This window comes from Myzus persicae, unplaced genomic scaffold (genome assembly GCF_001856785.1).
Source record: "Myzus persicae strain clone G006 unplaced genomic scaffold, MPER_G0061.0, whole genome shotgun sequence".
Classification (NCBI taxonomy): Eukaryota; Metazoa; Arthropoda; class Insecta; order Hemiptera; family Aphididae; genus Myzus; species Myzus persicae.
Window position 1 is genome coordinate 525,836 of NW_019104466.1, and position 144,179 is coordinate 670,014.

Sequence of the window (144,179 nt, forward strand, 5' to 3'; positions counted from 1 at the left end):
TAAAAAAGTCAATAAAAGTCTTATTTTCATTATTTTTTGTATGTTTACATAAAGTTATATTTTATTTTTAAATTTTTTAAATTTATTTTATACACGATTCATTTTTTTGTAGTAATTTCAACATATTGTAATTTCAATCTGAAAAATTAATATTTAAATATACTCAAATTAAATCAAATTAAAATAAATTAAGAGCACTCGGAAATCGACAAACACGACTAATGTATGCTTCACGAAAAAAACTACTCAAATACAGATTACTACTTGTCCCGATAGGTTTCAGATGAGATAAAAAAACGACTTCATGAAATTACATGGACAATAAATAAAACTATAAATATTACTTATTATGTATTTAAAAACCGGTAAAAAGGCAGTATAAAGTGGTAAAATACAGAAATATGCAGTACATGTCAAAATTGCAATCAGAATTAATAACCAATCTATGATAGTTTCAATGAAATAACAAACTGTTATTATATACTTTGTACTATATATCTAATTGAACATAGGGTATGCACATGGTAGATTTTTGTAATTAGGTATCTTTCTTCAGTTGGATCAATATTTAAATTTCAAATATACATGTCCATACAATTATTTTAAAATGAATCCTCAGTAAATTCATTCAGTAAAGACTAGATCTTATAATATAATAGTTTATATAATTGAAAATATACAGAGGTATATACATATTTTAGAATAATGTATCCGAATAATTCCATTTTTTGTAACAGGTGAATTTTATCAATCCTTATAACATTTATTAATGTGTCTAAGCTGAGAACAACTATTAAAATAGGCCAGACATTGTTCGGTAACTTATCGAATCAATCGATAAACTAAAGGTATTATAATATGGTGAGAAATGTGTATTTGAAGGATTTTTGCATAAATTATTAATGTTGATTTAAGATTCACTCAATATCAACAGCAACTGGTACGAGGACCAGAAATTATTCTTTAGTTTTATAAAGGTTGTATTATAATGGTATGTATTATTAAAATGAAATAATGTTGCATGATGCACTTTTACTGTGAGCTATATTTGAAAACAAAATCAACTGTTTAAACTCCATGATTTAGTACTTTAAAGTATTTTGGATAGCTGTACTATAGTATAAGTTTACAGCTATCAAAATACTTTATTTACTAGATTTTGGTAATCTTCATTCAATCTTCATATATATACAGAGATAAATAATTATATAAATATATAATTAAATGTTTGACTATTCATTTTCCTGTATCAGTAAAATAATCAGAAAGAAATGTACATGAATTACAGTTATATTTTAGAATATACTACCAGAATACTTCCAAATTTTATAATTGGAACATGACATCATATCTAAGAAGGATGTATCTTTGAATTTCAAGTGAGTAAAATATTAATAAATACCAGACGTTGCTGTAAATTATAAAGTATCCGTTGATAAACAAAATGTATTATAATAAGGAAACAAATGTGAAGTTGCAGGATTTTTTTATGGATTATTAATGTTGATTTAAGGTTCACTCAATATCAAACGCAAATTTTACAATGACCAGAAATTATGCTTTAGTTATTTGAAGGATGGACTGTATTGATATGAAATATTAATATTAAAATTTGTTGCATGATAAACTTTTACTGTGTTGTTTATTAAAAAAATAAAAATCAACTGCTTTCACTCCATGGTTTAGTACCCTGAGGGACTTATGGTTTCTATATTGGTAAATAAGTTTATAGTATCGTAAGTTCCTTAGTTACTAGATTTTGGTAATCTTCTCTCAAGAATCATATTTACAGATGTCATTTATAAATTAAATATATTATTAATTGTTGAATTACTCATGTGTATGAATTACAGTCCTTTTTTAGAATAATGTGTCCGAATAATTCCATTTTTTGTAACAGGTGAATTTTATCAATCCTTATAACATTTATTAATGTGTCTAAGCTGAGAACAACTATTAAAATAGGCCAGACATTGTTCGGTAACTTATCGAATCAATCGATAAACTAAAGGTATTATAATATGGTGAGAAATGTGTATTTGAAGGATTTTTGCATAAATTATTAATGTTGATTTAAGATTCACTCAATATCAACAGCAACTGGTACGAGGACCAGAAATTATTCTTTAGTTTTATAAAGGTTGTATTATAATGGTATGTATTATTAAAATGAAATAATGTTGCATGATGCACTTTTACTGTGGGCTATATTTGAAAACAAAATCAACTGTTTAAACTCCATGATTTAGTACTTTAAAGTATTTTGGATAGCTGTACTATAGTATAAGTTTACAGCTATCAAAATACTTTATTTACTAGATTTTGGTAATCTTCTCTCAAGAATCATATTCACAGATTTCTTTTATAAATTAAATATATTATTAATTGTTTAATTACTCATGTATATGAATTACAGTCATATTTTAGAATAATGTAATCTAACCTAACCTAATCTTTCTTTTGTAAGGTTTGATAAATGTATAAAACAAATATTTGTAATTTTTTGTATTTTTTATGTCATGTTTGCATTGTTTTTTAGGTAACTTAGTCAATATCCATGACCTAGTTATTACCTATGAAAAAAGAACATCATCAGTACACATTACCCATTTATATAGAACAATAAAGCATAGTAGTTTAATAGTTGATATTACTAATTAAATATTTACTTATAAAAACATATATGTATTAATGGGCATTAAAAAAAAATTCTTGATATTTATGATTTTATATTTAGTTTTAAATAAAAAAATAAATTCATACAAATGTTAACATGCTGAAAATAAACAAATTATAGGGAGTAACTGAATGTGTACATTATGTAATTATTATAGACATAAAAAATTATATTTACAAATAAAAATAAAAAAAGTTTAAGAAACTTATTGTTTTTGTTGATGAATTATTTTGTATAATTATATTTTTATTAGACAACATTAATTTCTAAAAAGTTATTTTAAAATTTTGACAAAACATTATTTAGAAATGAGTTTGGTGTGTTTATTGTAAAACTAAATTTATTCTAAGTTAAATTTAGGTTAGTAATAAAACGATGATAAAATCTAGGCAGGCTTATAAAAGACACTTGATTTGTTTTATTTTTCATTTAATAACAACTTTTAAATAATTTTTGTTGGAAATATAGAGGGATTTTTACTGTAAAGCACAGATTAATAATGATAAACATCAAAAGTTTAGTGTTAAATTTTTTAAAGCTATGATAATATTTATTTAGATCATTATGAATTGGCTACAAATGATCATGCAATTTTAAGTTTACGAGTACATTCATATGAATTTAAAAAAATTGACATGAGAATGTTGTACATATACATTGAGCATAACTATATAATATGGAAATAATTTAATATTTTGTAATTCAGTAGCAAAATTGTGTAAGTCTAAGATTAAATGTGCCATCAATTCATACAATTTTATTATCTAAATCAGTGGTCCCAATCTAAGGCCTGTCAAGCTTTCGGAATCGGTACGCTAAGCAATTGGTACTTAGAAAATACATTAGTGTGAAGTCATACATTTTAATTTCAAATTATCTTAAAACAAGCAATTCAAAAGTTCTCAATAAGTTAAGTAACATATTGCAATTTTTATTTTTGTAAAATTACAAAGTTAAAATAATTATTTATATAAAATTATAAAATATTACAATTATTTATATCTTTCTTCATTTTCATTACCTTTCTATCTTTTTCTTAAACAAATTAGGTTTGTTGAAAAAAAGATTGGAGACCCCTGACGTAGATTAAGTTATCATACATCATATTCTTATAATTTCTGAACTATATATTGTATTGAATACATTTAAAAGAAGATTGTAATTTTCCTGATTTGAATGACTTGTAAACTCTCCTAGGTCAGGTTCAGTACTACCTGATGGGTAGGTGAAATACGATTGAAAAAGTTCATACCTTTTTGACTATTAAGATTGTGAACACTTAGTTTTTATAATTCTATGCAACATTGCCAAATATAAAGTAGTCTGAAAAACCAAGTACCTATATAGTTATCAAAAATATAGAAAATATAGTAATCCAGCGGTGCCCTGCCCGTATAGAAAGTGCAGTGACCACTATACTTTTCAAGATTTCATCGCAGGTATCCATGTCTGAGTAAATTAAATTTATGGATATTTTGATCTTAATAACTATGTCTGATACAATTTTTTTTTCGGAATGGGTATTAACTCAACCTTATTACTGGTTGTAGTGATTGCTACACATTAAAAATTAAGGTAGAAAAATATTTAATAATAGGTAGGTAGTTAAAATTATGTGGATTAAAATATAACTCACTTTTTTAAAATCTATGTTCTTAATTTTTGTAGAAGTTTGTGTAATAATTTAATAATTAATAAATGAGTTTTGACTTGAATTTTTTAATTTGAATACCAGAATATAAAATAGATGTATGCCACTAATATTTGGCAATGTAGCACAGAATTTCGTTTTCTATAATACTCGTTTTTTGGGATTCATTGTTCCATTTTGAGCATTCTCAGTACTAAAGTATTACCTGTTTATAAATTATAATTTAATAATTTTTAAAATTCAATATACATTTAAATTTCATTGTAAAAAAATCAACTACACTATTTTGGTAAATAATAATAATTTAAATAAATTTCAAATTAAATTAACTTTTTAATTTAATTTTTATAGTAATGAGGATATACATTAAAAAAAATCTGTAAATTTCTTTTTATTGGTCTGTACAAATCTATAATTTTTTGTGACATCATTTTAAAACAACTCAGAAGTGCTTAAATATTTCCTTCGGGTAAATATAATGTTGAACAGGGAGTGTTGACATATTTACTTCAAGTAAACATAATACTGACCCAGGAGAGATTTCTAGTTTTCAAAATCGGGAGAGTTTACCATACAATTGGTAGAGTTAACCGCCCCCAATATAAATCCTTAAAAAGTATCTTATTGCTATTTTTTTTAACATTTTCAAAATTGAACCTTGACAAATATGTTAAGGAAAAAAATTGCAAACTACTTAATATTACAAATAATGAAATAACTGATAAGTAATAACATACATACTAAATAATAATTATAAAATATATTTTTACATTGTTGAATATTTGTGAAAATATAATATAAAAAACTAATAAAAGTTGAATACTCATAAATAATAGTAATAGCATTCAATTTGGTTATAAATAAATTAAATATGCATAGTTATTATATTATATTATAATATAATATAATAAACGATAATAAGAATAATGAATCAAAAAATTACTTAGTAATCAAACAGACCAGTCTTAAAATGTTTAATTAATATAACAGTCGGTAACATTGGCCAATATAAACTGAGTGATCTCATACATGATCTCATTTTAATACATGTTATGATGAGTTAAAATCATTGTATGCTTGTGTTTTATCATCAGCTAGTGATGGATCTGACGAAGAGTGAGGTATTCCTTTTATTTTTGAATCGTCTGAACTACTAGTATCTTCTCTATAAACATCCCTGGAAGATCTTGGTGGTACGTTTAGAGAAGATTCTAACGAAGAATTTGAAGATGTGAATTTTGAAGTTTGTAATTTTAATCTAAACGATTTAACATTAGTTGATTAGAAAAATGCATTAACTATACAAGTAATAACGATAAAAAATGTATTCTTTCATAATGTAATAAATAAGTGCTCTAAATATTTTATAGATATCCCTATGATAATTATCTGATAAATTAAATAAATAAGATAATTTCCCTTCAAAATAATTTTTTAGCCAATTTAATAGAACGTTTTTCCCAAAAAATCACCATTTGAAATTTTAATAAATCATAATACAAGAAAATTTATGTACAGCCATATAAGGTGATGGCAACAAAACAAATTGTCTATGAAAACTGGAGAGATTAATCAAGGTATGCTTTAAGGTAGTTAACTTATATAATTTGTAAATTAAGATGATGTTGTTTCTGTCATTACAGACGCTTAACATCACAAATTCTTACTACAGTTTAATTATAGTTAATTAAGCAAATTTACTCATGATAAAGTTTTTAGAAAACAATATTAACTATACTTTAGCAAAAAGTTTTTTTCATATTTTTTTTTAAATTCAGATAACTTGTTTTAAAAATAAAAATAAGGAAAAAACTTTAAGCTAAAATACAGTTAATATTGTTTTCTAAAAACTTTATCATGAGTAAATTTGCTCAATTAACTATGATCAAACTGTAGTAAGTATCCAGTACATAGATTTGATATATTACACACAAGTTAGACGGAGACAACACATGCAAATACAACATTCTCTTAACGCTTACAAAAACAACCATAACATTTCTTTAAGGTTTTTAGTTATAATTATGTACCAATACAAACTAAATTTATTAATTAAATAGACCTTATGCCCTTATAACAGAAGAAAAAAAAATAAACGTACAAACTTGATTGTGGTTGCAACATAACTAAACAATTATATAAAGTGGTACGCAAGTCGTTAGTACTATAACCATTGTACCATCGAAGTTGGGCAATATTTTTGTTCAGCAAATAAACAGCATAATTAAATTCTAATCTAGCTTTGGTACGACCAAACAAAGGAAATCTGAAAATAAAATAATTAGTTAACAAAAACATATTTTATTATGAAAAATAAATAAATATTATATTTTATTCTTTAAACGTACAGTCGTTCTCTATCCTGTATATCTAATGAAATATGATCGATAATTTTGCTACGTGATCCTATGTGGTTAATAGGATATCTTAATGGAATATTTAGAAAGTAGGAAATCATAAGAATTAAATGGGCAACATAACCCAGACCGACACTCAATTGAATATCGTTGCAGCCATCAAAGTTTTCTGAATTTGGAAGATGAACATCACATATTGAAATATTTTCGTTGACCTGAAATAATGCATAACAATTTAAATATTTACTATGTTGAAAAAACTTTATAGTAAAAAAAAAATTAATGATTAGTTCAACACAATAAATAACAAAATTAATTGGCCAGGGTTCAAGATTAATCGATTATTAATTGTTATATCATATTTTTGTACATATTAAGTGTATTAAGCATGAACATGTAAATAATTAATAAAATAAAGCTAGTGGCCAAAGACTCCTTGTCACTGAAGCTAAGTTTAATACAAAAAAGAAAAAATTATAATAGTAACAAAATATGAGTTACTTATTATACTAAAATATTACCTGTTTGTAACTAAATAAAAATATAATTTATTAAAATTAAAGATTTTACAATAATTCAGTAAATGTTATTTTTGTATTAAAATACATAATATGTAAGAGATTTGGTTACTTAAAAAAACTTTCCAATTTCAAAGTAATCAAGGAAGCAAAAAATGTAGTTGAAAATTATCAAGTTCAGTGAAAACTGTATATACAATGAACTATCACGGGACCATCAAAAGTGACTGTTTTAGACAGGCCACAGGCTTTAATAAGATTTTAGTCAAATTTGCAAATACATCTTTTTAAAGAATATATTGTACTTAAATGAAAAAAACCTATAGTAATATAATATAGGTACATTATATACATGATACACACATAATACATATATATTTATATAAATAACGTAATCGACTATATAGGAGTACTGATTATATAATTGGGCGTATTCGTACTTTTACGTCTCACAGTTTACACTGTATGCGTAGTATAAACATAATGTATCAATATATTTATATATATGTAATTAAATTTGAGTTTGAACTTAGATTATTGTCCATTAAAAAAGTATTGACAAAAATATTTTTGTCGATGTTAGTCATAGAAAGAGTCACTTATAGGTAGGTCTAAATATATTAGGATATTATCATTTTGTCTGTTGATAGAAGTGTCTGTTTGGTCAAGTTTCACTGTATTAAATTAATAAATATTTCGATAGTTAACATTGTTATTGTATAAATGAGATTAGAACTAAATAATATTTATTTCTTAGTAAAAAACATTTTTATTAAAATTAAAATAGTTATAATGATTTACAAAAAATAATAAATTCTTATTTATTCCAATTTTAAAATATATTGAGTAAAACAAATCAAATAGTGTAACTTGACTTTGATACAGACATAATAGTTGATTAATCTATATCAAAATATGTCATAATTAACATCATGATAAATAGATTAACTAATCTCTAATTACTAATCTTCAAAATGTAAAAGATAAGTTATATAATACCCATGTATATCATACATGAACAAAAAATTCTCAAACAAGCAATAAAATACTAAAACTGTGCATTAAATAAGCGGTAAAAATATAAATTTAATTTGTTTGTATAATTGATGAAATCAAATGAGATTACAAATTACAAAATTTAAATTAAAACCATTTAATGTTTTTTTTTGCGCTTGTGCTTATACCTTTTATATATTTTTTAATTTAACTACTCATAAACAACTTAAAAGAAATACAACACTAAATAAATAATATTCATTGTGATATTAATGTTTAACTAAGGCTCGGATTTATATGTATTAATAACCAACATTTATATTTGTACAACAAAACTATGTACTAAAAAGTTCAATGTATATATTATTCAAAAAAACAAAATTCATTATAATTAATAATATAATAAAATTAGTAAAAACAATAAATATTCATGTAATTATTTTGAATTACAATTTATAACAACACAAGCATTTTAGTATTTAAAATTTAAAGGATTGCCGATTCTGTTGTGAAATTGCTTTATACTGTGTTTATACTTGTAGCTTTGTCAAAAAAAAACGTACGGTCAACACTGCCGAACCAATAATATTATACTAAACAAGTCGTAAACTATTAATTATTGGCTTACAATCACTATAAACTCTGAAGAAAACACGTTTAAACAGTAAAAATGTCAAAACATGTAAGAAAAATTTGAATAATATTGTGAAATATGTAAGAACATGTATTTATGATAAAATATGTAAAAATATGTAGAATCAAAAAAGCTCATATTATCAAAAATCATGTAAAACTAATTTAACACTTGCCAAAATTAATATATCATATCATAGTGAAAATATGTATTAACATGTAAATCCAAGCCCTAGTTATAACTTTTTAAAAATGTTGTCGAATACTAAACAATATATATAGGAATTTTCTTTTTTGTTGAGATTCATTTGAATTGCATTATTCTTTTAAATTTCTATCAGTTCACAATTATATAGCAATAAGTTCTTTACCTCGGTTATAGGATATATAAAATTAAGTTCTGAAACAAGTTGTTTTTTCCGATAAACAAGTTGACTATTTAATGCTGACAATGTGTCAATTGAGTTAGATGTATTACTCAATTGTTTTAGCTGATGGATATCATTGCAAAGTGTTTCGTTCATTTCAATCAGCTTGCTGTCTAGTTATAATACAATAAAAAAGGATGTTTAAATAATATATTAGTTTATATAAGTCTTGTATTACTAATAGTAATAGCTACCACATATATATTTCACCAACAGTCTTTTTTACAATATAAATAGCCATTATTTAATGTTTAATATATGTAGCTAATAATATATGGTATTATAAGAACATTTTTTTTCAATAGTTAATTGTTAAAAATAATATTAGCAAGTTACACAATTAAATATACCAGGGGTGACCAAACTTTTTTTGATAGAGATCTACAGAAAATATTATTTTTTCATATCATTTAATTTATGAGTCATACATTTGATATATTTTGTTATATTATTTACCGTAGTATATTAGAAAAATATAGCATAAAACATATAAATATCTTTTAAATGAAAAATAGTGCAATTTAAGAATATTCGGAACAGTTAAACTTACAAAATAAATAATTTGAAAGTTTTGAATAAACTAATATAACTAATACATATATTATATTATATGTTCATAGCTCATAGTAAACATTTTATGCAAACACTTATGATAATATTAATTGAAAACAAACTTACTTTTTATACAGTTTGCATCATAAAATGTTTTACTAGTTTGAGTTTTATTGCGAAGAATGACAATTTTACGTGATTTTTCTTGACATAGCAACAATACTCTAAATTTTACCAGTTCAATTTCCTTTCTCCTACATAGAATACTTTGACGAGATGGTTTTTGACTGATTTCTTTGTTCATCAATCTACGTATTGTAGCACTTTGATGTCTCCCAGTTCGATTTTCGTTCAAACCAATTTCCCCTTGAACTACTTTTTCTTTTAATAAAGTAGCTGCTTCTCTTTGTTTACTAGTTATTCGTTGAATACTATGCATCCTATAACAAAATATAACATAAATTAAAATTGTAAAATTGTAAACTTTAAGCGAATTGTACCTTGTCAGTTGCAAAAGAGTACCACTTATTTTAACATCTTTCACAGGTAAAGTAAGATGAGTAATGCGAGCTAAAGTAGGCTGATCTTCAGCAATACAATGTGGAGCAGTATAATTTCCTCCAGTCATACAAAATACCAAAGAATTAGAATGAAACATTTTTGGATCTAATGACATTGGAGTTATATATAAAAGACCACTTAGTTCAATACCCCAAACAAACAAAACTTTGGTATGGTCATCTGTAGTTCTCCACAATCGTATTACAACAGCTGTAAAGTTACAAAGTTACTTCAATATTGAACATAATTCATTAATTATTAAATTAACATATGAGTACAGAGATAAAATATACATATTAACTGAACACGGACAAATGGCAGTCGCCATTTCGTCTTCACAGTAAAATCATTTTGCTATTTTGATGTAAGGCCACTTGGCCGTTAAAAAATACCCACCAATAGGATGCATCATAGGTTAGATACGGCCATGTACATATTTTTAATTTTAACTCTACTCTTAAGTATACTAGGGTGGTCCTTATATGGCAGTTTTGAAAAAATATTTAAATTTCTCAAGGGAGACCCCCTAGATTGGTTTAGTTAGATATAAAAATGAAATATTAGAAGTTTCAAGACAATCAGAAAAAGTTAAGCCGTGCCACAAGTTTTATGTTATTGCAACACCAATTAATTATTTTCAATCATTCCCAAACTTTACAAAACTCATTTTTATCACTATCTAAACGACTTTGAGGGGTTTTATTTGAATAAATCAGAGATCAAAAAATTAGGACCACCCTAACCTATTACTAAAAGTGTTATTTTTTTTAAAATTATTAAATTTAAAAATAGTTGATTTAATTGAGTTGAAATGGTGCTGAATTTTTGTAACTGCGAAGAACTCTTATGTCAAAATGGTTTTACGAGGAAATGGATATATTATATGTGAATCATTTTTTATGAACCAAAATTGAAAATTGTAATTTTTTACTAGGACATACATCTGAGCAAAATCTTTAATAGTGAAATTATATTGCACCCAAATATACATGATAGTTTATTACTTCAATTGAACATAATTTATATAAGAATCTAGATTACTACTGAACTCATTTTTAAACAAAATTAGAGTGATAAGTGAATACTTCAATGTTAATTGTATGTTAATTAATTCTCTAAACATTGGAAAAATTAATAAGTGTTATATAATGTACATATTAAGTTATAATTTTAATAAAATTAAAATGTAATAGTTAATACTTACATTATACAATACTTATTAATTTTTCCAATGATAACAGAATTAATTAAGAGGACGTGATACCTGCATGTTTTGTCTCTGTCTTACAAGTGCGTAACATAGCAAATTTCACGCTCAGCAGAACACGTGTAGCTCTGTAAGTTTAAAAATTAGTGCGAATTGACCTCTTATAAAATCTAAAGGTAAGATTATTATCTAGGCAACCTCATAGGTTTTTTATTATATTTTAATTTTAACGCGAGTTATGAGTATTTTAAAATTGTAAATCTTTTATACATCTTAAAATACTTATAACTCGCGTTAAAATAAAAATATAATAAAAAGCCTATGACATTGGCTAGATAATAATCTTACCTTTAGTTTTTATAAGAGGTAAATTCACTTTAATTTTTAAATGAACGGAGCTACACGTGTTCTGCTGAGTGTACAATTTGCTATGTTACGCACTTGTAAGATGGAGACAACACATGCGGGTATCACGTCCTCTTTATGTACAATTAACATTGAAGTATTCAATTACACTCAATTTTGTTTTAAAATATGTCCAGTAATAATCTAGGTTTTTATATAAATTATGTTTAATTGAAAGTTATAATTTTAATAAAATTAAAATATAATAGTTTAATACGATTAAGTACAATACCTTTAGCAGATCCAATCGAACTACAGATATCCATTTTTGACCATTTTAGGTTACGGCCACAAACTTTTTCACTAGTGTACAAAGGAGCACACATTGTTGTTAAATGTAATGTGTAATAAAATGAAGTTTTATTAGCTGTACATTCTGGATCATCAAAAAGATTGTAACCACTGATTTGAATTAAATTTCTAAGCCTTTGCTAAAAGTGAAAAAACATAGATAACAAAATGTGGGTTCTTAATTAAATATCCGATGTAAATACCTGTTGAGTAACAAAAGGCACCCATTCTTGAGAACGGATGGTCTCAGATTTTAACATTGTTACTTTCATTCCAATGAGTACTATTCACCATACCTAAAACAGTTGTAAAAAATAAACTACAGAGGTTCAATCAACAGATTGTGTAGAAAACAATTGTTTATTTGTGTCAAATTAAAATGTATCGAACATCAGAACTAATTAGAATAAACAATATACAACCAACACCTTTAATGTTTAATGAGGTTGGCGTTTTTAATATTTAGTTAATTAAATACGGCAATAGTGTATAACATCTTGATGAAATATTAATTTTTAAACTCACCTTTTGTCGCCCACTGAGTCATTGAAATTCTATAAAAATTGATACATTTATTTGATGACGAATTATTTGGTTTCAAGACTCAGTACATATAGTTTTGAACACTTAACAGAAAACATACTTTAAAAAAAAATAGATCTTAGTCGAAACTTTATAATATTAATTAGTTACCTACATAACCGACTATTTAGTATTGACATAAGTTTTCTTAAGTTATCATTGAATGATAACCATTATCAATTTTATGATCACAGTTTATCAAATTATACAGCATGGAGGCACTGAGATAGATACTATAATATACGATAAATATATATTATCTATCTTGGTGCACGGAGGTAAACAATTGATATTCGATAGATCAATATAATGTTATTATAAATATTATTATTTATTGTAATCATAACGAAGACTTGAATATTATTCTAGCGTTTATGATTATTATTTTTAATAATATTTAATATTTTAACTTACGAGTATAAGTAATTGTACCTATTATTATAAATATGTATCACCATTCACCATGAACCACGAACCAAGATATAATATAAGTAGATACCTACCTATGTATATCTTAGTTCGTGCCATAGAGTATACTATACTTATATAGTATACTCTATGGTTCGTGCCACTGCTTAAAATATAACAGATTATTGCAATAGTACTTGCACTATATAGTTCTAACACGTTACCTAAGTAATTAAAATAGCAGCATAAGGGGACGACCTATACTTAAGGCATGGACTGTACCCTTATGCTGAAATTGTAGATTGTGCGATAACAATATTGGCTAAGTATTTATATGCAATATAAATAGTATAGTTGTTGTACTCTAAAATATCTTCCCTACGATTACTTTTTATTATTTTAACATCCACAATGCGAGAAAACTTCTCTACACCAAAAAATGCACGGCACGTGAAGATATTAACTAGGCATTATGATGAAACGGATAGACTAAAGGATAAGTTAGTATTTGGTCTAAATAATAGATTGATGTGTAATGTAATAGTACTGTGTTATAACGCAATTAACGCGACGTCCAAAAATGTTTATCATTCGATTAGTCCGTTTAACTATTCGATAATTCTAACTATCGATAGTGTACATCACTGATAGATACTTATTTTGGTGCAAATTGCAAACACTATTTTCGGCTACATGCAGTGGTGCAAATTAAAAGCCCCCGCTGGTAGGAGGGTGAAAAATACTCTACGACCTCGGACCTACCAAATGTATTACAAAAACAAATTCATGGAAGTCGGTCGAGCCGCTTTGGAGGAGTTCAATAACAAACACTGTGACCAGAGAAATTTAAATATAAGATAATTAGTACTTAAACATAATATATTTAAATCATATTTTATTATTGTTATTAACTTATTAGTCCAACCAACACTTACTGTAAAAGAGAAGTGAATAGGTTCGTTGTACAAGACATAAGTAGGTAATAAATTAAAATGAATCTAGATATTTTGAAAATGTCATTATATGTATTGTAAAATATAATATTATAGTAGGTACATTATACTTTATTGTGATATAATATTTATGACTTATAACTATTGTTTATAAAAATTAGGATGTAGGTACCTACATCCATTGCGTATTATGTATATAAATATAACTCATAACGTGTATTATATTTTAACGTAACTTATAAAGTGTGTTAACATATTATTATTATTTAATAAATACGAATGCATCATTAATACAACTAAAACATGCTTACTACAATGTGAATATTTAATAATGTGACCTAAATCATTTAGGGGACGTAGGTATAGTGAAGACATGCATTACGAATAGTCTAACAGGATTCGAGTAGGCACTATTAGTGCGTCAGCGTACTTAGTTGGATCCTTAAAAGCACATACCGTATACACCATTTCATTTGGCACTTATTGCAATTTCTATCTTTGGGATGAAACTAGCATGCAGCACTGCGCTTTTAGTGCATGTCTATTGTTTTTGCAATGTGCGTAAAAATGTTTACATTAAAATGGTAAGGTGGGCCACTAGTATGACAATCCTTAACGATTTAAAAAAAAAAATGTAATATAAACATTAAACACACTACTTTATTATATGAAAAAATAATGGAAATAGCCAGATATCGTTCTATCAAGCGACGGCGAAGAAAATAAAATTTACAAATTGTACACAAATTGTTTGTATATATCAAATATTATTATTGAAATATAGTATTTTATGCTCAAACATTTAAAATTAAAATTTATACTGATTTACGTCTCACAATTACTTTTGGAATAATTGACGTAAATTTCGTGGACAGTTGGCAACTTTGCGTAAGTTTCACTTTTTTCCTATTGTTATTTTCCACCAACTCTGGGGGTTGTTGGGGTTCTGTAGGTAAAATGGTTTGCATTAGCAAATAACCATCTTCTCCTAGTTCGCTTGTTCCTCTCCCGGGAATCAGCGTGCGCCTAGATGAAAAAAATATTTTTTTTTTTACTGTAATATGTAACTGTAATGTTATGAGAAACTCCAAAGAAATGTTGCATTTCAAAGATAAATCTTATACACGACGTGTATATTCAGGAAAATAATAAGTACCTATTCACTATTCACTATATAGTAACATAATAGTTGTACTTATATATATAAAGCGAACGCAAACAAAATTACAAAAACATATCGTTTTTAGTATATTTTTAGGCATTTGCCTTTTATTATGATATTATTACCTAGGTATTATTATATTTTATTATTTACATTAATACTAGTACCTCAGATATACTGTTATTATTATTCATATTTTTTTTTCAGTAAAATATAATTGAATAAATATTACATTTTTAAAATGAAGATCCTATAATTATATAGGTAATTATTATTTTGAATTACACTCTATAGTCTATAAATTAGATATTTATTTAATTTTTCAATACTAACTTGTACTTAAAAAGTACTCGAAAAACCAAAGAAATATATTAATTCCACTATTCTTGTAATCGTTGGAATGATATTGTGGTGTAATTTAAATCTCAATAAAAACTATATTATTCATAAGATATATTACTTAATTATATTTATTGTAAGTTTCAAAGATCTTCAGATTAATATTAAGAGTTCAAGTTTTAATATTACAAATTACTCAATACTAAGATAAGGATAATCATGTTATATTTGATTAAGTTTTTTTAAGTTTGAAAATGTTACTACTGTACCTTACGTTAAGGATCTGCGAAAGATATTTGAGAATTTTTAAAATTATGCATGTCATTTTAATTACCAGTTGTATATTCGGCGTATTCTTGATCTCCTTCTAGTGTATTGATAGTTATTATCAACATAAATGTAACACCAACGTACCAAAGCCACCACAGAATAACAGACGATTAATTTACAAATGCATTCCAGTGATTGCAGAGTCGTTTGGTTCATTTGAAATTGTGGTCTCAAGTTGTTGTTTATCTATATGAATGATAAATACATTATCTGTTTGAATATCACATCACCAGGGTATTGAACATCAAATGTTATTACATTGAAAATAATACAAAAACATAGAGACCTAATTGAAAATGTAATGACTAAAAATAAACGTTATTTCGTGCCTATTCTCAATAATGTGGTTACATGTGTATGAACTATTATTAGGTATATACTTTATTTCCAATAGAATAATAAAAACGAATGACTACGTACCATTGTAAGAATAGGTGACGTGTAAGTTTTAAGTATAGGTACTAATCCATCTGACCAACATTGACTACCACTCCATACTAACATTGAAGTAAGTGTTATCTGTAAATACAAGTATAAGTAATATCAGTTAATACGAATTTTTATTTTTAATAAACACAACATTTACATAATATATGTATAAGAGAATCGAGAATACCTACATACGAATTTCGAATTTTAAAAAGCCACAACATTAGCGACTTATTAGCCACCTACTCTACATTATTGCCTAGTACATCGATTGTCTTCTATGTTTTATTTTCATCGATTACTTACGATTGCTAAACAATGGTCATTGAATACTTTTATTTATTTATTAGTTTAAAAGACAGTTCAACTTTATTAAAGTTTTGTTTGAGATTTTATCTTTTTATAATTGAATACGTAAGTGATTATTTAAATTTTTTTTGTATGATAAATCATACGCAAAACACATGAAAACCATCTCTATTAAAATAAGATAAAATTATAAAAACGATTTTTTCAAGATACCCAAATAATATAAGAACATTCTACAGAAACTGTTGTAGTTCAAAACCATGTTATATTTTTTTTTGTGTGTGAATTGTCTGAATTTAGACTCTTACAAATCGTTACTATCTCGTTGTCTTAATATTCTTTAAATTTTTATACTACTACGAAAATTTTATAACAAAGCAATGTTTATAATAATATTCATTATTACAGTTTAATCAAAACACAATTGAAAAAGTATTTCAACTATGAATATTGTATTTAGTAGTAGGTACCTTCAGCCAGAATTTCCACCATAGACCTTTTGGAACTCTGTGCAGACGGCGCGGTCTTTGAATTGGATTCATGTATGCTATTATATATGTTTCGGATAAACGCCAGAAGTAAAAGAAATAAAAAAATGAAGGCAATAATGTGATAATTGATGAACCGCAGTTAAATTTCTGTGTAGTCTGTAACACACTTTCAATCAGGTGTTCATGTGTATTCATTGTTTTTGTAGTTGCTACGTTTAGAATGTGTGCCTAATTGATTTTAATTATTTAAAGATTTGGTTTGAAATTATTTTTGTTTAAGTGCTATAATCAATGCATTTGTGGTTGCCTGTTAAACGTTTAATTGTTTAAGCCAGTTCACTATTACTATGCTTCTGTGATTATATTATTACACAAATGTTCCCAAGTAATAAGGTAATAATATTTTTAGTAGTATAGTTATTAAAAAAGTTAGTAAGTACACTATAAAACATGAATAGTATCATAGTTTAAAATAGTACATTAACCCTATATACAGCCGTATTTGGAAATTTTACTGCCCCAGGCTTGAAATTATTCGCGCCAATTTCCAATACATTTTTTATAGAGTACTTACATGAGTTACAGGAGTGGTAAGTTTTTAATGTCAGGGGCCATAACGAAAATAATTTTTTTAAGTATCTCACGATGCAACTGCATGAGCAAATAAAAAGTAATTTAAATTAAAACATAAATATATTCGAGGGCTGGATAATATGATTGCAAGCAATATTTGGGTCACACCCATCATAATATAGATGATTTCTGTTTCTGATGACTATTTCAATAAAAATATTATACACAAATAATTTGGTGAAAATTTTGGACGATTCTTATGTATTTTAGTGGGCATGTAATTTGCAACAACTATTACTTCTAATCAGCTACATATTGTTGTAACAAATTGAACAAATTTGAGTAAAATAAATGTATATGATCTTCCGATTTAAAAATAATAATACAATAATACAAATATACAATAGAAATAGAACAATACACTGTCTTCATAGGTAGTTCATATGTACAGCGACAATAAAAAACTGACTATTTCATTCAATTTAAATTTTCGAAGTTGAGTAAAAATATCAGTGGGCCCACTTACATAAGATTACATGAATTATATTTCAATTTAAAACTAAAATACCAATATAACTGTTGTTTATTCAGCACTTAATTTTTCAGATTGATGTTCTCTTTACAAAGGAAAATTAAATTTTTTAACTGAGATAAATTTACCTTGCTCCTTCAAACTGTGCCTCCCCCGGGTATTTGCTCACGGGTGCCCACCTTAAACCGGTCTTTTTTATACATGCATTATATAGATTATAGTAGGTATTATTTTTTGGTACTAAAGATAAGACAATTATAATAATATAATACCTCAACTTCTGTGCAATTTGATATGCTTACTACATAGTATATACTATTATTATTAATCTCTAGATATATTTTTATATTAATACCAATAAAATGGCACTTCCTTAATAACATGTCTGCTATTATATTTTTAAACCATGATATAATACTTGTTAAGTTGTAAATACCATTGTTTAATTAGTTGAATTATTTTGAAGTAAAAATACAAACAGTCGATTTGGTGTATTGCAGACTGTAGATTTTGAGTGTACATACCTCTTCATTGAGTACATATACCTACCTAGATTTCTAATGGATGTGTTAAATTTGCACACAAGTTAGTGCAAACCTTTTCCTTAGGAAAAACGATTCTGAGCAGAGAATTTCTAAAGATATTTTATAATTGTCTTGCATTATATTCTAGTGGTAAGTATTTTTTTAAAAAATATCGCATAGATCGTAGTATAATATTATGATATATAATATAATATACCTACCTATTATCAACTATGTTCTATAAGTCAGTAGAGTGAACTAGCGAACCACGTAGAATGGTGTGAATAACTTAACGCGATAAATAACTAGATTAAAATGAATCTAAATATTTTCAAATTTCATTGAATATAGAAAATATTTGAAGCGGAGTAAAGTTTTAAGCCTTTATGATTAATATTTTTTGAATTTCAATATAATAACTAAATACGTTACTTTACTGTTAAAAATCCAATTGCAGTAGGTAGTACTAGAAATTTTAATATTGATAAAAAAAATGTGCTTATGTATACTCTGATATTTTTCAAGTGCTTTAAGTACAACTTACGTTGAGTCTCATTTTCGATTTTTAAGCTTTTTGAAAGAGCATTAGATGTTTTATCAATGTTTATAGAAAAAATTGAACATTCAAATACTTGGGTAGCTTGAAATGAGTCTAAATATTTAAAAAATTTATTATGCATAGAAAATGATAGTTTAAAATTTGAATGTTAATTTTCAAACCATAAAAAACACCTATAAATTGTAACATTAACCACGCCGTTTCATAAATAGACTGATTACTGATCAATATTATGTTACTGTGTTTTGAGTTCCCACTTCTGCTTGACTTCTACTTGATTTTCTTCCAACTATGTCCCAAAATCATTATAGCCTATAATAGGTAACCAATTATAAAGAAATATAATAAATTGTAAAACCTAACCATTAGAATAGATATTGTTACAATATTAATAGATTTGAGAAAAGATATTTGAGGTAATAATACCAATCGGTATTGGTAGTTGATACTTCTCTATAAATTGGTTAGAGTATTATAAATAATATTATTTAGACTATATTATATGACCTACTGTTTGATCGTTAGCCACAATGAACATTTTCAACTTTTATCAATCATATATAAAACCTACTCGTCGTTTATATTAATTTGTGTCTATTGAAATTCGTTTGAATTTAACATTAATTTGGACAATTGGTTAGTCAGACATAACTAATCATTATAAACATATTATGAAACAATTGTAATCATTTCTCGGTGTGTAATATTTTATTGTATAATTCATTACAGCTATATATCATAGAATGATGGAAATGATATATGTATACATAATATACTCATACCATATTTTTTTATTATAACATACAATATTATGTTTAGGGTGAAAAAAGATGATTTTTATTAGGTATAACAAAATGTCAGAACATATTTATGAGTAAACACGTTTGACAAAATACGATGAACATAAAATGATAAGAAATAAAATTTAAATACTTAATACTATGTGTATAAATAAATTATATAAAAATATAATGTTGACATTTTCTTCGTTGATAGGTGTCTACAAAATGTATTAGCTAATTGACGGCAAGAGATCCAAAGAACTATATGAGTATAGTGGTTTTTTATAACCAAAAAATGCATCAAATATCGTTTTGCTGATCATTGCCAAACCGGCTATCATCATGACGATGCTCCCGATCGATTGCGTGTACGGCAAAACGTTAACAGTAAAATACATTAGAGTTGTGATGTACCAAGGTAAACCCACTTGATTCTGAAAAATAATAATTTTTATTCTCGTGAGTTTTATATAAGCAAATAACATTTCAATACTAAATTGTATTACAATTAATTTGATAAATCTATTTATAGTACGTATAAAATCGAATAAAAATTGACAAAATTATCAAAAATATTACTACCAGCTTGGTTAAAAAAATACAAATACATTTATATAAAATAAACAATAGTACATATAATAAATTGGTTTATCTAAAATTGATAAATATAAATTTGTGATTGTATTTTCATATTATATTTCTTAAACATTTATATAACAATTAATATTGAAATTATTATTGTTTTCTTTATTTTCCTAAATACTAGTTAGGTACTAGAAAATATGAAAAAGTAAATTTTTAAGAATATACTACATAAATGATCAAATAGGTAATACCTAGAAAATAAATAATGTATAATATTATTTTTTTTTAAACTTAGTTTATACTTTGTGTAAAAGAAACACCGAAAAAGTGTGTACCATATGTGTTATAACGTAGCTTATTTACATATTAGATGCAACAGAATAATTAAAATAAAAAAGTATCTTCATAAAAAATATTTTACTTTGGTATTTCAATAATAAAACATAAAGAAATTATGTCTTAAGTTAATTTAATGTTGGTACAGGCTTGTACAAAATATAATTAAGGTATGGACCTAAATAGTATAAATAATATTTGTTTTGTTTCAAAAATTATTATTTCAGGAGATGTTTCAATTATTACGACAGAGTTCAATGTGAGTATTGAGTATATAGATTTATATAAATGTTAGCAACTTTTACTACCCATTTAAATGAAAATAGTTAAGGGGCTACCGGAAAATATGTTAAGAAATATCAATGTATCTATAATGTCGCTTGTTTAAAATTTGAAATTGATTACAGTACAAAACTTAAGTACCTAACGGCCAACATGTTCCCATAAAAATTATTACTCATACATAGTATAATCTATTTATGTGTTATTTTTAAATCACAAAACCATGATATTTTTACATAATTATATTATAGATTACTTACATATTCTGCCCAAAACATTGGTATTGTCATATTACTGAATTTGTCAATGTTCGAAAATCCACTCGTTGGATGCATGACTAGATTACTTTGGCTACGAGCTCTACTTTCGACTGGAACCCCTGTCAACTATTTAAAATATATCTTATATTTAGTTCTGTGTCTTAATATAGATTCCAATAAAAGTAATTTGTTAGGTCTAGACTTTAGATACATACTGGTTCGACGATTAAGTACGAGCCATGATTTTCTTCAGTAGGTTTTAATCCTGATATTGATTTCACTAGTGCTTTATCACCATTGAGGAAATGAGGAAATGAAGCTGCAATAGGGAAATCTGTAAAGGTAAAAACAATTCCATGTTTTTAAATAAACATTTGTGGTTTTAAAATAAAATGTAACAGAGTTGTTGCTTTATTGAAGCTGTAATGTTAACGCTATTAGTCAATAGCAAATTGTGTTATAAATTATAATTTTATATGCCAAGTCAATTTTATTTAATCCAAAACACAGGCTAATATTAAATTCCTTGATTTAAAGTTAGATAGAAACCAACTTAATAAAAATAATTTAAAATTCTTACAAGCAAAGTACTTGATTTATAAACAAAACTATATATTATATATAGCATGTATCCAAAATTTCATGAATTCCAACAGGTACTTCATATATTATTATTGTATTCATAAATATTTAAAAAATGGAACAATACATTGAAAATTTTAATTTGTTTATCTCACTCTAATTCTAGTCTCTATTACATTAAAAATATGAATTAATAAATGAAAAAAATAGCTTTAAATTTATTTTTCCCAACGGTATCAATTTTAACTCAAACACACATTTACGTAAATAATAGGAATATTTTGTGAGCTGAATAATGTCACTGTTTAGATAACTGTAAACGTTTTAGTATGTATGTTTAAGTAAAATATGTATTTTAAAAAGATAAATTTACCAATGTAGATATGATTATTTTAAAATCTACTCACCCTTTTTTAAAACATGGCAGTATTACACAATACTTTAAAAATTAGCAATAATATTGCCTCAGAGAACGATAAATGTCAATTATTGTGACATATCGTTAAAATCATTTGTCAAATAAAAAATAAATATACCTAACCCAATACTATACCCTGACAAACAACGTTACAGTGTCAACATTTATAGTTTTTAATTTTACGTCTTTCTACCAAACACTATTATCCACGCCTATTGATTAATTTATGTAATTAGTGTGCAGTGTGCTAAAAATGAAAGCCAGTAAAATTACATATGTTATTGGTGCCCATATAATGATATGATGAAAATCACTAATACCGAATATTTATAAAAATTATAATTATTGTTTAGTCTAATCAGTATTACTCAGCCCCTCTCATCATATATACTGCATACTATACTCTTAATATTCAAAATGTAATATTTTAATTATTAATATTATATATATATGTATTACATATAACACTTTATTTGTTTCTGTAGTTATGACGAAATATTATAATGGTTGAAAATGAATTGTTAAGGCTCATATGGCGTTATGATTTATTTAATGAGACGTTTCGTGTCGAAATGAAACCATGAATAATATTGCTAGGCCCCGGATGGGTGAATATTCACTTGCTATTTCGACACTAGGGAATGGAATTATAATTGTGACTTACTTATTCAGACCTAAATCAAGCTGTGCAGTTAAAAAAATATGACTTATAAAAGTGACTATTTATGTTCTATTTTAATTTGTTTGATTAGTACATATTGTGTCCATTTAATGTTAAATTTAAAATGGCACGAGAATTTATCATTTTATATTTTTTGTGTAATTTTCATATAATATTTTAATCTTCAATTACTTACCATAATAACACGGTGATACATCAGAGAGCCCAGAAAGGAGGGGAGTTGATTTAGGATTATGAAAACAGTCTTCTAAGCTTGGATCGGTTTGTGGATGAGAAAATACATTATTTGGAAGAATAAACTTGTACATTGTCATGCCCGATTTGACCACCTCATCTTAAAAAAAAAAATGTGTTGAAATTAAAACTATTGATTACAAGTAAATGTGTTAAGATTATCAGCACGCACTTTTGTATTTTAGTGGTGTCACTCGGCACATGGTTTTTCTCAAGTACTTCAATGTGTCATTTTTCGACACAAACTGATGGTACGTAACACCTTCAGAAGAACCCTGTACACTATCACACTTTGGATCCTCCCAAATTCCAAGATTAGGTTTACCATGGTACTTATCTACCGTGAAGAATCTTCGCCCGTTTTCTGGACCCATGAATACGGTAACTTCGTCTGTAAACTTGTTATAAATCTGAAAACATTTAAAAATGAAAAAGTATAGAAATTGTTTAAAAAATATTAACCCTGAAAAACAAAAAATACAACATACCACTGAAAAATGTGAATGTATGTGAAAAATTTTAATATTTTTGTTTTATTTATTTATGTAACATAATGAATGTAATTATTATTAAGTATACGTTAGGATACCTAATACTATTATATAATATTATTATCATATTATACATCAAATATTGTATGCATTAACTTATTTTTTTTTTTTAATAAGATGATAAATTAGTTACCTGGTATAATATACCCATGTTTTCTTCAGGAACTAAACCGGGCATCATGGTTTTTGCTTTCTGGACTAACGGGTCAGTTAAATTCCACAAACAATCATTGATAGATGTATCAATAAACATTTTCGTATCCAACATTTCCATCATTAATTTGAAACCATACCTCGTGAAATAAGAAGCATCCCATAAATACGATGCCATTCCCTGTGGAAAAATATTAAACAAAAATTTGTTATTTGGTTATAAAAATTAATAGTTTTTTTAAAACAACTAATAAGTAACCTTTAATCAACTTCCTCCATGGATTATGTTACCTACCTTTTAACTGCAACATGTTCAGACTCAGAAATTTTTTTAAAAAAATTTTAAGTAATCGATAAGTTATTATTATGAGAAAATTATTTAAGCTTTTACTATACGATGACTATTTTTTCAACACTTATAATGTTATTAAAATACTATTAAATGTATTTTAAGTTTAAATTTTCAGATAGCATTATAGAATAATTTAAATTTGCCATTAAAATGATTAAAATTACATATCTAAGTATTTAATACTTAATTGTATTCAATTAGCTTAACAAAAAAACTTTTCTATGTTCATATATTTATAAACTTGAAAATACAAATCATTCAAACTTCATTAATAAAATTCATTATTCATATCAATTAAAATGTAAAAGAGATAGATAGAATCATCGTTATAATACTAATAATGTTGTATTTTAGAATAAATCAAAACGTGCTAAGACTTTTCTCTAAAATTAAAATTATGACTCATTAAGGTTTTCTACAGAAAAATATTATTGGCTCGGAGATCCAAGGTTCTTGTAATTTCGAAATAGAATACTAACTTAAAAATCATCCATACACTTTTTCGAATCACTGATAATAAATTCACCCATTTTTTAGATTTCAAAATGTATAACTTGTGTAATTGATTATTAAAATATAAAATATCTAAACCATATTTTCGGAGAAAATAATGTTTTCACACTAAACCCATTAAGAATTAAATTACTAAAAAAGTATGAATTGTGAAGTATCTATTTAATTCGTTTTGCATTTTAAATTAAATAATAAGCATATGTTAAAAACATCAAAATTATGAATATAAAATAAAAATAGAACCCTTAAAAATAATTAATTTAATTTAATATTCGAATATTAAATCGAATTTAAAACTAAACATTTTGAAACATTTCATAAAAATATGAGAAATTTTTTGATTTGTTATCAATCATATAAAAAAACCAATTTAATTCCTATTATAATATTGACAGCCCGTACATTAATAGGCAGCTGACACTCAAGTCACATTCTAGTTGAGCTGTAAGTTCTTAACTCCGAACCGGCACTATTATAATAAGTGTTTATACTAAACTTCGTAATAAATAAAAATGTACTAGTTACCGAATAAATTTAATTTATTTCTAGTAACATTATTATAGAAGTATTAATCTGTTTTCCGTACGTAAACTGTGATATTATTTTATAATTTACAGGGAATTTTTGTGTTTTTTTCTGAAAACCGTGTTTATTGATAATAACCTATGTAATTATAATTGACTGTAATATGCTATATGAATAATGGTGTTCATCGCTTTGATTAATATAAAATTAACATTATGCTCGTAATCAATTTTTCACATTACTTACCAACGCGGCAAAGTTGGGTAGTATTAAGTTAGCGTCCAAACTGATGTTTGTCATTTCTGGCAAGAACACGGCTGTTCTCGTGGCCACATAAGTCATTGTACCGTTGTCGTTGAATCTAACATCGCTGTGTCGTAATAATTCTCTGGAAGCAAATCACATAAAAAAAATATCCTGTAAACGTCAGTGTATAAATAATGAATTAGCAACAAATCATTTTTAGATAGGAATATGCATTTAACGGTTACGTGTATGGGATCACGTAAGATTGTATAATAGTGTTAACACTTATCGGAAATCAAAATATTCCACTTCGACACATACCTAATTAATGCATCAACAGTTTAAACGATTGTTATTCCTGTGAATATGATTATATCGTGCGCAATTATATAAAATGGCGTACACGGAACTTAGTCGTCGACGTTTAAAAAAAAAAAAAATAAACAACAAGGAACATAATTTATTTCGAAAAAAAATTCTTAAAATTAATTAAATATGTGTTGTACCTCGTAAGTTACCTACGTGTGTAATTAAAAAATGTATTTATATACATGTATGATAAATCTGTTATCTACCAGCTATCATAATAACAAATGTAGTAATATATTTTTATAGGTACCTTAGATTCTTATTTCTTAGGCTTAAGGATATGTATTAATCAACTAAAAATATACAAATATTTTAAATATGCACAACAGTTTATAAGAACTACAGGACTTATGTTCATGTTAAAGGTGTGTTATCCAAAACTTTGATGACATAATTCAAAATTTGAATGAGTAGTTTCTTCGTTATTAAATTATTTGTACTAAAGATAATAGTCGTTAAAAGTGGTTATACAAAAATATAAAATAGACTTAATATTGGAACTAGTATTTATTATACTTGGCCCATTTTTGCATATTATTAACGTTGATAGATTATTATTAATGACTATACAATTTTAATATCAAAATAGCTCACATATCTTATAAGCCTATTACCCATAACACATGGACTTTTTATTCTTAGGGCACAAAGTAAAATAACTCAAAACCTAACTCCTGTGAATTGCAATTTCGATATGTGAAATTAATCAGAAATATTATCCACTAAATAATTTACAGTTGAAAAAGGGAGTTTTCTTTTGAAAAACAGAAGCTTATATATTTATAGGACACTCCTTAAGAGGTACAAAAAAATCTCAAGAATTTTAAAATATGGTCTCTAAGTATATTTGAAAATTCCAAAAATCATGTTTTGAATAACTCTATTATTGACGAAGAAAGGGTATGGGACGTGCTTGGTTAATCATTCTGTATAATCAATTGAATAGATTTTAAATTATTTAAGACCTTAGTCGATAATTATTAGAATATATGTTATAAGAATATTAAATATTATTAAACAACATATAAAACTAGGTTAAGGCGTTGAGCTATTTGATACAAGACACAAGTATTAAGACCGAAAGGAGTTCATCGGTGATCGTGTGATATGGTCAATGTAGGATAAAATAGTGATTTAGTGTTTATATTATTTTGATTGTGTTTATTTCGTTTTATTAGTGCATGTCGGAAGTAATCGTTGTAGGTATAAGATACTAGTAATACAGTAATACCTACACTAGTATACACCTATATATGCATATAACTGTTAACTAATTGATGTCGATGAATAGAAAATTGATGATAAAGATAAATAGAACCAAAAACATCTCAACCATCTCCTTACAACAATAAATAATTGTAAAAACAAAAAACAGTTTTATGGTCAAAAACCTTTTTTATATTATTAAGATGCTAAATGTGTGGCATTGTTAGCTGTTCGTCAATAAATATATAAGTATACATTTTTAACATTGTTCAAGGGCTTCAAGACTATAAATAAATAATAAAACTGTTCAAAAGAAATATTGAGTTTATATTCAATATTTTATTTGTTTTCAAACCTACGATGAATAAACACTAATAAAAATAAAAATATATACATTCGTTGTTCAGTACCTACTAAATACGTTCAATGACAGCGTGTAGCCGTGTATAGGTACAACTAATCAGCACTGCCAATAAAAAGATACCTGCACCAATAGATTAGATAGGTACCTACATATGTTTATTTGTCTTTGAATGTTATCACTGCATTGTCTGCGCAGGTGAAACGTTACGACTTAACCGTGTGTATAGTCTTAACATTTGTTTTACTATCAATTGTTATTTGTTTAATATATTGTCGGTAGGTACCTGCGGTAGGTACATAATATTATATCATTAATTTTAATATTCTGCCTGCTCGTCCATTGCGCATTATTGCTGTTACAATGTGTATACACGAATTATTAATTCCATATAGTTAAAATGTCATTAGATAGCCGGACAAACAAATCAATTAGACGCCGAAAATCATGACATTTAACTAATTTGTTAAGTGATCACTGGTCAGTGCACTATATGCCACATGGTTTGAAGCCATGAAATTGGTTATTTATTAGTCATTACTGATTTATTGATTGATAAGTGTTTTTTCAGCAGATTGACCGTTTGTTATTTTTAAGGATCAGTTAAAATAAAAAGGAATACCCATACACTCAAATCAAGGAAACTATTTATTGATTTATTACACAAGGCATAATAATTCGACTTACATTGTAAAATGATATTTATTTATATTGTAAGATTTTTTAATGTTAACTCGTAATAATATAAATATTAAATTATAGTTTGTTGGTTCCATTTGAGTAATTCAATTTAAAATTTAAGACGAGACTAGTTTAGTTTTTATTTAACATGCGTATTAACTTTGACAATATTCATATACATTGTATAATAAACATTGTACATTATACAATATACAAGACACAATACACAATGGCACATGTTATATATGCATCCATATTCCATAGTATGATATAATCAAAACAATTAAGTCTATTTTGTTTTTAGAAAATTTAAAATTTGCTTCTTTTTTCATTTTAAAAAATGTATGCTAATTTCGTTGCCATTTGATATTAAATTTAATGATTTTCTTATCTTGTTGCTCACCTGAATACTATTGGACCGATTTCGTTTAACTCCAGTTTACTATCGATTCCGTTCTCGAATCGTTCACTGTTTGTTACATTAAATAGGTACACTCTAAGCAAAACCTCATCAGGAGGATTCTTCCACCATTCGTATGCTGGCAGACCACGAACCATTTTCAGTCTCTAAGAAATCAAAAATACAAAATAAAATACAGTATTGATTATGTTATATAAATAATTTTACTATTTTTACCAATAATATATGTATGTACATAACTGTTAAGTTTACAGTTTACATTATACAGTTTACACTATACAGTTTACAGTGTTACACTAACCCCATAAATAATATAATACTATAATTAATTATTTACTATAAGAAAATATGAAAGACCCGCATACAAACACAAGTATATTTGTAGCTATTATTTTGTATATTACTTTATGTGTTTCTTACTTTCTTGAAAATATTATGGTCATTATTTAGTACTTACTATAGTAAACTCAATTTGTTAGATATTATTTATAATCATATTCTTAAAAGAAATAAAACTCGATCGAATGAGTTATGGGAACGCAAATCAGAATCAATTTTAGGTTAAACGTCGAAATGTCAATCTGCTCACAATTGTCCTTGGTACAATTTTTACTGAAACCTTAGGTAAATGTTTTGAATTCCTACAGGACAAACTGATGAAGAATGAATGACATAATTTGTATGATTGAATTGGAGTAGTCATTTTAATGAAGTTAAACACGAAATGTCTTTTAATGTAGTTTGGCAAGTTCGTTGACTTTCAGTATACGAGCAATGAGCATAGATCGTGATATGCGGTATAGTGATATATTATCATTACTAACCTAAGACTGGTGAAAAATTATTTATACAACATAAAAAAAAAAAATAATGTAATTTTGCTTAACTTAATACATCATATTATTATATTACAGCAAAATGATTAACAAATGGTTGTTGTACGTCGTTAACTGCGGTGTAGAATTTATATTGTATTTGTATACACCACTTTTGTGTTGTCTTATAATAGGTACCTACACATATTAAGACAATAAGACGCACTTTTTATCAATGACTTTAACGCTTTGTTGACGCACACGTATAGAACATAGTATAACAGTAAGAGTTTATAATATTATATTATGCACGGATCGAACATCATTCAAAATCAACGAAGAAAACTCAAATCAAATATAACAAGGCTATATAATATTATACACTCTATTTAATATTAAGTACCTATGACATAGTATGTACCTTATAAACGAGCTTAATGTTGCTATGTATAATAATAATAATATGTATATCATTAAAAGTAGTTACACAATAGCACATTATATACATGTATAATATAATGTTATAACAGCTGACTAATATTCCAGTTTAGCCGATCCAATACAGCTGAAGTTGGAGTTGTAGTATAATAGTAGTCGTAGAAGTATAAAATAAATAAATATATATATATAGTAAAGTAGTAAAGTAGTAAAAGGTAATAGTATCGGCGGCGGTGGTGTAGTGTAGTATTATAATATATGATACTAGTACTGAATTAACAAGACGCCTGTGGCCAATACAGGTTTTCTTTCGATAAAAAAAAAATATATACATAGGTATACACGAAATAGAGAAGAAAAATATTCGGTTACTTTGATGTATTCAAGACATCTTCGACGGATTATCGTTGGGCTGTTAACATGTTTTAAGCTTTATCAACTGTCGTAACGTTATATATAAATGAATATTTTATTACGGTGCGATTCACATGGGACGTGTATCACATTATAGTGCATGCAATATATTCTAAACACGCCACGCTGTCTGCTGCACATTCTGCAGTGGACACCAGCTGGGTTGGATTTTCGTATGGAACGACTATAGTAACATACATAGAGACAGTGTTTATACATGTATATAAATAGTAAATAATATAAATATCAAACTGATTAGGATCCTACACGTTTTTAATCTTCTCCATGGGCGTATAGTCGAATATTAAATTAATGCACGTCCATTAAAATAGTGAAAACGGTCGTTCGAAGATCGAATAACAAGAAATAATGTAAATTGTGGTAAAAACCTAGCCTAAAAAAAAGCACGCTGCTTAATGAATGCATGTTGCGCCAAAACCTCAAGTATAAAATAAATACGATTCACGGAAGAAATACTATAATATAATGAAACACTATAGGAGTGAGGAACATTGTTAGAATTTATTTAGAAAACACTTGACATTTTATTTTTTTAATTGAAATTATGAAACCTATCGTTTTTTTAAACGAGTTTTTATTTTTGGTAGGTGAGCACAGATGATGGGGTTTTCTAATATAACAATTCTTTGGGCATAACACATAACTTAGTAACAGTAACAACCCGTGACTTGGAAGCTGTAATAATAATCAATTGTTGAGCATTATATTGTGGATCAGAGTTTATTTGTGTTTCTAAATAAAGCGTTAATAAAAGGAAATGGGAAACTTGTTGGCCCTCCTAGTTTATAGAAATAATCATAAACCATCAATTTGGCAAACATTTTTTAAAAATATTTTCCCATAGTTGCATAGCCTAGTCATTCGTTTTTCTACAGTAACCTACTTGAAAAGTTATTTAAATGTTGATATTTTAAATTCTTTTTTGAATCTAAGTTTATGAATATTTTTAATTTTCGTGGTTGGTATAGCTAGTACTATGGTAAAATAATAGTCTTTAGAATCCTTATTATGTTGTAATGGTAGTTATTTTTAATTTTAATTTCATTCCACTGCCGAAGGTGCCCACTAAATAATCATCCACCATAAGAAGATAAAAGAATTATAACTTTTGCCACAAATTTTATACCTTGAATTTATGTAAAAAAAAACCTTATAACGACCTTCCAAAATAGTCTGTAAATTAGTCATTTATTTTTTTCAGAACACAAACATAGTGTTGTTAAACATTTTACATTCGTCGAGACATCGAGTATTTAGTACAAAAATCAATATTATACAACCAAACATTGTTAAAGATAATATTTCACATATATTTTATTTCATATACGCAATGTATTAATATTTTGGTTTGGAATGTTTACAACTAGTGTATTGCTATATAGGCGATATACGTGTACCTATGTCCTATACCTAAAATTTTAAAAGATTACAAAATAACTAATAATAGTACTTACCTCATTCATTAATATGTTAAATGGTGTATATACTATTGTAATACTGCCCACGAGGAATAATACCAATGCTGTGAATATGTAGAACGAGTTTCCTGAAAATAAAATAAACATTTCAATATTAGTCAAATGAATACACTGTCTTCCGTTTAAATTGTAATGACAGTCATTGGTGTTTGCTTTAAGGTATGTGTGGCATCTATTTTATACTATGTGGTTGCACTTGAAGCGGAAACTGTGTATGTATAACCACCACAACCCGACAAATAATGTGAACAATAATATTTTTGTCGTCGAACTTAAAGAGCTCGGGTGATTGCTTCGGGCATGAAGTTATAGATACTTCATGGAGTAAAACACTTAAAGTCTTCAAACTACGAATACAAAGAATTGATGACATGAAAGAATGCTTGACAAAGTATTTTACAACACCATCGGTAATTAATAAACATGAGTTCCATGCAGGCCCCCTCACATCAAATATTGGACTGTTGTACAAAATGTTTTTGAAGCCGTTTACAAAACGTCCAATAAAATACAGTGACACCGATACGAATGTCCCATAGGCACACGATTTCTAGGTAATCAATGGTTAACTCACGACTTAAAATAATACGATTACTTAATATGTTATAATATGCATTTATATCATAAGATATTATTTAATATAAAATAAGTATTAAAAAATGAAAAAAATTACAAATTCATTTTAACGGTCCATGGTTCCATGTCTAAATACCTAAATGACATTACTTTTAAAATTTTAACTTCAAAATTTATCGTAATTCTCTATTACCTTTTAAATTTATGTATTATATTACATTTCACTTTTTTCGTGTTTTTATAGAAATATTATAATATATGATACATTTTAGCTTTTTTTTGTGTATAAAAATAAATATTATATAGGTATGTAATACATTTTTCGTTGTTGTCATTTTTGGAGTTTATAAAAAATGAATACTAATATATGAGCTAAATAAGCTAATACACACCTTTGAATTAAACATTTCACAGGTGAATAACGTATAAAATACTTCGCATTTGATTACCAGGAACCATCAAGTTTAAAATATACGAAAACATTTGTACTATCGACGATTTAGGGTTGATGCTGTTTATTCATTTTTAGACAATTGAACGGAACTTTTCGCATAGAATAAACACTGTAGACACTACCGAGTGCTTTTTCAGTGCTGTTATTCACGTTGTTTAGTTAAGTTTGTTATTAAAAACACTTAATTAACTTTTTTATGTATAAGATTAACAATCGTAAATCTTTTATAATATTAAAAAAGAATTAAAAATTTTTACAACTCAGAACAATAATAAAAAAGAAGAGTTCCCAGAATTCCGTGTTATCAAGGTTCGATTTACTGATGGTCTACAATTCAATTGTGTAACATACACCATCACATTATGTAAATTATAATAAAGTAATTTAATTTATGTGCATTAGAACAATTTTAATGAAGAATGATTGTACAATGAATCTTTTAAAGTAAGTACCTACCTAATGTCATCTATCAATGAACGATGACTTCTATCAGTCCTATCACGTCGTCACGTTTTGTAAATATAGTTTCAATAGTTTCATGCTATCTTATTTATCTTAATATGTCGTATTTCCTTGTAAGCAGAATGTAAATATTACGAATTCAATTCAAAAAAGTATCAATCCGTTGTGTCAATATATACTTGAAATACATTTTTTTCTTTTGCTTAACTTTTACGAACATTTAAGGCAATTACTATTTCCTATTATTTACGTTTTTCTCGGATTTATCATATTTTGTGGCTAAAAATGAATAGAGGTAATATTATAATTTAATATAATATCATGAATCTTATTTTATTTCATCAAAGAAAATCTACACATGAGTAACATCATAGCATAATGTAACATAATCTGCATTTCGTATATTAATTTAAATTTATTGTTTTTAAAAAAGTGTAGGCACTCGGGTTTTTTATTTTGACTTTTGGTACCTAAAATTGTTTTTCCAACTTAAAAAAGTTTATATAGTACCTTCTTTATACTCAGTATTTTTTTTTACATTTTTGTCTTCATTTTAATATTTTACCTACCAATTAATGTAAAATTCTATATTTATTAATAAAGTATTCCTGAACTATATTTATCTGTAAGAATTAATCAATGAAAAACATTATTTACAATAAACGAGCGTTGGCGACAAAAATTATTTTAGGTCGTATTTAAGTTAGTTTTTAGTTGTTATTTTTAGTTTTTAGTTTTTATACTGCGTAATGTGTAAATTGGGTTCATATATTTCACTATAGATGTTGGTAAATGGTAAGTAAGATATTATAATACCTCTATATTTTCTGTAAAAACCCCTTTTGGTTCATTTGTAGTCAAACAATTTAAAATTAACTGAATACAATATAATAATTTCTATTTTTAGTGATTTCATTATATATACCATATGCACCAGTGCCAAACAAGTTATTGCATTCAAAAGTCGAGCTAGATTTATAAATTATTTTTTTGATTTTCACTTTTATTTTGCACATTATTATCTAAACATTTTTCAACTAATTTTCCCTACAATAAGGTGCCACCAGGGATGTCACTCCCTTACCATAGGTAAAACTAGGAGAAAACTAAGGGGTCTTAGCTTCTAAAATATTTTCATATAATCCAGAAATATAATTTAGATGGTAAGTCACGAAAAATTTGTTTTTTTTCAATGACGCAAACAATTGGCAAGTTGTTTATTTACAAACATACAAACTTAGACAGGTGTATGAGATTTTTTACACAAATCAATAACTAAAAAATATGAGTGCTACAGCCCCCCCCCCATCCCCCCAAAAAAATGTGGTCCTGCTGCTCCCCTTTTTTATTTCACGATATTTAAAATAAAAATTTTACAAGGTTAACAAAAAAATAAGAATAAATTATGTTAGAAGCTTGTTGTACCTCGAAAAGTATATTTAATGATACAACACTAAGTAAAATAGTGAGTATAATGTATAATAATTATAGTTTACTTTTGAATGGAAAAACCAAATTCTATTATAATAGGAAGATTAAGTTTTTAATAAAACAATAATTGTTTTCACAAAAAAAAAACAACGACGAGTTAGAGTAATTATTTTTTCAAAGAAATCTTTACCATGTACACGATGCAGTCCAGAGTAAAATTGCTTTGAACTTATTAAGTATGGTATTAGAGGTATGCACTATCCGAAATTCCAATGACGTTATTATAACACATTACAAGCGCGTAAAATGTGCATCTTAAAATGTATAATTAAAATGTGTATGTGCATATACCTATTATTATTATTATTATTATTATTATTATTATTACTAACAAGCAATGTTTTTCTAGAAAAAAAAAAAATTATATCCAGCCTGCTATTTGCCCTTGGCTAACATTTAAGGTCGACGTTTCTTAGTTACTTATCATGAGGAGATTCCCATTTTGAAATTCCTTGCGATTGAGTTGGATTATGGGCGCTCCTACACGGCATGTGCGGTGCGCCGGTGCCTATATAGACCCGGGTTAATGGTTAACCCGGAGCCGATGGCTGTTACATTATAATATTATACTAATGAGTCATCAATTTAATGTCGACTATTATATAATATACGATATTGAAATGGGTAGAATACAAATTATAGATTTCACGAAAGTAATAATCGTAGATAAAAACGATTTCAAACGTTTTCAATTATTATACTGGCGGCTTGGAATCTTATTAGTGTTTGAACTATTGAACTGATTACAAATTACTATTGGACCGACGTGATGAAACCCAATGGTTTTTTTGAATAAGTTACAACGTATAAAGAGTATTATTATGGAACACGGTTTGGAATAAATGCAAATACGACTGACTGAACTATAGTGAAAAGCCCATAAGTAGGTATAAAAAATAATATAAAACTATCAATTTTTAAAATATTTAACACACGATATTAGTGGACTTTAAATCCATAAATTGAAATCGATAATATCAAATCAAAGCGTGGGAAAATTGTGCGAAGAACCATACAAGTCGCTACTAATAAAATAATGAGCCAACGTGAATTGCATATTATGTGTTATGTATAAAATATAAATGTTGCTGAATAGTAATTATATAATAGTAACGGCTCCATATAGGTATCTACCTGAAATGATTATTGTAAAACCCAAAAAGATCATTGTCTCATTCCTAATCGTCATTGGTAATATTGTTATAAGAATTTGACCATCGGCAGTAAAATTTCTTAAATAATGACAAAATATGTTGTATTAAATATTAGTTGTAGCTCAAACGTAAGAGTATAGGTCTGCTGAGAAGCCCCCTATGTATAATCATTAAGAGAGGTGCATCACGATTGCTCAATTTTCACTTTTTTATCAGATAAAATCACTACACGATTTTGCATAGAAAATAATTTACCTATGTATTTATGTACAACACACTAAACATTATAATTTATAATATTAGGTATATATTATGTACGTAATATTATGTAAGTATCTACTAAATATAATACAATCGTGAATTCAAAACTTATATTTTGCTAACTGTTGTGCATCGTGTAACCGAGTAAAAATACAGATATTCATGAAGTTTAAATTTCGTAAAATTCTACATAGGTAGGTGTACTTAAATGCTTGGCTATTGTACATCCTCCTAGCGTGCTGTAAGAAATTACAGTTAATCATTAACAGATAGCTGATTGACACAATTTAAAATGTTATGGATAGTAAAGTTTCGTTATTATTTAATATAAAAACAATTATTGTTATAGAATAGATTTTATACTTATATGTTATTATTTATTGATAGTTAAAAAATTTTTTTTTTCAAAATGCTAACCGAGAATTTTTAAACAATCCGAAAATCATATACTTACCTGTATTATGAATAGGTACGACCAATTTTTAAATTTTTAAATATCGTATAGTTATTTAATATTATACTATATTATTGAATGATGTGTATTATTCTGTTGTTTATAGGTACATAAATCATTTGATGTCCAACCGTGTTGTGGTTTTAATATTATTATTACTGTATATTATGTATTTACGTCAGAACGGGTAGGTAGTTTTAGTGTTTTGCAAAATACATTAACAAACTATAAAAAACCCAATATGAATTATGAAATATATCGTGATAATAATTATCAGACAAAAACTAAAAAGTGATGGACGCTCAATAGTAGTAATTTCCATTTTTGGAGTCAAAAAAGGAAAAGGTAAACAACACAATAAAGAGGTTTCACCGATTGATAACGTCTGTATTTGCTTATCCTGTACGTTAATAGTACCTATAGCACCAAATTATTGGTAAAGAACCTCGTACATTATTTTAAATAAGTATTGATATCTTTTTTTAACATACACATTATTATTTTTAAAGCTTAAACAGGGTTTTTTAATTTTACGAAAAAAATAACATTTTAATAATTAAAACAATATAATATTTAAATTTAGTTTTTAGTTGTGTAAACTATGTCAAGTTTATAAACATATTCGACAATGTCTAACTTCAGTTACAGTGTCTTGTAATAATAATCTACTATAGGTAAGTAATGCTCGGGGTCAACGGCAGTGTTGTGATGTAATAATTTCCAGTTGCTTAGTGAAATGGAAATTTAACGGAGTTTTATGAAAAAAAAAATAGCATATGTTAAGTGCCCTTGACCAGTTGACCAACTTGACAGAGTATTCCAAAAAGAGATGAACAAAAAATACTGGTAATTGTATAAAATCGTTATAATATTAGCTGCGTAGTGCTCGATTTGCGGGGCGGGGGGCACTGAGTACTTTTTTTTCTACATTATTGATAATAATAATTTCTAATGAAAATTAGCATCGTTAAACAGGTTCGTTCCTTTTGGAAATTATGGCCAAAAGTGCCTCACCGTAAACGTTAAATTAAATTTAGTAACAGATATTAATGTATTAATTGATATTGGTTGTATTAAGTCATTAAATTAATTAATATAAGTGACATAATCTTCATATCTTTACATTATCATAATCATAGCGTGCATTTTATCCGTTATTAGATCGTAATTTTTTATTTGGAAATCGGATGTAGGTACTTCCTACTATGATGTTATATGATATAAAGATACATATCTGATGATAATATATTATAAACATTAAACAACCTAACAAAAATAATTAATTTTTGTGTGTCAACGATTTGGACCGATAAATTGACATTTGTGAACAAAAGTGATAATACTTATACTAGTGATAATACTATACTTTAAATTAACTTTAAAAATGTTTTAATACATTTACGTAATTTCCAAATTGAAATCTAGTTATCAGTTGGTCCCTCCTAAGTGTCCTGGATAGCAACTGATTCCTGTTCCAAGGCGGTGTTAAAGGAAGTTTTTATACGAGCCGTCAATTAATCACACATTTTGGCGTGGGCGTTATTGTTAAATATTTCTTTGATTCTTATTTCGTTGTTTGAAAAGTTAAAGGTCATTCAATCTTACCTTCAATCGTAATGATCCCAAGTTTAATAACATACTATTATACTATGTTATTAATAAGTAAAATATCGTATATGTAATATGTATACGATACGGATATCACGTGTGCACGATTTTTGATTCAAAATATGCGGGGAAATTTTATAGAAACATAATTGTGTCGATGACGATTTGTTTACGCATATTTTATACTTTTTTGTGAGGATATTATAGCTGGATAAGATGTATTTTTGCACATTCTCTGATTTTGTATAATAATAGAAGACCAGTAATAAATAATAATTTAAATCGTTCCCACGCGAAGACTATACAAAAATTAATAGTTTATCGAAAATATATTGATTTTATAAACCTTGAAGTGTGCTCGTGGATATAATAATTCGTTAATTAATGACAGATGAATTTTTTTCGATATTTGTTTTTTTAACAGATTCACGTGTTGGGCGAATATGGGATTTCTTATATTATTATTATGTAACCGCCAAAAAATGAATAATTTGATCAATTGTCTAAGTACGTAGTTCTTAAATAATTATGTTTTCATCAAATAAACAAAGTTGTCCGTAGAAACTGAAATGCATACATGATAAATACCTACATCAATATTACACTATTATTTATTATGACGCAATTATATATTGAGACTTTCCCTCGTGTTAAAAAGATAAGATATAACTATTGTGGTAAAGACTGTGTGTTGTAATTTAGGTTTAAAATAGTTTTGCAATTCTAAGTAATGCGTCAAATATAATAATTAACTTAATGATAATGCTGGCGCTCCTAAATGATACAGCAAATATTATGTTTTATAACAATTGTGTTATCGATTCTTGATTAACTGTTTCAATATATTTTATTATCTATAATATTAGGTTTAATGTTCTAGCATATTCTTGCACACAAATAAAATAAGGTTGAAATCTTCTCAAACAACTTTACTGGTTTTAATAACTTTAGCCGTGAACGCAACAAATAACGACTATAATTTGAAATAAATGTTATTGAATTTAAACAAGTGATAAGTCTAATTTGTAGGGAGTTTCGAATTAAAATATATTAAATACATTCAGTGTCACCATCGGATACAGTGAAGTGTGGCGCAGAATGGGAACCCTCTGTTGGTCACGTTTCATGATGATTTTTAAGACTCACTTGTATACGTTCTTCCTAGTACGTTATTCGAATTGAAAAAAAAATTCTGGCTTCAATAATTATTATTTCGGAAGCATATTCCAGACCATTCGGTACATTTATTGCCAAAAATAAAATTACTACTCAAAGGACAAAGACTATAGTAAAATATATAAAAATTGGTCAGTATGAAAACTAATATACATACTCAAAATTACGCTATATGCGTACTCATTTTTAAGCCATGGTTTGCACTAAGGTATACCTATTAGGCAGATATAGCCTATTATATTTTGTACATGACATTTTACTAATGCCATTATGTTATCCGGAAAACAGAGTTCTTTTGCTGATTCATATCTAACTGAAAATTATATTTTTATGGTACCACTAAGTAATAGTATCGTCAGAGATTAAAACATCAGCAGCCACTCTTAAAGTGACTCACAATATTAATACAATTATGTATTGTATTACTGTGCTTAAGGTATGTCTGCATTATGAAGACGAGTCAAAATAATTATTTTTTATCTGCTGTATGATTTTATATTGAGAATATTAAAAAAATTTATATAACTGAAAATAATAGCGTCTTTATTGTAACGTACTTAATAGCAGTATACTATAATAATGCCCATTTAGCCCCTAGCGTTGATCGGGGCATGAATATCAGCGCGCAATTTCAGCGGGTTGTCGAAATAATTCTTGTTGTTTTTAGAAAGGCGCATTATGTCCTCAATTATTATTATCGTACAAAGTGTATAATGGAGACTTGAATACATCTTTGCACGATTTGTTTTGATCGTTTTAAGACCGTCGTGCTTCACTCGACAACGTATTGTAACGAAGAGTGATATTTTTGTGTTGTTTTTCTGCTCAAAGAAAAAAAAAATATTGTCTTTGTTGTTTTTATAGGTACATATTAACTACTCACCGTCGTGAGTTCACCTGAATCTGATTGCCCTTAACCTATATGATCTAATAACGAAATAGCATACACGTTCTGCAGCGGTGCATAGACCCGAATCAAGGTGAATTACTTTTTCTCCCCGTAAAAACCAGTGGCACTTTCTTTGAATAAGTCTTGTCTGGCACAGTGTACGACCATATTGTTAATCGCAAAGCACACACACACACACACACACACACGCGCGCGCGCGAGCGATTGACTTTATTGCAATGCAATTATATTGTTGAAAAAATTGAATCGGTAAAAATAAAATAATTGTATATATTATTATAAATTATAAAATATCTTCTTTATTGTTATATTTCGCGAATCATCAAAAATTGCTTTATTTATAGCCTAACCGTAAGAAAATTTACAATTTATCATTGCATTTATCATCAATGGTTATTCTATATTTAATTATGTATTCAAATTTTAAATGTATACCTTGACCTAATAACATATTACCTATGGTTTACCATATTTGTTTACGATATTTAACAATTTTTCAAATATTTTTCATGAATTTTAAATTACTTATTTTTGTACACTTTATCCCTGTAACATATAAAATCATGTATAATAATTAATGTTAATAATATATATCTTTGTTTAACATTAGTTATGATTTTGATCGTAAATCTTTATAAAACTATTAAAGATAATTCATAGAATGTGGGGGCTAGATAGCATTATTCTCTGAATTATAACATTTCATGATACAGATAGCACCTATATGGCTATATGTACACATAAAATATACACATATACAAATACATATACAAGAACATAAACTTAAACATTTCATAAAATAATGAAATGTGTTTATTGAATTTTAGGTTGGAATTAAAATTGTTAAATACATTTTATACGTGTATAAAAAAGTTCAATGAACAGAATTTTTTTTAAGTGTTAAACTTTAAATAGTTGATTAAAATGAACAAATATTTATAACACATATAGTATTACATGTTTATTATAATAGCTATTTAAATGAGAAGTCAGCAGTAATTTATAATTATTGTAAGGGTAAATACTATTACTACTATGTAACTTAAAAATAACGACACTTTATAGTTCCATTTGCAGTGTTCGTTTTATAGAAGGATTATGCTATGTTCATTTTTGATCAAGTTTATGACCGAAAAAAAAATTACATACAAAACACGTAATTGTAAAACCAATAAAATTAAACGAGAAAATTTGAAAAAAATTTTGAATTAAAATATAATTTATAACTAAAAAATGCTCGTGTAAAACACAAAGAAAAAACGTGATTCTAATAAAAAAGTATCGACTGCAGTATTGTTTTAAGAAGTATTGTACCTATTGAAACGCATTATGAATTTAAATAATAATTGAAAACATAATTCATATTAATTTAGGCATGTAAAATATAAATGAATACAGTCCACGAATTATTATATTATTTTTTTGTTGAAAATATAACAAGCCATATATTATTGTCAAAAGTCCCAAGCACTCGAAAAATAGATATAAAATGACATAGGTCGTAGGTATAGTGACACTATTATGATATTTCATGATACTGAATGGTTTGAAAATCGAGGAAATTAATGAGGAACGTTTGTACCTATATATATATATATACCTACCCACTAGTTTTTATATCGTTAATTTACTTGTACACTCTATTTCACCAATCACAAAAACGAAAGAGGAAACGTTGTTTAAAAGCAAATGTCATCTAAAATAAATAAACCCAAATACGATCTACAAAGCAACACCTCGCAAGGTTTGAACGACACTGGTTTTTTACAATGCACATGCACAAAGAGTCAAGGCTAAACGTACGAACGCACGTTGAGCTCCTCCTCAGCACAGACGGTCGTATAGGCACGTTTATTATATTATAATATAGTAGTACGAAACTTGAATAATATGCCGCATGTCTACATCTTGAGTCAGTTATGTTGGTTATTGGGATAACATGTTAATAACTCGTTTATTAGCATATTTTTATTCGAAACGTTTAAATGTCAAAAATCTGGCCTATACAGGATCGCCAGCAGAATAATATGCACATTTTAATTTTCTAGATGGAAAGTTCTTTAATTAAAATTTGAAAATATGGCCACTGGGGTCAGAGTCAATTTTGATTCTTCAAAAAAAAAAATAAAATATATACTAGTTTTATTATTATGGACAAAATAGATACTGATATAGTTATATATTATGTCGTAGATTTACGAGAAGATTAGAATTTAAATACGAAATGTAATGGTATTGGAGAAAAAACGACGTACTTCAACCGATCGGCGATCGATCGATTTCGATTCGAATAGGTTTATAAGAGAACAGACTATAAATAATCTGATACATTTTTCAGATATTATAGATTATAGAACATAATATTATGTTGAAAGACAAGACAATTGTCTCATTTTTTAATCAACTTCTACGACACTTTTGACTGAAACTCAAAACAGTGCGTGAAAACCTAATTTTATAAATTATGATTATAAATTATTTTTTATTTTAGATTTTGAAGCAAAGAAGCTAAATAAATGGTGTTATTTTTTTTAGTATCTGAACTGTAATTTTTTACAAAAATATTTGATCTAATGAGTACATGTGTACCTACCCATTTTCCCGAAGCAAATTTTATCTAGTTGGCACTTTAATGAGGTGATTTTTCAATTTCCCGTGCATTTTGAGAGTGCATTAGGAAAAACGATCAGAAAATGGTAAAAACACTATTTTGTATAGTATTTGGGTTTTTCTTTTTCTTCGCAGAATAGAAAATAAAATACTCTTAAATTCTAAAATGTAACACTTAAAACTGACAATATACATATGAATATTACTAACATTAATTTTTATGTTTATCAAACCAAAGCTGAGAATGATTTATCATTGTATTTAAAATGCAATAGATACATTCACGATTCATGACTTAATGATGATAGGTACACTCGAAACATACTATACAGCACAGCGAGTTCTATATTTTATTATGCACGTTAACGTTCGTAAATTGAATACAAATTGTGCGTCTGGCATTAAAACATTTCTAAACTTTTATCATTTTTAGAAGATATAAATTAAAATCAAAATATATAAGTAAAATATTAAAAATAACCCACCAAATTCGATTTAAAATCGTTTTTGAACAGTATTTTTTTCGTTCATTATTTTATTCTTAAGACACTTGTTAGTAATATTATTATTTGTACATACAGCATTTCCCGTGATTTTGTTACCTTAAATCAAAGTTTTCAATTATTATTATAAAAAATTAAATGTTATGCAGACAAATTGAAGGAAGTGCGAATGCATGATGGGATAACTAGGTACATATAAATGTTTACCGCTGAAGGCGGTGCCACGAAAAAATGTGATCAACGATTTTTCAAAGGTATAATTTAATATTTGTTGCCAAATGTTTCCCAATTTACATAATTGTTTATAATATACATAGGAAATTATCTTATTCGGGATTAGGATTTAAAATGGATTTCTGTAGCCCTTTTGATTGCTGCAGCAATTTATGCATAACAAATTAAGCACCGGCTCGATGTAATTATTATTTACGTGTTGACCTTAGGCCTAAAAATAATCATTTCCGTATCCCAAAAGTGTGTTGGGAAATAAAACGCGTTCGGTTAGTAAAACGTAGAAAGGTTAACACTGATGATTATAATATAATGCATTATTTATTTTTATTGCCATATAATTCGTAAACTCCGGGTGGTCCTGGGAAATAGGATATAGCGATGAATCTGTTTTAAGATATATTTTAAATTTATGTATATTTTCTATTGCATCACATGCATTTTTAAAATAGCAGGCCTAACCAGATTTCATTCATTCCAAAACTCTAGTAAATAAAGAGGTTAGGCTAAGATTAAAAAACTTGTTTAGTTTTGACGTTTTAAACTTTATGAAACGAAAGAGGAAATATTTATAATAGTTAATCAGTTGGTAAAAAAAATGTATAAATATTGTGTATGATATACTGCGGCGTTAATAGAAATTAGAAATTGATTTTATATAGTAGGCATGAAATCTTAAATAGGTTTTTAAATCAAAGTTTTTGAAATGCGAGGAAAATTATCTGCATAGTTAAATATTCGTATGCACCAACTACCAATACACTCGTATTGCTGTATGCAGTATAATATAGACAATTGTATGTACAAATAAAAATTGTAACAAATCATTTTAATTATAATTACTATTAGGAGGTACTTATAGTGCACTAGTGCAGGTGCCTGTGTATGATTTAATCGTACAATGAGACACGAAAAACGACTGTAAGAAATAGGTACCTATCTAGATTAATTGTAAATAATTGTAATCAGTGATATTAAAACATCGATCTTAATATAGGTAAGTATTCCTATTAATTGTTTTTTTTTTTTTACTATTTTAAAAAATAAATTCGAATAAAATACAAATGTTTAAAACGTAAATGCATTAGGTAGATTATTTTTATTTGACAACTAATAGTACTATATGTATGATTATTTATTTTTATGAATGGAATTCACACAGTCATAGTCAACAAAAGAAAAATAACCGTGTATAATAGAACATTATACTTACACTATAAGAGAGTGAGGGGTAAACGATAAATATTTCGGTTGGATTTTTTATACCGAGTCATTTTAAAACGCATTGACCTTAGTTGAAAACGATTGACTTTGATTGGGTTCGTTAAGCGTAAACATTACGACTAATCGGTCAGCAAACGACAATGTGTAATAAAAAAATATATGTATCATGATCAAAGTCATTTGTTCGGTAATTAATATACAGAGATTTATTGTATTATGGCAAAGTAAACAGACTCATTCGTCGTAATGGTCATCGAACTATGTGTATTATATATATATATATATCTATAATCTATATGTATATAGACGGGCGATGTGCACACAATAAATAATAAAAATAATAATAATAATAATAGTAATAACAAAAAACCATTTGATAATGTAACAAATTAATGACTTCATCAAGCACGTATTCGAAAAATGTAACTACAATCATGATAATTGCTACACAGTATAACGTGAAGGGTATCCCAAATGGTTACCATAGGTATATAAGTAATTATAATTTATAATAATATGTATAATATTCAACGCTATACTTGTTACCCCATAGGCCAACTTGTGCAGAATCCTTGTAACAATTAAGGACGCTAAAGAAAATAATATCTTATTCTTCGAGTACCTCTCAGACAAGGCTCGTGCTTATACTTCATTGTTCATATTATTTGTTCTTATATTTAAATTAACCGCTTACAAGACTCATTGATACGAGGAGCATGGTGATTGACATCTCATTGTTGTTAAAAAAAAAGACATTTTATCCGAAGCATTTAGCATTTACCAATTGATTTGTGTTCTCATATAGATATTCTTTTTAATTGTATTAATTTTCACTTGACACCGCTTGAATGGATGCCATCACCATTACAAGCCATGTATAGGTATACGTACGCACAATGACGTATATTGGCGTACAATACAGGTGTCGAAATATGAATTGAATATTAATTATTATTGTACAATATAATTTATGTACCTATATATTTATTACATTTTCTCGGCGATTGCATCTGAAAATGAACAACGATAACGACTACTTGGGTGGTGATTTGAATACAGATGCACGGCCATAATAATGTCAAAGGTAATGTCATCAAAGTTATACTTTGTCTTAGCCAAAGGTCTTGAAGTCTATAATAGGCGCACAACGATTTCGGAGAGTAATAATATTATTATCAACGTGTTCAAGGCTGATAATATAATGCGGACATCCATTTGTATGCACGATATAATACGGTGCATCTGCAATTAGTTACAAGATTATTATTTATGGCCTTTTAGTCGATCGATCCATCAGTCGGTCAAGGGCCGACAATATTCGTATTCGTATCGAGGCTTTGTGTAGCGCTTGAAGTACACATTATGGTTGTACAGTATATCGTCATTCATTATATTATATTACTATTTAGTATTTACTACTAATTTGAATTATTATGGTACGTTAATAAGGATGACACGGCCTGCAATAAGCGGTGTTCAGAGATTTTGGCTGTTATTATTGCGATTGACCGTGATCAAATTCGAGAAAACACTTATGATTAACGTCCGTTTAATAGATGTTATCTTAATTATAAGGCATTAAAATAAATTAAATTAGTTTTTTTTATCATATCCCACTACGGCCACAATATGGGTAGCTAGGCAATATCAATGACGACGTGTATACGCACTCAGATTTCCAACGCCAAAACCTAAACGCGTAGTGTCAAAGTGTTAAGGTCACGAACAAATCGCGTATACGCACATCTTTATAGTTCTATGAGGCATTTATGTAGGCACCTAATATGTTATTCTATTATATATATACATGTATATATAACATCCATGGCCTTAACCTTTTTCGTAAGCTGAGTATGATTGCACCTATATATATACCTATAATAATAATAATAATAATAATAATAATAATAATAAAATAAATCATAATATTTAATATAAAAGAACAGGAACTTTACTTTATTTTTCGGGCAACGGTCATAGTTTTTAATGATATTTTCGCCACGCGGATAAGTAATAATGACAATAATTGCGCAACACGCGTGGCAGACCGCACTGTAGTAATAGCCAGTCGTATATGTCTACATAGTATAATAATAATATACCTATTGCCTATTATTGTGTACCTGCGTATAGGAAAAGGACGAATTCGAATATTTTATTTCATATTGTTATGTACGAGTGAAATATGTACGGGCACAATATGTATACGCACATCGTACACACTAGGTATGTAGTCGCCTGGTAATACGGAATATTGTGCGGCGCAAGGACGTGCCTATATATTGAATTTTATTATATTATTATTGTTTCAGAGCTGCGCACGCCGTACTGTCATGATATGTGAATCATTATCCGACCAAATCTGGGTACGCGAAATCGTGCTGAGGATGTGTACAGTGTTGTGCCTACTAGAGGTATTCAGCGGCTATAAGGCAAGTATACCTAACCCGTCATGCGCGTCTGCCTCAGCATCACGTGTGTGATGTTTTCAACACTTTGGGTGCTGCCATCCTGTACCATTCCGTTTCAATTTGTTACATGGGATGAACGAATGCGAAATCGGAAACGTCGCAAGACCGCGTATATGGTATTAAACACAAATAAATTAAATTGTAAAACACGTAGCCTTGTCCCGGACGTACCTGTGTACATTGTACTCGGCTACCCATTCTCGTATATTATGATTATAAATATATTCTATAGAATCGCGGCCTAATATTATAGCACACAACATATCCGTATATTTTGCTAGCCACATACACTATTCGAGTATGATACAATCCATAAAAACGTACACCCCCGCAATCCTCTATTTTTGCATTAACAGAAAAATAATTGAGTGTGTACTTGTACGTTTTTTTCGGCTCCAAGAATTTCGTCAAAATTTCTTGCGCAGAGGATTTTTGATGCAAGGAATTCATCGGAGCGAGGAGCGAAGGTCTCGATTCCGAGAAAATTCACGTTTCCGAGTTACGTTAAACAACAGAAACAGAACTCAGTCACTTCGGCAACCGTGATAATTTTCATTTTTTCTAAAAAAGGCTTCGTTTTCAAAAAAAAAAAAAGTATAAATAGGAAGAAGTTTAATGTTATTTCCGAAATTGGATTATTTTCTATTTTGCAGTATAACATTTTTCCTGAACATTTTCTTCTACTTCTATAAAATCTAACATTTTAAAGCCTAGACATTTTGGGCAATGTCGCCCCCCAAATAGGACGACACATTGCACACCTAATTTGAGCTTAATCATAAAATTATAGTTTTTAATTTTAACATTAACAAACAAATATATACATTTTTTAAAACTTAACCTGAGCTGAGCTCGGTCACTCGGTACTATGATACATTGAATACATAGATAGTATTGTTTACTTACTCCAAAAACGGCAATCGTTGAGAGAACTCCTCTGTTCAAGAATTTAAGTTAAATCGTTGTAATTTTTTTTATTTTACGCTGCACGACGTTTAAGACTAAAGGAAATCAGGTAATATTAAAAAAATTAATCCAATATTATGTAGACAAGATATTTTACGCTCAGACAAGATATTGTACATTCGCGATGATGATGAACACATATTATACTATAATATAAAGTGTTATCTACGAAATTATTTACTTTAATAGAATACCATCTATTCTTGTAAATAAAAACAGTGTTTGCGTTAAAGTGATGAGTTAGCAATAAATTTACAGACCGATAAATCAGACGGTGGAGTGTGGAAATCTACTAACATATTTAGCGTGTCCAGAGAGGAATGTAAGCCAGCAAATGTCTATGGTGTTTACTCCTTTTGAATTTTTTTTTAAAATAAACATTAGGCATTAGTCGATGGTTTGAAACGAAATCGTGAAACTTGAGTATTTGATAGGCCTGCTTGCATAGATGAAAGTATACACCGTGGCTTGTACCATTATAGAAATTTCCAGGATACAATAGTTTAAAAAAAAATTTATTGTATACGTTGAAAGCATAGAAAACCCCGATCTTCGGCAATGGCGAAATCAATGTTTAATATTAACATCTTGTATTTATAGTAAAACCGTTTTCCTTAAAGGCACTATATAGTCAGTGAGTATCGGACACCGTACATACTGCAAAGTGTTTGTATACCTGAAAGCTTATTACAGCAGCACGTCATAAATATGTTTAATTAATATATGAATATAATATAATGTATTATGTAAAATTATGATTAATACTTAGTACCATCGATTTTAACATATTAAAATAATAAAAAATGCTAATAAGTACTATTAATTTTTTTATAGGTTTCCGCGTGCCTATGCGGCTATGCGTATGTTATAAAAAAACCACATGTTGCATTCCACGAATGCAAAAGTCTGTTTTAGACAAAAACCATACCTACATGTAGGTAGGTACTTTAGAAATTGATTGCACTCGTTTATGGTTTCAACCTTCTATACATATACATATACGTTATACCAGCCAAAATCTATGACGTGCGTGCGTTCTTCAAGACGACGTTTGAATTAATTAAATATTCCAATACTGCACACACACACACACACACACACACACACACACACACATACTGGAAAATTCAACCTTCTCGGAACCGTGTTACGTACATCATAGTTAAATATTAATTTGTATTATGTTTCCGTGAGAAAAAAATCGATTTCATATCAATTAAACTTTTGTCTTTTGTTTCTCTTCAATTAGTCGAAGGAATATATTATGATTCGAATAAAATCAATATTCTATGTGTCCACTATATACCATCGCAGCAGAGTACGAACGATAATATACGAGTACCTGATCAAAGCAGGTATAGCTGGTTACCCACCTCCGTCTCATCGTTATACCTAGGTTTAAATGTGTGTAATAATAATATGTCAATATTCTCCGAAAACGTATTATAATAATATTACATAGTTGTAAAATAAATATCATTATAATATTATATTATTATCGTACAGCTGCAGCATGACAAACGGTCGAAAACAGAGTTTTTCCGTCACCGTATTTATATTATCGTTTGTACAGGGTGTGTCGAATATTGTCTGCGACATTGTGCTAGGTATAAGCGTGTACATAGTGCACCACCTCGTATTTCGGTATCGTATTTTTAACCATATGTCATTTACTAAGCACACGAATAGTTGCGACGATGCACAACGAGGTTTTTTTTTAAAGAAGCTTTTCGTAAAAAAAAAAAAAATTATAGTTTTGTGGCTGCTTTATAATATGTATGGTGACATTAATTAACCATCAAAGTTACCGGATCTGCCAGCATGAGACTTTTTTATTTATTTTTTTTTTTGCGGCGATATTTAAAGACCAAAGTTTATTTTTATCACTCACCACTCACGAAATACCGATAGACGAATTGAAATCCCGGTGGGCCGTTTTCTTCCATTCCGGCATCACATATACGCGTCATGCGAGTATTATTATAACCGATATATTATTAAAATGATTTCGAACCAAAAAAAGTTTAAAAACAAGCGTCATTTCGAATGGCCCAAAAATTAAAATGTAATACAAAAAATAATGTAAAATGACAACTATTTAATTCAGTATGGTGAAGTTCTCCAACCCGCTATAACTATTGTAACAAGAAATCGCCCGACAAACTGCACAAGTGATTTTTTTTTTAATTTAAGCACAATAATACATATCATATAATATGTAATGCAACAGCTGCGCAGGACACTAAAAATAGACGTTCTATAACTAACTACTATAGTGCGATCCGTTCCATTTACAATATTCTTAAGACATGAAATTAATTGAATCGTTTAATAAAAAATGCATTTTTTTTTATTAATAATTATACGAATTCGGTTCCGATGACTGGACCATTAACACTATATAATATTTTATTACAATATTAATAACAACAATAAATTGTATTAAAATATCTAGGTTATTGACCCAGTGTAAGAATAGAAAAAAACAAATGTTTATATTATTACAGACAAATAAAAAAATACGTATTTTAAAATCACTGCAGTTTCGTATTGATTATTAATGTTTCCTGAAAACGTGTTAATTATTACAAAAAGGAATAAATGTCTATCCCTGGGATATTATAGATAACTCACGTCCTCGCGGCCTTCAATTTGCGCGAAACATCAATAAATTTCAATATTTCCTCATGACGTGGCTTATTATTTCCTTAGATACGTCACAGGTAGCAAACAATAATATCAATTATAATTTAAGAGAAAAAAAACTTCAGTAGTAGTATACACGTACGTAGGTATATACATTTTAAGAGTGCCTATATGTACATATATTAAGCACGCATGACGTGTTAACCGATGAAAATCCTGTAATTTATAATTAAGTATATTTTATAGAAATGACGGCATTAAAAACTGTTGACATTTGTTCAGGCAATACGTGAGATGAAAACAACGGTTTGCGGTTAGTGGTGTGTTTAATAATAATATAAATAATACGTTAAAATATGGTGCGGTAATGTTTAGTGATACCTGTATGCGGTGTGAGGATAACGTATATATGAATCTATTGTAAAGTGTAAATGTGTGAAATTTTTAAATCGACTAGTGTACCTACGTTATGAAACGTCAACACTCAATACATTACATGACATTAATTAAAAATGAAACAAAAAAAATAATTTATAAACACCGCTATACTTACATTTTAAACGTTAACATTTTCAATAAAACGACGCTGTTAGTCAGTCGGCCTATATGTCTCATAGATTACTGAAATCAGTGTTGCACAGGCTCGTATATACCATGTTAATGTATTTTGAATTTTCTGATATTAATTATTGTATTTAGCTCTACCGGTCCATTGTAAATATCCCGAACGTAATTTATTTTTTGGCAAAGCGTGTTCGCGTATCGTTTGACTAGAGATACTTTAAAAGCAGAATTACGGAATTTTGAAATTGGGATGTCACAACGAATAAGACAACGGCGTAATAGTTAATTAAAAGTACGTTTAGATACTGCCAACTAGCCAACTGATTTAAAGAAAAACTCTGTGCGTGTATTTTTATTTCCGGATATTGTGTAACTATGTAGAAAGATAGGGGACTAGTCCAATGGGTCATCAACCGACGAATTATCTGGGTCCAATCGCAAATACCCGTCCACACATTTTGGAATTCGTTTTGTTTTGGAACCTATTTTTGAGGCGATTATTTGTTTACCTATAGTTCAAAAATTACGATAATATAATAATCGGATATTGTGACACTAATGAATAAAAATATATAATATTATATTGTCAGTTACCTATACTTCACCGCACCTTAACTTCGGAGTACGGTTAATACCTAATAGTGTTTAAAACCGCATAATTCGTGCCCAGAAAAAAAACTAGTTTTGAACGAGGCATTCAAAATGTGAAATTGGTCGAACTGCGCAAAGCAGAACTTCAATTTTTCATCGACATTGGCCGAATTTGTTGAATAAAAGCCCTCGGGAGAATAGCATACAACTGCAATGACGATTTGTATAACAACTGCAGTGATACACTGATACTGATATCATAATATTGAAAATCCCAGTAAGCTGTGTCATAGTCAATTGTTGAATTATATATAGTGTTGTAGACGATCAGAATATATTATTTGTTCTGGCGGCAGTTGGCGTAGGACTTGGGTAATATAGGTAGGTGACGTACCACAGATCCACCTCAAAAACCGTGCACACATTTTGGAATTTGTTATTTTTTGGAACTTATTTTGGCACGGTGATTCGTCGACGTACACACTGTATACGTATGCTGCTAAAAAATAATCATAAATCGGACATAACGATACTAATGAATACAAATATATACGTATATTATATTGCAGTCAGTTGCATTTATTTCACCGCATCTTAGGTCCGTTAATAATATGATGTACAATTGCCTAATGGTTTTTAAAACTGTCTGATGCGTAACCAGTACAGAAACGAGTTTTGAACTAGGCATTCAAAATGTGAAACTATAATCGAGCTGCACAAAGTGGAACTACTATTTTTCATTAACAATGTCAGGATTCGTCGAATAAAAAAAAAAAAAAAATATAGATATCATCGATATACAACCGCAGTAGTCATGTACGTCTTATTATCATACCGATTATAATATTATACCGGTAAGTCGCCCAGTCGATAATAATATTTTACATTTTCCCGTAGACGCGATCATTACGAGTTCCGTCTGCAGTAGGCGTTGGAGGTACCTAATACCTAGGTAGGTGGTATACCTATACGTGTCGTAGAGTGGAATCGAAGACGACGTCGACGACGGTGGTCGCTTGTGCCGCGCAGACGGTCGACGCGATGTTGACTTCCCCGGGCACACACTCGGGGAGATCCGCGGTAGCGTTAAAGTGTTCGAGCACACACACGTCTTCATTCGTCCGCAAGGTCAACAGTTGGTCAACGTTAAAACAAAACGGATAACAGCGGCGGCGGCGGCGGCGGCGGCGGAGGAGATGCATTAAGGATTCAGCGAACGTACGGCCGTCCCGCATGTACAATATATATAATAATAATAATAATAATAATAACGATAATATATTATAGAATAGAACATTATGTATAGAGGATCCTATTGACGCACTCGAGTATATATTATAGTAGTCGTTGTAGATCCGTGAACTTAGTCACCGGCCGAACCGCAGGCCGCGGGAGAGTCCATTGAAATTCGGGTCGGCCCGGCGGACACGTGACAAGACAGACAAGTGATACTATATTATATTCGTATGGTAGGTATAGGTACACAATATTATTATTAACACGAGACTGCCGCGGGTGGGATATCGGCTGCGGCGATATGAATTAATGTAATCGTGAAAACTTCAAAAACCACTGACGTGGTCGTCGTTTCCTGAGCTGTAGGTATGCCTAATATATCGCGACGCGGGTATATTATATTGTTATTTTTGTGTACCGAATGATATTGCATTAGGGCGTTTAATGCTCAACAAGTTATAGTACAACGGAGACGATATTATAATGTGGGTGGTGTCACTGGTCTGTATTTACTCGGTCGCGGCTGTTTGGTTTTGGAAATACCCGGACGCCGCCGGACCTGTTGTTATTACTCATTAGTTATTGTTTTTGAGGGTATTTACCGACATTCACAGGTGTGAGCGATTGTGCAATGTCTGCGTGGAGGACAGTGGGTACTTCCAAAAGTCCCGAGACAAATTACAATAAATATGGCAATGAAAACGTCGTTTAAGATTCTGCACAGTGAAGCGAATGAGCAATGAATTTGTGTTGGTTAATGGTTTTATAATGACGTGTGTTATTTTTTTGTGTTTGTCATAGTCTTTTGAAGCAGTGAAAAATAAAAATGCTTCAATAATGTTCAACTGTATAAGGGTGGTTACGGGAGGAAATTTTGTCCGATCGGTATTTACGGGTTTTGGGTGAAGCAAATAATTTCAAGTAGTTTTTAAAATAATCGGGAGAAACTAAAAAAATAATAATAAAAATAATAATTGTTGATAAATATATGAAATTTTTACAAAACATTTATAGTATCATTTTCTTGAAATAATAGCATAATTTTCAACCTATATATTCCAGGGCTATTTGTAGGCATTTGAAATAATAGATTTTTTTTCGATTAATGTTTTACTGTTTTTTTTCTGTATCAAAAAGAGTGAACACTTCAAATACCAGGTTTCTTATAAGTTATTCATTAATAAATATTAAACAAATATAGAACAAACATATTATTCATAAGTCCATTAATGAGCGTTTTGATGTTCAAATGTTGTCAAAATGCATCAAAATCGCGAACATTTTGCAAATTATTCTATAGTTATAAATTCATAATGTTTTCAATTTGTATAACTAAGTCTGAAAATGTAATACAAGTGGTTGGTTTTAACTTTTTTTCAGTAATCTAAGTAAAATACATTCATACAGTTCATTTTTATAGGTATTTGAAGTTAAAACGTTGACGATTAGATAGTTAGACATTTAAGCAGCAATGATAAATAACGAGTTAAAAAATATATTCAGGCTTGTTTTAATTCATCTATGTTCACATATTCACACTGTTCTAATAGGATATACATATTACACTTATGAGTTAATACCAACATAATAGGTATGTGATATAATCTCATAATAACTATAATATAGGATGTACGATAATATGTTTGGCAATAATTAATTGAACCTTCTGTATTACTAATAGAAAAACAAATTACTAATAAGTACCTAGGTAGTTACATAAGTAGGTACGGCGGCGGCGTGTCCGTCTCCGCTCAGAACCGCAATAATGTATCATTGAATTTAACACGTTCATTACAGCAGTGACCTATACTCAATGGCGACTGTCGAGGTACCTACAATCGAAACCTAATAAACCTACTATACAGCAGAGCGGCTGTCCTGGTTTTTATTTTATATTTTCAATCATTCGTCACGCGCATACATAAGAAGGAAAGCGAGTTTTTCCAAAACAGTAGGTATAACGCGTCGGACTTGTTGCGGATCACAATTTCACTGTTAAAATAATACTCCACAGTAACATTGGATTTTATGTTAAATATTATGCATCGATTGACTTGAAATACCGTACCTATAGCAGTTAACATGTAGACATTACGCAGATTATGTTCTACTATGTTGACATAAAAACTATTAGTTTTTTCGTAATAAATAATAATCATAGACACATTAAGATCTTAATAATGCTCCGTCTGCGTAATAAATTGGCTTGTGCAGTGTACAGTATACGCATGGCTTAAGTGAATTTCCACATTACATATTGCATTAAGATAGAAATATGAAAAAAAAATGTTATATGCATCTCATTTTCCCCAATTACACAAAATAACACGCACATTGCACGTTGGAATTATGTGTGTAGTGTGTATTATTATTACCTTTTATGGACAGTGTAATTTGTGCAATGAATGCATTTTTTAAATTTTAATGTGATGTATTACTTAAAATGTATACGTAATGATAACATTTGTATATCTTATTTCGTGTGTTTTACTGCGTAGGAACTCAATTTTAACGATTCCTTTATGTTTGACCATATTAAATCATTAAATCTACAGACAGTGTGGACAGTGACGATTGGTCACTCGGACCAAGATATCGACTACCGGAGCCCATCATTCGATTTATTTTTTTGAGTTCAACAAACTAGTAAGTGATACAGTTAGCACACCATGCAATAAAATCAGAGACGGGCTATAATTATTAACATTTTATCGTCTCCAACTATAATAATAATAATTGTTAATGAGTAAAAAAAAAAAACATAACTATACACTGTATACCTACAAAAATGTAATATTTTTTTTCATTGTTTAAGTAATAATAATTAAATATAATACGTAAAGCCTTGCTCGCAGAACAATGCTCACGTGATTATAGGAAATGCATTATTTTGTTTGTTGCAACGAGTCAATAAAATAAACGGAACTTGTAATATTATACGAACATTGAATAATATAGCTATCATGATTACATCTTCTACTTTTTTATTTCGGTCTTTAGCTCGATGAAATCGTGTTTGCATTCACCTTGACATTGATGAAATAACAACAAAATATTATCAAATCAAACTACGCTTACAATATTTATGTAACTATTTTTGCATTTTCCCGAGCAAACCGTAACGCGTTTAGGAACACGACCTCATTAAATCTACATTCGATTCGCACTTTAATAGTGCCTTATTCATATTTATCGAAAATCGAAATGCTTATATTGTTTAAGGTAATATTTTTCTATTTTAAATTTTAAATTTTATGTCTAATGTGTGTGTTAAAAATTATTATTTTTTAAATATAAATTTATATCTTAGTAATTTACTTATGTGTTCGAGCATTTGGTAAGTACTTAAATACGAGTATAAAGATATAATAATTACCGTAGCTACTACTTTATTTATTAAGTTTTAATTTGATCATTTATCTTCTATTTTTGCCCTATCTTGTATATTTGTTCAACAAACGTTTACATAATTTTAGGTACCACACCATTTCATCGGTTTATTATTTTTTTTTATTGTCAATGGAATAATAGAAATAATTCTTATTTTCCATTCATAACAATTCCAAATTAAAAACAAATAAATAATTTAAGAGTTTTATTCCAAGTAACGGTCCATATGTTTGATCTATTTTAACTTTTAAATTTAAATTTTTTGTAATTTTTGCAATACTTATAAGTATACTGAATTTATGTATTAAATGTAATGCTAATCATCACGCATCAAACGTATAATTACTATTTAGACATTTCGAGAGGTTATAACAATTTCTTAATATTTATCACAATTTTTTCATAGTTTTACTTTCATAAACTCTTTCAATACTTTAATTAATGTAATGGAGGTACATTTTTGTAAATAAGTAGTTTTCATTATTTAGGTTACACCATTTTTATGAAGTTAAGTTACACAAACTAAAACTGCAAATTTAACTGGGTACAACTAGTAACACAATAATATTATACTACGATAAAATATTTTGTATTATTTAAATACTTAAATAACTATATTATGTTGCGTTGGTGTGGGTTCCAAACTATAAAAATACAATTTAAAATATTTATATTTCTAAACAATTAGTAATTACGATTACGTACAGTGAATAAATCACTAGGTGGATAATTGCTGCAGTTATAGCTTTCTATAGAGTATCGACGGCTGTATAATTTCTATTCGTTGTTTAATATACCTACCTATCATTTTAATTCCCATATGCTAGCGATTTCATTTAACCCAATAAACAAGTTGCAATTGTTAATTCGGCTTGTTTGGGAACCGGTGGGATGCAAGGTTGATTTAGTTTCAATTTCTATCGCATACGCAATACTAAAAACAAACCGATTACCAAGGCTGACCGCTTCTTTTTAAGATTGGTGAAAAATTCCTATCACCTATAGTAGTAGGTTTTTAGCAAAATGTGAAATGCAAAATAGTATGACTAAATAATATTATAATGTATAAGAATCATATTATTATTATCACTTTGAAATGTTACTTAATAGTACACGATGTTTTTTTTTTAATCTGTTGCGATGACCTTTCTCGGATATAATTATTTTGTTTAAAAAACGGCTGAATAAAATGCGCTATTTTGAAAAATAATCACGTTGTTGAATTTCATTTTGAAACAAACTAATTGTTTATTATGGGATAAAAAAAGGGATATTTTAGTTGAAATAATAATGCGTTTATAATCTTTCATTTTATTTTTTAAACTTTTATAAAAATTAATTTAAAAAGTAATAGAGTATAAAAAGTAAAACAATTAATTTTAGTTTTTTTGGAAATTGCTGTTTATCATACGCACTGCCCAGTAAGAAATTTATTTATTTAGAAACAATTAAATACACATAATTAATTTTAAAATTTTGGGATATTCGCAGACCTACTCTGTTATTATATTCTCATTAAAATACACTTGAAATAAATTTTATAGTAAATTAGTTTGTACCTATATAATATGACGTAAGTTTGGAATTGGGTTAAAATAGAAATTTTATTGAACCATAATTTTACCCTCTGTGGTCTTTATGGACGTGGTTTAAAGAACACCATACAACCTTGATGCATGGTGAAACTGAATGTTCAAAAGATGGTTGAATGTTTTAACCATAGGTACGTAAGTACTTATTTAAATTATAAGGTATTAGTCACCAAAAGGCTTGTTTCACCACAAAAATCATTAAATCGTATGAGTGATAAAATAATGAAAAATATGTATTATTATTATGTAAATAATATAAAAACATTTATTTCTACTTTGAAAAAAAAAAAAGATGATGATCAAGATATTGATAACAATATACTATGACGTTTAGACGTTAAAAGAAAGTCGACAAACAACGAATATTGAGCCCTGATATATCATCGCCAACTTTATAAATATTTTCCTTTTTTTACAAATCTGATATTTAAGAACAATAATATAAAAAAATCATATAAAATCGTGGTACCCCAATAATGATCAATTAACGAGGTTCGTTATCAAAAAAATTAACAACTATTATAAACTACGTATCTGGCTCAATAATTGACTAAATTGATAAGACGCAAAACAATATTGTCCTTAAACTAAAGTTTGAAAGGCTCAAAAGAGAACTTTGATCGCATGCGAATGAGCCGTAGGTCTCGTTAGTCTCGTAAGTCTCCCACATAACACGCTGGGTGATCGATTCGATTTGAAATCCTGATCATTGACACTCTGACGTCTACTGCAAGGATTCGAATTCTAGTACCAGCTAGTGTTACACGATATTATCGTGTTCCGTCACTATATAATATGTCATATTATTTTATACGAAAATAGGACAAAAAAAAAAACAAACTTCTTTTCGGATTATTATTGCATTTTACACCATACCTATACGTTATTGAGCGTAATACCTAACCTACATATTATATTTTATTCGTGCTCGTCGCATGCTTGCAATATTTTTCGTAGGTATAATATACGGTTTTCTACTATTTTAGTAACAAAAATAACTATAATACACAACACATACCTATGGTGCAGAGCGGTTTCCTCTTGTGGTTGGACGCGTTGGACGTTTCGCCTCTGGAGGTTGTGGAAGACGTCTCCGTGGACAAGCCTTTGCCGCTGACCGTTTCGAGACAGGGCCATTTCGCGTCGTCCTCTTTCTCGTTTAGCGGCTCACTTTTCACCAGAGCTGCGGTCAAATTCAGAGCAGCTATGTTCGTTTTGTAATAATTCCGCTGACTTTGATCCATGTCGTCCGTCCCCCTTCAAACTCGTGCAGTGGTGGCGAATAAAATAGAGAATAGACAGTAAAAAAACAGCCAATGGAGATATCCGATATCCCGATGCACAATCTATGTTCGTGCCATTGTTTCTATATAATATGCTGTCACAAAGCTCTACAACAAAAATTAGACACCGATAGTCAGTTAAGCGCACGTGTGATGTTTATAATGCATTATTATTTTTTTTTTTACTGCTAAATAATTGATCGCTTATGTATTACGAACGGACGATTGGAACGATTTAATGTAAAATGCATTTTATATTACAAGGCGAACCGCAAGAATACTACTTTCGTTCAATACCTACGTCGGTGATCGCGTAGACTCTACGAGAAATAATAAATCTCGTTGACAACTTTATTTTAAAAAATATGACGTATTAATACAAAATACCGTTTTTATTTTTATTTTTATCAATTACAATAAAATATGAAGCCTATCATGACTATAGCTTATACTATTATTACTAATTTTATAATGTGTACGTAAAGTAATAATATTATTATCATACTTATATTAGCAGATTTTTTAAGAAAAAATTGCGAACTGTAGCATTAAATCAGAACACTATTGAAATATTACTGAATTATAAACTTATTTTCAATACTTTCAAAGTATTCGTTCGTTAAGTTCATAATGTAATGTACTTACTTACCTATGTTGTATATTACGAAGAATAATATTTATTATAACTTGCATGATTAATACATAAACGTTATACCTATACAATATTTTAAAGACACATTTATAAGCAAAATTGATTGAAAGAAATTCCCTTGCAAAATATTATTTAAGTTGATATTTAAATTAAATTAAATACCATAAAAAATAAATTATTTTTTTCCATATATCTACGAACAAATTCAATAATTTACATAGACGTGGTTCTCTTAATCGTTTTGATTGAACATTGAAAAGTGCCAAACGCTAAGTAGAAAAAACTACTTCTAATAAAAATTAATTTTTAACGTACAAATCATATTTGAATAAATAAATTATACAATTCTATTTTGACATAATACCTCGCTGTTTTTTTTTATTTCAAATATAACGCATTTAAGTCAGAGTAATAATTATGTAAAAAAATATTTCCAAGATATTGGCGTCCGCAGTTTCTTTCAATTTACTCTTTCACCGTTTACGTAGGTACACTATACTACACTGTAACTGTGTAACATATACAAATGATTACACACAATTTATGACTCAATACAGTATGATGAGCGCGACCGTAACTTTCGTATTGACTATAAAAAAATTACGTATAATCGATATTACGCATTTAAATATTTTGAATCACACTAAATAGGACTTTATAGTAGGACATAGGTCCTCGATCGTATACCAAACCGCATGGTCATAAATATATACGTACAGGTACAGCTCATAAGGTACACGAACACGACCGTGTTACCGTGTGTGAAAAATTCATGTAGGAAAATCAATCATCACTTGAGCAGGTGGGTACATAAAAATATTGTACGTATTAGGTATATTATATAGATGTGCACACTCACGTTGTTGTCCGGACGTCGATGTCGCGCGCTAGACGAGTAGGTATGTATAACGATTTCGATAATAACTGTTATGTTATATTATAGTATATCGTTGCAGCAGTCTTCGCGAAAAACAAACGATATAACGACGATGTGCAATGTTACGAGCGGCGTGACGGAAAAAATCAAAAAAAATGAAAACTACAAAACCCGAGAAAAGCCTGCGAGATTCCGCTGCGAGGGAAACGTCGTGTCGATACGTTCGTCAGGTGCCCGGCCCGGTCCCGGTGTAAAAAAATCTATAATATCGTGTGCGTAGCAGTGTTGCGTTAAAATTCAATAATACAATACGATGTAAGAAAAATACGCGCAAGCACACACATACACATAACACGTGCGATATATATTTAATATATACACACACAATTATTCGTGTATCGATATTGCAGTTAATGTGTTCGACCAGAACAGGACAGATAGAGCCAACGGGCACCGAACAATGACTGCAGCCTGTGGAGTATCGGTTCGTTTGCCGGGTGCCACTAGGCGCGGATCCGCTCGTCGCTCACGGCCACCGAAGCTCCCTTTCCCTTCGCGTTGTAGTCAAATTGCATACGCTGGTCCCCGTGCAACGCGCATCGTGCAGACGCATAGCAGTCTCCCTCGTCTCTGCAGCAGCACCGGCGAGTAATAATAATAATAATAATAATAATAATAACAGTGATAATAGTATATTGTGATCACGGATTCACACGGCTGTAGCGGCGGCGGCGGCGAGATGAAAAAAAAAAATGTATAATAACAATAATGATGATGATGACAAATAATGCGAAACAAAAAGTAGGAAACGATTTCGACCCACACGCGCGCACACTCGCGTATAATGTACAGCTGCAGTGCAATAATAATAATAATACTAATAGTAGTAGTAAGTATGATATGGGAAGGCACGACGACTCACGTTCGAATATAATATATATAATATAATATATGATGGGTATTGTACAAAGAACAGACGTACACGGCCGCCGATCGCATATTAATGCGTGCGCAATATATATATATATATATATATATCGGTATACGTGATAACATCATTGTGGTCATTACGGTTATAATTAATAATTCGTCCTGCACCTGCGCGGTATGCGATTTCCACCGCGGTCATCTCAAAACCATTTCCGCAGATCTGTCGCGCGAAATATTCAGTCGCATTCGTAATAATATAAACGTCGATACGTCTTATATGGGCGCACACGTTTGTCCGTTTTACGATTGGACGTGGCACGTTTGAGCGAGTTAAAATGAGACAGTAACAGACGTATAATAGTGGAACGTCGATTAGTCGAAACTCAAACGACATTTTACAATTTTCTTTGACGTCTGTGGGTGCGTCTTCTAGTCGTCGAGGTTTTATAGACGAAATCTTATTCAAAAGGTTTTAACGCATAGGTATCTGTATATGTACATAACTTAGATTATGTTATAAACTTAGACGAGAAGGTTTTTACCTGTTTAGGTTAATTTAGTTTAGGTTATTAAATATCAATACGTCCTCTCAGAATCTAAAACTAAAAATTGTTAATGTGTATTATTATTGTTATTTTCAGATTATTTTAACTACATATTTTATGTATTTCAAAATTATTTTGAATAAAATACTCAGTAAGTATAGAATTTAAAAGATAAATATGTTACGCATGTACAATAGTATATACCTATAATGTATTACTATGTTATTACTGAAATAAATAGTTTGTAATTTTCTTTGAGTAAGGTATTTGACTTATTGTTTAGTGCCATTATCAACAGTATTTTATTGTATATACTTTTTGTTTGGAATTCCTAGTGCTTACTCAGTACCCGCTATGAAACGAAATAGAATATTTGTATGTCGTATGATAAACGGATTCGATTCTTGATACTGTAGAGTCAAATATAAAAAAAAAAAAATATTTAAATATTTTAGGCAACCTAATATCTGTTTTTCTGTTTTAGATTTCTACAATTTATTCATTAGAAATAGTTGAATCAAAAACATAAAACCTGAGAACTCGTTAAACTGTTGATATATCTATACGTTACGATTGCACCTCGTCATTGAGTAGGTTAGATTAATGCGTTGAGTTTTGATTCTGAGTGAAGAAGACAGCACGTATTTCTAAGGATAGTTTATATTTTATTATTATTAGGTATATATTTTCTTAATTCTATAGATTGAACAACTTTTTGCCATCAATAAATGTCACATAAGGTAACTTACCTACGAGTCAGTATCAACGTACCGTTGATTAGTGTATGCGGTTTGTGTATCGTTGTAAAAGTTTCAAAATTGTATGCATTTTTAACTATGTACAAAATAATGTGCAAATCAGTTGTGGTTATCCGTTTATTATATTTATGCGTTTCTTATTATTAGGAATTATCATAATAATTATTATTCAATAATCTCCATTCACGATTCAATGTCATCTCCGGCATGATACATCATTCAATGTTCTGTGTTTGGTCGTCTGCCAGTGTCGTTTAACATAAGTTTTATAATTTAACAGTCATCAAGTAAGTTAGGTCTTAGGTATATTTAATGTGATGTACCTATTGTCGGGAAGAGAAATTTGATTTATCAACGTATATTTCTGATTTCCACTCTCATGTTCATAGGATTTAACTCTACTATTCATCTATATGTTATCTTAAACACTTCGAACATAATTCAACTATAGCTTTAGAGACACTGGCGATTTGTCCGTATTCTGAAGAGGTACAATTGTAAGCACATTGTATCCACCTGTCAACTGTCAACCTGTAACAAGAATAATAATCAAGGATTGTTTTTCGCGTATGACGTCTTCAATTTATTCGTGCGTACGCGTAGTGTTTGGGTGATAATAAAATATATTAAAGCAAAATGTACGTCATAAATCCAAACGCACGTGACTCCGAGATTTTGTGTAGTGCATCCGCCTATCCCACTCGTGCGGGCCGCGTAGCCGATAGAAGTTATAATATTATTATTCCGCAATGAATGAGCTATGTGCAACTGAAACTAGAAATAAGTTGGCTACTGAAGCTGGCATCTTTATACATAATAGTATAATATCAAAACTCAAAAATACGTTTTAGTGGTTTTACATATAGTATAATACCGTCCATCGAGACGATTCCGAGAGGATTAACTGGAAGACAGTCGAGATTTTTTCTAAAGACGACTAATTCAGTATAGAGGTACCAACATATTATTATATCTATTCACAACTTTGACCATAAATTTAGCTAACTCTGATATTTATAATCCTAACCTCATATTACCTGTGCTCAGGTCAGAACTAATTGTTGCATAATATCAAACAAATCATTATTTTATTTTATATTCGTATTTTTTATAAACGAAGATCACCTGCGCCAATAGAAAAATTACGGTTATGCTAGATCATTGGGCATTGAGGTGTTTTTTGTGTAAAAATAGTTTTAACGAAATTGCTTCGAATAAATAATTATTTACCTAGAACTCATCTGTATCAAACTAAAAATTACTTACCATAAATAACTGTTTGTGTGGGGAGAAATTTAAATATGAAAATTTTCTTTTACGTGCAGCTTCGACCGTTTTGTACTATTTTTATGTACACACATTTTGAAACATTAAATATTTAAATTTGTTGGCTTTCTAATATTTCTAAACATTATATTATTCTGTTTTTTGGTTAGGTGCTTAAACATTTTTTTAACATAAAACTGGTCATGAGAAAAACGTCGATTGTCTTCGGTGTATATCTTTGTGTGAACTAATTCGACCGATAGGGCAATCTCCTTGTGTCATATTGGGTACAGCACTTGATATTTTTTCGAATTTGGTTCAAACATATCTCTTCCCGAAATGTCTAAGAACCATCTCTGAAACTTTGGTCAAAATCGGTCGATTAGTTTTTGAATCGGCTAGTCAAAACCATTTTCTCTTTTAAATTGTTATATATTTTTTTTATTGAACAGAAGGCGCTACTGGTGTATTTCCATTTTATCTATCAATATTCCGTGGAAAAGAGTTGGGTCTTTAAAACTATGCTGAAAACTTGCTCTGGATGTCCTCTATAAATTTAAAAAATCACACGACAATTGGATTCCACATTGGTTCCTCTGGGTCAACCCGTGTGTCAATCCGTGACAAAAAAAAAACACTTTTCACATATTTATATTGTATGGATTGCAATGTATAGACTTTTTTTCATAAAATATACTTTTTTTAAACAGTTATATTGTTAAAAAAAATTCCATAGACATTGCGCAGTTATGAAAATATATTATTCCATAGTGTATTAATTTAAAAGAACACCATTTCGCAATAAAATAAATATTGTTTAACGAATTAATACTTTCTTTTTTGTATTAATTTATTTGAGTTTATGATTTTTTTTTGAAACTAATGCATTAGAGAATATTATTATATTCAGATTTCGCAATTGTTTAAGATATTTCTAGGACAATATAACTATGTTAATAACTAATTTTGTGTAAGAAAAAAATTCACATTAAATAACACAATATGTGACTTGATTTCAAAAGGAGAAAACAATTTTTATGACCTTAGCCAATTGCAAATATTCTAATTTCTAAATAAATCGAATTGGATCCAATTCATATGTAACAAACTAACTTTATGTCAGTGCCTATACCTACGTGATCAATGGTGTCTATGTTTACAGTCAAAAAACTAATCCAAATCAAAGAATGTGGACTTCTACATTTTAAGTGAGTATAGATTGTTACATATATTAAGCTACACCGGTTTCTAATCTAAGAGCACTTACTATATGTTGCAAACGTATTTTAATTTAGCATTCATGATGTCTTCTATGTAATTTAACAATTATTATCATAAATGTAATGTAGGAATCAATTTTTTTTTGATGGGGGTATATGTTTTAACTTATTGATCTATAATGACCACTATTATTGAATATTTATGATATTATATGCTATATGATTTAAGATGAGAAAAGGCCAAAGGGTGAGAGTGGCACACACTTGTGGCCGAAGGGCGCCAAAACATTAAATACGGCCCTGAATAACCATGCATTAGAACCCATCCTTTGCTGGAATAAACATGTATTATATTTGATTATACACAATGGTTGTACTATATAGTACTATATAATATTATTATATAATTAGAATATTACTTAATCCTTAATAATATTCATGGTCGTCGTCTAAGAGAAGTTTTTTTTTTTTTATTAAACCTTTCTAATTTAATTAATTTATAATAATTTTGTTTACCAATGAATAATGATTGAATACATATTAATGTATAGAACTATAATATATTTAAATTAATTGTGTTTAAACATATATTTTCCAACCAATAATACGAATGACTTGATTGTGTGATGTATAGCTTATAAATTATAATAATACATAGTACATCCTCAACAAGTCAGGTCTAACGTGAGATCTTCCTAAAAATATAATTTTTCACAAACAAGTCGAAGGTTATCGAAATAATTTGTGAGAAATTAATTAATTAAATTATAGGTACTTAGTTAATGTATTCGTAAAAACCAAAATCATAATAAACAAATTCCATTTGTTAATATATTTTTTAAGCTTTCGAAAACTTTTGAAATATTATAAATAATATTGAATTGGGATTAACTAATTGATTATTATATAGTATAGAGTCTTAATAAATAATTGTTTACATATTATCTATCATCTATTATGTTTCATAATATTAAATTTCCTTAAACACAAATTTCGTCAAATTCGTCTATCACATCCTTGAGAAATTATACCAATTTATGCAAGTTAAATATCATCATAAATTGGGTCAAATATATTAAATGGATTTAAATATAAAAACAAATAAGTTTATGTCCTTCTGCAGTAGATATTAAAACACCAATAGATATTTATTATTTTCAATTTTCTATAACATGTTCATCAAAGTTACTCGCAACTAAACATTTCTATGATATTATCTAGGTATAAAGGTAATAAAAAAGGCTAAAATCGTTTCCTAATCTATTAAGAAATTCACATATAACATTATCAATATCTTCGTTTCTATGGCATCCTTGATGCATTTTGAAGGTTTTACAGAAGTATCTTATTTTAAAAATCTTTTTAACTAATTGTACAAGCGATATTAACTCCCAAGCTTAAAAGAAAAAAAAATGTTAGTCCCAATGTTTACGTTATTATTACGTTTTAGATTTTAATTGTATTGGCAGCTGTAAACATATAATCATCGATGATTTGCTAATTTATTGCTATATTACGTTCACGATATGGTTGATGAGTATACCAGAAACCAGGAATCTGGCCAGATACTGATTAAGCCGATGTGTTTAAAATGTAAGCACCTTAAAAGTCAATGTCAAGTCAGTGTTCAAGACGTAGTTTCAGTATGTTATAAAGTTTTTTTTTAATTTTATAATACAATAATAGTAATTAAGAAAATAATATGTATTGGCAAATCGTGATCATAATTTAAAAATTCATTGAAATAGCCAAATAGGTAAGTGTTTATAAATAATAATTTAACGTTTTGTATTAATTTCGAATAAATAATAACATGTACTGCAACTAATAGCAATACTTATTGTGTTCTTAATTTTTGTCATGGTGCAGCGTACCTACTAGATAATATATTAAAGAAACGTTTAAAAAGTGCAATTATGAGTAGGTACGTATGATATATTAAGTTCATTTAATGAGTTTAACCATAATATACTGTAGGTAATGCTTAACCATTGAATATTATCTATAAATATATATGATTATAATAAAGTGTAATTTTTTACGGTATAGATACACTCATTTGTACAAAAGTTGATCTGCGAATCAGTGAATGTTATATTTATGACAGTTATTACATTTTACAGTTGTTGGCAAATTCGTCTGGACATGACCGGTTATATCTGAAGGTTATGTCACATATACCAGTACGGCAGTGCCTATAGTTACTATTCACAGTTTTGAAATACAATTATAGGTAATAGTGATAACTGCAAAGAAACTGTTATAGAATATAATGTAGGTACCTACATTAATATCTCAAGGGATGTGTTTTAATCCTATCTGGTGAATACCTAAGTGATAATAACATTTAAAAATCAATATAGCAATTGATAATCTACATCTTGTATTGTAAGCATGTAGTAGAAACATTAAAATGTAATGTTTATTATTTTATAATTAGTTAGTAAATGAAATGTTGATACAAATATATGATAAAAAAAAAGGTTTGATTATACAATTTACATATTTAAAAATGTAAAATATATTACAAATACAGATTTTTATAGTAATTAGTAGGTAATCAATTTAAGTCAAGTATAAAAATAACGGGTTACATTTATCAAAGGTGGATAAAAGTTAATGAAAATAATTAACTTAAATGAACTCGAGTTCGTTTATGGTTAGAAGTTAATAGATAAAAAATAAAACATTTTACGCTTAGTTTAAAATTAGTATGGGCAAATATACTAACAACTCAATTTCAAAAAAGTTAATCCTACTTTGTTTAGTAAATTAGTACGAAGTTCACATAAAGAGTGATTGTGTTTTTTCTAATTTCTTAAATTACAATAAACAATTGTACTGAACTTTATTATAATATACATTGCAGCTTAAAATATAATAATTGTTGTATATAAAAAAGCAATTTAAGTTCATATTATAGTATTAAAATAATACAATTTGTAATTTAATATTTTTATGAAAAAAATACTTCGACTAGTAAAACTTGTTTTAAAAACTTTGAATTTAAATTTAGTTTATAAAATAAAACAATATAGAATAATAAAGTACGATATAAAATAAAGTATAAAAACAAAAAATAGGTACAAAAACGGAAATTAGCAATCAGTTTAATAAATACCAACTGTTTGATATATGTTTTAGGCCAATACGCATGTCTACATGTATGTAGTATGTACTATATAATATTATTTTGTCACGAGACTTACGAGGACGTTATACCCATGCGTTTGTTGTCTCCGTCTTACAAACGTACGACATTGCACGTTTTCGTTCACTGATACGGGGCTTTTAGTTTTAATATTAGAGTGAATTGACTTCTAACCTTTAGGTAAGAACGGTGTTTGAGCTATTTGATATTTTAATTTTCAAACGAGATGTGAGCATTTTTAATTCGTGATATTTCGCATACCAATTTCCAGCGTGAAAATAAGAATATCGAAAAAATCTCTGACGTTTAGCCACAGATAATGTTCATACCTAAAAGTTTGACAATAGGTTAATTCAAAACTAAAAGCACACTAATTATGTAACTTGTAAACGGAAATTTGACGTGTTGTACGTTTGTAAGACGGAGACAACAGACCCACGGGTAGCGTCCTCTTAATAGAAATTATGATATTATTAATAGTTTATTATTCTTCTTTTAAAACAATATACCTTTGTGTGTATACAATTGTTTAATGTAATTAATGTATAAAACCAAAAATGTTTAAAATATTTATCTAGTTATTAAATTAGTGTTGTCAGTAAATCACATTGATCTCAATAAGTTTTTCTCGATGTTTGGAACAATGGGATTTCCACATATGACATTCATGTATGTATATATTGCTATTAGTAGGTATTTATTAGTTGGTATAGGTACACTTCAAAACAACAAACACACCTTGTTCAAGGTAGGCATGCATTATTATTTTTTTCTTGAGAAGATACAACTCGTACGATATTGCTTCATAATAAGAACAACAAAAAACCAAGTTTAAATAAAATATTTTTGAACAATTTTACAAATGAATAATATGTATTTATTATTGTTATTACCACTTATTTTTTCTATCAATAGCTTACAATATAATATAATTATCGTTATAGTATATAGTAACATCTGTAGGTATATTAAATCGTCTGGCTAAATCCTCTCCTAAACTTTTTTTTTTTACATTTTTTAAAAATATAGGTATATTGTTTGGAGTAAAACGTGTACTACCAGATTAACACAATTATTAAAACTGTTTATTCATTTAGTTATAGAAATCGGTTGTCAGTTGGCCAATTATTAGCTTATGGGTACTATCCTCTTTTATTGTCTGGCGGTATGGCAACAAACTTCCATTTTACGTGTAGCCATCGAAAAATTATTTTAACTTAATACGCGCGTGATGTCTCGACGTCCAATTTAATAATACCGCGGAGTTGATTTTTTCGATCCGAGAGTTGCATCTACGTCATGTGTGCTAAAAATGCAATGCTCAGCGATCATCAGTGTGATAACATACTCGTATTATATCACGATGATCTGAACATTTTGTCTTGGCGATGTATCTATTTATACATAATTTCATATTGTATACGTCGCCTCATTATAGTAAAATTGTTTGAACTTCGTGGCACCGATGTGAAGAATATAATATGATATCTTAAACTCTCAATAATATACAGTTGTACATTATATACGCATCTTGTACTGAATAATCAAGCACGTGGTGGATCTGTTGAAAATTATTGAATTAGAATATTTAATTCCTATTACAGTGCTGTAGGCAGCGCAGGATGGCAACTAATTTCAGTCTCTCCGCAGCAGTTTCATAAGGAAATTTGCGCCCTGTCATTTCTCAATAAGCCATTGGTATCGACGTGTGCTCGTAAAATGCACGCCGGGCTATAATTGTGGTGTAAAATCTGGACAGCGAAACGACGTAAGTACAAATATACAATCAACAGCTCACAACATGGTTGTACGAAACATTTTATACAATAACTGGACTGTTTCAAAAAGTGTATTGCGATTTAAAAAAAAAATCATCTATAGATTTATTAGTATTTATAATTCCCTCGTTCTGCTCTGTAGAAACACGCGTGTGTTTCCAACCGACATTGACCTATTATGCGGTAATAATATTTGAATACAAGCTACGTTTGTATTTTTGTATTTTTTTTTTTTTTAGTGATTAGGAGGTACGTGTATTTACCTAAATTATAAGTAATTTATTAAAATATTTCATCAATAGGCAAAATTACCCAATACACTGCTTCATCGATGTCACTCGCCTATGAACCTATATACTTACCAGTCGACGCTATCAATATAATATTCTTGATGAACAATGCAAGTATTATCCGTTTCAAAAACATTTCCACACATTTTGGCGATACGAATAATTATTATTGACGTTGTAATTATAATATATTATTATATACCTATTATGTAGGTATTATAGTTAAAGTTGGAAATATCCATTCAATTACTGGAAACATTTTTTATTGTTCTTGTAAGTGATGAAATATAATTATAGCAGTATAATACACATAGGTAGGTATATACATACTATAATAAATATAATGCTATGATATTAGGTGACCATGTCCTATGGCGACACTCCGCCACCACCACGATCCGAAATTTAAGGTGACAAATTATATTTTAGTGCGTAACATGCAAATAAGGTACAACCATCACTGGGTCATTCTTTTGTAACATAATTATAATTAAGTCATTGATTATACGTGATATTAATGTAATTTTTAGTTTTATGTCTTATATACGCCATGCACAATATATACCTACGTGTTTCATAACATCAAGTTTTTTATAATTGTTATTTAAAACTGTATTTTGAACACTTAACCTTGTATACTTTTTTCTATAGAATTCTATACTTATGGTAAAAATATTTAATCGATACCTACTTAATCTTTATAATCTTTGAATAAAGATAGTATTTGCATTTTTAATTTATGTATGTTAATCGTATAAATTATATTAAATAAAGAAATAAACACAGTTTTGCATTAAATATAAACCAAACCAATTGTTTCACATTAAATCCAAATAGAAATGATTTGGTCGTAAAATGAAGGAGTGTAAAATATTATTTTTAGCTCAATTTTAAATTGTTGTAAACAATGTTAGTGCGCTTTTTTCTTTTGTAGCCCTCGAGTTATTTTCATTAAAAATTGTAAGGTATTGCTTTTATTGCTTATCATAATATAATATTATTAATATTACTTAAAATATTTTTTATTTGAAAATACATATCATAAGTATTTATGTTAAAATTACTGCTATCATATTTCACTATAGATTTTTAATTCTGGGTGGAACAATGAATTTAGAACTATTAATTTTACAATCGTGTGTGTGTTTTTGTATTTTTGTGCCTGAATGTGCTACTGCTACCTAATGAGTAAATAGGCAATTCTTACTCATTTACTGTGGAAAAATTTCGATTTTCCTCTTCAATATATTTTCTGATAAGTAAGTGAATCTAGTTGGTAAGTCGTAAGTTGAAAGGACAAAAATAAGAACTCAGAGTACTTACTTCTAACAAAAAAAAAAAAAATAGGTTAAATATAGAATTTTTAAGCATGCAAAACCAATTTTCATCAATATTTATTTTGTTGTACCTAATTAAAAAACCATATAATGACATAATAATATAGCGTTATCAAGTTTAGAACATGTTACTCGAACATTATCAATTGGTTCTTAAAAGTAGGTAACGAGTAACTTAGTAAATTTATTGAAATAAAAGTGAATTAAGTCATGTTTACATTACGTATGATAACATTTTATTAAATTACCATCAAATAACTTAAATAATAAATAGTAGGTAATTTTACTAAAGTAACTGTTAAATTAAGTTAAGTTGCCCTCCAACACTGCTTATGAGGTGACGGCTTAATGTAGATAATCGATGCAAATTAGGTAGGGTAACTATATTAAAAGGTTAAAAATAATAATCATCATAATAATAATCAATTTGCAATGATCCCTTACACGTCAGAATTAATAATTTTAATCATTTAGTAGATCAGTGTTGTATAGCACTTACCTATTATAATTTACAGGTAATCAGTTATCACTATTCTCAAAGTCGAATACAAAATTGTTTCATGAACGCATAGCGAATAATCGTGTTCATTCAGTTCGTTATCGATATACATTCCTCATCACTCCGGTATGGTCTAGTGGCTAGGATACCTGGCTTTCACCCAGGAGGCTCGGGTTCGATTCCCGGTACCGGAAAATAATTTTTTGAATTTTTTTACTTCATGCATTATAATAAAAAAATTCGAAAATGTAATACAATTTTCTTCAAAAGTTCTCCGACTTTCGTCAGAAAAAAAGTCTACCTGTAAAAGACAAATCCATTTTTATGGGCGTTTAAGTTTAAATTTTTACAACATTGAAGCGATTTTCTTATTTTGTCGTAATTCAAAAACAAATAAACGTAGGTACTTTAAAATTACAGTTAATATTTATTTTATCATTTTCTATACTTGTACATTTTTTTTTCTACAAATATCAATTGAATTTTACTTGTTGGGTCAAGAAGCTTGAAAAATGAATAGAAGATTTCTCACATATTATTACAATATCAGATTAAAAATATTAAAAATACTTATGAGAGATTTTTTTTTTATAAGTATTTAAAGTTCAAATTTTGACAAAATGTACCTAATTGAAAATTTAAAAATTATTTTGTTGTTAAAAATGTATAAAATGTTCAAACAAGGTCACGCATAAGTGTTTCATCCTGTAACTAAAAAATCTAAGACTATATATAAACAAAGTTTTTTTATATAGGAATTTTAAGTTAATATTGGGATTTTTTTAAAAATTATTTTTGAGTTATTTATCTAAATTTGACAATTTTTACGTTTTGTTTTGTTTTTTATAAATGACAATAAAAAAATTTTCTTCTGGTAAAAGTGCTTGAACATTAAATACAAGGTTCTTCATAATTTTTTATACTGAAATCCAATAGAAAAAAGCAGGAGAGTAGGTCACGCTCTGCTGTACATTAGGTATCTTGAAATTCATTGTAATGGATGTGTTAAATTTGAACTCAATGATATGAAATCATTGTATGCGGAAAACATTTCTGAACGAAGACGGCCTATATTACATTAAAATTGTTCAATTACAAAAAAAATAATTAAAACCGTTACACTCCGTTTAAATATCTAATTTCGTCCCAATTTAAACTCAAAAAATAACTAGGTATAAAAAAAACTGTGTTCATATATATTTATATTTTTTGGTTACAGAACGAAATATTTATGTGGGATATTGTTTAAACGTTTTATACATTTTTAACTACAAAATAATTTGTAAATTTTCAATTCGATAAATGTTGTCGAAATTTGGACTGAAAATACTTTTCAAAACATCTAGCCTAAGTATTTTTAATATTTATAAACTGATATTGTAACAATGTGTGAGGAACCTTCCATTAATTTTTAAAGCTTTTTTTCTTTGCAAATTTTTGTGATTTTAATTTTGATGAATTTTGTCAACATTGGAACTTAACAAAAAAAATTCGTTCTTAAGTTTCTTTAATTTTTTTAAATACTTATAATGAGACTTATAACAGAGTTATAATGGGACTTCATATTAACAAATTTATTGACAAAAATAAAAATAAAATTTCAAGTATGTATAAATTGTTCAAAAATAGACTTTTTTTAAAATTAAAATTTGGAAATTATACTTTTTACCATAGAAAATGATTATAAAAATAATTGGTGAAAATTTCAAGTATCTACGACTATGTGTTTTTGAAATACAACAGAATATCAATAATTGTTTGAGAATAACTATATTTTACAGGTGTATATCAAATGTCGTAAAAATTTGTACTTCAGACGCACATGAAAAATGATGACTTAACTTGATTATTTTTTTAATTATTACATTATCAGAAATTATTACATTTTCTAGTTTTTGACCAGATTAAAAACTATTTATCAAGAATAAACTAAAATTGAAACTAAAAAAATATTTAAAAAAAGTCTAATGCCTATAAAAAAAGTTAAAATATTTTCATAATTTTAGTATGTTATTTATTTTTCGTTTTTCCCTGCGCTATTGTAAACTACCGGGATTTTTTTACTTTTGATCCATAGTGTACCAACTAGATTCACGTAAAAAAAAAAAACGTTGAAGTTGAAAATCCAACGGTTTTTATTTTTCCAAAAAGTGATGACAGACAGACGAAAAAAAGCACTCACAAGCATCATCCAAAAATCAGGACATTTTTCACTCAGCTTCAAAAAAAAATAAGGTAATTACTATTGATTTTTATTTGAGTATTAGAACAGTACAAGTATTAAGAAAACGCAACACTCGAATACATATACTATGTAGGTAGTCTCCGTCTACAGACGTGCAATGAGGAAAATTTTTTTTCAGCAGTTGCAATTATGTATTGCAGCCTAAAATAAAAAGAACGAATTGACCTACCATCAAAAACAAAACACCTTACGAATATTTGTGTTCGTTATATTATCTGTATTTCCCCTCGATATTTCAATTTCTAAGTGAGTTAAGAGAAAATACATTTTAAATTGAAATATTTTATAGTTTATAACTAAGTTGCTCAAAAAATAAAATATCGTAAAAACTCATGTCCAAAACCCTGACAATGCTGTTTTTTCAAGTTTGATAATAGGTCAATACACTCTATTATATTATAGGCTACTACACAAAATCGGAACTGTAGCTAAACCCAAATTGTCTATGTCCTACCGACATTGCATAAGACGAAGGAGACTACACACTTTGGCGTGGCTTAACATTAACCTTAAGGCTAAGTAATTCTTAAACCAAAACTCAAGCAGTGTATTTTACAATCTTAATTATGATTGATATAGTAGGATAAAGAAAATATAATTATTATTATAATAACTAATTAAAAAGCAGTCAAGTAGGTATAACCGCTCTGCTGTACAGTAGGTGTCGATTGTACCTACTTGGCCATTAGGTAGGTAGGTCACTGTAATGTATTTGTTAAATTTGAATTCAATGATATATTATTGTACACGATGAAAAACGGTTCAGGGCGAGATGGTGTAAGTTTTTGGTAACCAAGGTTACCAAATTATTATTTTAATCGTATTATTAATTAATATAATTTAATTTAATTTAATTATTATGTTCCTGTTTTTTTCTGATTATTAAAAGGTACTCACATGATTAATATACAATATTAGTTAGTATAATGAGCCTACAACCATATTTCTGTCAGTATTATCTATAGTCATGACAGTATATGTATATCACACGTAAACACATTAGACCTAGATTAATAAATACAGAACAACCGATACGTAATACCACACTATTCAAACCGTAATAATATTTATAACCCTAACCTCCATCTAAACAGAAGGGACCAGGAAATCATTAACACACTCCTCATCGGCCACACCCGTCTTACACATGGATACCTCGTAGCAAGATAAGAGAAATCAACGTCCAATTATTGTGGAACTTACCTCTCAGTCAACCAAATAATCACAAGACAAACTCCAATACACAGACAAAATCAGCAACCTCAACATACCAACCACCTTAGACGCAGCACAAGGACCCTACACGGACACCACTAAGCACACACATTTTAAAGTCTTCAAAAATAACCAAACTGTACAACCAAATATGACCAAAAAAAAAAAAATATATATAAGTATAAATGTAATGTGAATTGTAACTAATGGCCATTGTTACCGATATTAATTATGAACAGTCAAAAAATAAAATATTAATCATAACATTCATATAATGGACTGCTAACTACTAACTACCATTACTCATAGTTAGATACTGTTAACAAGTATTAAGTTAGCATGAGCCTGTCTCGGAATGTACCAATTGATAACATAAAAAAAATTATTATTTTAACTTTGTCGGCTAAGCCCGTTCAACATTGAACTGTTTGATACCGACGAGAATTCTGGAGTTTTGCCAGACTAAGCGGTATGCTTCGACGTACTGTAAACTGTATCTAGAACAGACGAAGGGCATCTCATCGACGCATCGAGGTTGAGCTGATAATAATTTGTTATAGTTTTATTTAACTGCTAATTTTATTTATTTTTCATTATACCTACTCATTACAATTAAGTATGGTACTTATTAATGACAAAATACACATACACATATTATACACTAGCAGTAAAACTCATTGTACGTGAGTAGAACAGGCTCTAGACAGACAGGACCTAGTTATAAGGGAATGTTCGAGCAAGTCAAATTAAATGAATATTATTTTGTTTAAAAAACATATTTTCTATCCATCTTAAGAAGATATTTCATGACAAATGAGTTTGATAGAATCCGCAATGCTACACTTCTAAAAAAAATATGAATCCATGTCCAACTACAAGGTAGGTCATTACGACATTCAGCATGCATATCAATTAAGATTGGATGGGTTGGATATTTTGAAGTGTCAGAATTTGTATCTAGACACGCATTTCAATCGAATGTAAAATGAATACCTACGTTAAATACGAAGAAAAATAAATTAAAATCTAATAAAATAAAATTATTTGAATTTGTCTTTCTTCTAATAACTGCGTTTGGACGACCATCTTAGAAATATTTGACGAAAATTCTATAAACCTTCAAGTAATTATCATTGGTGAGTCATGTGTGATATCTCTAATATTTCATTAAAATATGAATATATTATATTCAACAATATTTTTTAATCAAGGTAAATATGAGTGTCTTAAATATATTTTCTTGGAAAAAAATTAGAATCAAACCTAGACATATTTTTTTCTAATGAAGAACCTGATAGTGGAACTATATTTTCTAATATATTATGGAAAAATTAAAGACGAATCGTTTATTGTTATAATGAGCCCGACAATATTTTTTAACTAAAGGAATAAAAGTGTCATACTATTCAAATGTGTGTGACAAAAGTTAATTATTTCTGACTTAACAAATATTAAATCAATTGACATGCTTAAACAAACCGGAGTTTCAAAGTAGTCAATATTTATACAGAGGATTTTAAAGAAAAATTTTAAAAAGTTTAGAAATGCTAGTTTAAAAAAATTACAACAATTTGGGTAAAATCAAACTGCACTTATTATAGTCTAATTGCACTTGGATAAAAATTGGTAACAGTAGAACTGTGATCAATAATTGTTTTACAACCAAAATGTTTGAATAATAAACTTATTTTTAATGTTTTGCAAACACAAATTCTACTGAACACTTCCTTCTTAAAATGCATTATAATAGAATGTTACTAATAAACAAGGTTATTCACAAAGCATGCTCACCTCCTTTTATAAGAGTTTGTTTATGAGAGGTTTGGAGGAACTGGAGATACAAGGGCCCTGTTGTGATTGCAAAATTGTAATGAATAATATTAAACAATCAACATTTTAGTTTGTAAAAGTGGTCTAAGTATAATAAAATATACTAGATTCAATATTACATCAACAATATCATTTTGTAAAACTATTTTTATTACCTTTAGTACGAATATGTATACTAAAATACAAGGTAATAATTCGAATTTTGAGTTAGGTACCTATCTGTCATAAATAGTCTATAGTAAAAAAAGGGAGGGGTCTCTTTGAAAAACAAAAGTTTGCATCACTGCAGGATACTCCTTAAGTGACATTAAAACATTCTAGACTTTAAAAATATGGTATTTTATCGTTATACATATAACGCTAAAAATTACACAAATCACAATACGAATAAATTCTCATTATTAAGGAAAAAATGGGGGTAAGCATACTTGATGAATCATCGTGTAAATATATTACCTATATATTATTTAACGGTATTTATTATTAGTCGTAAAAACTATAAGAATCTGAGTTTAAAAGGTACCTATGATAAATAAAACTTTACTACGAATTTTGTAACAATTTAAATTTCAAACGCTCATGAAAAAAAGAAATTTGGAAATTGGGTAAAACTCTACTGTATATTATGTGTCGAGTTGGCCACATTAATTGATAAGTTAAATTGTAATTCAATGGTACGTCATTGCAATATTATTTTATACGATTAAGCTATTCTGAGCGGAGACGGTCGGTCGGATGTAATATATTATATTTATATACCTGTCCATAAAACAATTTATTGTACTAATGTATTTTTCAGATTTTTATGTTTTCAAATATAATATACTTATGACGAAACCTGTATTAAATTTTCAAGCCGTATTTATAAAAATTGAATCTTTAATAAATTTATAACTACAAACAAATTTTCCTCATTTTTCTCATTTGCATCAAAATTTGAGCGTAAAATGCTTGAAATAAAAATCGTGCCTATAAATCTTAAATATTTTAAAAATAGTTTTAATAAAAACTAACGAGAAGCCTTGTATTGAACTTTCAACCTCTTTGACAGAGCGAAAACATTTTTAAACGAAATTTTTATATATATAAAAAAAAACTTCATGAAAATCTAAAATGTCATGTAGCGATGAATAGCTCATATTGAAACTAACACAGCTTGTCTAATAATAATCTAATGTTCACAATCTAAAAAAAAAACTTTCAAAAATAAATAAATCCATATCATACAGTTTTAGAAATAGAAAATTATGTATATGTGTTATTTTGTATAATATTTATAATACCATAATATTGTTCACTAAAATTAAAAAATACAAAATATATCTTAATATATTTAAAAAAAAAAAAAATAACAAAATCAAGTTGTGAATTAACAAGGCGTAATAAACTTAAGTTTTAAGCACTTTTATTAAACAATTATTAAAGAAGTACATTGTGTAATATTTCTAATAATACTGTTAAAACCATTTAAACTGTAATAATAAAAAAAAATTGTATTTTAAATAATATAAAAGCATAGTAAAATACTTCGAACTTTACTTAAAAATATAACTAACAATAAAATGATTAATGGTTGCTTGAACCATTATTGAATTGTAATGTAAAATGTTTTAAAATATAATTGAAAATAAGCAAAAGTTCGATTGATTTATCAGTTTTAAAAATGGTAGATGTATATATGCATTGTTTTTTTTTTTAATTCGATTTAATGTGTTTTTATACGAAAAGACTATGAATTAGGACCATTTATAAACGTTAAAACAAAACAAAAATAACGCATGAAGAATGATTAAAGTTCTTTGTTCAACATCGGTTCGACGGTAGAGTCACTGTTGATTGCTGAAAAAAATGACTTGAAGAATAACCGTACTAGGTTAAATAATAACAGTCCAATCGCTATAATTGTATCAGACCATTTGAATAAAGTCCATAACAGTAAACCGAAAAATAATATTTTGGCGATTATGTCAACAAAATACATACTGAAACAAAAAACAATAACAACTACAGTTATTACTTAATATGCATTAAGTGTTATAATATAGCATAAAGATTAAATATTTAGTAACGAAATTGGTATATGAATACCAATTTTGGAGATTAATATATTTACTTATTTACTGTGAAAATAGAACAATTAGGAAGAAACGTTAATTTTATAATATGATGATGTTTAAAACTTACATTTTCATATGAATTCTAGCTCTAGGTAGTGTGTCTGGAGTTTCTTTTAAAATATAAATTCGAGCAGCCATAATACAATCTCTGAAGTAGTTTCTAATGTCCATATCGTTTCCATCAACTTTGTATTCGAACTTCTCTCGTGGATTCATAATTCTTCTCATATAATGGACATGTTCGTTCCTGAATTCCCACTGGTTGTTTGCGTAGTATTCAAACACCTCAAATCCTTTGTTAATTCTGTCTTGAATACGCACCAGACTTTGGAAAAAAGACAAATCAGGAATTATTAATCTACTACTTAGATCTGTATGAAATTTTGTAATAATTAAAAAAAAAAATAAGAATACCGATAGTCTCATATTCAAATAAAGGTTCAATTTTTGAAAATATTTAAAAAATGAATCTGCTCAATAGAAATCTAGTTTTTCAGCATTTCAATATCAATAAATAAAACACATTTCATAAATGCAATTTATATTTTCAATAATATATAATTTATTATGTTATAATATCCTTACCATGGTTTGTTGCCAGACATAAAAATAACAGCATCTAAAAAGTAAGCTGGTATGGTGTGCAAAAAAAACACACATATATTATGAACCAGCTTGCTACTCTTCATACTACCACCAGGATACCATACTGCACCGTTTAATGGTACTTCAGTAGTGACAATACTCTTTCCAATGTCAATAATTTCCTGCCATGTTACTCTCCATTCTTGGCTGGAAGTTAAGTGGCAAATTGTTCTGGTGTTATCACTGAAATAAAAACAAAATAAATATTCTAAACGAGTTTTTTTTTACATAATTATACACCTGATTATAAAATAATCGTGTATTATTAAATAGACAGGTACTAATCACAACGATATTTTAAATACGAAATAAACGTAATATTAATTTATTAATTATATGAAGTGTATACATTGAATTTAAATTATTTGTATGTATTATGTACATACTATGTTACTATGATGATTAGTATGGTAAATAATATCGATAATGAAATAAGAATTAAAGTATTATAGAATAATATTGTTAGGATTCAAGTGTAGTAAATGATTTATGCGGAAAATGAATAATATCGTCGCAGGTTAATGCAAAAACTAACTACATGCATAAAGTGACCAAGTGAAATGACATTATCAAATGTGTTATTTGAACCATATTTTTGTACGTAAATTCCAAAATAAAAAATATGATCAAAATGGTATAGATAGTTATAATACAAATATTTTGAACTATTTTACAGCAATAGTATTTAGTTGTATGACGGTCTTATTGTTCGCTTACTTGTTGCCTATATAATTCCATGTGAACAGTATTATGCCATTAACGGTTATGTCGACCGGTAGATAATCAGCATAACCTTGATTGTGACAGAACATTGTACGGATGACTCCTTTCCCGGCACCGATCAGCAAGCCCGTCGGTCCATTAATATTGTCTGTCCATCCTGGGAGAGGCTCCTTCCATATCGGTATGACTATAACGGTAACAAATGTAAACTGTGTAAACAAAAACTATGGAAATTCGAAAACCACAAGTCTATTAATGAAGACACTGACCAATGGATGGGCGAGCGATTATACAAGGCAATCCGGCTTCGATTTGCTCCACCACTAAATGTTCAGAAAGACATTTCGTGAACGCATACGAGTTTGGAAAACTTCCGAGGATCCTGTTGGAAAAGAACAAAAATATTACATTCATGGTTATCAACGCGAGATTCGGTTGTGTAATAATTTATTATGGAAACCCACTCTTTAGATATCGTTTCAACAAAAGGTTCGTCCAACATTTCCATACTTTGGATTATTTTATGCGGATCGGCTGGCGGCGGATACGCTTTTTCGAACAACACTTTTTCGTCCAAATGGCAGTAAGAAGTAGACACGTGCACGAACACCTGTGTAGATTTCAAAATCACGTTACATGATTCAATTCGATTCGTTTTTAAAGATAATATTAATCATCGTGTTGTGGTGGCCAAACATATATAATATTGTTATGGACTTGTGCAAAACCGTACCTGCAAATTTTTCATTTCCTTGGCCAATTCCAATACCATTTTCGTGCCTCTAGTGTTGAGCAAGACGGCTTTCTTCAATGCCTCGTCGAACCGAATGGTTGCCGCTGCATGATAAACGATTTGCACAGTGTCCGCCAACAAACGCCGGTCCGACTCATTGATGGCTAAATTCGGTTCACTCACATCACCGGCGATCGGGTATACTTTATTTAACACTTCTACACCCCGTAATTCCTTCAGATAGTCGAATAACTAAAACAGACGTAATATAAGGTGACTGTTAAAAATGAGATTGTTCGTAACACGCGTGTAGGTCGTTATTCGAGCAATATACGTTCGCCGATACATGCAGTACCTAATTATAATTTGAACCTGAAATCAAATTTTTGTCGGAGGGCTATATAATAAATAGTAATGAATATGAACTGGTTTCTCACTTTTTTTAAGAGTTACAACTTTACGAGCTGATCTATATAGTAACAATTTAAAATACATTATGTGGCAATAATTTAGTTTTAATGACATACCTTGGTACATATACCTACTGTCACGAGTGCTAAAAGCCATATTTATCTTAAAATGTATTATCATAACACCTATCCGCAATACCATGTTATATTACTATAGTGATACCAGCATGCATAATAATTATGAATATTTTATTTCACCAATCATACAGTTTAGAAATCTTTAAGACAAATATACTACCTTTCGTAACTTAAAAAAGCATAATTTGTTTGAGATCAATAATGATAAATCATTAATCAAATTTTAATGACAATTTAACAAGACATTCAAAAACATTATGACCTAAGTAATTTTTTTCCACGTACGAGATAGTTTACTGCCGTAGGTTACCTAAAGAAATATATCTTATCATAATGAGTTTAAAAAATGTAAGAATTTAAATATCATTCAATAGAAGTGTTTTTTTATAAGGTTATTATAAATTTATAGCTTAGTTCACTAATATTTATAATTGTATTATTAATTAAAATAAAATATAACTAATTATCTAAATATACCACTACTCAATAGTTATTTTTACATTTTAGACTATATTATCTTGTGTATAAGTTTTGAACTTTAAAAAATTAAGACAGGTATAGTTATAGTTACATTTATAATATAGTACGAATAGCTTCATATTCAAGTTTTAAATTTTTTTACCTACATGCAAAAAATATTTAAAATTATAGATTTTAGCGCCATGACTTCAAACTTTATGAATTTGCATATTTTTTAGGAACTGCATTTTATTCAAATTATTATTCGAGATTCTACACAGACTCGTTCCATAATACATGTTACAACTGAAATCTTAAAATATATGGAGAAGTTGCAAATGTTTGCATGTTTTACTTAAGTTAAGTGATTTGGCATATTTAAAGATGTTATACGCCTATACATAATATGAATGTATAATATTCAACAACAAAAAAATCTGTTATAAAAAAATCTGATTTAAAAATAGAGTTTTCACACTCTCTCATGGTCATCTTTATTTTGATTCGTACTATAGATTTATTTTTTTTTTACATTAATTAATTAATATTAATACTTACAATTTAATTAAAAATAAAAAGTACAATTTTTCAATTATATAAAAGAAACGAAATTCCCTTTTTTGTATATCATAACAAATTTTGAATAATCATGCATTTTTTAAGTTTATTTCCATAGAAAATATCAAAAAACATAATATATGAGATTTTCTAACATTTCATTGTTATTTAGCGTTATGAAGTTCAAAATCTGGTTGTATATAACTTATATTTTTGTGAAATGTTTAACACATTTAATCATAGTTCAAGCTTGAAACATTTTTGGGCTATTTTATAAAATACAAGCAAAATAATTTTGTTAAGTACAATTAATGATTTATTTACGAGAGGACTGAGGAGGAAAACAAAATAAATTAAATACTTAAATACAATTTATAATGAAGTTACATTAAAAAAAGCGTCGATTTGTTAACATAAGAAAAATTTTATTACATATTATGTGATAGTAAATTTACCAAAGGATTTTTACGGAAGTTAACATGGTGTGTTTCGTTTCTCAATTGGTAATCAGAAAATAAACTATTCTTTACCGTATCTATGTTTGAAATTAACATTTTAGTTATGATCTAGTCATTTGTCTTGTTCATCTAATAGATAATTATAAAATATATTTGTGACCGTTATATCTATAAATATAGGTATGTATGTATGTATGTATGCATGTATGTATGTATGTATGTATGTATGTATGTATGTATGTATGTATGTATGTGTGTATGCATATATGTATGTATGTGTGTATGTATGTATGTACATGCGTCATTGATTGTCACAATAGGAACTCTGGACTTCTGGTGCCAAAATTGTTTTAAGTGGACCAATACCTATTTATAAAAGATAGTCTCATTTGGATTTTTATTAGATTCTCTGAATGACAAATTAGTATTGTATCTATCTATACATTTGTACACATTTTTCGAAATGTTCCTTACCCAGTGGTAGATAAGTTACCATCTAAAGGCAGAAACTTAATTTGTTTATGATGCTAAATTATAATTACCAAGTAAATGTGTGATAATTTAGATTTTAGAATTATTTTAACAATAGTAGCAATCAAGATCAATAATTTAAAAATGTGTGATGGTTATGGAGAATGTGATTTCTTACTTTACTCGGTACAAGACCATGCCGTTGTATTATAAGTTTCAAAATAATCACAAATGTAATACATCATCAGCTCACTATATGGGTATGTTATTACTTATTTAATATTTAAAGTAAATATTAGTACTCTTGAAGAAATTAACATATATATTGTAATAAATTATAAATTACTTCGTGAGTATGTGATGTAATATTAACACTGGACACTGGTTGATTTTAACTTAAAGAACTCCAAATAAAAATTTCCAGTTTTGAATCGTAATATACAGGGCCTTATTTATTAATTTTCCACGCAGGGGCAAAAAAATGTATCATGTAAATTTAAAAGTAACTTTTATGTTTAAAAAAATGACAATTGAAAAATTTTAATTTTCAAACTTATTTGTGTAAAATACAAATTAGATTATTACCATAAAACAAAGTAAATTGTTATAGTTTTGAAAAAATCAATTTTTAATAGTTAGAATTTAGTTAATCGTTGACCATAGTAGGTATCTACTATTATATAATATCAAATACTTAATACAATTGTTTTCTAAGCTTAGTGCGACTTAACTTAATTATCTTATTAATGAAAATGATAGATTGTAAAAATTAACTGTTAAACGATGTCAGGTTATAACTAATAAGTCAAACATAATGTGATAAATTGTGTTACTATAACGTGTGACTAACAGCAATCATAATAATATGTATTTGACTATATTATTACTCATTCTAAAAGCATGATTCGTTAAAATTGTTTAAAACATAATTATAGTTGAATGATAGAACAAATATTTTCAAGAGTATTTCGAAACACTATACTCGTACATTATGTTTTGGTCTCTCTGGACCTATCTATTTGATATTTTAACTTCATTCGTAGTGGTATACACTATATTATGTACCTACCTAGGTACTAGTATTATTATTTGTTTTTTTTAATGCACATGTCACATGTGCATTTTTCTTAACATACATCTTTGATTATTTTAGGGTCAAAGCTACCAATAAAACATTTTTATCAATGAGTTAAATTATAGTTCATTTGTAAATTATTTAACTATTTACAAAATTAATTGAGTCGTTTGACCTAGGTTACTTTTAGTTAAATATTCAACAATTTGTTGTATAATTGTTATTAAAACAACAAATATTTATAATCTGTATACACTAAATGGAATAAATAATACCTACAAAAAAAGATACAATGACCGGACAGTTTGATTGAAATGTCCATTGAAACCACTTCAAATGCTACTTTTTTTTGTTGCGATTTATTTATGAATTTATGATAAACTCACTCTCTGTACCATTTATGCTTAAGACATATTAAACAATAAACATATATAATAATACGTATGTATGACCATAAAGTTTTATAATCATACATTTCAATAATTTTTTTTCAATTTTAATTTATAACTAATAAGAAATATGTAAATACATTTTCTCAAAAAATACAAGTTTTATCAGTTACAATTATCTTCAACGAAACATAAGGAAAAAATTATTGGTACCTAAACAAAATCGGTAGAAATAATAAGTGGACAATTAAAAAATATTAATTTTAAATATTTTTTTTTTTGTTTCAGTAGGTAGTTTAAGCTTTAAGATTTTTTATAGTGTAATTAATATTTATGCTATAATACAAATTAAACATTTATTTATTTTTAATTATAATTGTTAATGTATTAGTCAAGAGGTTTAATTATTTATGTTTAAGTTTTTGATGAAAATAAGATTTTATCACTTTTGAAATCACAAAAGTGGTTTTCAAACTAAACAATTTATTCTTACTTTTGAATGTTTTTATACTGTGGTAAAATATACAAAAGAACAAGTAAAATGAAAGGTAATCTTTGTTCTTTATTAGGTATCTACCTACTTATTTTGTTTCAGTTATATTACGTTTGATTTTATTTAGGAAACTCGTTGATATTAATAGGCAGGTACATAATATTATCCTATAAAATATGTTGTCTAGCGGGTTAGCTGTTGTACTTATTGAATTAAATATTTCAATTTATTTAGTTTTTGAGACAATACCATACAGGAGAAATCGAATGCATACTGCTATGGGCTAATATGTTATAACAATATTCTTATATTGGAATATAAAGGTTTTCATTTATAATAATATTTTTGTATTATATACATTTATTATTACAAGTTAAATTATTAATTGTAAGTATATGTTTTTTATTATACCTATTGCATCTACATTTGTATGTTAACCATTGAAATATGTGCTATTTTCATCATTCAAAAGAAGTTTTTGAATATTAATGGAGAACCGAACCAATTGAATAGATTTTAAAACATTAAACATCATTATTGTTTTTCGGATGAATATGAATCAATGAAAATAAATATAGAAAGTAAATTACTGTTTTAGGTGTTGGTGATAAAATGTTATTTGTAAAGATTTCCAGTAGGAATTAGATATATTATTCATTTACATCAAATTAATATAGTACATACTAAACCTATACTTAAATATCAAAATACATTTTTCATTTTGGTTAATAATTAGGTAGATCATATTTAAAACATAAAATCTGCATTTCTTTCTTAAATATCATAAAAATTGTTTATTGTAAAGTATCAAAATATTACAACAGTATAAATATTATTATATTTATTATTAGTCGCCGGAGTATAATTTATATCTTGGAAATTATTAGATACCTACAAACGTTTAATATAATTAATTTTAAAAGAAAAGTACTAACAGACAATTGAAAAATGTCATGACTTACAATTATGGAATTTTAAGATATTTTATAACCATCCAGTTATTGAAGAAAATATAATAAAATAATAATAATAAATAAATAATAATTGTTTATAAACTTACCACAGATGAGAAAATAGTTTCCACTCTTTGTTTAGGATTGCTACCTTTTTTTGTTCGAAGTAGCAAATAAATTCTTTCGATGTCTGGACATTTCCTTAAAAGCTTTTCGACTAAAACCTTTCCAAGAAATCCCGATCCACCGGTAATAAAAATGGTTTTACCAACAAAACTCTTAGAGACTCGATCCGGAAAATGACTTAATTCATCTGGAAGCACTGGTGGCTTATAATTTAAGAAATTTTCTTCAAACGTAGTCATTTCTGAAACAACAAATAAATAATTAATATTTTTTTGGGGACTTATATAGGTAATATTAGTTACCTAACATTATATTATATATGAAAAACATTCATTTATTAGTAACAAAATGGTTGAGTAACAGGTGAGTATTTTATCTGTCATCTTTTAATATTTTGTGGTGGATGGCAAAGAGAGAAGGGTACTCTTTTAAACTCATTACCAAGGTTTCTAGCTTCAAGGTTTTAAACGGCAAAAGTTGGTATTAATATATAGTCACCAACAAGTAAACTTCTCATAATTTATTTCAGACCTATCATTATTATTATTTTTTTGTAAGTCATATAACAACAATAATAGTCGAATATAACCACAATTATTCATGAAACAAGACACATGACAATGGAAGACCATAAACTAAATAGTACTATATTCTTGCTTTGCGTAATATTGCTGTAAACAATTATTGATATGTAAAGTTAATGTATTCTTATGTTAGACATCTAGGTATTGTAATATTATTAAATACTAAATTATTAATATGCAAATAGCCGTGTAAAATTAGAAGGAAAAATATTTCAAAAATAATTTTTAAACGGAATACTAAAGAGAATAAAGTACAATATTGGTTTTTACGTTTCAAGTTTTTATATAAAGGAATAGGAGTGGGTACGGGTTCACCTAAACCTTTTTTTCGTCTGCAGCGGCTGCCAAATATTGAATTAGGGCCTCTGTACATTTTGTTCCGTAAAATTGTAAAATGTTATATTTCCGCAAATGATGATATCTATAATTTAGTTGGAAAAATATATTTTTATAGAATTTAGTAATTCGAATCTTATCAATTAATTAGAAAATGTGTTTTAAATCGTAATTATTACTAACATCAAATCTAATAATAACTTTTGTCTTTGGCGTTATCGGCTCGGGTTGATATGAATGAAAGAATTTTCCGTACGTGCAATGAGCATTGTAACAAATACACAAACACTGCTTGAATGCGTCATTAGGTACCTAATTGATTGAATATTACGAGTAATACAAGTAACATAAAAGCGGACAAGTAAGTAACCGCTCTGTAGTAAATAAGCAATTCTCAAGTGCACCTAGTCATTGATTAGGTCACTCGTCACTGTAATGGATGTGTTAAATATGAATTCAGAGATTAATCATCATACATCATATACCATAATAAACGATATGCTGATAGCTGATCCAATATGATGTCTATAAAATAATTCACGAGTCATAATTTTGACATATTTAGCCAACATTTCAAATTCGTATACTTATAATAAGCTCGTTACTATGTAATTTCGATATTTTCTTAATTGCTATAGGAAAAGTATGTGAATAATACCTTATATTTAATTTTCAAGCTTAAAAATTGTATCATACCCAAGTCAAATAAAAACTACATAATGTCAAAAATTCCAAATGTCTATAAATACCTATCTTAAAAAGAACCAAAATATATTTTTTTTAATTGATTATGTCTTGGAAAATTAAAAGGGCATATTTTATAAAAATGTTTTGATCATCACAAATCTCCACAGTTGTTCGTTTTAAAATTCGTTAAAATTCTCTATGCACTTACACAGAATGAACAAAACGATCTCAATGTTCGCTTTATTGTTATTATTACTTTTTTATGAATATAATTACTATTTAATTTATATAATTATGTAACTATTGTATTGTATTTTATCGAAAAAATGTAATATTCAATTGAAATGCGCCATTAATAATTATCATAATACATAATTAATAAATAGTAATTGATTCTTGTGAACTTTTTAATACTCCCGATCTCCCGGTCATCCTCTAGGATTCCTGGGAATTTCCGTCATGTTACGTTCCTATCTAGCATTTATAAATTGTCCAACCCTAGTCTCGATCTAATTGGCATTAGAATTTGTTCTGCCCTGAGTTATTATATTTATTAAGGTAAATAACACATTAAATCAATATCCTAAAGTTTTTATGATTATTCAAATCTTGATCATATAGATTTTAATATGCTTTGAAATTCTTTTTTTCTGTGTGCCGTGTGGTCTTTCGTCTTTATATAATATTAAACAATTTTAATTTCAAACTAATTCGAATAAAATAGAATGTTGAATCTATAAATTTATAATGATTATTATAACAAACATGTTTATGTCATATAGAATAATAATTATAAAAATAATAATAAGGTACCTAATAATTATTTTATTAATTTAAACGCTTTTTAGGTACTCATACATATAAATCAGTACTTATAATTCATAAAATATGCACTCGTGTGAAACATAATCATTAAGTAATCACTGATATAAAACACAAAACTAATATTTAAATAGTTCTTAATTCATACAACTATATTTGTAACAATCTGAATGAATTAACTTTGCAATAACAATATTTTGTTATTCACATTGTCAAATTATTCTCATTCAATTATATGCATGAATCAATAATAATAGGTAGTGCGGACAGCATACGACATATTATATTGGGTGTTGTCGGCATTTTTGACTTGCTAACCTCATCCCTAATGTTATTTTTCGTAACAGATTCTATAGATAGCCAGTACTTAAATAATATGATTACAAATCATCACATCTTCAAATTCAAATGCTACTAGAAAAAAAATTACTGAGGCGCTTATTATAAAACAAAATAAATTCCTCAGGTAGTATATGAAACTGTATCGATATATTTAAGTTAAAATTATTATTCGAACATAATCTAAATATGTTTTCTATAAAGTTCCGTTGACCATCATTTTTCGATGATATTTCAATTGAATATAATTGTATAAAATTGTAAATACTTATTATTATACTAATAATAATATCTTGAAAGTAGTTCTGTCTTAGTGCCTAACTTTCACTACCTAGTACCTACCTATTATATCGTTACAGTTTAAACTCATGAGAACTAAAGAATATTATACAATTATCAATTTAGTCAGTAGTATAATCTAAGCAAAATCAAGAAATTATTCTTAATAATCGAGGTTTTGGTTTCTTTAGATTATATTTATGGTTTTATACCCATTTTTGATGTGGCAAAAGCGTATTAACTATTAAAACCATTTTAAAATGTAATTTAAAATAAAAAAATAATAAATTGTCCAATATGTTTAATGTTTTGTAAGCGAAAACATAATAAATCCAAATACTAAGCACAAACTCAGTATATCACATGCTAAATGATGGGAGTTACCTTGTTTTGGTTATAGTCAAACGTTAAAGAAAATGGGTATCGACGTGACATAAGCTTAAGTCACATTTTATAAATTAAATTATGATGATTTAGTATAATATTGTTTTGTAATTTATTAAACTAATATTGTTAAGAATATGGTCTCATGGCCATCACTGTTTATCCGTATCATTAATTATCATGATAATACAATGAAACGCATGATTTCGAATGTACTTATATAACTACCTACTTACCTACTTTAAATTGTTTTCGAACTTATTTGGCGCTAATTAGTAATCAATAAAATTAGAGATCATAATATTTTAATATAAATAATATATCGATCCGACGACGAAATGTAATGATGAGTTTAGTGAAAGTTATTAAAAGGTATGATGATTGTTTTATTAGGATTTTTTATCAATTAAATATTTAGTTATTTAAAAAAAAACTATAGTAATTTTTTAATAATGAATGAAATTTGAAATACTAAAGTACACTGATATTTATGCTTGGATAAATCCACTTTTCCTTTGAAAAACACAAAAGTGTTAAAATGAAAAGTGTGCAACCTATTCTAGATGTAGATGTTCTAATTATAAATGTCCATTTTTTTGCATAAGCGCTCTTTTAAGGCTTGATTTACTGCTTTACTTCTAAAAACTGTATATGATGTTTCTCAACAATCATACTGAATGAACCTCGATGGTATAGCAACAAGATATGAATATTATATTTCGTACTTATTTTATTGACTAGGTACCTATAATTATCGAAAATAATTTAAAATCTGATGACATTATTGATAAGAAACACTATTTACACGATTATTTTAGCCATACCTATTACCGATTGGATAACAAGCTTGTTATTAACTGCTAATAATTATACGGTGAACTATTAAGTCGTAATATGTAAAAAAAAATATACAATACTGCACATGGCAAAATAAAAAGTTTGTAATTTTAATAGCATTATGATTTCTTTATTTTTATTTCAAAGCTGGTAAGGAGGTACCACTACCTACACTGACAAAATATAAAAATATTATACAATACAACGTCTGCGTTATGTGACCCGACGGTCATGGCCTATATTTGTCGGTGGCTGTATACTGATCTCTATTATAACCTACCATCCCATACGACATTATACGACCGTGCATATTATAAAACAGTTGGTCGTGTTTGCTTAATGCTTTCACCCATTGTCGGGTTAAGCGAGAATAGAAACGAGAGAAAAACAATATACACAATAATAACATAGCCACATTATACTTATAATAGTTTTAGTGTAACGAACCGGGACGTCTAAATAGGCGTACTGCGATCTGCAACTGTGAACCGACTCGCACGAATTCGTGAAATGTTGCGCGCCGATGCCACTGGCCAAAGATCGCGCGGTTATAACGACGTCAAAAGAAAGAAAACAGCAGAAGAACAACAAGTAGATAATACATCAAAAGGGTATCGTTGTGGAGGCCGAAGACGGCCACTGTCTGACTGACGGAACTGCCGATCTGAACAATATTTTCGAGCGTTCGTAACGATCAGTGGTCGCGCTCACATTATTAGATAGGTTTATAACATATTATACCGCGTTATGACATATACCATGGTGCCTAGCTTGCTGCCTGCCTTCATAATAATAATAATACACGCGTTCAATTTTGTAGAATAATATAATATTATTGTGCGCGTGCGCGCGCGCGTTCGTTGGCGGCGAGAGAAAGTCTGTCGGGGTGACGCGAGTCACGCGTGTTATTCAATGAAATCCTTACTGGGCTCGCAATACGTATGGGCACGCACAATGGACATAATCGTGTTACCGGAAACCGGGTAAGATACACCGGTTTATCACTGGTACCTATCGGCTGTATAATATAATAATAATAATAATAATAAAATAATAACAATTATAATAATATAATAATAAATTAATGTATAGTTAATACGACGGGCACCGGGGCACCGCAAGCACGCCCTTTTAGAAACACCAGCTAATACCAATGGTCCATGATAGTCTTCTAATACTGTGCTCATATTCCGCTGTTGGGGAAACAATACAGCCGTCGCAGTAGTGGACAATAATAGTTGATAAATATCAAAGACGTTTCTCCGTCACTTAATAATTTGTTATTATGGACGTACAATTTGGGTCCATTGGCGGTTTGCGGAAGATCGGTTCGTATTTGGAAGTACACTTACTATAAGTACCTATCCAGTGAGATTTTTTTTTAAAAATTGCCGCTGTCTTGTTTTTTTCTTCGTTATTATTCACTCTCAAGCGCACTTATTGTTTTGATTGTTCTAGACTTTCGCACTTGTAGGTAGGTATGCGATAGAACGTTATTCCATTACATGTATTGCAAGTACTTCCGTATGTTCTTATGTCGGTATAATAATATATTATCCTAGAAAAGTAATTTTTATAAAAATTGCCTTTACTTATTAATATTGTGCACTAAGTCAAAACGATATTAATATTGACCTATCCACATGAATTCAATAATAATATACTTTTACTAATGATAATATAATTTTATGTTTAGTTATTAGTTAATATAAATGATATAACGTTTGTAGTGCATTGCATATTAGCGTGTAAATATAAATTATTCGATGTAGGTTTATAGTATACCTACTCATAATGACATAATACATTATGATCGTTTTAAAAAGGTAGGTATCAAAAACGTTCTAGGCTATAAACAGTAGTTCTTATAAACATATATTTTCTAGAACGTTATGATCTTACAATTAATTCTGGTTACTTTTAATTCATGCGTAAGTCAGATTTTTTATCAGTTGCAATCAACATTATTTATTTCTGCAAGTCTAACAATTGAACAAGAATATTTTTCTTTTTTTTTGCGCGATAACTTCTAGTGTACACTGAGATTAAGATACATTATACGTGATCGGAGTTAATCCTATAGAGCAAAAAAAAGATGATGTTTGATGACTAACAAAGTTGGTTGTAATTTTAAAAATGTGTATGCATTAGTAGGTACATTAACCTACTGTACGGCTTTATCGTTTTAAATCGTACAAATACCCTGAATTTACTACACGAATTAAGTACCTGTTTAAAATAAAACCAATTCGTTCAGCTTTCTTTATTCTCCACGAATTATATTATAACAGATTTAAATAACGTCATATTTAAAATAATATAACCATCATGACTTCGGGGGACTCCAGCCACTTCAAACAATTTACACGCACGTAGTACTTATACTATCAAACGCGTAAATATTCGTGAATAAAGAATACGAATTAGATAACACAAAAAATATGCTCTTTATGAGAGATATGAATAAAGGTTTAATTGGGGAGGGCACAAGGCTTCGGACCTTCACAAAATATGAAAAATACCCAAGCCTCTACAAAGTTTTAAAGTAAGTCCCTAACCGGCCTAACCTAAAAAATGTGTGCCTAACCTCACCGGCTAACCGGTATCCGCAACTACCAACTACGCATACAGCAGGTAATTAGTTAAATAATTACATATTATGTATTAATGTTGCGTATGCGAAGAATTACTGAGAATCGGTGTTATTATAATTCATCAACATTTTTTTTCTACAAGGAGATGAGAGTGCTTAAATATTGTATTTTTACATCACAAGTCCCTCTTTATATTGTTATGTAAGTATAAAAACTTAACTAATGATATTGACTGTCGGTTATTTTTGTCTAGTAATCAATTTCAAAATTTGATCATAGTCTACAACCATACTTGTATTTCTTGTACTTTTTAATGTATATTATTACTCTTATTTTGATGTGTAATAAATCTACAGTGTATTATAACAATAGAATCACACACTAATACACAATATTATTATACTGTCTACAATCATAATTTATCATTCATCATTCCGAAATATAATAGTAGAAGGCATGAACGTATTATTACAAACGAGTGCCTACATATATAGACACCTGTATTGGTTCCTAATCGGTCTTTTAAATTCGGCAACTTTGATTTATTACCGATGTAAAACATAAATTGCCTATTCACTATAAGCACACACCTAATATGTATCCAGGAGTATGTTATTCAATAATGTGAAGATAGAATCATGACCCGAAGGTTTATTATAAAAATAAGGTAGGTACCTACTGTAATTTAAAAAATAAAAATAAATTACAGATTTTCATGGCAAGTATAAATTGATTCTGATTGGTTGAAAATAACAAAAGATTTTTACTCATGTTATTGATATGTATTTTGCTTATCCATAAAATAAAATAATGTTTATAAGTACCTAGGTACCTACTTATAAAAAATATAGAATTATTTTTAATAGTTTTAAATTGCCCTGCTTGAACAATAACTTAAATAAGATTTCTAAATTATCCTTTATTTTATACTATAGACATAAGAAATAATTAATTTTTTTAATAATAGTTCATAGTACAGATTTAAAAAAATTGGATACCTACTTACTACTTAAGTATAACAACCAATCGCTAACATACATAAATACATGGAAATTGACAGTATACAACATTAAAATAAAGATTATGAAATTTAGAAAAAGATGTTTATTAAAAACTTACATTCATATCGAAAGTAAATCTGAAATGATGGGTATATGAGAGATATATTTATATTTTACATATTTTAATAGAAATTACGGTCCAACAACAGTAAATGTAGGTAAAAAGTACTACAGACACTCATCACATACCTGTTATATTGACACTAGAAGCTAAGCATATTACCTTCAGTTATGTAATTTTATTAGATAATATAGTATTTGGAAGAGATTTCTATTAAATGTTTACCAGCAGTATACATAGATACTAGGTATGTCCTAGTTTGCTTTCCGAATGTAAATCTTAATAAATAAGAATATTATTACAATGATACTTTCGTTTACCCAGATCAACTATGAGAATACATGTATTGATATTTCAGTTAATTTATCTAAAGTATGATCTTTAATTGTGTATAAAATTGATTTAATAATATTACCAAATCGCAGTTATGTTTAACCTACTTTGAAGTAATATAACACTAAAGGAAAACGAATTCATAATATTATATTTCTTAAAAAAAAATTTTTAAAATACTTTTAACGTTTATACAGAATATAAATAAGTATATAGGTATATAACCCACCAAGTTTATGTGTGCTGTGTGGGTGTACCTGGTATAACAAAATAATTTTTTTTTTTAAATTGATCCTGAGCCCGGCAACTGTGGCCATTAGCTATTTGTAGGTACTGTAGGTTTTTGTATTGATGGTTTGTAGGTTTTTGGAACGGTAGGGGGAACACGTGTGTGTTTGTTTTGGCAGAATTTCGAATGGGGCACCCGTAGGTTTCTGCCATGCCCCGGGGGTGGGGGATGGCGGCACTTGCTCTCCGGTCACCGCGACTTGTCCGGAGAAAAATGCCGCCCGGTGGCCGAGGATCGAACCGCGACCGGCTGCGTCGCAGCGGAAGAGTCAGACCACTCGGTCACCTCGTCCCCAACAAAATAATTATAGGTATAGGAAATGTATTAAAGAAGAGTAAAATGCGTTTAGTTTCTTTTACATTCTTTGTTGGGTTACGAAACACATGTAATTGGTGATAAAAATCTATGAACATTTAATATTTAAAGTCTATTAAAAATCTTATAAAGATACAACTATATAAATTTGCAAAAAAATAATCACTCACTGTGAAATGATTTAAGTATATTTTGAAATCTGTGTCTTGTGACTTAAAGAGGCCAGCAAAAAAATTTAGTCCTTAGTATATTTTTAACGTTTATTCTAATATATTTTATATTTTAGTTTAAAATTCACTGTCCATTGCAATGTGTGTGTACTTGCCTTAAGTTATAGCCTAACAGGAAGGTAAATTATACTTCAACAAATATATTTGTTTTTACATTATTTTTTCTTTATAACGATAGTGTGATTTGTTGCTTTCTAATTTTTCTCATTTTACGTATTGTTACATAATGTAATTTACAAATATTTTTATGGTTCCTTAGTACAACAGTAGGTACATCATATAATTTTATGATGTGATGAATCTAAAATTACTTATGGCTATTTTGTACCATTGGGGAGATTTCATTTTTAATAATTATAATATAAACGTGTTAAATGTTAATTATTATTTAGCTAAAACAAAACGCGTGTACCTTAATATTTTAGCAAATTTATTTTTATGTTATTTTTGTGTAATTGCACTTTCTAAAATTAAATATAGGTACTCTGCGACAATATCTATTGTATTTGCTTAAAATCTGTGTAACATGGGCAATTACACTACGTATAGTTTCAAGTTTCATCTAAGAAGACCCTAAATAGTATTCAAATATACATTGCTGCAAATTAACTAACTATAAAAGCGAGTGAACAAAAATTAATAAAAAACTAATATTATGATCAAATAGATTTACTATTTTCGTTTTATAAATCTGTAACATTGTTTTGTTTTATAGCTTTTGATTTTCAATTACTCAAATTCTATTAAATGCTCAACGATGGGTATTTCAGTTATTGACCATCACACAGACAATAGTTTCCTCTCTTTGGATTCCGTGAATAAATTTTAGTGTGTATAATGATTTCAGTCTGTAAAACGTGATGAAGTTGTTACGTTAGGTTATGATAGTTATAACAGATATGTATTGTTATGACTTCTACTTGAGTAATCATATTATTTACAATTTAAAAATCGGAGTGGTCGTTAAGTCAAAATCTCACATTTAAATTAGGTGGTTATTGTACATAGAAATCATGTTTACATACTTAATAATAGTTATCACTGAGATTTTTTTTAACTTTCTACCTAGTTGCATCAAAATAATTTATTTTCTGTACACAATTATATTGTTTTTTAAGCTTAAATAAAACGATTGGTTTAATTAGATAGAACTGCCATGCCATCAATTTATTTTTGCCTGTATACATGTGTACAAAAAAAAAAACAACACGTCTTCAAATGTATGGTAAATGCTTACACATTATAGTACACAATCAATGACAACTCTAATCAAAGTTCTTTGAAGTGTTTATGTCACGACGAAAAGCGATTAATTATTTGCTATTATTATAAAAATGTCTTATAATTACCTACAGATTTATTTCTTTATTAACTGGGGGGAACCCTCGGTAACATAGGCCATTAAGTATGAAGTGGTACTGTAGGAGGTTCTTTTGTAGATTTTTAGTAGGTTTTTTGTGTTGGTTGGGTTGTAAAACGTGTTTGTGTATGTGTGGCAATGATATATTGCAAAAAATCTCGGATAGTCAGTGGTCACCCATCCGGCCGGTTGGTACACTCAAAGAATTTCTGAAGATTGAGAGTACAACCGCGCCTCACCAAACCACCATAATATTTTTAATACATTACTATAAAATAATATGCATAATATTTGTTTATTAAAAGACAGTATCAATTATTATTTATAAGCATAATGCATAAGGAATAGTCGATAAAAAAATAATAGATTGATACCTATCTACGCAAACTTAAAATTGAAATATTATATATTATTTATTACACACTAAATCAACAAACAGGTAAAAATTCAAAAAATCAAAAATAATTTTAATACATAATTCAAATGTCACACAAATTAATTTTGACTTATTTGAACGATTAGTATAGAATCTTAGATAACGCTATCTAATGCTGATTAATCTCCTTAAAGTTTTCGAATAAAATAACATTTCGTTTTTTTCTTATGATATACCCATGCTTAAATCAAAAAATATATGTGTACAAAAAATGAATAAATTTTAATGAGCGTATTACGTTATAATATTGTGTAAGATTACCTAAGTGAAATGGTAGTACATATTTAATTTCGATTAGTTAGTGGTTTATTACACATCTTCTATCCTAATTCCCAGTCTTATAACTTCCTCACACATTTAATATACAAGATAACAAGTATCAAATATTTTAAAATTAAACATCACAGACCATTATAGTTTATAAAATAAATATAAAGTAAATAATGTAAGATAAATAAATATCTTAATATAGTTGATATTACGATATTTTCTTATTTTTCAGTTGTCTTCTGTAAATTATAAAATAAAAATGTATACTCTATTCTTGTTGACAATCGACAAGAGTCTTTTTTTTAGTTTTTTTAGTATTTTCAATAACGTACCAATGCAGGTACTTAGTTCATTTGAAATACATTTTGATAAACTCAAAGGTTAATCTAAAAATGTATATCATATTGAAAATAATATGTTTAGCATTTGAGATCAAAATATCTAATGTATCGATGGTAAATCCAATTTTTTATTTACATAATCTTTCTGTTACGGTTGTGGATTATGGACTATACTATCATACTAGAATGTAGAACTATGCTAAGTCATAATGTACTACTACGAGTAGTCTGTAACCAGAAATAACACTATTAATCGTATTAGAAGGAAAAAGTGTAGTCATCAATGAAATGTTAAAAAGTTTTTTTCATCAACAAATGTTTATTTAAAATAATTACTATTTTATAATTGAACATATTATTATACTATTGACAAATATTAATGAATTGGTAATGATTTAAAAAAATAAAAAACATTTAAAAAGTAAAATAAATGATATAAAACTGCAGGTTCTTAGAATAAATCAATTATAACTTTAATTGAGCCCGTTTACGTAATCTACAAAAATAGATTGCTTAAGAACGTTTTGACAATCAACGTTTTGAAAACATAACTATTTATCATCACGTAATAAACACTTTAATATTAAAAATTATTTTTAAAGATTTAATGAAGCGATAACTAATTATTAAAATATATATTATAATGTTGATAATATTTTCCTTTCAAAGTAAGTTATATTAAGTGATTACTAAAGCTCATTAGGTAGTCATTATTTAATAGTTATTTACCTACATAGAATGTTGGCGTATATTATAAGATTATAAATTGTTTATTAGAAGGTATTGAAGTTAAAAATTAAATTTCCTGTTAGCTATGTGTAGGTACGTAATTAAGAATGAAATGCAGTTATAAATTAATATAACAAGATTTGAAATTATTTTTTCTAAAACCACTAATATTCTAGGTATGCTGAACTATTTCAATGATCTTAGTTTGTTTTTATAAATATGTATATTTTTCAAAAACAATTTTATACATTTTTACAATTAGAGGACTTATTTTTACAATAGAATATAAACATAAACCTACTCAATTTCAAAATTTTTTTTTGTTATATATGTACTATAATAAAATCTTTTTAGTGTTTAATCATAACGAATTACGGTAAGTAGCTTCACGACAAAAAAATTTTTTATAAAAACAGACTTAAAACTTATTATTTAGGTAGTTATATCATTCATAATGACTCTAACCAGTAAAAATTATTGGGGTAAACTTTACATTTTAGCATAAAAAAAATGAAACACAGTTTCTGAGTTAGAAAAAGTTATTTTCCAGTTACATGATGATTCTTTATTACTTTGTAGCTATAAGTTATTACTTTTCATACCAAATGCGAAATTTTTTTTTGTAAACATAATGCAGATATTTATAGATTATTGATATATTTGGTGTACCTACCTACTTCCAATATGGGTGTGAATGTATTTTCACTTCTTAACACATTGTTTGGACTTAATTAACAACAGATTGTATATAGATAGGTACATTTCAAAAAATCAAATAACAATAACATATTATTTGACCCGGTATTTTGCCTAGTTTCTCAAACGATTATGGTAATCCATGTGATATTCATATTATACCTGAAGTATACCTATCTGTGTATTATTTATTTATATGCACAACCAACAGACACCCATACCTACCTATTACGATGATTATAATATCGATATTGTTCAATAAATGTTACAATAAAAATTCACACACTAGCATAATAATATGTTTTAATACCAATAGTATTTTATAATGGCTTTGCTCAGTTATAATATTTTTAAACTCGTAAAAGAGAAAAAGAAATTAACCTGTTATCCACAAATTACATTATTCCTTTGTGCGGTTGCATTTTAATACCAGTGAAAAGAAAAGTTCCGTGCAATAAAATATAATATTATTAGTATACTACGTAGGTACACCTGCGTCGTGTATCTCATCAGCTGAAATTATCGTCGTTTAGGCGGTATTCGGTAATCGCTATCGTCTATTTTCAATATATTTAGTAAAGTGTGTAATACTGATCGAAAATACTACGCCTCAAAAAACGCCCCCCTTGATGTGATCGCGGTTGTTTGCTGCGAGTAGGTACTGAACCCGGCCGCGAAGGGACACGGCTTTGGAACTCGTATCAGGGTATTATATTACTATCGGGGGAGGGGGGACGGAAAACAAAAAAAAATATATTTAAAACCACCGTCCTCGGATCTCGCGAGTACCCAGGCTGACATATTGCTCACGGAGAAATGAAGAAAAATAAGAAATAGATAATAATTAATAATAATAATAACAATGAGCACCGGTGCTCGGATAACTCACCCGCGGCTGTGTACTTGGGCATCTTGGGCACCGGTCACACCTGATAACAATATATTAGATTGCAGTCTCCGGACGGTCGAAACCGATCTCGCGCCGATCGGTAGTATGCGACTTGTGTTTAAGCGAGACTTGACGTATTTCGTCGTACGCGAGCCTAAGACCTGTTGACGATTATTTGCTGCGTGTGGTGCGTGTGCGCGATTGTTGTGTCGACGGCGCGGATCACTGTGGCGGTCTGGCGCTCGAGTGCCGGACGCCGGCCGCCGCAGACTCTTGGACGTTTCCAAAAGAAAGTTGAGAAACACCGAGCGGCACCGGTACGACGATGATGTTATGTACGATTATTATCGCCATTCGGGGGAAACCGAGCGGTCGGCCGAGGTGCAGTGACGGTGAGGTGTGGAGGGGAGTCCCCCCGCTCGGGATGGGGTGTCGACGGGCAGAGAGGTATACCCGGCTGTACCTACGACCGCGGTAAGTGTACAACGTTCGTACGAGCGCAAATGTATATATTATTATGATAAAATGTCGTCGCAGCAGTCTCCGTTGGGTTATTATTATTATTATTATTATTATTATTATTATTATTATTATTATTACTGCGACGCTGGTAGGACAAGAGGTCGCGCCGCGTCTGTCGGAGATACCTGTGGCCGTCGCTGTCCGTCTCTGTCGCTCTCTCCGTCTGCGGCGTAACCTTCGGCCGCCGGACCCGCAGTGTAGTAGAACAAAACACACGTAATCCGTTCGTCGTGCTCACATATCATTATCATCGTCGTCGTAATGGATGTTATTATACACACCGCCTGTGTTTGTGTGCGTATATTATGTTTATTAATGATAATAATGATAATAATAATAATAATAATAATAGTAAAGCGAGACGTATATCTCGCAGCACGGTTACGTAAACCCGCGATGCGGCGCGGTGCGTATGTCTTAGACGGTGTGTGCGGCTGGCGTGACGAAACGCGCGCGAAAATGAGGAAGAGTCACGAAACGTGGAAATAACAGCTTGCCGCTAGTCGTTGCCTGGGTACATCGGTGCGCAGGCGGTCGAAATAACAGAAAACAATCGTTAGAAAATCGTAGTATGCGCCTATACTGCGTATACCTACATCGGCACAACAGCTAGGTATTGCCATTGAGTATAGATAGTACTATCTATACTCAATGGTATTGCGCGGATGAGAAGAAAACGCGTATTCGGCGGGCATTTGGCCACGACCTCGTCCCGTATGGTTCTCCGACGATCTTCTGCGTTTCACGCATATATTTTGAACAAAACCGCTCAAATCAACGTGTTAAAAATATATGTTTATAGTTTGCAGATAACGGCCGGGCTTGAGACCGCTGAAATCAAGGGCGACTGCGTGTAGGATCAGCTGCAGGAAAGCCTGGGCATAACCGAGTTTAAGAGTTTAAGTTGATTTTAACTTTTTGACTTAACTGTGTTAAATTTTATTTCCATCGACTTAACCGATTTTGATTGATTTAATCTTAATAAATAAAGAGTTTCTTTTAATCGAATCCAAGTTACGTTAATTTATAAATAATTAAATAACAAATATAATACAGTTAGTTATGATGCATATTGCATAAACATTATTTTAAACCGTATATAACTGGCTATTTATATTAACTTTAAACCTTTTAAAATGTTGTCTATCGGTTCAACTTAACTCAACTAAAATTTATCTTTAACTAGCCTGCAGACACCTGTGAAATATATAGAGTGATTCACCGAGCATGTCTCACACCCCTTTGTTTCCTATTTAATTATCAATTTATTTAATTTCTGATTTTCAGAATTTTCAAACATGACTATACTTATAAAGATTATATTTTAAAATTGTGGAGATTTTTGGTAATTTGGAGATTCTTCTTGTGGCGATACAAACATCTGTTTTTCAAATAAGAACTCCATTTTCTTACAGTAAATTATTTCGTGAATACTTTTTTGAGAATTTCGAACTGAAACAATGCATACAAGTAGTTTCTAAGTTATTAACATGTTTATACTAAAAATAATTATCCTTATGAATGGTTTTACATAAATATGAAATAGATATAACATTGGATCTAGTATTAACATATTATACTTCGACTATTATTACAAATTATAAATGACAATGGATTAATACTTATTAATTACTCCACTGTTATAACCGACATAACATGATATAACAGTATATCTCCCACACCCATTGTTATGAACATATTATTTTTAATACACTGAATCATAACGGAGAAACTACTATTTCGAATTTTGAATTGGGTACCACTTATACCTTTACCAGCATTTTCAGAAAAATTAAATATTAAAATATTAAATTTACAAAATAATTGATCATGTCATAACAATAGTTTATAGTCAATTTCGACAGCCTTATTATTACGGTCTATGGAGTACTGAAATGTAAAATTAGTGTATTTGTAATTCAGCTATATGCCGACATTCAAATAATAAATATATCATATTAAAAATCTAATAATTCGAAGGTTTTTAGAAAAAGACGTAAAATATTTATTTTTTTAAGAACAATTAAGCTTCTACCTTTCATTTTAATTTAATTTGTATAATAATTATTATTATAAAATTACCCAATTTATATTAATGAATGTTTACTTATTTTATATATTTATATTTTTCACTGATTCTATATTATTATTATACAAATTAAAAAATGAATCATTATCACTTATATACTTTTGTTATTATTATTTATACATATTAAAAAATTAACTATTACCACTTATTTATTATATTATTTTTATAATATTATGGATGGCAAAAGAGTAACATGTCGATAAGGATTATTTCAAGCGCCTGGGTGGAATTATAAGAAATTAGTACCCATTTTTACTGCCAAAAAATCTATTTTATAAGTTTAATATTTTTTTGAACGGACTTAGTTTCTTCTTCAGTGATTATGATATTACCTCAGTGTTTAGCAGCAAGCCTACGCGGGACACCTTCCACCCGCTTTAGTGCTATTATAATCATAGTTGTTACAATTCGTACTATATCCGATTTTGAAATGCAGTGATGAGATTTGAACAACGAGCATTCGCTTTGATTAATCACAACACAAAAAACCAAATCTTATGTGGTTTTGTTTCTAGTTTTCAGCGTCACTAGTTTATCGACTGACGGGCTCGTAGGATCGACGAACGAGTATATCAATTTACAGCCCGACATTTAATTTTTACCATTTTAACTGTTAAATAATAGGTACTGTGAAATACTTAACGACTATAATACGATTTCGATTAACCGAGCTAAGAGTGTATTATGAGGGTGCATCGCACTGGGGTAATCGGAAGTTTATAGGATTGTATTTACATATTACATAAATTTGGAATTTAAAAATGACTAAAAATTATTGTTAAAAAATCTTAAAACTCCTTATACACCGTGTATTCTACCCAAAAGGAGTATGCAAATATAACTCGATGTGTATAATAAGTGGAAATTACAGACAAAATAATATTTATCGCTCCCAGTGCAATAACTACAGTATTATAATAAAACGTGGCACTTTATTTTTATCACTAGAAATTGTACTAACGAGGTGAGCAGAAAAAAACTAAATTACGAATTATAAAACAGCTTTGATACTAGAATTACAATTATTATTAATTTACGTTATAAGAAGAACATTGGCACCTCGCTTGTCTGGTTTACTAAACAATTTGATATTACGAGTATTTTTAAATTTGTTTATTAAATAACACCTAAACACTAAATAAAAATATAATAATATATTACCAACTAGTATAAATCGTAGAGAGGTTAAGTTGGTATAATTATAGATTCTGAACGGTCGAATGGAGTGATGTATGTATTGGTTTTACAGTGATGTGTTTTTTTTGTGCCTGTCATCACCTTTTGAAGGAGTAAAAGGCTTCAATATTCATTGCTGAGGGGGGTCGAAGGTGATAAATTTTGGTAGCAAATTGATTTCAGCGATAATTGCTAGAAGAGGGAAATGCGAATACCAACACCTGTATTTACACAAAACTAAAAACTAGATTTAATTTTTTGTCGTAACTAATTAAAAATTTTATAGTCAAACAAAAAATAACGATTTTAGACTTAAATTAATATAATGTAGGTAATTCAAAAAATATTAATTTTAAGAACTCAAAATGTTTCTCTATTGGACGATAGAATCTTTTGAAATATCTATTTACGAAACTGTTAATATCATTGTATGATACGCGATATGGTATTGACTTATAAGATAATTAAAATAATTGTGTTAGGTACCCACCCAATTCCTATGTTATATAATATTAAAATAATTGGACACACAGTATATTTTACTACGAATAGAAAAGTTATATTTGTTACAAAGTCATACTAGTTCGAATAAAAAGTCATTTTAGTAATATTATAATATTATTCATGAGAAAAAACGTCATATATTTCTCTATTATATTTTTTTCAAACCATACAAATCGAAAGAGTTTCACTTTGATTCTACCTTTCTTTATTGTTTATATACTTGATGGTTACTGACGACTTGGCGAATTTTAGTTTCATGAAATAGGTAATTATACATTATGCTAAAATTGCATGTGGCCAATAGTTTATAGTTACGCCACCATACGTGAACCAGATTGCTCCAGGCAATGCGGATTCGATAGCTTCGCGGGATAGACACGATACAACTATGACGCGTGGTCCGCCTATACACGTATTGGCACATATTATGATATAAGTAATAACTTCAAATATTATCACTGATGTTTCACGTCAGGTTCGTAGTATGGTCGCAGACTCTTCCCGCGTTTTGCCATTTTAAATGGTTTTTCTTGTTTTTTTTCTCTCCAATCGCGGTCATCGTAGTTTTCTTTTTCGAGAATACGAGTGTTCAATCTTCTATCTGCACACGTCAAAAACTTATCCGGAGACAGTTGGACGAACCGTAGAGTCACAATCGTCAGACAGTAAATATCAGGTAAACGTGTTCAAAGGCAGAATCCTTGGTCTCGACCGACTCGGTTCATGCTAATCCGCCTCATATAAATAAATAGTGAAAGAAACATTTTATCGTACACAATTAATTAATGCTACGAGTAATTACTTGAATTGCCCGATCATTAAAGGTATATCTTTATATTTAGTTCTGATTGCAGACAACGGTGCGTTACTGATAAATAATTGCTAACCACGATAAAGCATAGGTACCTAGTAACCTTGTTCTGTACCTATTTAAATAAAATAAAAAAATCTTATCTTTTGAAATTCTATGAAGTCATTGTATACCTACTTGTACTTTATTATAAGATTATACAAACGTGTTCCTCGAACAGTGCCTAAACTGTATGATCTGAATATTATACAAATATATTGCATTTATACCTTAGTCGTGTTCACAAGTTTATACACTCTGAATAAATTATTTAAAAAAAAGAGCGATCAACAATTCAGCCGAACGACTTAATAGAGGTCAAAATATAGGACGTGCCATTCAAGACGACCCTCTTGTGTGGGTTTATTCTCCAGACAGTAAGCTATGCAGAAAACTGAATTGAACCGATTGCTGCAGATACTCACCACAAACTATCGAATCACTATAGTAGTTGATGAAAAAGCTATGTACTGCTGCAGGAGTAATGTTGCGGTTGGTCATGCCACTCGCTCAGAAAATATTTTTTCGTCAATTGTTTTGATTAATGTACCAACGTAAAATATTTTACTGTTATTATATACATTTATATAGGTGTAGTTATAGAAGTAATAATTGTGAAATACTTTAGACGAGATAGGTATATTGTTATAATGTTGTATTTTATAGTTTTATACAATTTGATTACGATTTTTAACTCGTAATTAAAAAAAAACAAGTTACTTTTAAAATTGCATGGTAACATATCATTTGCTTAGTTGATTAACTTAATAAATTAGATATTGATAAACTTTTAAAATACTTTTTAAGCAGAAAGAATTGTTATTTTTAAAAGTTTAAAACTTTCGCAACAAGAAAATTTCAAGTTGATGACTACATTTTTATCCATGTAATGATGTAAATAATATTTACAGTTAAAAAAAGAGCTTCTCGAATTTTAGACCCACGCCTCCTTACCCCTTACGGGGTTTCACTGTAATAACTGCTTACCTATATACTAAAATTCTAAATGTATTAATGAAATATAAAAGAAATATACTATTCACTTTTTTATGTTAAATTATAAATTGAACTAATAACATAATTTCAAAATTGTATATTATTTGAATTTGATTTTGGATTCACTATAAAAGTAATAATACTAATAATTAGTTAGCAATTTTGGAGTTAAGACTATCCTTATCAGTCATATTATTCGACGACCCATAAAATTACTTCCTGCTTCAATTTATTGTTTGGTATGCGATTATCAATACTATTTCTTTATTACCTACAACGTTTTGTGATTTATAATTTACCAATTATCTTAAGAAATTTTCAATAAAAATATCAATAATGTTGAGTAATATGATCCACGTAACGTAAATGGTTGTCATTGGTTTCAGGAGGAATAATTAGTAGAAATTAGTATTTATTCTAGTCATTAGTTACTCGGTAGATAAGGTAAAATCTTATGCATCAAATCGTCACGTTTATGGTTTCGAATAAATAAATTACATATTAAAACAAATATGAGAGTTGAATGTATGTTTGTATCATCTATAGGTACTACAAAACTACTTAACTATAAAAGGTAGGTTTGTGGCTCACACATGAATTTTTTTCAGTTTGAATACAAAAAAGAAATTTTTCCATGACATTTTTTTACAATTATATATACATATATTAAAAATACGAATTATTGGCCTAGACAGATAGTATATATATATGCGTATAACATATATATATATATTATATACATATATAATTAAACTTATGTATATTTAAATATTTGTGATGAGACCTCTAAAACCTCAAAATATTTTCATGTACGTTCTGTGTGATAATCACCAATAGATAGTCTATCCAATCTATAATATCCATGATTTTACAGTCAGCTTTATGAGTTATGGGTAAGCTCGTGTGTACCCAGTGCTCATGACCTGCGTATCCCCACCCATAGGTATTTGAAATGCCTATAGTAGACAAAACCCTAGACCCCAGTCGACGGAACCATTATGTAAATTAGATAGGTAATTTATCAGTTTATCACCAATGCAAAACATGTATCATAGGATTACGTACCTATACAAATGGCTTACATACAACTTCATTTAATATCTTTGGTTTTGTAATAGATTTTTAGGGGACAAATGAATGTTTTGGTTATTTATATAGAGATATAGTTAACTATTTGTTAAGTAATAATATCATTAAAATATAATACTTGCTAAAGTGCCAATAAATATTATATTAAGCTACATATTTTAATTTTTAACGGTTTTAAACTCATAAGAAACCACAGTGACATATCATATAATAAATATTATGTTATTTTTATAGGAGATTGTAAAATAATGAGAGCAAATCTAAAGATTTTACACCTTTGATGTGTATTAAAAAAAAATCATAGAAAACCGCAAACCACACTGAATGAAAAAATAATCAAAATAAAATTATCCCATAACAGGAAATATTAACTAAAAATCAATAGTACCTACACTATACAGATATTATAACGAGGAGAAATGGTGAATTTACATAAACTGTACGCATTATATATTACTCATGTTTAAATATAAATATTTAAAAAAATATATGTATATATAAGTAGGTATACATAAACATACCATGGCATGAAATAATTATATGGATATAATAGGTAGGTATATATTACATAAAACGATTTTGTAATAATTATAATTATCTGAATTAAAACTAGTTTGTCACTATTTACGATACGTGACGGTGACAATCGTGTAATTTATTTTTAGTGGAGCGTGTATCTAATTAATAATTATAAATGAAAAATGAATTTTGTGTAAAAAAAAGTTTTTATATCAATAATAATTTATATAGTTATCACAATGTTACAAAATTATAGTAAAAATAATATTGTTGTTTAAATGCAACTATGATATCATACTGTTGATGTTATGTTTAACTTGACAACCCTTACAAATATATTATGGGTATGTTCAACCATCAATTGTAGTTAAAAAACAACCAATACACGTGTCAGCCGTGTTATATAAATATAATATAACACTATCAACAACAATAATAATAACAATAAGCTGGTGTAATCGAGTGAATAATATGTTTTGTTAACAGTCAATAGACATACAATTTGATCATGAAATACACATCGTTCATCAATGGCGGTATACCTGCCTACCTTTACAATGTACACTGCCTAATACCTATACAATATTACTGAACACTTTAAGCGTGAAATATCTTTTAAAAAAGTGTGTTATACCCACCTAGTAGGAATGCTTCGCTACTTTCTAAGTTGGTACATGGAACTCTCCACTCATCTGAAGGTCAAACTTTAGAATGTTACAAAATATTTGTAATAATATTATTATGATTATCCCGATACACGAGTAGCGTGTGTACATCCTGGAGCATTTCTTAATTCAGGGGAAAGTTATAACAGATATGTAATAACCAGAATACCGGATTATTATCCTTTCCAGGTAACCACTGAGTTAAGATATTTTTTTTAATCAATAGCAATACTATGATGTTTTTCTTTCTATATTATATATATCAAGTTACGTTTTAAATTTAGGTACATTTTAATAGATCGACTCGAAATTATAGGTTTAAATCCGTCTAGACAACCTGTATTAGGGCGAGCATCTAGCAGACGTTATTGACCAGTATTCAATTCGGTTAAATTAATTATATTTTTAATGTACATGCCAAAAATACCCTTAAAAATGTGGAACAAGTTAGCAAATGTTACACTTTGCAAACATTTTGTACAAAGTCACAATGTGATTATGAAAGTAAAAAATAGAAATATCATTATATTCAATGACATAGGCAGTACCTGTGGATTTTTTACAATACATATAAACAACGGTTCTGCATCGAAAAATACCTAAGGAAATTAATTATTACTTTAGTTGAAATAACGTTTTAATTATATTATAATAGTTAAGTATGTACTTACTTTCGTATTGAATACGTCATATTCGAACAAATAGGTATATTAAAATAATTAACATGTGTCGTATCGAACATTAAAATGTTATAGAGTAGAAAAATTATTTAGCCACTTGAGCGAAAAGATCGAAAGATGGGTGGTGACATGCCACAACAACGATCCGTGTAAAAATGTATTTGACTTTCGAAAAGAAAATTCTTATTAAACGAGTAAAAAAAAATACCTAACTACATTGAATACTATTTGCTATAAAAAAATTATGACAAAAAATAAAGGCACCGAAAATACTTCACGAATTGAAGTAATTATAAGAACCATGTCAAATCTTATAATTCGTTACACGACTATAGTATTAGATTATATAGATAATATTATTAATTGAAGTATTAATTTTTTTTATGAAACACGTGCTTTTGGCTTTTCTACTTCATATTCTTCTCATTATTATTTGTATTATAATTTATAAAAATAAATAATCAAAAAAAATTAGGATTAATAAAAAATAGAAAGAACATCTGGAACATTTTGACCTCAATGCAAAGTTCTAAATATTCGTTACTAATCATTATATTTATTACGGCACTTCAAATTTTAAAATATAATAACATATAAACGTATAAAAATAAAGCAAGAATGTTCTAAAGGCTTTTAGTTTTAAATGTTACATTTTCAGTTTTGGCATATTTACGTTATCCGTTATAAATTGTAACTAAACTTATTCAATGTATTTTAAAAACTACTTTAATATATTGTTTATCTTTGGTACCTAATAGAACATATAATTTTTAGAAAATTATCATATTTAACAATAAAAATAATATACAGTTAATACTTTCAGCGATCAAAATTAAACTTTTAATTGGTGTTAATTCAAAAAAAAAAAATAGAATGATTAATGTTAAAAAATATGAGAATAAAGTCACGAACCGTCCCTACTATGTTATGAAGCTAGCTATCCATGAACCTTAATAAATTACGTTGCTATTTTAAGATTTATGAAAATTTAAGGCTTGTACCAACACAACGTAAGGAATGATGATTCTCATAAGCTATACATTTTTCTAATTTAACTCTAAACAATTCATGCATAGAATAAATTACGTTTATTCACTTATTTTGTACTATACATTTTAGTTACAATAACCAATAATTATATTTATACTATATTTTTACCAAGGAGTTTCAAAAAATATTTGAAGTGCTTATTACACAATAATAAAGCATAACAAAGTTAAGATATCATTCAAAACTATACCTATATGTATATTTAATGAACTACCTACATGCATATATATTTATTATCATTAATCATACATAATATACATTTATCAGATTTTGTAATAGTAATTTTCCCTAAAACGTGTTGTATAATATTTTATATCTTATAGTTAAGAATCTGCAGTTTGAAAGTGTAGTTCTACATTTGTAGAAAAACCATACATTTGGTAGGTACCCACCTACTTCATTATAAATGATAGTTCGTATAATATAAAATTAATTATTTTTATCGTATACCGGTATGTTATTTAAGAAGAAGAATTAAAATAAAAACGCTACACAAATGTAAGCTCAAACGCGCAAATGTAAGTTTAAGCTGTTTTAATCAAACACGTGCAACAACACTCACAATTATTACGAATACGTTGTTGATTTATTGTACACAATTACCTTCTGTATTAAAAAGTTAAGATTTATATATTATGATTTCGACCCATATTTACAACAGACCTCTTATTTAAACGACATAATTATTAATTGTTCGTCATAATAATATGACCAATACACTTGTTGCTTTGTGTGTATAAATAAACAGAACTTTCATTTTATGTTTACACACAGCCAGTAAGTTATTCACCTTGCATAATCGTGACGAACATAAATTCAATTTGACAAATCAATTAGTACATATTTGTGTGTTAAAAAGCTGCGCAATGTGTCTAACACAATTTTACAGTAACGTACACAAGCAGTATATAATCGTTGTTTTTTTATTACATAACATATTAAATTTGCCTAATGCAATCTAAATTTATCAATCGTATTAAATAGAACTTTGTTGTTTTTTTTTTTATTATTGTTAAAATTATATTTTATACCTTAAGTAAATTGCCCATTTGATAATATTCTTTTTTTCATTCGACGCCAAAATGGCTTTATGCCAAAATTTCCAATGTCGAAATGGCCTCGCCCAAATGACCCTTACTAATGAAATTGGATTAAAAATGACTAAAACTGTCTGATCAGAGTAAATTTCTTATAAATTTAAACATTAAGTACTCAACATACAGTAAATAAAAAAATCGTAATACTTACAGTAAATATAAATATTTTATTAAAATGTAATACAACAGTAAGAATACTTAATACATTATCTATGATTACTATCCATTTATTATTATTTGGGTATTTTAAGCAGACTACATGAAATTAACAAAGAAAAAAATCTTCGTTTTATTAAAAAAATTTGTTATTTTGTCATTTATAAAACTTGATAAGGCTAAATTTACTATATGATACTACTGACAATCATTAATAATATTGTTTGTACATTTTCCCGTAAATCAATCTACTCAAATTAAATGAAACCTAAAAATATTTGACCTCACAAATTTTGAGGAAAAATTAGCAAAAAGATCGGGTTACTATCTTTGTTGTAAAGTAAATTTCTAGGGTAAATCTTCACTATAATGGATGTGCAGCTAAATTTGAATTTGTTGACAAATTATTGTAAAGAAAAAAATCGTTCTGAACGGCGACGGTGTATCACCATAATTTATTTTTCTATTTGTAATACAGTAAGTTGAACTTGAACTTATTTTTGACAAAACCATCGCATATTATATTATATTACGTATTATAATATTAAATCATGCAATATTAACTTATACAGTTATACGTGTTATGTTCATGCTATAAAAATCTTAAATTGCTCTAAATATTTTAAAATGTCATTGTGAATAGAAAATAATAATTTAAACATAATGATGAAAAGTTTCTTGTCTAAACTAGTTTTAATTAACTAAATTCGTTTGAGTAAAAATTGTTATTTTTCATTCGTACAAAAAAATGTGCAAATGTTTTTTTGATATTTTCAAAGCTCTATAGTCAAAACTTAAAAGAAATCTTGTATTAAATATTCAATGCATTATATAATATTTTTAACAAGAAAATAATCTGTACATTTTCGTTATTTTAACAAATATTTTCAATAGTTTATAAATATTGTTAAATTGTGTTTTAGATAATTTTGAGACGATGGTGCAAGAAAAACTTACGAGGTACTTAGTATTGAATTTTCAAACATTTTTTCTAAGAAACGAATATTTGAACAACATATATGGAAAAAAAACTAAAATAAGTAGACAGTTATTAGAAATGTGTATATTGTATATAGATAGCTCAAAAGAACTATAATATTTTGATACTAAAGAGAAAATACTAAAATAAATATTTGGTAACAAAATTGACGCCCTACGGTTAGGTTAGGTTAGGTTCTTTTTTAAATAACAATAAAAATAAAACAACATAGGTTTTGTCAAAAACGGTCTCACTGATTTCGGGTACAGTACGAGTATAATAGAACGTATCAAATTTTCCACTTACGATTTACAACCAACTGGCCTCCATGATAAATCGTTATACTTACGACATTATATTTAAGCGGAAATCTTCAGCTCAAGCAACTCCACTTAAATTATTATGATATTATAAAAGTATTATAAGATTAAAAACATATTTTGAAAACACCCACACACCGATTTATTATATCCGACATCTATACATCATAAACGTAACGTAGCATATATTTACATTCAGAGGATTAGGTACCGCTGTTGGCTTTAGATCAGTATAAGAGTTAATAAAGCACCAATTATTGTCAAATTTTTAGACATGGATAACGGACGATGGAATTATTACAATAATATGTCTCTTTGCAGTAGGTTTATTAAACTCTCTTATTAAGGAGACGTTACAATGACATTTGTTGTCTCCGTCTTACAAATGCGTAACATAGCAAATTGTACGCTCAACAGATCACGTATTTTATCTCCGATGGTTTAACATTTGAGTGAATTGACCTCTTGTTAAATTTAAAGGCATGCTATTTATTATATTTTAATTTTGGAGCGTGATAAAATGCGACACTCATTATCCATACCACAATCTGTTTCAAACACATTTTATTTACTTTATAATAGTTATAATTCAAACAGAAAATAATTATAGGTACTTTTACAATAAATATTTAAGCTAATTTATGCTTAAGATATTGTCACCGCTCGATCGAACGCTACCGATTGACAGTATTTACCTCGTTACTTGAGATGACCGTATATAAATATTATCTAGAGAACCTAAAATTATTTTATGATAAGGTTTTTCGTATAATTTATCCTGTTATTCTACATTCCTACACCGATATATTATGGCACCCACTACACTTTAATGATTTGTAAAGGTTTTAGTAATTTGTTCTGCACTTCTGTGGATATTTCGTACATAAACTTAAAAAGTTCTCAATTGTTTAAGAACTAGGTAGGGGAGAATTATAGTAATATATGAATAATGAATATGCATGAGATGACATTATTTTTATTTTTTATGATATTTGTGAGGAGAAATAACTATAGCGGTAAGTAATTGATATTATCAAATTTGAATAGAACTTAAATGATTCTCAAGTTTAAAATATAGAAAAGTACTCTTTGCTATATCTCAGATCATATTCTCTTATGTTTGTTATTTCTTATGTATGATAGATCAAAATACACAAATTTAATTTTAAAAAAACTATCGTTTTTATATTCGTTTTCCATTTTTGTCCTCGCATTATGGGTACTTATAAATTTATTATCTATTCAACACACCAAGGTAAATTTTCTTTTCTTTAAATTGGATGTATTGTTTATTTTATAATATCTACGATATATTTCATTATCCAGTACTGCTACTAGTTATATAGGCAAAAGTAAATCAGGCAATAAATAGGCATTTGTAATAAGTAGAGTTGTTATACAGACGTCTTTTCAATATTTCGATACCATAAAAATCAAAATTATATAAATATTGTTAAATACCACTAATAGCTAAATAACCTATGGATTGAAAGCTTCGCGTTTCTTGGCACATCATGAGTGTAGACAGTAGACACTGTATTAAAATGTATAACGATGAAGCTAATATCAGCCACGAGGCTATTCATTTATTTTTTTCTATGAACTATTATTAAATGATTCGTGTTTATTTATAAAAAAATAACTTTTGTTAATATTATTTTTACAGTCGTCATTGTAGTCAAAATACTAAATGACGGGACATCACTGAGACATCCGATAAATATACATCTAGATTTATAAAGGATAAAATAATGTATTAATACATAGGCAGGCAAATAGTTGATTTTTAGTAACTGCTCTTTTTTTATTTATAACGTATTATCTTATAAATGTTCGGTTTATTCAAGTTATTTTGATTATTTTTTAGAGAATTAAGTAATTTACTAATTAGTGAATATAATAATAAGTGCATATTATATTTAATAATATTTTTCCTAGAACTTGATAGAACACAACAAATTAAAGATATATATATATACATATATAATAATGGTTATGAATTTTTGTATACCTCTATGCTCAGTTTATAGTACATACCAAGGTTGACCAAACTCAGGCCCATCAACGCGTTTGAATTTGCCCACTAACATTCCAGATTTGATGTTATTATCATCAACATCAGATATATCACCAAATGTGCAATTTAAAACCTATATATTTTTTTTATATTATTAAAACATGAGCAATTTAAAACTTTGTTTGATTTAAGTACCTATCTATTTAACTATCTATGTATAGAAGAACTGTAAGCGTAACCAAATTTTGTTCATAAGATGGCCTGCCAGCTAAATGTAATTGAAATTAGGGCAGCATAGGTATGTACCAACAATAATATTTTGATCGTAAAAAACATCACATGTTTTTCGATCATGTACGAGTATATTGTGTTACATTTCCACACGGCGAGGCACATTATTCCGCAGATTTAGGTTTAAATGAAAAGAAACTAAGACATTTTTTATGGACAAAAAGTTTCAAATAATTGTAATTATATCCTTCAAGTTTCATATCAAAAATTTTTAAACCAAATACATCACTATGGTAACAAACATAATATTCACAATAATATCAAAAACATTTAGATTAGTGGTTGCAAATGGTGTAAAATGGTAATCAACCACGTGACACCACGTGACAGTAAAAAGGAATACAAAATTCGATATTTTTTTCTTTTTGGCTTGAATTTATTGATTCACCCAATCAAAAACACTTTATTTTACCTTTATGGCAGTATTTAGGGCATGAATGAAATAAAACTGAATTTTAGAATGAGAGGAAATGTGTGATTATCGAGCGTGAAACATATGCCCATGTATAGTAATATCTCAAAAAATTGGGTTATTCCCACACGAATAAAATATTTGATAGTCATCAAATTAACAAAAAAAATATTTTTGAATCATAATTATATGCTATGTGATACAGTGAAACATAGGTATATATGGCGACTAAGACCGTTTGATACTCATCTGCAGATTGAGTTGAAGGATCTTTTCACTTCTTGGCTTTGTTCCATCCATTTAGTGTCTCCTTTTCATAGCAGTTACTTTCTTCGTCTGATTACTCCAACGATTAGCTTTTCTTTTGTTTCTACGATTATACAATATGAGCGTTATCGTGATATCGTGAACTGGTATAAAAACCTTATACAATTATTATACTTTGTACATAAATAATAAATGATTGCCTACTACACTGTACATACCCAATATTTTATATTATTGCAACAATTTGTGACTATTAGCCTACAGGAGAGGAAGAGGAAAATTGATTTAAATACAATTACATGTAGGTAATGCATTCATAATACAAGCATCCTGTCTGAAATATTGTAAATTTTATTTAATTAATTTTACTCTCTATTTTTTCTAATATTTTTGAAAAATCCACAACATCACTTGTGTTTATCTATTGTAAAAAATAATACTTTATAAACTTTACAAATACTAGATAAAAAAAAAATAATAATAATAATAATACTGGCTTAAAAGTCCAAGCTCTAAATATTAATGATAATAATATTATGTGTAATTTAATATAATTGTAGGATTTCCGTAATAACTGGTGAGAGGGAGAAAATTAAAAGCTAAAATAGTCGCAGTAGCGAAGATATAAAAATTTCTAGTAAAACGTTTTTTATAAAGTCTTTAAATAACATTCGAAATATTTTATAACCAGTGGTGCATTTAATGGTAGAGCAGAGGAAGCACATATCTCCGCCCTGTCATTCACCATGTTTAATTAATAATTTATGTTTTGTTCTTAAGTAATAAAATAAATTACAAATATTATTATTTTATTTCAATTTTATAAAATTAGTGAAACTGATTGCAACTGTTTGCAGTTTTCCTCCTCCAAGTTTACTATTTGTTATTATAACATTTAATTACAAATGTCAATGAACTACTAAAATAAGAACAATAATAATAATAAATTGTTAAATACATAAATATATCTATTCTACCAGTTTAATTCAAGTACAAACGCTATAAAATAAATTACTGTTGATTTTAAAAAATAGATAAATACTAATCCAGTAAAGCTGTAGTATAAAATTTTTTTTTTACTTTTTAAAAATATATTAATAATTTAAATATATTATAATAATTATTCATGGTTGTTGTATTAGATATACCTGGGTACTCAAATTATTGAAAGAATTAAATTGAAATAATTGTTTGATTAAAATAACAGCGATCATTAGATCTTACAGGCTGAAGTAATAATAATGTAATATTAATAGGTACTATTTTAAGTTGCAGTATTGAAGTAAGTATATATGTCTATGTCTTTTGAAGTTTAATGTCAAGACGTTTAAATTAGGTTTTGTTGAAAGAAAAAAAAATCAAAACCTCGACGAAAATAACAACTGCAGCCTATTTCAATATTCTGAATTCGTGTTTTTTGCCTACCACAACAATACAAACCGTACCTACGTCATATAGGCGTTCGATAATAAATCAGTCAACACAGCTTAAAAAACGTTTGGAACTTTTTTAATAAAACACTCGTGTTGCGGGTGTTCGCATGTTTTACAAGCATAATCTAACGCACAACCTAACGCGAGTTGTGGTTTGATATCATTGAAAAAAAAAACATAGATCCGTGTTACGTAATGACGTGTTCGTACAAGTATACGCTATTATTTAATTGGATCCTATTTATTAGTCGGTCCATTGTTGTTTGACGTGGACATGATCTTCTCTCGAGCGCACACACGTCATCGCACTGACACATATTTTATAAATTATTATAATATTGTAATAATCTCGAGTGTAACGATGATGATGTGCCTGCGGCTGAATAATTTCGATTTGACGTCCGAATCAGTGGGTTTAATGACGTGTTGACAGTGTCGTCTGCCACGGGCACATGGCGATGTTAATAAAAAAAAAGAAGCTATGCAATAGCTTAATATTTTCCATAGGTAGGTACGCCGCCGCCGTCATGATGATTTATATTTATTATCACTATTATTATTATTACATCACTTACCTACCTACAACCTACCTAAATATAATTATATGCACTTTATAATATTATTGATTTTATTGTATGCGCTTTTCGCTCATGATATCAGAGTTCATTAATCGGGCGCAGTGATGAGTATAATATTGACTGTTGAATTAGACAATTCGACATGACACTAAATCACTATAATTATGCCTATATGCACCTAATATTATCTGCAAGTATTCCTCGCCGCAAATGTGTTTTGATATCGTCGTAATATATAACTATAAAAATATAATAACAATTGTGTAGAAAAACATGGGCACCTATCTTTTTAAAAATTCGGAAAACACCACCTGTACGCCAGCTATTTTCTCGATTAAAAATCGACTGGCGTCCATGTCGATTTTAGCCTTTGCAATAAATTCGTCCGACATAAACGAAACAAACGTTTAGTGCGGCGAGTAGGTACCCATAGCGTTGATACGGTAGTAATAGTAGTAGTAGTAACTAGTAGTAGTAGTAGTAGTAGTAGTAGTAGTAGTAGTAGTAGTAGTAGTAGTAGTAGTAGTAGTAGTGTGGAAGAGGGGAAAAAAAGGATAAAAGAAGAAGACAGATGGTGGTACGCAAAATAGTGGCCAGTGTATCTATAAATATAATGGTATGCGTCGAGATGACGGTTCGGCTGGCGGATTGTTAGTAGTCAAGTGTGTGCACGTTTTAACGTCGTCGCGTAATGTGCCTATAGTGTGCGCGTGATTGTGACGTCAACGTGTTCCAGCATCGTTTTTTCGTACTTCGTCGTACACGAAATAATACAATAATTATCATTATAATACATTATAGTTACCTTCTTCAATAATTACTCGTCGTCGTCGTCGTCGTCGTCGTTATTATTATTTTTTTATTATTTTTAACCATTACCGGCCGTTGTCGTTACAATAATCGTCGTTATTGTTGTTCTTACGCGTGTGGTGTGTGTGTGTGTATGTGTGTGTGTGTGTGTAGGTGAGTGTGTGTATGTGTGTGTGTGTGTGTGTGTTCGTCCGAGTCCGCGCAGTGTATGCGGAAAATAGTGAAACCGGTGAGAATATTAATTTTGAAAAAAGTTTTGTACCGCAATATTGATTATATTTTGTTAAACAACGATTTGCAAACGTTTTGGAGCTTCACGAGTTTTAGCGAGGTGTGCCGTCTTTTCATGAGTGTGCATTTCAATAATACAATATCATATTATGCATTCGATGTGTGTGTGTGCGTGTGTGTGTGTGCGTGTGTGTGTGTGTGTGTGTGCGTGTGTGCGTGTGTATAGCGACCACAATGCAAAGCTTTACGCCTTTACCTAACCTACGTCGACGTTTGTCGTACAAATATTAGGTACATAATATTATGCGTATTTTTTTTTTCTTCAAATTTCTAACATTTTACTAGGTATGTTACATTGACAACAAAATATTTTGCATTGCTTTCAATTGCGAGGCAGTTATTAACGGTCTGACAGAACATTATTCTGTACGACAAAATAATATGATGAAACCAGGATGTCGTTTCGTAATTACTTGGGAATAATCAATACGGTTTTATGTTTGATCATAATAATAATATTAGATAGACGATAGTAGCCAGGTACGTACGTCACAGTCTTTTTAGTCGTTTAATTGTAGCCTGCTCTATTCTTTTACACAACGACACAACAACGGACTGTTCTAAAAATATAATCAATATCAAACATTAGACTTGAAGACCTCGAAATGAGTTCATAGCATAATATTCATATTATTATGTAACAATAATGACGTGCACTATCACGGTCTAAACTTCTAATAAAAAAAGCATTTTTGGTATCTAGCAGCTTTGCCAAATCATCTAGTGTAAGTACAAACCTAAGCCCCGAATGTTGAGCTTTCGTAAGTATTCGATCGTCTCGATTTAAAAAGAATTTCATTTGATCGGACGGAATATTCTATAGATATTATTTGTATAAAATACTCAAGTCCAATTGAAAGGAGGCACAAAATATATTCAACAGCTGTATACGATATTACGATGAATTACTGATTGCGTGCGAATTTTGCTGCACGGGAACTTAACTGATAGGTACCCACTTATTTCTAAATAAATAGTAAATTTATAGAATGCAGTATACTAGCACTTATAAAAAGCATACCGAGTAGAGAACACGCGTGCAGTACGTGCAGTAATATAGTACAACTCCCTTATTCTATTTATTAAACTTAATTAACCGTTTATGTGTATATCATTTGACAGTTTTGCTTTTCTAAGACATGTTTAAAACTAATTCAGGTCGTTGCTCCCTGTTTTGATTATAATTGGCCTTGAGACAAAGTTTCTACTAACTATTTGAAACGAGAGCTCCTTCGCTCAGGATTCTTTATTAAATTATGTGGTTTACATTGTACAGTATAAGTGCGATCCCAAATTATTACAAACATCGTAGGCCGGTACCCGTATATTAATAATAGGGAGGGAGCTTCAAATCTATCTATACTATTTCTGAAAAGGTAACTAACTTCTTTTAATAGGTAATATAATTTGGTATAATTCATTTTAGGATTATCCATTTTTCATTGTGATACTTTAACTTTCTCGGTAATTCCGGATTCAAACAAATTAAAAATCCCACAGATGTTAAACTGTGAAGTTTATATTTGATATTTTTTTGTAGATAGGTACCTACCAGCTTATAAATACCTGCCTATTTTATACAAATAGTTATTTAATTACTATTTATAGTAATAAATGATTTCAATTTTCAATACAACCAAAAAGTAAACGGTGACATATAATGCTAATACCAATAAATTTAAATATTATGGACTATTAACGTGACCGTGAATAGTAGGTATACTTGAAGAAAATATCATTATTTTTTTACTATTAAACCATAATAATCTGCAATAAAAGTCAAATATTTTTACAGCAAATTGAATCCAAGAGATTTATAGTTTCAATAGCAAACTCAAGTTTATATAATGAAAATCAGAAAATAAATGTTACTAATTTTTTTTTTGCACTATGAAACACAATGTTCAGATAAATTTTGACAACAAATATTTTTACACACAATCATGGAATATGTGTAATTCTTCTGTGATCGTTTACAAAAATTATAATAGTAAGTAAGTATATGCTCATACAACTCGTCGAAATCCACTTAAAACAAACCGTATAACATACATTCAACTATTATCGGCGCCGATAACATAAATCAATTTTTTTTTCATATTTTAAACCATTCCACGGCAGTTATTACGACACTCTTATTTAGTTTTAAAATTAGTAAAAACTGTGAGTTTTATGTAATGGTAGGTACCAATTACGTATACAGTAAACTTAACAAACCCTGTTATAAATCACAAAATAAAATTTACAACTTTGTGAGTACAATACAGTTCGCATATACATTTAAAAATATAATTTTAAATAATACATAATCATTGAACAAATAAATTTCTCTTAAAAGTACCTATTTTACATAAATTTGATTTAAATTATTCAATACAATATATGGTCATTAAAAATTAGAAATCGGATTTTTTTTAAATAAATATACATATTATACTATTATATTGTTATGTATTAAACACGGTTTCCTTGTAGTAGTAGATAACCTTTTTAATAAAAACCTTCAACGAATTAGAGAAGTCTTTATAGAGAGAGTCGACATCTGAATGGAGATCTCCGTATTAATTTAAGTCCTTTTATTTGGTAGCTACCTATAAATATTTCAGTATTTTTTCGGAACTCTATATGGTCTCTTCACAAAAAAATTACATTATCACTTCGATTAATATTTTTTACGATCCACCGTCAATGATAATAAAATACCGTGTGTTTAAGTAATTACATTTTGGTATTTAAACATTGTTTATTAAACTTATTTTCTGTTCTTTATTCTTAGAACTACATAGTATTATTTTATGATAGGTTCTCCGAGCTAATGGTCGCAATAAATATAATGTTGAGCAATGGTTCATTAGAGACTCAAAGTAGTTTGTAAAAATACACGATATAAATGGTTTGACATTTTTATACTATCATTAATATTTATTAAGTAGAAACGCAGAAAGGAAATCTTTTTAGAAAATGAATAGCATTATTTTATTTTTCTAAAATCATATTATACAATACACGCGGCTGTTTCTATCTGTTGATTTTATAAGAGTTAACTTTAGTAACATTTGGACATATTTATAAAAAGACTACTAAATTGTTTTACTATTCGAATGTGTGTATAATATGCATAGACAGTATTTAGATATCTAACAATGACGTCAGACAAATCCATCGTATATGTTTTTTTTAAATTTATTCTAGTGATTCGTAAACATTTAAAATGCCTTCTTGTATGTTAAATATAAAACTCATATGCATACTTTTTTTGCAATTATAGGTCAGGTTAAATAACTTTAAACAGAATAACTAAAATATAATATTATACGTTTGTATAAATTTATACTGATTTTCAACCATAATATATATTATATAATATATCTGAATAAAAAAAATTGTGTTCCCGGGAAGGTTTACCACTATACTGTACCTACCATTATATTTTTAAATTCAATCACGTGGTTTGATCGCAAATTGTATGGTTAATTTAAACGGCGATATTTTTATTTAGAACATCCTTCATTTGGACGGCCATCAACTTGTCAATCGAACATTTATAATAGTCTTGCATATTGTCTTTGAACTAATTAATGAATGATCAAAGGAAATAACCTGACGTTATTATTTCAAATCAAAAAGTTTTACACGTTTTAATGTAATTTAACATTAATATCAATAACGACTATATTATTATTATCGTTATTAAATAGTGTGTGTAATGTACCTATACTCAGTATCAAACTATCTAATTAAAACTGTATAATTATGTACGTACTATGTGTCTACATATTTCCGTGATCGCCACATTAAGCAGTACTTATAACATGTATACCTTTGGGATTTTAGTAAGATTGTTGATTTATTAGGTGCAGTACTAACCTATATTCCTTTAAAATTATTATGATACATAATTTTAAAATATGAATAGTACCAATTAGCTAAGCGTAATATATATGTAATGATTTTTGGATGACTTATGCTAATTATTTTAGTCTTATCAACAGTTTATCTATTTTTAATAATTATTATGTGAATTTAATTTGATATACATTACAAAATAAAAATAATTTGTTCTTATAAAATGTTTTGTGTGATCGCTAGTAGATTTATACGTTAACATTATTATTTAAATCCTGAGTGGCGTTTGAAAACAAAGAAACTGTTTCTTTTGTACGATGTCTTTAATTTATGGAGTACATATTTTAGAGATCAAAATTATTCAAAAGTTATAAATAGAATATTATTTGTTTTTAGAAATTAGTCATTAGATGTAGATAATGGTGCATGTATTTAGAACTGTAATAAGACAAAAAAAAAAATCATAATTTTCATGTTTGAAAAAGCAGTTTAAGAAGTTATAAACATAAATAATATTAATAAACTACTTAGATTCGTCGCTCAAAGCTTAGTATTAATTTATATTAAGATCCACGTTATTTTTTAAGACAAATCTAAAAAACAATGAAAAAAATGCGTTATTAAGTCATTGTCTATCATATTTTTATCCCAACTATTATTAGGTGCATACATCTGTGTAAATCTATAGTTAAAACAAAATTTAAATTAAAAATTTGTATCTGATCTTTATGAGGTATGTACTTTATTATATTTTTTTCAAAACACTCCCTAAAATTTAAATCACCTATGATACTAAAAATCTGGAATCATTTTTATGATGAGTTAATAATTGATATACTCTTTTTTTCAAATATATGGAGCCAAGTAAACCTGTACTATGATATGTACAATATTCGAAGGTGCATAAGGGTGGCTTGGGGATCCTACCCCTCTACCCAAAAAAAGAATGGCTTCACTATATAATAAACGTTGCAATCTTCCAAAATTTCAAATTCTATTTGCAACTATGACCATATTAATCATCCAGTAAGGTCCACTCCCCAATGTTTTTCAATTATTTGTGTTTTATTGATAACAATCTTTGATTTCTAACTATAATTTAAAATTTTGTTTAAAAGTATATGAGCACTATTTTTCAACATAAATTTAAATTAATTCTGTATTCATAATGATAGTATCATTAATCAATTATCATCAATTATCGTTGAAAATAGAGTAGGTACACATTGATTGCGATCAAGTGTTTAATACTAGTGCTTATAGGCACAACTATTAATTGTAATTCAATGGTAATCAACTAGAATGGTATCAGAAGCACAGACCCAGAAGATAATTGATATTTTAAACTAATATATGAATAAAAACTGGGAAGCTAAGCAAACCAAACCCCCAATAATTGCGCTCGTGATACTGCTTAGCATTTAGGCTTTTATATTTTATGTTATGAATGACAAATTAAATTTTTTATAAATGATTATCTATTGTATGTTGGGTGAATAAATTAAGAATTGAAAATATGAGTATTCGAGTTATTAATTCTTACATTGTAGTTTAGGTGGTTTCGCTAAAATTGATATGAACACCTTGAAGCCTCTTCCAATTGAGGTTATAAGCGCACATTATTTTTAACCTATAAAGTAGCTTTGGTCTTTAATTATCAGCATGGTTCTATAAAGGAAGCAAATCGAATACACCCAAATGCAATCAATTGTCCACTTACAAACCAAGCGCATGCATCAACAAAATTGTGTTTAATTGTTATGAGATGAGCTAATGACTAACGCAAGGAGGTGGGTGTTATTTTGAAAAATTATTCATGATGGATACTGATATGCTTTTGTAAAAATAATGATTATCAAAACTTATAAAATAATCATGAAAATCTAAATCATTTATACTACAATAATTTTTTGTAAAAATAATGTATTATATCATACTAATATAGTTTGCTTAGGTATCTCTCATAATATTATATAACTAATCATATTATAGGCATAGCTTATTTGTACATTTAAATGATATTATAGAACTGTTAGGACTAATTTGTCGTAATTTTTAAGTACTTACCGGGATTTATTGGTTTTCGTTTGCATATTATTATACCTAATTTAGAAAAAAATAGCTAGATTTACTAACAATTTTAATTATGCTATTTTTGCCATTTTTGACATTTTATGCTTATTTATATTTACCAATACTATTATAATTAAATAATGTACATGTTATACAGGTAAGGTGGTTTTTAAATTTTATATACATATAATTATTAGTTGTTTTTTTAAGCATAATATGTCGATCATAAAATAGTGGTTAGCCCAGAGTTATCATCCGACAATTTGATCATCTTCTCTTAATTTTATCGTATTACGCCTATACTAACAACATACCTAATAATGGGTAACACTAAATACATCTATTCTATGTAAATACATAATTCAACTAATTTCTTACGAAATACGATATCTAGTCATCACTGATTAGTGATTTGGTATAACTACCTATCATGTCATTCGTTATAATAGGATAATTAATGTTTCGTTTTTACTCAAATAAGTAGATAGGTACCTATACGGCTACCTGTACGAAATACACGACTAGTTATTAATGAGTTTAAATAAATAAAAACAAAATCTGGCCTTAAGTTTCACGACGAGTGCATTTTTAGATAGAATAATATTCAAGTACTCATGTTTTATTCAGAAGTATAAAACTATTTTACGAAATTGTTCTAATCAAAACAAATTGAATTCTCTACCTATTTATAGAATGTATTGCATCTCACTTCAGCATTTCAAACACCGACGCGTCGCAAATCTTTAAGGGAATGTAGATATGGTTGTTTTGAAAAATTCGATTAGAAAACCGTTTTGATTTCGGGAGAATAAAATTGTCGACCGTCCAACAACGAAATAATATAATTATAATTTGCATACGGTTGTGGGAAAAATAAAATAAAAATCACGGTCGCCTCGTCGTCTCCGCTGGCCGCGATATCTATGTATGTATGTATGTATATGACACACTAAAACTGCCCATGTACATATTCTGTAGTATGTTATATGGTCAAAATGATTTTATTTTTAAAAAAATCAGCGTCTACAGTGTCCATAATAGATACCTACATAATACTATGTATACTTGATATTATATTTATTTTCGCTAATAGTAATATTTTTGTGTACGATTTTTTTTTCCCCGCAGATATGGTTGACGTGTTAAACTGTACGCGTTGAAAGCGGTTCATTAAGGCGGCTGTGCGGCACAGTTGGTATATCTAAAATTAAATACGAATCTGACCCGTCTCTCTTCGTAATATACGCGCGCGAACTGTAAAAAAAAAAACCATTGCAATAACCGCTGGTATAAAGAGTGCAAGAAAAACACATGCCACACGCCGCACGGGCGTACATCTTTTTTATATTTTCCTCTCCCGCCCCGCCGCCCGCCCGCCCGCGTTTTATTATAACCCGCCTTTGGTTATTCGACGACTTTGCCGCCACACCGTCATGAACAGACGGCCGGCCACCGACTGCTGTTGAACCCGCCTGTTTGGACGACCATGAAACGTCCGAAACCACTGACCGCACATTTCATGGATACGAAACTACACCGCTGCAGCACTCAACGCCGCCGTCCGCTCGCCGCCGCGTCAACCGCGTTCAACTACGTCGCCCAACCGTCCGTCAGTAGGTAAGTTCCAGTCGGCGTCCACGGGTCCCGGACCGTCGAACGGGCGTCGCGATGAGTGGGTACCACGAGAAACCGGAGTTATAACGCTGCGGCGTCCGAGTGGGGTGGACTAGCTACGTTGTTATTATTATTATTATTATTATGTCATTGTGCCTACTACTTAACTCTATGTGTTATTGTACTTGCTGGTCGATCCGCGATCGGACGACCTTTTCGAAACTGGACTCCTGCACAGTGCAGTAACTAAGTTTCGTGGGGCACCCGTACTTGTATAATAAGATTACATAAAATCTTTATTTTCAATATGGTTTCCACGTGGTCAATAGGAACTTTATGGAACTGCCCTTGTTTTTGTTACTCTGTGATTACTTGTTTGAATACCATATAGGATGTATAATATTTACTTGCAATTAAAACACAGCAAATTATTCAGAACTTAAATGGCCATCTTTTTGCAAAAAACAGTTGTTGTTTCATTTACAACTTTTCATATTAAAAAATGCCCTCCAGTAATTAACCCAAGTATTAAATAAATCCAAAAATAATAATTTTTCCTTTTTATGCCCCCCCCCCTTCAAACATAAACCCTGGCCAAAAAATGCGATGCATCCCTCATTGTTGTGACACTGCTCCAGCAATAGTGCAAAATTATTTAACACCTATGCTAAAGTTGCACCGTGGTAGACGAGACATGATGGCGTGTGGGGTTAGACGAGTCACGTAAAATATGGAGCATGTGTAAAATCAACTGCTAAATAAACTTACGATTTTTCGATGTAATATTATTTTTGTATATTACATAGTCCAATACATATCAACTAATTAATAACCGGGTTAAATCAATATTAAAATAGACATTCGAGATAAAATGGGCCACTAAGAATATGACTTTTACGGCCCCAAATGAAGTAATGTTATTAGTGGAGTAATCATGACAATGTTTGATACATTTAAAACGTTTTTCCCCAGTTTTTGTTATACTGATATTATTCAAAAAACTGAATCGAATGGAAACTTAAATTATAATTTTCCATTCGCAAGGAAATTAGATTTTCTTACTATAGATATATTATTATGCTGGGTCAAAATGTTTAACAATTTAAAACAAGATTCCTCGTAATTTGTGCTTAAGCAATTTTAAAAATATTAAAATACACAATTTTTTTTTATAAATGTTTAAAGCTAAATTGTTGACTAAATTGAATATTTAAACGAATAATTATGGTTTCAGTTATTTTCATAATTCAATAGATATATACAATCCAATATGTCTAAGTTTCTGATGAAAGTAAAGATTTATCCTGCGTGCATGTGTGTCATAATAATGAATAAGTTGATATGCAATGACCACGGAAATAGAATAATAAATTGTAAATGCTACTCACAGTCGTGCTTATGCCCACGGTTATAGATAGGTACTATATCCATGGTTATGACAAATAGCTTATCAGCTATTAACTGATAAGTGATAATGAAGTGAAAAAAATTTAAATTACGAGAATGATACTCAGGCGAGTACCTATATTGTAGTGTTCGTCTTTCAACATGTGACATTGCAAAATCACCTTCACGTTTAGTTTCGTTAGTTCGTTCTTTTTTTTCCCAATTATTTTGTAAAATACTTAGAACGTTTTAATTCTTACCTCCCATCGTAGTACCAACTAAATAAAATTTTAGAAACCACTCTCGAAGTTGAAACTGAAGGCTGAAGCATAATACTGTCCCATCCAAAAGACGATGATATATACAAATATTATCGGATTATTACTCCCTTTGCAGTGTAGTTGGCATCGACTGTACTTTATCATTAAGTAAGCCACTATAATGGATGTGTTAAATTTGAATTTAATGATGAACCATTACATACGAAAAACGATTTTAAGTGAAAACGGTTCTTAAGTCTGTACTTAATATTTTATTGTAATATACGTATATTTATATGATATAACTAATAACAATATAAGTAAGTAATACAATAAGTTGTAATTAGAACTAATTTTTCCAAAAAAACAAATCGCATACATCATAATTATCATAAAATAGTAATTATTATAATAATATAGCATATAATATAACCAGCTGTTATTATCTCATAAGTTACAAGTCAATATCGACGAGTTGCAGACTGGTATAAAACTATAAATAGAAATAGTTTCATGGTTTAAAAAACTTAAAATTCATCTAAATATTTTATAAATTTGTAATCTTATATATACGTAATGGTGGAAAAGTTTTTAAATCCCTGTGCATAAATAAATTATTTTCTATAGTTAAAACTTATGTTGAACATGTATTAAATTGTTGAAGTCTTATACCAAGCGCATTATAATTTAAATTATGACTTAAAAAAAAATGTTAAATGCCTATAAATAGCTGTAAAATAAACAAAATATTTTGAAATTTATATCACTTTAAGTAAATTCTAATATTAATATTTTTTGAAAATGTCAGATGTGCACAGTACTTCATTATTGAATTATATCAAAAAACTAAAAAAGAACAAAATCAATTTTATCACGTTGTTTTATCATTTTTTTTTTTTTTTGTTTATCCGGTTGATTTTGAAAAGTACTTGAAACTTATATTTTTTCCCAAAGTTCCGGCTAGATTACAATATTTGAATACTATTTATTACAATATTTTATCTGAAATCAACCTCAAAGCAGGAAAATAATTACTCTCACTGTCAACAAAATAATAATGATCAAACTTTTAATTTATAGATGTTGAATTCCCCCAGTCTCCCATGAAAACTGTCTAGGGATGCCACTTAGCCAAACGAATGGTATCAATTATGAGTATGTGCCGTCGAAAAATTTGGAATTAGTAATATTTATTTTGCACCACTTTATTTTTGGTATACCAACAACCAGTAGAAACCGATACCGATATAAGGCAAGGTACCTTGGGTTAGGTAGGTTAGGCAAGGGTTCCAAACACTATGTCTGGGTAATCAAAAAAATAGACAGTTGTATCGATATCATATTATGTTAATTACTTATTTAGATTTTAGATCGAAAGCGTCAGCCATGTTAACAGGTTTAGCTGGATAGTCGTGTTTATAAGAAGACTCTAAATCGTACATGTTTCTTGCATTTGTCTACAGAAAATCGACTAAAATATAGAATTAGAGATTTAATATACCGAATAATAAATTATATCGTTATAGGCATATGGTCATCATAACTCTTAATATTTATATGAATTTTTGACATTTGACATTAATCTTTATGTACCTATGTACGTTATCCTTTATGCCATATTCCTAAAATTTTAGCAAATAATTGAGCTTTGACATTATCATTATTTATCGCATTTACAATTTTTGTTTTGAGTTTTATTTTCATGTTACAGATTCAACTGCTATAGTTATTAGCTTACAAAAATAAATATTATTTAATGTTACAAAAGAGTATATACAGTCACGGTGTAGTGTCTAAATAGAGTTGTACATATTAATTGTATTTAGAAAGGAAAGCATTTTAGATGTCAGCACAATATTTGTTTTCTTACCCAGTCCCACGCGCAACATAGATAAAACGCTTTCATGTAAAATTGTTTTTCATGATTTTCGAGTCATCTTGAAAGAAAATCACTTATTATAAAAATGATAGAGGATAATATTTTTGAGAATCAATTTTATATCTTATAATCGCTTGGCTTTATATTTTACTTCAATGAAACAATTTTTTTTTAATGTTTAGTACAATTGGATAATAAATCGTTTGGAGCCAATATTTAGCCAAATTTATAATACCTGTTATAAACTCGAGAATATTATTTTTTATTATTTGAGTAGTGAATAATTTTACTATAAGATGCCATTAAAAACATTAAAAAAAATGATTTAGAGTGAACGCGTTTGTATATTGGCAATATAAGCCTACCTAAATGACTATATGTAATGCATATATTATAACATTATACAGGTACCTAATTTCTATTTCACTTGTGAAGAAGGTAATAAAATGAAGTAATTAAGGACGTTTCAAAGGCAATCTTAATAATTCATCTATTTAATAGACTTTAACCAAATACAGTTGTGCTTCGTTTATCATATTATATAACATGTAATTTGTTTCTGACATTGATTAAGTATTATTTAAAAAAAATTTTTACAGTTGGTTATTAATATTATTCATACCACCACTGAATTTTTAAAAATATTGATTAAAAAAATATATGAAGTAATTATTTGATACGTTTATGTAATATATTATTATCATATAAAGGGGGGGGGCTGTCACAATTAAATATTGTTTTATTATTATTATTTTAATGTGTTTCATTAAAAAACTACATAGGTAACATACATTTCATATTTAAGAAAATCAAATTTCTTTTGCTGCTTCCTATTTTTTTTTTTTATGTTTTATTTTAGTGATGTTTAGTCATAAAGTGTTGAAAATATAATTTTAGTTTCGATACTCTACACCTTGTACGGCTACATTCCCGTTGTATCCTATATAGTTACTGCTTTCTGGTAATTGGTGTGCAATTACGCTTACGTTTGTCAATTTAATTAAAAATAGGAGATAGATAATATTATTCGTAACATCATTAAATAATAATAAGTGGTATTACAATGGTGCTTATTTAAAGCGCAGGGAGACGAGTGACCAAGAACAGGTCTCTATAGAATGTCCGGTAATTTATTTAGGTTTCTACATTTAAGTATATGTAGACTAGGACTACTAAATTATTTTAAGACTGTGATTGGAATTATTGCTAACTGTTTAAAATATGTTTAGAAACCAAGAATTTAGAGAACTCTTAGAGTGGGCTTCCTATCCTAAATGGTTTGAATTTTAAAAAACAAATCTTATAGGTACCACGTAAAAATATGATATCACTAACTAGACACCAAAATATTTTATTTGGGTTTATCACTGTCACAACTCATAATTATTTTAATTTAAATATGTGTTTACTGAGTATAGGCGTACAATGTGCTTATAATATAGGCACATGACTGATGTGACTAGGCACTTCCTAACATTTTGAAATTGAGGCCCTAAAAGTAAAGCCGCCGTCCAGTTAGGAATTCGTATTTTAACCGTTTTTACTTTTCACTAAATAAAAAACAATTTTTTTTTAAATTTTAATATGTGATTTAAAAAAAAAGTAAAAAAAAATTGTTTCGTATTTTTAGTTTTTACGTAGGTATACCTAACGTAACATAGGTAGATCGTAGGTAGGTTCTAGGAAGACTTACATATTTTTAAATTTGCGTTTGAAAACCATCGTTTATAATAGGAAAAGTATCGATCAAAAATCGTCTGGAATCATTATTATTATTATTTTATTATTTACAGCACGAGAAATGATTTCAAATCGATTTGGATTTAAATTTAATAGTCGTCTACCATTGTGCATTTTTATGTTATATTGTTGTTATTATTATTGGCCTTGTATTAAACTTATACAGTAAACCCCACAGTGCGTACAAAGAAATTAAATTAATACCTATTGATTTTATTTATATTGTACATATATCATAACTGATTAACCTAAATTTTGAAAGGAAAACACTGCCTGGCGACCGCCACTCAATTCTCCAAAATATTATTAGTGTTTTGTGCACTCTATAAAGAATTCACGCGGCGTTTGTATTTCTTAGCACTTTCATTTAACACTAAGACAACTGTGCTGCCTATCCTATATCATTCACGGCGTTACGGTTTTCGTCTGTGAAATACATATTATTAAAATGTGATACTTACACCTAACAAAAATAAACCTCGAACCCGTACGATTCTTATGTTGCCTGTATTAAAACATTCACGGCGTTACGGTACAGCAAAATAATAATGAAAACTCGTAAAGCCTATTTTGGCAACTCACGGCGTTTTAGTTTGCATGAACTAATTTGTTATTTTAATAATAATAATAATAATAATAATAATAACGAATACTCTCGTGTAGCCTATCTTCACAACTCCCGGCGTTTTAGATTGTACACAACAATATTATTACATTAATATAACTCATTGTAACTCGTAAAAATGTTGTTTGTTCTTACAATCTCCGCTTAAAGTTAACGGACACTTAATCGGCCGAATTATAATCTGTTATCAGCCGATAATGTCAACCGACACTTAACCGGACATTGTGAGAACCAGCTTTTACCACTACGTATAATATTATAATTAGGGGATAGTTTTTATAAGATAAAAGTTTAAAAAATCGAAACATGTGGATAAATGTGTCCTTATTTTCATCAAAATATTTAAAGAAAAATTAAAGATGTATAAAGACATTATGTGCTTCTTCAACAAAGCATAAGATTTCTGACAAGGGCATGTTTCGCGTTTCCATTTGTCTTAACGTATGTACTAATATTTTTTTTAAAAAACGACACAAATTCGATGTACGTAGACAAACAAATAACAGTTACAAAACCAATTCCATCCGAACTAGAGCTTAGGCATAGTATTATACTGCAAAGTTGCCTAAGAAGGTAATATAACATACACGACATATAACTATACACGTCAGCATATAAGTACGTAAATGCCATTTAGATAATGTAGAATGTTTGTCCAGTTGTCGTCAAAAATTACTAATCTTGTTATTTTAAGCTATCGTTACGGTAATGACATTACCTATTAAACTTATCGACTGCGTATATACTACAGGCACACCGACACGTGGATGTCGTTTAGAGATAAAGCAGATAATTTTCGTCATCGTCAAAAACCCATGACAAAATTGAAAAAAATCAAAAATGTCTAAGACATTTACAAAATATGTACTTATTTACCGAATATGAAGTATTTATACCATAATATGTAAAATAAATTTGGGTTCATCTTCGTTTCAATTAGAATGATCTAAATAGTACGAATTTTTTATCAGAATGAAAATATGTATTTACAATAAAATCCATTCCCTAAAACTGTAATATTACTATACGCACAATGAAATGTGACTTATTACATGTATTAATAAAAATAATTACTACGGAAAAAAATACTCCAATTATACATTTTTCATTTGTATAGGTACACAAGAGTATACTTCGATATGGTATCAAAATACAGACAGTAAATACTGCGACCTATTTTTTTATACAATTGTTTTTACGATAAAAATTATACTTCTACTTTCGAATATTATTAGTTTTTCTCTTTAACAACACTTCGTTATTTTTATAACGAGTAATAAATTAAATAAACGAGTTTGCATACCGTATAGGGAATTAAGAAAATACGATGTCCAATACAAGAAGAAAAGTATATTACTAAGGAGACCCTGTGTTATTTGTTTCAGAACAAAATCAAAAGCACAAAGTCAGCTGATGGGACACTTGTTAAGTTCTAAAGTCTACCCATTGAAGCTGTATCTTAGTACTGGATTAATTTTTACGATCCTACATGACGATCCTGCATGATCTGCTTAAACATTTTTCCTGAAAAAAAATAAGGTGAAAGCATACATTGCGCATTGTGTGTGCTTTTCGTTCAAACAACATTTTGCTCTTTAGACAAATAAATAGGTTTTAGACGTTTTAGTAATAGTATTATCACATAATATGTATATTGTATAAAAACATTTTTTTTTAAATATTTTAACAATAGAAATATTAATCAAAAATATGATAATCACATATTTACTTTAGTTACAGTTATGAAAAAAAAATTTACATTACATGAAACTACGAATTAATCGTAATATTCGTAATCAGTAGATTAATAAAAAGTAGTGTAATTAAAACTGTATTTTTACTTTAAAAAAAAAGAATGTAATACAAATATATATGTACTTATACATATGTCCATATATATGTACTTATATATTTGTACCTACATAATACATTTACCATATTAAGTTTTCAGACACATTTTAAATCTGAATTGGCTTTTGAAAAAAATAAAAATAATTCTAAGCTAATAATAAAACCTCTTTGATTCATCAATAAACATACGCGAACGCAATCGAGTAATATGTTAGCCAAAAGTGACAAACCTACGCATTCCGAATTTTACGATAATATACCTAGGTTTAAAAAATAATTTTAAGACCCACAAATATCAACTAAAATAGGTTTTTAATCTTGAGCAAAAAATTATTTTTAATCCGTTAATTTAAAATAATTTATATTGATCGTTAAATACAATTCATACGAACATAGCCAATATACTGCATATATAGGTTTTTGCAACTGAAAATTAAAATGTACCTATAAATAATTTCAATCCGTATAATATGTACCTACGTCATGTACAGATGGTCTAGTAAAATGTGTAAAATGTGTTCTATATAGCTGCTCAAACGCATTACGTACTAATGGTATTAAATGGTATATATTATATAATAATACATACTTGTTAAAAACACTTTTTTAAAGTACTGTAAATAAGTATTGAAGCGCTTGAATTCCAAATTAATTAAATATACTTTACCTTATGTATTCAAATACAAATACATTTAAAATATTTTCAAATACTTTAAAAAAAGTTCACGTTTTTTCTTTATTCTGAGCACTTGTCTTGATTTAGTTCTAGTTCTTTTTTAATGAGTATTGCACGTGAAAAAAAAATTATTATGATCCCAATATTGTTCTTATACTCAGCGCGTGTGCCATACTCCAACGCCCCAAGTACCTATGTTTGTTATTTATTTAAATAATCTTTTTTTTTTTTGTTGCTTATGGCTATGGACATTTACATTACGTGCCGGGCTGCAAGAATAATTACTAAACATTTATTGAATAAAGTGTTATCTTATGATCTTTTTAACATGACTCAGTGGTCCATGATTGGTTCATTAAATTGTACTGAACCATTAAATTAATTCATTTTTCATGCAGCCCAAGCGAAGGCAGATTTATCTTTTTACCATTGTAGGCACTTAAAATTTGACACCCCTATAATAGGTAAAAAAGTTATAATACCCCCTCCTAACTACTCTTGATATTAAATATTTAAGAGTACCTGGATCCATTTGAATTTTTAGACTTTTTTTGTCGCTCTTAGTTACTCGGCCTACTTTGGAAAAATTGCAATGGTGCACCAAATTCTAATGGAAATCTACAATGATAATTTGTATGTATTATGAACGGTCATTCATTAAATTAAATTAAAATCATTGTTTGGAACATAAAGTGAAAAACATTACAATTGCCAATGTACAATTTCTTTTATAATACTTTATTTTTATTATAATAGGCACACAAAACAGATGTTATAATAAATATTTTAGTCCGAAAATTCTCAATTTAACTATTTCTATTTTAAAATTCGACGACTTGCTTTTAAAATATTTTCTTAGTACTTAGTACTTTCATACGTTCCTATAGAGTACCTAGGTGCTTTCTTATTGATTACTTAAATACACGGTCACACCACACACCCTACGATCTCTCAAACACAGACCGGACAATTGAAAAATAATAATATGATAATTATTACAGACTCAAGTATTTCGTGGTTGTGACCCTTCGAACAAGACAGTGGATAATAAAAGCAACACCGCTATAGGATTGTCCAATTAGTAATTAAGTGTGGCCGTGTGTGTATTTATTAATTTTTCCCCAAGATTACTACGACGTCGATCGCCGATAAGAATAACATGCCTATAACGTTGTTACTCGATATAATACCCATGTTATAAGCTATAATAACACATAGTCGACAGTACTTATTTTTAAACGTAGTGTAGAGCTGACTTTACCAGCAGAGCTCAACGTTTTGAATTCGGTATTATCAAAAACTGTTTTCTACACAATGCACATACAACTTGTGGATTATTTTTACTAATTTATTATGACTATTTATATTGATTATTACGATGAACCAGAACAGTCAATAGATATTATATCATAATAATATACACTAAAATAATGTATACAAAAATATGTACATCATTATTTATTGTACAATTGGTTCTCGTAAATATAAAGTAATTTTAAGCCATTTAAAAGCCAATTTTTTCGTAAACATCTAGACACCGCGGGTGACAGGGTCACGTCTCGTTTGCTACACTGGCTACGGCGGTTTGAACAGAGAAAACGTCGCTCGATTTGCAAGGAAAAACCACCTCGGGTAGCGAGTAAATCACGAGGGGAACATTTTTATTTTTATTTTTGTCAGCACTTAGATTGGAGTCAATGAGTCAAACGTTTGAGCGTGTTTAGATAGGTTGGACACGTAGCTACGGCTACGACCTACATGCCGCGTGAGCACGATGCAATTACCAATTTGAGCGCACTATATATAGGTACCTGGTAAGCAGTTGTTATACCGTGTATCCGCGGTTGACCCCGAAAACATGGTACACCGTATGTAACTAGATTTCCCATATGGCATACGATTAATTATCTCCCTCTTTATAAATAAAAATTAATGTACGATTAATATACCTACATAAAATATGTCTTAAAAATTAATTAAGAACTTACTTTGATTCACAAATCACTCCAATATTATAAACCATATTCGGTATAATTATTCCCTTTGATTTTCAATTTTTATATGCACCTACGTCGGCCGATTATATTATGTATACCGATAATATATAGATGTATAATTATATTATGTCAGAGGGAATGTAGAATTTGGGCCTGATCGGGCAATTTTAACCACATATTCAATCAATTTATTTTTGTTAAATGCATTCAACAAAATCCGGAAAATAATTAATTATTTTTATAAGTCCGATGTAAATATAGCAGTTTTCCCGAAAAATGTAAATATTCCCAATAGAACAATTATTTAAATATGATATTAGTGTTTCTCTGGTTATATGTTTTAAGTTTTTGATTTATTTCGTATTCCATGCGATTTCTACCATCGACAATAATGGAGAAAACCAAAAAAAAAAATAAAGTTATGAAACACAGAAGATGTCGTATACTTCTAAGTGTTTCATAAATTTATTTTTATTTTTTTGGTTTTTTCCATTAATATTATACGAGATATTATCCAGGTTATTATAAAACAAGACGATTGCACAACAAATAATTTGTTTGTATTCGTGTTCAAATTACCCGGGCGGGACAAAATTGCAAGTAACACTATGCCTACATCATACATACGTTATACATGGAACATAATTATATGTGGACATTTAATCCGAGGTTTACGACATATTTTAGTCCCCGTATATACAATTTGAGTAACATGGAAATTTCTTGTGAAAAAAACGTACCACATACGCATTTACATATTTTAAAATAGAAATAATAATATGTCATACTTGCTGGAAATTAGAGGCTATAAATAAAAGCTGATTCGAACATTTCATAACGGCGCTCATTTGCAGGCCATGTGACTGATCTACCTGTATACCATAACCTGGGTAGGTAGATACACACGCATAACTCAGTATCCTATACTTATACATATTTTAGAATTCCGTCTGCTGGACATACATGACCATCAATAGTCATCCAATATGATGCATGTCCTGTAAATAAAATTAAAAATATCTATTTGGTACTATGTGTTAGGTTGATAAAATGTGTACGAAAATAATGTAAGTACTAATTTTATATATTATTTATAGTATACATATTTCAACTATACGCGTTATAATTTAATTTAAAGTTGTTTTTCTTTAAATTAATAACATTAATTGATAGTTGTATAAATAGAAAATTAGTACCTACGATCAGATTGTAAATCAGGGTAAATTATAAAAATTCATTTTCATTCTAATATTTTTAACATAATTATTTTTTGAGCTGGGTACAGATATTTTAATATTTTGACTTTATAACCAGTGTTTTATAAATTTCGTTTGTATATTAAAACATGCCTTATAGGTAAGTACAGTAATAAATTGATTAAATATACAATACACCTATATATATTATAATCAATGGTACATTATAGGTACCTGATTGAGTAATATAAACAACTAAACAAGCAAAGCCTTTCGCACGTTCAACATCAACTTTCGAATATGTTTGATTAAACGACCTCAATATTACTCAACTGTCAACGAAATAAGTATTAAAACGTGAGCTGATTTTAACTTTGAATATTCATATTCAGTAACCAGATACCTATGTCAAATGATTAGATACAAAAAAATACGAGTATTATTTAATAATATTACTTTAATATTATTCATTGATTACTATGAAGTATATAAATAAGTATGATAAATACAATTTTTTTTCTTTCGAGGTAACTTTTTTTTATTCTTAGAAAATGTGTTGATAAACCTAAATATTTTCTTAGATTTATAATATTAGGTCATAGTTTTTCGGTTAACACTATACCTACTTCCAATTTTGATGAGAGAGCGAGCGAATAACCTCTATGAGATTGCAAATTGAAACTGTGCGAATGTACCTATTTACCATCGCATATTATACCTATTGTACCTACCTACTAGTGATGTGTCGTTACTTCGGGCGTCGTTCAAAACCGCACACTTACCATTCATAACCAAACATTTTGTCTATTGTTAAAAATGGAAATTTTGAAGGTCGATAATTCAAAACCACACACATTTGAGTGACGGTTAACAATGTATCATTAAATGTAACATTTATTAAAATTAAATAAATCGTCGTAAAAATAATTGTATGCAAAGGTTTTATAATTTTAATATTAACATAATTGTATTTGTAATTAATTTAATATAATATAATAAGAAAAAATAAATTGCTCGATGAAAAAAAATTACTGTTAACGTTGGAGTAGTCACATCCCGTATTGTTTTCAAATAGTCTATCGAAGTTATTTCAGTGCTTGCGAAGCGATCAAATAAATTATTGCGGTTCAAAACGATAATGTGATTTTAGATAAACGTGTACGTTATTGGTAAATGTCAGTGTGTGAGGTATTGAACGGTATAATTTTGGGAAAACTGTGCGGAATCGATGTATTTTTACATAAAATATAATATGTACCGCGGTTTTGAACGACGACCTTTTGTTTTGAAAGTGTGCGGTTACTTCGGTATTCGTTCCAAAGTAATGAGTACAAGAGTACACTGGTGTAACGAGTATACCAAAGACCCCCCCGACAGTGAACAGACGGGTAAATGTCGTCACTATTCGTTTCTACGTTCAACCGGTACAAACGGTACAAGTACACTTAATACGTAATATTATAATTTAAATAGTACACGTTGCACCGCTAAAATGCTAGGCGCAATGTATTCGTTCCAATGGAGAAACGAGTGCACTTGATCGGTCGAACATGTCCCGCGCATCCGAGTTATGTTATGTAATATTGGGTTATACTAACAATATCGTACTGATTGGAACAAATCCACAAAAGGAACGAAAATTCCCATCACTATAACTACCTACGAAATAATAATAATTTAATCGAAATAAACTAATATTCTTATCGTAAATACCTGCTAAATGGCACACGTGCAGCGGCTATGAGACACACGTCCGCCTAGTCGGACACGCGAATACAAATCTATTAATATTTCGTACATTTCACGGACACTGTTATGATACACTATAATATTGTATTAAACTAATAATAATTGTAATGTCCGGTGTCGATTAAATGCAAGCGGATAGAAATGTACATATACAAGCCATAGCACTGGCCCGTGGTATCAATCTATTATAGCTACCTAATTATACGTTTCCGAAAATGATTACCTACACTTTCATCAGACTTGACGTAAAGTAACGTTAACTGTATTCAAACATATTTAGAGAACTCTTATTGACACCGACATCTTCCACAGGTGTTTTTGATTTCGTACGTAATGAGTCGAGGGCAGAGGACTTGTAGGCAGAAAGTCGCCAAATATGCATTTGAATACCCAAAATATGTATTTACATGCAAAATAAAAATATATACCTAAAATATGCGTTTCAAAAATAAAAACAAGCATATTTTTATTATATTATTATAACTTTAGAGGACGTCACACCCACATGACAATTGTGCATTTGTGTTGTCTCCGTCTTACAGACGTCAACATAGCAAAAACTGTTAAAAAGCGAAATAGAACCGCTCAAGCAGTATTCCAAGTTAAAGAACCAAATTTTCATACTATTAAGAGGAGAACATTTACTGTGCAACATTGTTTTTATTTATTCGATAACACAAATAAAAGAAAAATTGTTATTGTTTAAAAATTCATTATTTCAAACTTGAACAACTTTTTATGTGTTTGTGATATCGAAAAAATAAAAACGATATTGGACAGTAAATAGTCTATTACATTATTTAAAGTGTGAAAATGTGGTTGCATAGCTTGGACTACAACTTGAGTGGTTCTATTTCGCGCAAAACAGTTTTTACTATGTTGTACATTTATGAAACGGAGACAACACAATATGCGGGTATGGCGTTCTCTTAAGTATTAGATGTTATTATAATTTATAAAATGATCAGGCTTTTAGGAAAATCCGAAGCCAGTGGGACCAGTCAAAAACCATACTGTACGACCAAAATTAAAAATAAATTTATGTTTTGGTTTTATTATTTAAAATAAATGTCAGTGGAAAATAAATTAAGTTAAAATATGTTAAAAATTTAAAAGATGCATTACATGCATTTTTGTATGCAAAATAAAATTTCAAAACTAGCTTTGTGAAAGCACAAGACATTTTGTTTCATAATTTGTTATTTTGGTGACTGTGCACAACAAATATGCAAATACTACAAGTCCTCTGCCCTAGACTAATGGCATTATACACGGATTGATGCCCAAAAATAAAATAATAGTAAATACAATTCTACAGATATCTATATATTTGTTATTGTCCGTATTATTAGTGATGTATTTTTAGTAATTACATATTATAAAAATTAATATAATGAACATTGCATAATGACGACGACGTATTTACTTTGCGAAGACGAATGTGCTGCGATGACTTGTGAGCTACATTTGAAAAATTTAATTTGTCATCATTGTAATGAAAACAAAAACGCTGTACGCAAAATTAAAAACAATCTCTACAGATGTAAAAGTTTACCCAAGCGCTTAAGAAATCAAACGATCAATAAAAATTGCAATGTCACGTTACAATAAATAATATTTGGGTGTTAGAGAAAACATATTATTTTGAAGATATTATTGTGTACCTGTCAGTACGTTTTTCTATGACATATTTTCGGGAAATCTTATTCATAAATATAATTTTTTTTTTATCTGTTTCTGATCTGAAGTATTAGGAACCTATACCTACGTACCTACAACCCACCTACTATTTATATTGTACGGATATCATTGATATATTTTACTGAATTAGAGTTTTGGTAACTGTGAATACAAGTTAAATAAAACTCTGGCTCTCGACTGTTTCAATTATTTTATACTTATTTTATGACAATTAATCATTGTATTTTGATAACTTAGATGAATTCGATAGATAATTAAACAAATATTTATTAACAGTCAAATTAAGTATCTTTAAATAGTAAGTTTCGTTTAAATAATTTGTTTACAATAAAAATATTTAAATCGACATACGTTTACTATTAAGTACGCACATAATATATATTTTTTATTACATTATAAGTATTTCACATAAAATTATTATTTGTAGCTTCGTTTGTATTTTATAGAGTTACGGCTCATTTTTCGAGGTTTGTAGTTGCATTTTATGTCCTCAATATTTAAACTACGCCAATAACAGCCTATTCACAGAACGATAAAACTTGCCAATATTCTCTCCC

At 28.3% G+C, this 144,179-nt stretch overlaps 4 protein-coding genes and 1 non-coding gene across 8 annotated transcripts; 1 reads left to right on the forward strand and 4 right to left on the reverse strand.

The window, feature by feature from the left end:
• Positions 1-5,267: 5,267 nt before the first annotated feature.
• On the reverse strand, positions 5,268-13,017 carry LOC111042381 (UV radiation resistance associated protein). Its single transcript, XM_022326971.1, has 9 exons — positions 12,802-13,017; positions 12,480-12,572; positions 12,218-12,416; positions 10,313-10,583; positions 9,939-10,252; positions 9,204-9,373; positions 6,677-6,900; positions 6,430-6,594; positions 5,268-5,586 (listed from the first exon to the last, which is right to left on the reverse strand). The coding sequence occupies exons 2-9, from the start codon at positions 12,546-12,548 to the stop codon at positions 5,379-5,381; spliced, it is 1,620 nt and encodes a 539-aa protein (XP_022182663.1). The 5' UTR covers positions 12,549-12,572; positions 12,802-13,017; the 3' UTR covers positions 5,268-5,378.
• A 1,513-nt stretch (positions 13,018-14,530) lies between these two features.
• LOC111042380 lies at positions 14,531-17,959 on the reverse strand. The gene is made up of 4 exons (XM_022326970.1): positions 17,259-17,959; positions 16,471-16,569; positions 16,055-16,236; positions 14,531-15,245 (listed from the first exon to the last, which is right to left on the reverse strand). The coding sequence occupies exons 1-4, from the start codon at positions 17,472-17,474 to the stop codon at positions 15,035-15,037; spliced, it is 708 nt and encodes a 235-aa protein (XP_022182662.1). The 5' UTR covers positions 17,475-17,959; the 3' UTR covers positions 14,531-15,034.
• A 2,196-nt stretch (positions 17,960-20,155) lies between these two features.
• Positions 20,156-62,035, reverse strand: LOC111042363 (scavenger receptor class B member 1-like). 3 transcript variants are annotated; one of them, XM_022326951.1, is made up of 11 exons: positions 61,537-62,035; positions 59,761-60,133; positions 32,149-32,240; positions 28,989-29,152; positions 25,969-26,110; positions 24,313-24,513; positions 23,801-24,038; positions 23,570-23,728; positions 21,928-22,046; positions 21,713-21,838; positions 20,480-20,683 (listed from the first exon to the last, which is right to left on the reverse strand). In XM_022326951.1, the coding sequence occupies exons 2-11, from the start codon at positions 59,984-59,986 to the stop codon at positions 20,480-20,482; spliced, it is 1,671 nt and encodes a 556-aa protein (XP_022182643.1). In that variant the 5' UTR covers positions 59,987-60,133; positions 61,537-62,035. The 3 variants fall into 3 exon arrangements, with proteins under 3 accessions (XP_022182644.1, XP_022182645.1, XP_022182643.1); XM_022326952.1 differs by lacking the exon at positions 61,537-62,035 and having other exon boundaries at positions 20,156-20,683; positions 59,761-59,986; XM_022326953.1 differs by lacking the exons at positions 59,761-60,133; positions 61,537-62,035 and adding an exon at positions 33,141-33,269 and having other exon boundaries at positions 20,157-20,683.
• An 11,415-nt stretch (positions 62,036-73,450) lies between these two features.
• On the forward strand, positions 73,451-73,522 carry Trnae-uuc. Its single transcript has one exon. It is a non-coding gene; the product is annotated as a tRNA-Glu (tRNA).
• Positions 73,523-80,108: 6,586 nt separating this feature from the next.
• On the reverse strand, positions 80,109-102,514 carry LOC111042371 (fatty acyl-CoA reductase 1). Of its 2 annotated transcripts, none has more exons than XM_022326960.1 (9): positions 102,239-102,514; positions 88,348-88,607; positions 82,837-83,088; positions 82,568-82,713; positions 82,373-82,485; positions 82,098-82,290; positions 81,321-81,563; positions 80,803-81,060; positions 80,109-80,600 (listed from the first exon to the last, which is right to left on the reverse strand). In XM_022326960.1, exons 1-9 carry the CDS (start codon positions 102,258-102,260, stop codon positions 80,408-80,410), a joined length of 1,680 nt encoding a protein of 559 aa, XP_022182652.1. In that variant the 5' UTR covers positions 102,261-102,514; the 3' UTR covers positions 80,109-80,407. The 2 variants fall into 2 exon arrangements, with proteins under 2 accessions (XP_022182652.1, XP_022182653.1); XM_022326961.1 differs by lacking the exon at positions 102,239-102,514 and adding an exon at positions 93,082-93,221.
• Positions 102,515-144,179: the final 41,665 nt, after the last annotated feature.

Bases quoted from the DNA above. Each gene is read 5' to 3' on its own strand.
- LOC111042381 (XM_022326971.1), bottom strand. From the start codon at position 12,548: ATGAAAGTAACAATGTTAAAATCTGAGACCATCCGTTCTCAAGAATGG. The intron at 10,253-10,312 runs GTACAATTCGCT...ATTTTGTTATAG, and splicing joins ACTCTTTTGCAACTGACAAG to GATGCATAGTATTCAACGAA. The intron at 6,595-6,676 runs GTACGTTTAAAG...TTTTATTTTCAG, and splicing joins ATACAGGATAGAGAACGACT to ATTTCCTTTGTTTGGTCGTA.
- LOC111042380 (XM_022326970.1), bottom strand. From the start codon at position 17,474: ATGAATACACATGAACACCTGATTGAAAGTGTGTTACAGACTACACAG. The intron at 16,570-17,258 runs GTACCTACTACT...TTGTATTTACAG, and splicing joins GGTGGAAATTCTGGCTGAAG to ATAACACTTACTTCAATGTT. The intron at 16,237-16,470 runs GTACGTAGTCAT...TCATTCATATAG, and splicing joins CGTCACCTATTCTTACAATG to ATAAACAACAACTTGAGACC.
- LOC111042363 (XM_022326952.1), bottom strand. From the start codon at position 59,986: ATGGATCAAAGTCAGCGGAATTATTACAAAACGAACATAGCTGCTCTG. The intron at 21,839-21,927 runs GTATGTATCTAA...TATTTTAAATAG, and splicing joins CGTACTTAATCGTCGAACCA to TTGACAGGGGTTCCAGTCGA. The intron at 20,684-21,712 runs GTAAGTAATCTA...ATTATTTTTCAG, and splicing joins CAATGTTTTGGGCAGAATAT to AATCAAGTGGGTTTACCTTG.
- LOC111042371 (XM_022326960.1), bottom strand. From the start codon at position 102,260: ATGCCCAAGTACACAGCCGCGG. The intron at 83,089-88,347 runs GTAAGTTTATAA...CGTCTGTTTTAG, and splicing joins AAACTATTTTCTCATCTGTG to TTATTCGACTATCTGAAGGA. The intron at 81,564-82,097 runs GTAAGCGAACAA...TTTTTATTTCAG, and splicing joins TGGAATTATATAGGCAACAA to TGATAACACCAGAACAATTT.